Genomic DNA, 144179 nt, shown 5'->3' with positions numbered 1-144179 from the left:
ATCACGGATCGGGCCAGTCACAGAGCAAAGCCTGCGAACCCGGAAGCAAGATGGGTGAAAGTGGAAGCCCCTGCAGCACTGACATTGCAGTGCTGTAACAGCTTTGTTTTAAGGTAAATTTTGCTTGCTGTTCCTTCTGAGCCCTGTGCCGTGAACAGCGGCTCCCGCGAACATGCCCACGAGTGACGTCATTACGGATCCGGCCACTCGCAGAGCCAGAGCCTGCAAACCCGGAAGCAAGATGGGTGAAAATGGGTGACATAGCAGTGCTGTAACAGCTTTGTTTTAAGGTAAGTTTCACATAATGTGCTAGTATGCGATGCATACTAGCACATTATGACTTAACCTTGCAGAAAAATAAAATAAAAAAACGCCCAGCGGTATACAACCACTTTAACACTGGTAGATTTTAGAATTTAATAGTATTGTTTTGTATGTGAAGAGAGTGCACACAAGGGTATGTGAATGAATATTGTGTCACAATGACTTCCTGTACTCCGGGGCAGTGTGTTGTTTGAAGTCAAAACAATGTTCAGTAAATGCATGTTAGTGAGCCTTAATCGGGTTGTTTCACTTGCAAACAGTCCCTGTTTGTTCTAATGATAGCAGTTTCTATTATGTAGTCAGCATTGTTCTTGTTAAGCAACTTTGTTTGACTTTCTGATAGACTTTTTGGATGTGGTCCTGAACATAAAAGGAAAGTTTATTTTCTCTGCCACACTGCATTGTAGGTTATATACTAGTTCAGTATATTTTACCCATGGTTATATTTATGTTTATATTTAACAATAGCAAGGTTTATACAGTATAGGACTCGTTCACATTACCTACTTCGCAGTATTGCATGGTAAAAACTGGTGCTTTTCTACAACAGGCAGTAGCACACTGTGCATTTATTTTGAATGGCACCCTAATGCACATCATGAACGCACCTCCATTACAAACTACTACAGAGAACCACAGTGCACAATGTTCAGGACAGGGCACAGAGCTGCAAAATAATCAGCAAGACATACATTTCTGTTTCAATAGTTTTCAACAATTTACAGGTAAGAAAACATTGGAACAAAGACAGTGTATAATCTTTATGTTGCACTCGAATTAACACAACATGAGGATAGGGAGAAATGGGTTCTCAATGTCAAGAACCTCATTATGGAAGCTTAAGGCACGGATCACACTGGGGCGACGTCACCTGACAAGTCGCGCTCTATTCAGTTCAATGGAATGGAGCTGTTCTAATTGGAGCGACTCAAGTCGCTCCGACTTAGAAAAAGATTCCTGCACTACTTGGGGGCGACTTTGCAGCAGCTCGCATTGACTTCTATTAAAGAAGTAGTGTACAAGCCATGCTGAAGTCGCGCTGTAGGGGGTGGCTTTAGAGTCAGGCGACTTTGAAGCTGCCCCAGTGTGAACCGAGCCTTAAGGATACATTTATACGTGAAGTGCCCCGCATAGACACGGGTATAAGGAGCTATAAAGCTGGCAAAAAATCTAGGCAGTGGGATATGGTAAAGAACCTAAACATCTTTATGGATTAATGGCGGAGTACAATAAACCTAATAAGGGTACTCAATAGCTGCACCTGTGGTGTAAGTAACATCCAACAAAAAATGAAAGACAAGACAAACACAATACAAATATGTGTATAAACAAACAGCCATCGCCAGGTGCCTCTTGCATAAAGATGGGTTCCCACAGCATACGACATATGGAGGCTACCAAAATTGGATACTAGGGATCCCTCTTTATGCAAGCCGCTGGGAGCTCGAGCTCAATGAAGGAAAGGAAGGATGGTGGGTACCATTGGGGGTGGACCGAATGGCAATGTGAGACGGTCAATGCTGGGCTGTGTGAAAAGAACTGCTCATGCAGTGGGAGTGCTTCTGCCACCTGTATTGAAGCGATAGAGGCTCTTAATAGAGGATTGTCCTGTTGGTCATTATATAGAGGGTAAATCTCTTGTGAAGCCTTAGGGAAATGAGTATTCCTCTAAATGTCCTGCAATGCCCATGTGGGGTAATGCATGAGGGATGTGTAGCGTAGCCTGGTGGTGGGGGGAAAGATTAAGAACTTGGGTACATCAGTAGATTGGAATGAGTTTCAATTTAAGCAGTAATATGCTGTAGAAAATAGCTGAAGAATGGAAGTCCAGTCAGAGCTGGGCATGTGATACATTACCCATCTGGGCTCTGGATGTATACTGTGCACCTACATCCATCTGCAATTTCTTCTCTGTACCCCCCGAGCGTTCCATCCGAATGAGGGCTAGTGTAGATCCTCTTCTTGCCAGCGGGTCTCTTATCTAGGGTTGGGTGCTCCAACTGAGCATCCTCCTTGCTCCGTTTTCCTCCAGCTCGCCACCTTCCAGGGATGTTGAAGGCGGAATCATGGCTGGAAATGACGTCAACGCGTTTCGCAAGGCTGTTGTAGCTTCGTTTGGACGTCACAGTTAAGGGTACATTCACCTTTAGTAATGAGTTACATCTTTCTCTTGAATTTTAGGCCTCTTTCAGAAGGAGCAGAATCCGTTAAGTAGATCCACCTGCTCAGCAGGGCTCTCCGCTGATCCCCGCTGAGCAGGCGGATGACAGGTCCGTGTCTGCTCCTCTAAACACGGTCGGATGGAAACCGATCCAATCCGCTGGGCGGATGGGGAACAAATTCCCATCTGTTAGTTTTTAGCATATCGGATGTCGGTGGTTGTCAGCAGACACATGTCCGCTGACCTCTGCAGCCCCATAGAGAACGATGGGTGGTCCGATCAGTTCTGCCTAAAAAAGTCAGTTTTTCAGGCAGACCTGATCGGTCCGCTGGCATGAAAGGGGCCTTAGTGTGTAACATGTAACATGTTACTAGGCAGCATCCCCCACTAACCCACCGATCGCCCACTGTGACAGCGGGCGAGGGTTCTTCTCCCTGCACCCGCTGTCACAATATAAAAATGCTTGCTCAGCCACGCCATTCATTCACAGAAATCAGTGAATAAAAAAAAAAACGACTGTGGTGGACAGACTTTTAGTTTGAATGAACTGTGGGAGTTCTGATCAGCTTGCCTGTAGTTCATTCACACTGTCTACAGCTCAGGAGCTGTCTGCCCATACAGGAGTATGAGGAGAGAGCTCTAGGCAGTGTGTGCAGAAGCCTGACATTGCACCTACAAATTACAATCTGCTGATCACAGGTGCAATGCTTGGTAGGCTCCCCAAGAAACACACGTTTTTTGTTACCTACAAAAGTATGTGGATTATTTTTTGTGAATTTATAATCTAAACGTGGACTCAGCACTGCACCACTTAAAGCACCAGGAGAGATACTCAGGTATTGTGTGGGAAAGACAGAAGGGTACCACCAAACAGCATTGCGTCAGCAGCTTATAAATTGACTTTCATATCTTGAATGATAATAGAGCTCTACTATGTGATGGACCAGAGCAGGACATACTGTATATTTCATGCTTTGAGGTGCATTACCATCCATTCATTTTGAATGGACTGCCTATTGTACCATCACAATGCAGTACACCTCATCACAGGAAAATGTGTGCGCTGCAACTGGTGTACTGTATATGGTATACGCCTCAATTTTTTGCTATAATGAACTAGGAATGCCATCATGTTTCCTAATATGGATAATATTAAAGAGATTATAAAAAAACAATATTTTTTTAGCCATATTGTGCCCAACTCCTTGCTATAGGCCCCAGCCATGAGCCTTTATAGTCAAAAGAAATGAATGAGTTACTGTTGCCTTTCTATCATCTGGAACCAGTCTGCCCATTCTCCTCTGACCTCTGACATCAAAAAGGCATTTTCATCTACACAACTGCTATTCATTTTCTCTTTTTCTGACCGTTCTCTGTAAACCCTAGAGATGGTTGTGTGTGAAAATCCCTGTAGATCAGCAGTTCTTGAAATACTCAGACCAGCTTGTCTGGCACAAACAACCATGCCACGTTCAAAGTCACTTAAATCCCCTTTCTTTCCCATTCTGATGTTCAGTTTGAACTTCAGGAAGTCATCTTCACCACATCTGGATGCCTAAATGCATTGTGTTGCTGCCATGTGATTGGCTAATTAGCAATTTGTATTACCACGCAATTAAACAGGTGTGCTTAACCTCCTGCCGTCCGCGCTACAGCCTATATACGGCTGCAGCGCGGACTCGAATTTTCGGGAGGCCGTTTTTAAACGGCCTCCCAGTGACACGCCCCCCGCGCGCTCCCGCGAACGCGCATCGGGGGGAATCTGTGTCGGCCGTGTCCCTTGGACACAGCCGATCACAGATAGTGGTGAATGGCCGATCACAGCGGCCATTCACCACGTGATCAAGCCGTCCAATGAGAGATGATCTCATATGTAAACATATGAGATCATCTCTCATCGCCGGCGCTCCTTCCTCACACAGAGCCTGCGTGTGAGGAAGGAGGGAGAGCTGCACAGCGCCGGGGACACAGAAAAAAGTAATCAGGGCACCGATCACCAGTGCCCTGATTACCAGAGGTACACCAAACACACCTTCAATGCCCACAGTGCCCCCATCAGTGCCCATAGTGCTGCCAGTCAGTGCCCATCAGTGCCTGCTCATCTAGGCACTGATGAGCACTGACTGGCAGCACTATGGGCACTGAGGGTGGGCACTGATGGTGCTGCTCATGAGTGCCGCCCATCAGTGCTCATCAGTGCCACCCGCCAGTGCCCATCAGTGCCACCCGCCAGTGCCCATCAGTGCTGCCCGCCAGTGCCCATCAGTGCCGCCCGCCAGTGCCCATCAGTGCCGCCCGCCAGTGCCCATCAGTGCTGCCCATCAGTGCCACCTCTCAGTGCCCGTCAGTGCCACCTCTCAGTGCCCAGCAGTGCCACCTCTCAGTGCCCAGCAGTGCTGCCTATCAGTGCTCATCAGTGCGGCATATTAGTACCTCCTCATCAGTGCCACCTCATCAGTGCCCATAAGTGCCACCTCAGCAGTGCCCATAAGTACCACCTCATCAGTGCCCATCAGTGCAGCCTATCAGTGCCCATCAGTGCCGCCTCATCAGCGCACATCAGTGAAGGAGAAAAATTTATTTATTTTCAAAATTTACTCGCAAAAAATAAGAAAAACTTATTTTTTTCAAAATTTTCTGTCTTTTTTTCTTTTTTTTTATAAAAAATAAAAAACCCAGAGATGATTAAATGCCACCAAAAGAAAGCTCTATTTGTGTGAAAAAAATGATAAAAATTTTATATGGGTACAGTGTAGCATGACCGCGCAATTGTCATTCAAAGCGTGCGAGCACTGAAAGCTAAAAATTGGTCTGGATGGGAAGGGTGTCTAAGTGCACAGAAGGCAAGTAGTTAATAAAGTGTCTGGCGAGTGTGAATCTTGTACTGCAGTGACGCATCTTTCTGCCACTCACTTTTATCCTTCACATCTTCTGATGGATCCAAAAATGACAGACCATGCTGTCCACTAGCAGGAAGCTCATCATAATAGTCTCTATGTAATGTTCAAGCTGCACACTGTTTTTTCACTTGTAATATACTTTATTGACACCAGATGAGCAAACAAAACAGCAAGTGAGATCATTCAGGCATATACTTCACCTATCTGACATGGCTCTGCTTTCAGACACATTTCACCCACAATATAGTTATTAGGATAAAGGAATCCAGGGGGTAAGGGACCTAAATACCTCATTGTGACATTAACGATGCAACAGTCTTATAGCTGTAGTGCTTAAAACCAGCAAATGTTAACGTTTTATTAATTTTTACCTACAGTTGTGTTCAAAATTATTCAACCCCCACTGAAATTGATTGTTTTGGCCAGTTTGACATTGATTTTGATCATTCGGTCATCCTGCTTACAATTAAATCAAAGAGGCACGTGTAGGTCAGACAAATATAACATAACATTTATAATGAAATAACCACAAATGTCTTTTCTGTGCTCACATCATTATCAGATTTATTCAACCCCCAAGTGACATTCAATCTTAGTACTTAGTACAACATCCTTTTACAGTTATAACAGCTTTTAAACGTGAAGTATAGCTTGACACAAGTGTCTTGCAGCGATCTACAGGTATCTTCGCCCATTCGTCATGGGCAAAAGCCTCCAGTTCAGTCACATTCTTAGGCTTGTGCACTGCAACTGCTTTCTTTAAGTCCCACCAGAGGTTCTCAATCGGATTTAAGTCTGGTGACTGTGATGGCCACTCCAAAATGTTCCAGCCTTTAACCACTTAAGCCCCGGAAGATTTTACCCCCTTCCTGACCAGGGTTTTTTTTGCGATTTTTTTACTGCGTGACTTTAACGGACAATTGCGCGGTCGTGCGACGATGTACCTAAACGAATTTCACGTCCTTTTTTTCCCACAAACAGGGCTTTCTTTTGGTGGTATTTGATCACCTGTGCGATTTTTTTGATCATGCGCTATAAACAAAAAAAGAGCGTAAATTTTGCAAAAATAACAATATTTTTCACTTTTTTTTTATATGAAATTCCCCCAAAAAAAATGTAAAAATCAAAATTTTTTAACATTTTCGGCCAATTTGTCTTATGCTACATGTGTTTGGTAAAAAAAATCGCAAAAAACGTATTTTTATTGGTTTGCGCAAAAGTTATCGCGTTTACTAACAAAGGGAAAGATTTTTGTCATTTTTGGTGTTTTTTTTTTAACGAGTAATGGCGGCGATCTGCGATTTTTTTTTGCGGTACTGCGACATTGCGGCGGACAGATCGGACCCTTGACTGACATTTTTGACACTTTTGGGGGTACCAGTGACATTACTGCAGTAATCAGTGCTATATATATGCACTGTTACTGCAAAAATGACACTGGTAGGGAAGGGGTTAACTGTATTGGAGAGGGAGGGGTTAAGTATGTCCTAGGGGCGTGATTCTAACTGTAGTGGGACAAGTCTCCTAGTGTAAAAACAGAGATCAACGGTTCTACATAGTAGAACCGTCTGATCTGCATTTTTACACAGGGGAGAATGACAGGCGGCTTGTTTACATAAGCCGCCCGCCTTTCTCCCGCTCTACCGACGATCGTAGTGTGACATCGGGTCCGCCGGTCACACGCCCGCACTCTTCCGTGAACGAGCCGAGGCGCTCGCCCGCTATTGGCTCAAAACCCGGTGACAGGCTAGCGGCGTAGATCTACGTCACTCTGCCTGGCCGGGGCTGACTGCCGCAGTAAATATACTGTGCGCAGTCGGCAACCGGTTAATCTGCAACCATGCTCTAGTGGACTTGGAGGTATGCTTGGGATCATTGTCCTGTTGAAAGGTTCAACGTCTCCCAAGCCACAGGTTTGTGACGGACTGCATCACATTGTCATCCAATATCTCCTGGTACTGAAGAGAATTCATGGTACCTTGCACACGCTGAAGCTTCCCTGTACCTGCAGAAGCAAAACAGCCCCAAAGCATGATTGACCCCCCGCCATACTTCACAGTAGGCAAGGTGTTCTTTTCTTCATAGGCCTTGTTCTTCCTCCTCCAAACATAGCGTTGATCCATGGGCCCAAACAGTTCTAATTTTGTTTCATCAGTCCACAGAACACTATCCCAAAACTTCTGTGGTTTGTCCACATGACTTTTGGCATACTGCAGTCGACTCTTCTTATTCTTTGGAGACAGCAAGGGGGTGCGCCTGGGAGTTCTGGCATGGAGGCCTTCATTACGCAGTGTGCGCCGTATTGTCTGAGCAGAAACTTCAGTACCCACATCTGACAAATCTTTTTTCAGTTCCTCAGCAGTCACACGGGGACTTTTCTCCACTCTACGCTTCAGGTAGCGCACAGCAGTCAAAGTCAGCATCTTCTTTCTGCCACGACCAGGTAGCGTTTCAACAGTGCCCTTTGCCTTGAATTTGCGAATGATGCTTCCTATGGTGTCTCTTGGTATGTTTAACATCTTTGCAATCTACTTATAGCCATTGCCCTTCCTGTGAAGAGTAATCACCTCTTCTCTTGTCTTCCTGGACCATTCTCTTGACTTCACCATGTTTGTAACCACACCAGTAAATGTCTAGAAGGAGCTGAGTATCACAGTCATTTTAAAGCTGCCTAATTGGTGCTTATTAGGCTTTATTGCTGCTCCCTGACATCCACAGGTGTTTTCAATACCTGACTGAAAACACTTCAATGAACCTCTGTTCTTCAGAGTGGTAGTCTTTAAGGGGTTGAATAATTGTGTCAATGAAGAATTCACAAAAGAAACATTTACTACTGTATTACAAAACCAATTGATGTCATTTTAGTTGCATATGGTTCTTTAACCGGTTGCCGACCGCCGCACGACTATATACTGCGGCGGTCAGCCCCGGCCAGGCAGAGTGACGTATCGGTACGTCACTCGCCTGTCACTGACTTGCGAGCCTATCGCGGGCGGGCGCGCGCCCGCCGAGGCGCGCGCCCGCCGCGGCTCGTTCACAGACAAGTCAGTGCGTGTGACCGGCGGACTCGATGTCCGCCAGTCACACTGCGATCGCTCCTGTGAAGGGAGAAAGACAGAGCAGCTTGTGTAAACAAGCTGCCTGTCAGTTCTCCCTGTGTAAAAGTGAAGATCTGTCCGTTCTACTATGTAGAACGGTTGATCTTTGCTTTTACACCAATAGGAATGTCCCTACACAGTTAGAATCACGCCCCTAGGACACACTTAACCCCTCCCTGTCTAATAAAGTTAACCCCTTCCCTGCCAGTTTCATTTTTGCAGTAACAGTGCATATGTATAGCACTGATTACTGCAGTAATGTCACTGGTACCCCCAAAAGTGTCAAAAATGTCAGTCAAGGGTCCGATCTGTCCGCCGCAATGTCGCAGTACCGAAAGAAAAATCGCAGATCGCCGCCATTACGCGTTAAAAAAAAAAACACCAAAAATGACAAAAATCTTTCCCTTTGTTAGTAAACGCGATAACTTTTGCGCAAACCAATCAAAATACGCTTTTTGCGATTTTTTTTACCAAACATAGGTAGCATAAAACAAATTGGCCGAAAAATGTTAAAAAATTTTGATTTTTACTTTTTTTTTTGGGGAATTTCATATAAAAAAATGTGAAAAATATTGTTATTTTTGCAAAATTTACGCTCTTTTTTTGTTTATAGCGCGTGATCAAAAAATCGCACAGGTGATCAAATACCACCAAAAGAAAGCTCTGTTTGTGGGAAAAAAAGGACGTCAAATTCGTTTAGGTACAGCGTCGCATGACCGCGCAATTGTCCGTTAAAGTCACGCAGTAAAAAATCGCAAAAAAAACCCTGGTCCTTTAGCAGCCAAATCCTCCGGGGCTTAAGTGGTTAAGAAGTCCTGGTAGGATTTCATTCTGAATACAATTACAAATGTACACTAAATTCCCTAAAACCCTTTACAGCATTGGGGGTTGAATAATTTTGAACACAACTGTATTTCTTATTACAATATATAAAATATTCCCTAATCGCCACCCCTTCTTCCTAAGACAATTTTTATTGGTTATATATCAAAACTAGCCTAAACAGTATTGTTAAATTAAATTAAGAAAAAAAAAAAAATATTATATATACATATAGTATCTCACAACAGTGAGTGCACCCCTCACGTTTTTGAATATATTTTATTCTATCTTTTCATGTAACAACACTGAAGAAATTACACTTTGCTGCAATGTAAAGTAGTGAGTGTACAGCTTGTATAACAGTGTAAATTTGCTGTCCATTCAAAATAACTCAACACACAGCCATTAATGTCTAAACCACTGGCAACAAAAGTAAGAACACCCCTAAGTGAAAATGTCCAAATTGGGCCCAAAGTGTCAATATTTTGTGTGGCCACCATTATTTTCCAGCACCGCCTTAACCCTCTTGGGCATGGAGTTCACCAGAGCTTCACAGGTTGCCACTGGAGTCCTCTTCTACTCCTCCAGGATGACATCACGGAGCTGGTGGATGTTAGAAACCTTGCGCTCCTCCACCTTTAGTTTGAGGATGCCCCACAGATGCTCAATAGGGTTTAGGTCTAGAGACATGCTTGCCAGTCCATTGCCTTTACCCTCAGCTTCTTTAGCAAGGCAGTGGTCGTCTTGGAGGTATGTTTAGAGTAGTTATCATGTTGGAATATTGCCCTGCGGCCCAGTCTCCGAAGGGAGGGTATCATGCTCTGCTTCAGTATGTCACAGTACATGTTGGCATTTATGGTTCCCTCAATAACCTGTAGCTCCCCATCCCCAGTGCTGGCAGCACTCATGCAGCCCCAGACCATGACACTGCCACCACCATGCTTAACTGTAGGATAGACACACTTGTCTTTGTACTCCTCACCTGGTTGCCTCCATACACGCTTGACACCATCTGAACTAAATACGTTTATTTTGGTCTCATCAGACCACAGGATATGGTTCCAGTAATCCATGTCCTTAGTCTGCTTGTATTCAGCAAACTGCGGGCTTTCTTGTGCATCATCTTTAGAAGAGGCTTCTTCTGGAATGACAGCCATGCAGACCAATTTGATGCAGTGTGCGGCATATGGTCTGAGCACTGGCAGGCAGACCCCCACCCCTCAACCTCTGCAGCAATGCTGGCAGCACTCATACGTCTATTTCCCAAAGACAACCACTGGATATGACACTGAGCACGTGCACTCAACTTCTTTGGTTGACCATGATGAAGCCTTTTCTGAGTGGAACCTGTCCTGGTAAACCACTGTATGGTCTTGGTCATTCTGCTTTAGCTCATTTTCAGGGTCTTGGCAATCTTCTTTTAGCCTAGGCCATCTTTATGTAGAGCAACAATTCTTTTTTTTCAGATCCTCAGAGAGTTCTTTGCCCTGAGAGGCCATGTTGAACCTCCGTTGACCAGTATGAGAGAGTGAGAGCGATAATACCAAATTTAACACACCTGCTCCCCATTCACACCTGAGACCTTGTAACATGAGTCACATGACACCGGGGAGGGAAAATGACTAATTGGGCCCAATTTGGACATTTTCACTTAGGGGTGTACTTACTTGTTTCCTGCCGTTTAGACATTAATGGCTGTGTGTTGAGTTATTTTGAGGGGACAGCAAATTTACACTGTAAAGCTCGGTTCACACTGGGGCGGCACGACTCCTTACTACTTCAGGGGTGACTTGTGCATTCCCATGCACCACGACTTCGGAGCGACTTGCATGGACTTCACATAATGGAAGTCTATGCAAGTCGCTCCGAGGTCGCCCCGAAGTAGTACAGGACCCTTTTTCTAAGTTGGAGCGACTTGTCTCACTCCTATTAGAACGGGTCCTGTAGCAGTCAATGGACCGCGAGGGAGCGCGACTTGTCAGGCTGACAAGTCGCCTGACAAGTCGCGGTAGTGTGGACCGAGTCTTATACAAGGTATAAAAGATGTGAGGGGTGTACTAATTTTTTCGAGATACTGTATCTATACGTGATTCTGCGCACAGCTGTTGCCCTGTAGCAGTAAAACTGCTATAGGGCAATCCAGAAGCAGTTAATCTCTAGCTGCCAGCATTGGTAAAGAGGGTGAAAACGCCACTCCAGGTCTGTCTTCTTCTTCCACCTCCACTAACACACCACCAAGTGCTGGCCCTGTCCGCCGCAGGTTCCATGATGTGATAAAGATTCTGGTTGGCCATACAATCAATTAAAATCACCTTTATTTTAGAATACTTCATAAAAACAACTCCAAAATGCAAAGGGGTTGATTTACTAAGCCCTGGTTCACACCAGTGTGGCTTTGAAATTGCACTACTTCACTGTGACTTCAAAGCCACAGATCAGTGTGGCTTGTGAGTTCATTTAACAGAAGTCTATGCAAGCCACAATGAAATCCCAAAAAAGTAGCGCAGGAACCATTTTTAAAGTCGCTGCGACTTTAGTTGCAACGATTTGGATGATTCCACTGTGGCAATAGGCTGCAACTTGTCCTGTGATTTTGAACTGTCAAATTGCATGACAAATTACACCAGTGTGAACCTGTGGCTAAAACTGGAGAATTCAAAATCTGGTGCAGCTCTGCATGGTAGCCAATCAGCTTCTACCTTCAGTTTGTTCAGAGCTGCACCAGATTTTACACTGTGGTGTCTATGGATCCGATGGTCAAGTGGAAGTCCTGGGGAAGCCGGCCTTTCCGAAAGGGGTTTCTCCAGCAGTGGGGGCCAGGACGCAGGATTCAGGTCATCTACATAACCTCAGTCCTGAGAGTGAGTCCCCTGGTGGCTACAATGGACAACCTGGCTAATTTGCCATTTCATTGCCTCATTTCCTGGTTCACAATCACGTCGATACTACCAATATGGGATGGGGGGCTTGCTGCCTGTTGGGGATTCTGGAGTGTAAGTGCTCTTAGGCTAGTGAACACTTTGGTGGTCTCCTAGGTTGAAAGACAAGGGGCGACTCACAGCCTGTTCTCTATTACAGGAACCAGATCCAATAATGTCTTGGGCTCAAATAATCGAGCCTATATCTTAGAGGCTTATGTCACTGAAGTCCAGAATATTCTAACAGACTTTCTTTCTAGAGTCCAATTGGGCAACGATTGGTCTCTACATGTGGAGGTTTTTCAGGCGCAGATGCCTGACGGATCATTGGAAATGCAGCGGATCCTGTACGTTTCTTCAAATCCTGGTCATCCTGGGGTTTCTACAAAAACCCTGAACAGAAGTTTGGGAGATAGTGGCAGTGATGTCCTATTGGTCAGTTAGGCCATGGTTCCCCTTGCTAGCACTATTCAGCTACCGGAACCCAGTGCCCCTTCTCTTCAGGCCAGACCTTCTGTCACTGTCAGATGTAACCATGCTGGATATGGATGAAGAAATGCACCCAGTCTGGTTCTTGAGATTGGAGGTCCTCGGCTGCTCCATCAGATCATCTCCCCTGAATGCTAGGAGAGTGAACACAAACAAAGTTTACGGGAGAAGCTGGTCAAAGTCTGTGCAATACATGTCTGCTGCTGAAGGATTATGTACTGTTCTAGAAGTTCTAAATATTCTGGGCTTCCTCCAGTCGGATTTAGATCTGGCTCTATCATTCATCTCCTTCAGAGTACAACTGTCAGCTTTATCGGCCTTTACAGGTTTTTCCAGGTCTAGGCATTTTTACCTGTCCAACAGTTCTTCAAGGAAGCAACTAGTCTCAGACCTCTGAGTAAGCGGAGGTTTTCCAAATGGAGTCTCCCTCTTGTTCTCAACTCCCTCTTGGGAATCGGAGCGAAGTGTTCTAGGGCTGTCTCTGTTAAAGGCCTCTCTGTCATGTTCACCTTTCTCCTAGCTATCACGTCGGCATAAAAAGCCTCAGAGATTGATTATTATATTATTGACATGATGCCTGCCATACCTGGGGGCGGAGGAGGGTAGGTGGAACATTAGGCTGCAGTACCACACTTATTAGCATTGGTGGCCATTGGGCCAGTTGTATTAAGTGTGGTCGGCAGCCTGCGGTTTGTCCACATATCCTCACCCGCCGGTGTTTTCATACCGGCAGGTAGCAGTGTGACCGCTTTATGGGGGTGCCAGACTGATTTGCCTCCTGAACCCTGCCCTCTGGCCCAATTCCCCCCCCCCCCCATAAAACTGGCACTATAATAAAGTGTAGCTCAAGCCGGCGAGGACCCTTTTCGTGCGGGAGCCAGGAGGAGGCTGTTTCTTTCTCATGCGGGGAGCAGCTTTTTTTTTTGCTGCCTCCCTGCAAAGTGCCGCCCTAGGCCTGGGCCTTGTTGGCCTAGGCCAGGATACAGCACTGGCTGTCAGCTATGGGATTGGGAGGTTGAGAAGTGGAAAGGAAGAGCTTCTCCTCCTCTACCTCCCGCGGCTGTCAGCTGCTTAATTAAAAGTTATACAGGGAGATCGGTGGCTGTAACTCTTTTCACGGATTGTCCCTACTGTCAGCCAGGGACAGCTCATCCATAGGTTTAGGGTGCACAGTGCCCCCCCCCCTTTCAGGGCCCGTGTGCAGTGAACACCCTGAACCCATGGATGATACGCCACTGTTTGTGCGGCTCGTTTGTAATGACAAATGTCTGACACAGATCCGCCCGGTGCTGCAGCCATCATTCTTGTGACTTGCTAAAAAATTTACAATGTTGCATTCTCATCACTAGTGGGTAAGAAAACTTAAGAGATGCCTCCTCCTGACACCTTTAGGCCCCTTTCACACAGGCTTTCCGATCAGGCCCACCTGTCTGTTTTTCAGGCGGACCTGATCAGATGCTCCATGCACCCCTATGGAGCAGCGGATGTCAGCGGTGACATGTCCGCTGACACGCGCTGCTATCCGATCCTGTTCGTGAAATCCGGACGGATGGTAACCCTATTTTCCAGACTGGTGGTCCGTTTTCATCCAATCTCTCGTAGAGGAGAGCGGGACTTTGACAGGTCTGTCTCTGCACAGTGAGCGGAGACGGACCTGTCTACTGTCTGCTCAGTGGGGATCAGCGGATCTATCACTGCTGAGCAAACCTGAGTCCGCCGGGCAGAAAGCCCTTGTGAAAGGACCCTAAGTCCTTTGACTAGAGCTGAAAGACTGCTTTTGAAAGTGGACCCTGTATGCAAACGCAAGTCCCCCTTAGTAGATAGACCCCCACGCCCTTTGCAAAATTACTCACTAAAGTCTAGTACACACAGGCCAAATGTCCGACGGCATCGGCCAGTTCAATACAAACCGGCCAACATTCGGCCTGTGGGCAGGGCCATCTTTAATATTGATTGAACCCTGGGCAAACATTTTCTTGAGCCCGCCCCAATCCAAGTATCAACTGTTTGCGGGCAATGAGGGCTCAAAGGGCAGCTACTTTGGGCCCCACAACAATGACTGGGCCCGGGCAGCTGTCCCTTTTGCCCTGCATTAAAGACGGCCCTGCCTGTGGGTACTGCATCCGGTCTGCCAGAAGCCGGCTGTTTGGCCGGCTTCTGTTGAGGGTGCATGACAGAAAAAGGTCTGCTGATCAGCTCCCGATCAATGCTCTCAGCCAATGGCTGAGAGCGCTGACCGGAGTGTTCTGGCGGGCGGTAGTCCCCCCCTCCCAGAACACAATAACATTAGTACATGATTAGTACAGTGGCTCCTCCTGAGCTGTCAGTTTTTTTCCTTCAGCCCTGAAAAAAAACGAATTGTGTGAACTAGGCTTTAGTTTAGAGTGGTCTAGAGACTATCATTGTGATTATGAGCATTCCAAATCTCGTAAGATTCTCCTAAGTGTGCTGGGGATTGGTGATAAAATAGGATATTATAGAAAACAATGGATTTTTGCTTCTGCATGTATGAGCTAAAAAACACCAAAACCTATATTACGTTCCAGAAGTGCAAAAGTCTTTTATGTCTCTTGGTAGAATAAGGAGAAAATTTGTAGGGATGAGAAGAATGAATGATTCCCCACTTCCCCCTAGAGGTTACATCATGTATTACACCATTTTATGAGTATTGTGTCCACAACTAGTATTAATTCTCTTTATTATTATTTTTTATTATACAGGATTTATATAGCACCAACAGTTTGCGCAGCGCTTTACAATATGAGGGAAGACAATACCGTTACAATACAATTCAATACAGGAGGAACTAGAGGGTCCTGCTCGCTAGACCAGCCTAGTGCATTCTCCTCAATAAAAATGGCTTTATTAAGTAAATATTATTATTATTATACAGGATTTATATAGCGCCAACAGTTTGCGCAGCGCTTTACAATGTGAAGGAAGACAATACAGTTACAATACAGTTCAAAACAGGAGGAACTAGAGGGCCCTGCTCGTTAGAGCTTACAATCTAGAAATATTCAAATTTATTCCGTTTTTATTGAGGATAATGCGCTAGGCCGGTGCGCCCTCTGTCTATTTCTCGGTTCCAATTTTTGTTTTGCTGTCTGTGCCCCTCTTCAGAAGATTTCACCTCATTGTCTGTCCCTGTGACAATTGGATTTTGAAAATTTAGGGTTGTTGAGGAAACAAGGATTGGTGATTAAATCTTCAGTGAAAACACCTTTTCCCCATGATAACTCTTACAGGAGTGAAGTTCCCTTCCTAGGGTTAGATTTCCTCTCACCGTCTGTTGTCAGGGCTGGCGCTACCTATAGGCAAGGTAGGCGTCGGCCTAGAGCGCACATCAGTGGGGGGCGGCGCCCGCCCTCCCGGCGCCCTCCCTCTCTGCCTTCCTCGCTCTCCTCTCTCTCCCCCTCTCTGCCTTCCACACTTGTGAAGAAGGAGCAGCATACCTTGAATCCCAAGCCAGCGGAGTGGAGGTGGAGCTGGCTGTCAAATTGATGCTGTGATGTCGGGAAGGGCGGGGCCGATATGCGGGGCTCCACCCGTTTGTCCCCTGTATAGTCTAGAGAAAACAGCGGTGGGTGGTTGGTGGGCGGAGAAGAAGGTGGCCTGGAGCTGTCAAATGGACTCTCTGATGTCGGGAAGGGCGGGGCCGATATGCGGGCTCCGCCCCTTTGTCCTCTGCATAGACAAAACAGTGGTTGGTGGGTGGAGAAGAAGGTGGAGGGGGGCGGGACCAAGAACTGCCTATGCATCTATAGCTGTGTATTATTTGCCGGTGAAGGGGCGTGGTTTGTGAGTGAGCAGCGTGCTGAAGAGAGAAGTCAGTGTATAGTCAGAGCAGCCACGTGACTTGTAGCCAAGTGTGTCACCTGCTCGACCCTCACCGCCAGGAGCCGACTACTGTCTCCTACAACTTAACTGTCTGCGGTAAGTACCATAGGGGAGCTCTCAGCATGGCCTTGCCTTGGGTTTAAAGATACTTAGCTGGCAGACTGCAATGCCCAGCATGCCCACTGTAGGGATCCTGAGAAACTGCAATGCCCAGCATGCCCACTGTAGGGATCCTGAGAAACTGCAATGCCCACGACAGTGATCCTGAGGAACTGCAATGCCCAGCATCATGCTGGGCATTGCAGTTCCTCAGGATCACTGTTGTGGGCATGCTGGGCATTGCAGTTTCTCAGGATCCCTACAGTGGGCATGCTGGGCATTGCAGTTTCTCAGGATCCCTACAGTGGGCATGCTGGGCATTGCAGTTCCTCAGGATCATTACTGTGGGCATGCTGGGCATTGCAGTTCTTCAGGATCCCTACAGTGGGCATGCTGGGCATTGCAGTTCTTCAGGATCACTACAGTGGGCACGCTGGGCAGCATGCCCTCTGCAATGAGGCAGATGGACTGCAATACCCAGCATGCCCACCGCAGTGATCCTGAGGAACTGCAATGCCCAGCATGCCCACCGCAGTGATCCTGGGGAACTGCAATGCCCAGCATTCCCACCGCAGTGATCCTGAGGAACCTCAATGCAAAGCATGCCCACCACAGTGATCCTGAGGAACTGCAATGCCCAGCATGCCCTGTGCAGTGAGGTAGATGGACTGCAATGCCCAGCATGCCCTCTGCAGTGAGGCAGAAGGACTGCAATGCCCAGCATGCCATCTGCAGTGGTTCTGAGGGGCTCCACATCCATCATGCTGTTGGGATGACGGGCTACAACTCCCAGCATGCACTCTGCAGCCTACACTAATTGAGAATCCTCTCCACCTCTTCTCTCCCCCCCTTCCAACCCCCTTTTCCCCCCCCTCCTCTCCTCCCTCCCCTTCCTCTCCATACACCTCCACCCCCCTTCTCCCCCCCCCCCTTCCTCTTTATACACCCCCTCCTCTCCACCCCCCCTCCATTCCTCCTACTATCCATCCCCCTCTCCCCCCCCCTCCTCAGTACCTAACGCACACCCCTTAACCCTGCATGCAGTACGTAGCACACCCCTCAACCCTGCACTCAGTACCTAGCGCACCCCAAAACCTTGCACTATCCAAAAAGCGCACCCTGCAACCCTGCACTCAGTACCTAGCGCACCTCTCAAAACTGCAATCAGTACGAAGAGCACCCTGCAACTCTGCACGCAGTACGTAGTGCATCCCTCAACCCTGCACGCAGTATGTAGCGCACCCCGCAACCCTGCATTCCCCTGCATTCTGTGCATTACACACTTCTGACCCCTGCAACCTACATCATATACATGGGCAGGGGAAAGGGGGTGCAGTCAGGGGCAGAGCCAGGGGGGGGGGGGGCAAAATTTGATTTCGCCTAGGGTGTCAAAAGTCCTTGCACCGGCCCTGTCTGTTGTTTCCCTCCGTTTGTAAGTATGAGTCATATTGCAAGCATTTCATAAGTGTCAAAGGCTTTTATTAAAAATTACATTAAGTTTATGCAAAGAGTCAATATTTGCAGTGTTGACCCTTCTCTTTAAAGACCTCTGCAATTCGCCCTGGCATGCTGTCAACTTCTGGGCCACATCCTGACTGATGGAAGATTCTTTCATAGTCAATGCTTGGAGTTTGTCAGGATTTTTTTTTTCACCACCTCTTGAGAATTCACCACAAGTTCTTAATGGAATTAGGGTCTGGGGCAGAGGCGTAACTAGAACCTTCAGGGCCCCGGTGCAAGAAACCATGAAGGGCCCCCCCCCCCGGACCCCTCCCCTTCAAGCCTGGGGCTCTTCCCACTGATCCTAGGGCCTTTTACTCTCATTGCGGGGCCCTTTATTACAGACCTGCAGCGGGACCCTTTCACAAGTTCTGCAGTGAGCCCCCTTCCTGCCATATTGGTGCCTCCCCAAGGTGGTGCAATGCCAGGGTCCGGTTGCAAGTGTGACCTTTGCGATCCTGGAAGTTCACCCATGGTGTCAGTAGTTTTTATTTTTTGGTATTTAATTTTATTTTTATCATTTTATCTTATTTTTTTACAATGTCACAGACTATGACTCTGTCCATTCTGAAAGGGAAGGAGCTGGTAAATTACATATTTACTGACCCCTTACTGGTTCTCTATTGTGACACATCCCCTGCAGCAGCCGACAGGAGAGGGGCAGAGAGAGCACATTGGGGGGGGGGGGGGGGGCAGGGGAACACACAGGGGCCCAGAGACAGCAGGACACAAGTGAACTGGATAGGAGGAGTGGGGGGGGGGGGGGACCGGGGGAGCACACAGGGGCCCAGAGACAGCAGAACACAAGTGAACTGGATAGTAGGAGTGGGGGGGGGGGAGACCGGGGGAGCACACAGGGGCCCAGAGACAGCAGAACACAAGTGAACTGGATAGTAGGAGTGGGGGGGGGGGACCGGGGGAGCACACAGGAGCCCAGAGACAGCAGAACACAAGTGAACTGGATAGGAGGAGTGGGGGGGAGGGGGGATGCTTTACTGTTGGCATGACGCAGGACTGATAGTAGCATTTATCTTTCTTCTCCAGACAAGGTTTTTTCAGGATGCCCCAAACAATCGGAAAGAGAAAATGACTTTACCCCAGTCCTCAGCAGTCCAATCCCTGTACCTTTTACAGAATATCAGTCTGTCCCTAAAGTTTTTCCTGGAGAGAAATGGTTTCTTTGCTGCCCTTCTTGACACCAGGCCATCCCCCAAAAGTCGTTGCCTCACTGTGCATGCAGATGCACTAACACCTGCTATTCTTGAGCAAGCTCTGCACTGGTGGTGCCCCAATCCCGCAGCTGAATCAACTGTAGGAGACGGGCCTGGCGCTTGCTGGACTTTCTTGGGAACCCTGATGCCTTCTTCACAAGTGCAGTGGAAATGTTTTTTTTTATGGAATAAATTTCATTTTCATGGCAAAGAGGGACTTTGCAATTAATTGCAATTCATCTGATCACTCTGCATAACATTCTGAAGTATAAGCAAATTGCCATAATTAAAACTGAGGCAGCAGACTTTTTGAAAATTAATATTTCTGTCATTCTCCAAACTTTTGCCACAGCTTTAACTCAGGGACTGCCTAAATATAGTTTCTTTATTATGTTTAGGACTAATGAAACATTTTATTTTTATTAACTGCTAGCATTTTCAGAAGCAGAAGTCCGCTATGACTACCACTTTTTTTTTTTTTCTTGTAACGTGTGCTTTAATGGTGATCTCAACTAGGAGAAGTATTTAGGCTGCCATGGTCAGAGATGTATAGTAACTAAGTAGAACTACTTCATTACTGTACTTAAGTACCGAAAGGCGGTATCTGTACTTTCCTAGAGTAGAATTTTTTTCTCCTACTTCCACTTTTACTTCACTACATTTTTTCAATGATTTCAATACTTCTACTCCGATATTTTTTTTTTTTTGTGCTGCATAGTTACTCGTTACAATTATAAAAATTACCACTGCCAGAACAGTAGATGACAGGTTTCATGAAGCTCAAAACATGTGTATTATCAGCGCATACGAAAATAAATGCTACTGTATGTATAAATAAAAGCTGCATTTGAAATAATAAAAAACAATATGATGTTTAGCACCGGTTCACACTACCGCGACGCTACTTCCCGGGGCGACCTCCGAGATCGCGGTGCGAGCGGCCGCCACGGACTTCTGGTTGCCCAAAGAAGCTCCGGACCCTTTTTCTAGGTCGGAGCGACTTGTGTCACTCCTATTAGAACGGGTCCGCAGCTTCCCTATGGGAGGCGACCTGCGGCGACCTGTGAGGCGACCAGGTCGCCTCACAGGTCGCCCTAGTGTGAACTGAGGCTCAAACTTTTGACTTCTTTCTTTAATAACTACATAACACAGTACTTGTACTTTTACTTTCAGTACTTGAGTAGCAATTTTTTTTCAAAACTACTGGTACTTTTACTTTCAGTACTTGAGTAGCAACATTTTTAAAAAAACTACTTGCAATACTTAAGTACAAAAAATGTTGAATACTTTAGTACTTCTACTCAAGTCACTTTTTGATCGAGCACTTGTACTTTTACTCAAGTATGGGTTTCGAGTACTTTATACAACTCTGGCCATGGTTGAACTCTCCTTTTGAAAATTCTAGTTGTCTGGCTGTTAAGCTGATACAATGGCTTCAGCACATGAAGTCTCTGACCTAGGAATGAAGATTTCAATTTTCTAACCTGCATTGTTGAGGGTTATAGACTCAAAATTTTGAATCCACAGACAGCTGGACAACTAGCATTTTCAGCCCAGCAATATAAGACTTGTAGTGTATTGTTTTTATGATTTGGTCAACTAATAATTTCAATTGCCAGAAAGAGCTTTCTCTGAAAAAGCTCAAATGACTTGCTAATGTGCTAAGCCACTGCCTGATTCCCCTTCTGAGTCACTGACCCAGAACAATTATGCAGATAAAGATTTATGAATTTCTGACATTTCTAATCTGCATGCTTGTTTCGGCTCAGTGGTTCAAAGTATTGAACCAAGGGTATTAGCATAAAGGCCAGGCAAAAAACATTTTCAAAGGTCACACTGGTATCCTCTGTGTTGGGCTCATGAAAGTTTTCCTTTACCATGCATTGATAAGATTTGAAGCAGGTCTTTTTTACATGTGTGTGTATATAAAAGCATGGTTTTAGCTATACATGTGTGATCAGTTTATTCTCAGTTTCAAAAAAATAAGCCATACAATCTAATTTCTCCAGCCCTGAAGCAAACTCTCTGGGTGCCCACTCAAAGCAAAAATAGGAAGGTAAATGTATGTTTAGATCTGGGAGTACAGAAAAGAAGTACAATAAAATATAACTTTTCATATTTTGCTTAAAGGCAAAAATGATATTCTGTAATAAAACATGTAAAGTCTTAAACCTGAAAAGACAAAGATTGTTTCTGAGTCCTCAGTCCAATCAGAATGACAAGAAAAAGGGGCATTTTATATGCCCCCTTTTTCTACATGGGAAAATGGCAGGAAAAGGGTAGGTAATTCTAGTCAGGTTTTGGAGGGAAAATAGTGTTAGCAATTTACCTCAGGAATAAAGCGGGACTCTGCCTGGAGATAACTCCAGGAGGTGGGGTTAGGAGCATCCAGGCAGGTGATAGGCTAAGGATAGGGAAACTTCTGGAATATCCAGGAAGCCTATTTAAGGAGGGTGCAGTACCTCAGGGGCTCATTCTCCTGAAGAAAAGCACCAGTGTTTGTCTCCCTGTACTGGCTCGTTTAGGATTCCTTTCAGTATGAGCTTACTTCGGCAGCTCATTGAGCGGGCTGGGGAGGCAGGAGGGGATGATTGGGTGAGGCATTGCCTGAGCTTACCCCGTGTCAGCATGTCCGGAGTGGAAGGAGTCGCCGGAGTCTCTGAGGGCCGGTCTGGAGAAGCGGAGCGGAGCGGGCCGCCATTGCTGGATGTCGGAGGACTGCCTGTGCCGGTGACGGAGGTTCCGGGTCACAGTGACATCACTTCCGAAGGTCGGGGAAAACGGAAGAGAACCCCGAGGCGACGTCAGTCCCCATCGCCGGTGCGGTCATGTCCGGCAAAAGGCGCCGGGCGTACTCCCGTACGCCGGCGTGAAGAACGATCGGCTGCGGCGGTGACCGAAGGAAGAAGTAGCGGTGACCGGCGCGCGGCGAGGCAACAGGACCCCCCTTCCGCAGCGGAGGCTCGGCAGACAAGTGGACAATCGCCCAGCAGCGCAGCGGTGGGTGGCACAGAAGACCGGATGGGAGGTCGCTCCATCCCGGTTCTGGGAGCAGCAGGAGGAATCGAGGAGCAGTCCGTGGGACAGGGTGAGTTGAATCTACCTGTCCTGTCCAATATCCTGGAGCTATTAGCTAAACTTAGCAAAGATGTGCAGGAGCTGCAGTCTGATGGACAGCAAGCACAGAGGAGCGTTAGTGATGTGTGGTTGCCATCTTGTGGCAACATTGCAAACTGCAGTTTAGACCAAAGTTCCCCATTCTCTCCATTTGAAGTTGCTAGGTCACAGAACATCCCCGAAGTGTGTATGAAGGAGGCTTTAGCCTGTGACATTTCCCCTCTAGGTTTCCACCTGCCAGTGGCTTTAAAAGAAAAAATCTGGAGGGGGGAGTTTATTGATATCCTTTCTTTATTACCATCAGCGAAAGAATTTTTGCTAAAAGGTGACAAAAAAGAGGATAAAGAGGATGATAGGAGAAGGCCTGTGGTGAAAAGTTTTAATAACTGGTTGCAGGCTTTCTGCATATATGCTGCTGTGCTTTGTGAGAAGTCCCCCGAGAAGAGTGCTGGTCTATTCCAGCACGTCGATATCATCCTTGAAGCTTACAAAAATTTTAGCAGCTCGGCTTGGTTCACATATGACGAGGCCTTTCGGCAGAAGCTGTCCATACACAAGCAGCTCAAATGGGGGGTTAAGGATGTCGGTTTGTGGCTGAACTTGTTCCTCCCACAGAAGCCATCCTTTAGTAAGCAGCCTACTGCCTTGACTCAGCAAAACACTACTTCCTTTCGCAAAGGAGTATGTTTTAATTTTAATGAAGGACAATGCAAGTGGGCTGCAGCGTGCAGGTACAAGCACGAATGTGCTTTCTGCGCCGGTACGCACTCCGTGGTCAAGTGCTTTAAAAAGATGGCCAGTGCCAACACACAGCAACCACTGGTTCCAAAAGGCTCAGTCTCCGGTGAGGTTAATAAGCATGCTCCCGTTCCTCCAGTCTTTCCCAGACAGGGAGATAGCTCACATGTTAACTAAGGGTTTTCAGGAAGGTTTCAGGTTGCCGGTTTTCACTGGTCCAGGTTGTGCGATTTTTGACAACCTGAAATCTGTGGAACGTTACTTAGGTGTGGTTTTGGAGAAAATTGCTAAGGAGATTAATGAAGGTAGAATTGCAGGTCCTTTTTCAGCCCCCCCTTTTACTAACTTTAGAGTTTCTCCTCTTGGTATTGTCCCTAAGAAAGAACCGGGTACGTTCCGTTTAATCCACCACCTGTCCTTTCCAAAAGGAATGTCTTTAAATGACCAGATATCGGACGAATTTTGTTCAGTTTCCTATGCATCCTTTGAAGATGCTTTAACAATAATTAGACGTTTAGGCCCTGGCGCTCTGTTGTCCAAAGCAGACATTCAATCCGCTTTTAGGTTGCTGCCCATTCACCCTGCTAGTTTCAATTCGTTAGGTTTTTGTGTCCAACACCAGTTTTATTTTGATCGTTGTCTACCAATGGGCTGCTCAATTTCTTGCAGGTACTTTGAATCCTTTGCAACTTTCTTACAGTGGGTAGTGGGTCAGGTCACGGGTTGTAATGATCTGATCCACTACCTTGATGACTTTTTGTTCATGGGAAGGAGTGACGGTCCTGGATGTAGGTATCTTTTGGATACTTTTGTACAGATCTGTCAAGATTTTGGGGTCCCACTAGCTAGGGAAAAAACTGTTTGCCCTACCACTTCCCTGGAATTCCTGGGTATCACAATTGATACCGTCGCTATGGAATTCAGATTACCGGCTTTGAAAGTGGAGAGGTTGAGGACGCTGCTGTCAGTCATGCTGCGACGGAAGAAGGTATGCCTGAGGGACATGCAAGCTCTATTGGGTCAATTGGCATTTGCAACACGGGTCATGCCCATAGGTAAGATTTTCTCCCGTAGATTATATGGAGCCATTTCAGGTTTAAAGTCCCCTTCGGCTCATTTGCGAGAAACTTCTGAGTTGAAGGCGGACTTATTGGTTTGGTCTCAATTTTTACTCCATTTCAACGGAAGAACTTTGTTCCAAGAAGAATTTATTTTGGACAAGGACTTCTTGTTGTTCACGGACGCAGCAGGCTCGGATGGTTTCGGTGCAATTTGGCGCACACATTGGTGCATGGGATCCTGGCCGCTTCGCTGGAAGGTTCAAGGTTTTACTAAAAATATTGTACTATTGGAACTTTTTCCAATTTTAGTGGCATTGGAGATTTGGGGGGCTGAATTTAAGTACAAACGGCTTCTAGTTAGAACGGACAATAAGGGAGTTATGTATGCGCTAAATTGTTTATCTGCTAAGTCTCCGCCCGTCATTGCCCTGTTGAGACATTTGATTTTTAAATGCCTGAGTTTAAACATCTGGATTAAAGCTAAGCATATAGCAGGCAAGGACAATGACGTGGCGGATGCTCTTTCTCGTTCGCAGATGGAGAAGTTTTTTGGTCTACTTCCGGAGGCAGATCCAGCTGGCATTCCTTGCCCTGCGACTTTATGGAATCTCATTTGAGCTGTGTCCCTACCTTCATTAAAAATTCAGTTGCCCCCTCCACGTGGGCTGGGTACCGATCGGCCTGGATGTCGTGGTTGGCTTTTCTGAATGAGATCGGAGAAGAGCGGTCTGCTTTTTCCGAGGGTCTTATTTTGCGTTTTTTAGAAAAATTGATGATTGAACAATATTCGGCTGCTCATATTAAAAAAGTGCTGGCGGGTATTTCTTTCTTTTTCAAGTTGAATGACTTACCACCTTGTATGTCGTATTTTTCTGTCAGACAAGCAGTAAAAGGGTATAGAAGAAAGAATTTTACAAAAGATACCCGTATGCCGATTACACCTGTTATTTTAGGTGACTTATGTTCGGTGACTAATGAGATCTGTTTTTCAAAATTTGAGGCGTGCCTTTTTCGGGCAGCATTTTCCATTGCATTTTTTGCTGCGCTGAGGATTTCAGAAGTTGTTAGTATTCGGCGGGAGGGTGTTGTGTATAATCAGAAAGAAGTGAGGATTCTTTTGGATAGTTCAAAAACGGATCAACTAAGGAGGGGTGCTTGGATCACTTTGAGGGCTCTGAGAAACTCTCCAATTTGTCCGGTCAGTTTGTTGGGCAGTTATATTAGTCATAGACCCATGGGTAGTTTTACCCCCCTTTTTATTCATGAGTCGGGAGCTGGGTTGTCAAAATATCAATTTGACAGAGTCTTTAAACTGTGTATGGAAAAATTGGGTTTGGGAGATAAAAAATTTACATCCCATTCATTTAGGATAGGAGCGGCGACAGAAGCCGCTAGGGCGGGATTGGAGCCAGCAGTCATAAAACAAGTGGGTAGGTGGAAGTCGGACTGCTTCAAATTGTATGTTCGGCCTAACTGTTAATATTTTCTTTTCCAGGTGTGCACAGAGTGGTCTGGATTATTGGCCACTCGTTTGTATATTGGGCGCACTAGAGGGCGAAGCAGAGAGTATATACCCAGAATCTAGGATTGGACGCACAAGAATTTAAAGTTTTTTGGTGCGGTAGAAGAGGTATGGTTTGGGAGGATTTCTGGTCTGAGGTGGGTAGGATGTCACAGGTCTTTCCTGCTCCAGATATTCTGATAGTGCACCTTGGGGGTAACGACATAGGCCAGGTAAAAACTTTGGAACTCATCTTTAGGATTAGGGATGATCTTTTTAATTTCAGGTTAGCATTTCCCAAGTCAATAGTTGTCTTCTCGGAAGTGGTGCAGAGGCTGAGGTGGTTGGTATCACCGTCTCTGCGCCCTTTCGAAAAGATGAGGAAAAGGGTTAATAGAGCGGTAGCTAAATTGCTTAAGAAGGTTGGAATTATGTCTTTTAGACATACGGAACTAGAGAATGGATCAGATGGCCTTTATAGATTCGATGGCGTCCATCTTTCTGATATAGGACTGGACATTTTTAATTCTGATCTAGGCTCATGTGTTGAACTGGCCGCGGTGGTGGGGTAGGGACAGAAGAGGTTGGTCGTTTTTTCTCCCTCCCTTTCTTCTGTCGTATGGGGAATTCTTTTTAATGGATAGTAAAATAAGTTATTTATTATGCAGCCTGAGCTTCTTATGGCTAGGCTGTCTATGGATGGTTTAATATTTATTTAAGTCTTTATTATTTATTTATTGCTGTTTGAAAAAACCAATAATAAACGGCCGCGGCCAATTTTTAAGCCAACACTGAGTCTGTTGTAATTTTTATAGTTTAGAGGTAAGAGAATCCTAGCCTATTATTCCCATGACAAGAAAAAGGGGCATTTTATATGCCCCCTTTTTCTACATGGGAAAATGGCAGGAAAAGGGTAGGTAATTCTAGTCAGGTTTTGGAGGGAAAATAGTGTTAGCAATTTACCTCAGGAATAAAGCGGGACTCTGCCTGGAGATAACTCCAGGAGGTGGGGTTAGGAGCATCCAGGCAGGTGATAGGCTAAGGATAGGGAAACTTCTGGAATATCCAGGAAGCCTATTTAAGGAGGGTGCAGTACCTCAGGGGCTCATTCTCCTGAAGAAAAGCACCAGTGTTTGTCTCCCCACCCCCCCTCCCCTTATGTCGCGGCTGTTTTTTATGTGGTGTGTCACCCTTGCGAATATGTAAGAGGTGGACTATTGGTTGAAAAGAAAGATGTTTTAATAATAAAGGCTAATTTGAGTTTGTTAACAGACCGGGCTGTTTATGGCTAGTCTGTTTATTTGCTACGTTTTAAGTTTTCAAGGTGATGATGCAGCCTGTGCTGTTTATGGCTAGGCTGGGGAATTCTTTTTAATGGATAGTAAAATAAGTTATTTATTATGCAGCCTGAGCTTCTTATGGCTAGGCTGTCTATGGATGGTTTAATATTTATTTAAGTCTTTATTATTTATTTATTGCTGTTTGAAAAAACCAATAATAAACGGCCGCGGCCAATTTTTAAGCCAACACTGAGTCTGTTGTAATTTTTATAGTTTAGAGGTAAGAGAATCCTAGCCTATTATTCCCATGAATGTAGATAGATTGTATGCATAATGGAAATAAAGAAAAAATCATGCAAATCGCAGTTTGAATGGTAAAGACCCAAGTTGCTTTGCAATCGTACAAAGTAGAGTCTTAAAGAAGTCCATAAAGAAAATGTAAAAAAAAAATCCCACCTGCAAGTTAATGTGCATGCGCTGCATACTAGCACATTATGGCATACCTCCTTCAAAAGGAAGCCCTCCAGCGGTCCGCTGCCACAGCTTTCATCTTATCAAAAAGAAAAAACTGCGCTATATTATACAATTCAGAGCAGCAACTCAAATGTGAGATAGACACAAATAAAACAAAAAACAACTTAACCCGTCCTTCTGGGATCTCTAAGCACGGTGACGTCAGCACGTCGCTGAACCCGACGTGTTTCATCACAGCTTTCATCTTCACCCGGTCTTCCTTCTGGACTTGTGGGTTCTGGCTGTATAAATAGTCGAGTCGCGATGACATCATGGAGCTCTGAAGGTACGGCACAGATATGCTGTCTCTAGGTGACATCACCGGCTGCATCATGTGTGAAAACCTCTTAAACAGTGCAGGTTTAGGAGATATTTTACTTTCCCTACAGGTAAGCCTTATTATAGGCTTACCTGTAGGTAAATGTTAAAAATTGGACTTTTCCAATAAGCTATCCCTACATTAATAGTGTATTCTATACCAGTAGTCCTTCTTATGTTACCTTTATAACAAGGAGAAACTGTTAAAATTAACTTTAAACTCCTGATAATTGCTATATCTACAACTCTAATGTGAACAATAAGTTTAGTATATTTGTCAACGTATATGACAAAGTAGAATTATAGGCAATATTGCTTAGAGTAAGGGAGGGTTATAACCCCTGTTAGTTTTTTTTGCCATCTGTGACAAAACAGGAAGTGAGAGGAAATCCCTGCAAATCAAGGGAATTTGTGTCCCCATTGGAAGATTTCCCCTCTATTGCTTTTCTTGGAACAACCCAAAATTTGGGATTTTCTTTTACTTTCACTTTCAATATTGGTAAACAGGAAAAATAGAGAGGGTGAATCTCCTTAAGGCCCCGTTCACATAGGGGCGACGCTACTTCGCACCGCGACCTCGGAGAGGCCGACACGGACTTCATAACATTGAAGTCTATGGCGGTCGCCTCCTGGTCGCCCCAAAGAAGCTCCGGAACCTTTTTCTAAGTCGGAGCGACTTGTGTCGCTCCTATTAGAACGGGTCCGCAGCTTCCCTATGGGAGGCGACCGGTCGCCCTGGTGTGAACAGGGACTAATGGGAGCACAAACAGCAATAACTACTGTCTGCTGTTCTAATCTCTCTCCACGCTATCCAAAATGTTTTGCCTTTGGTTATACTTTAATCTCAATAATAATGCAACTAAATTATAATAGCCTTTGAAGAAACATAGACTGTGAAAATTGTAGTGTTACCTCACATTGATGGCCAGTGTAAAACAGTCCCCTTAAATTGGTTATCAGTAAAATGCTCATATACATTGGTTGACAGTGAGGGAATGACCACCTTACACTGGTGGTCAGTAGGAGAAGGGCTCCTTACACTGGTGATCAGTTGAAGAAAGGGGTCCATTATAGTGGTGGTCAAGTGGGAAGAACGCCCTTACTTGGTAGCCAGTGCAAGAATCCGCTCAAGGAGTTCCTTGCAAATTCTATGGTTGAGAAAGGCTGATCTAATGTATTACTCATGGTAAACTGAATTGAATGTCAAGCAGCAGCACAAAAACATCATGTGAGACCAGATGACGTACTAGGGCCCATAGTCAAATCTTCATATTTATAAGAGTACAAGAGTTATAGTTATATTTGATTGTGCTACTATTCTTTGCTCCCAGTTCTTCGTATACATACACTATATTGTCAAAGTAGTGCAGTGCATTAAGGTAAAAAACATTTTTAACTTTAGAACCACTTTAGGACACTAGCAAAACAACTGAGGACTCACGGAGTAGAGTAGAGATCTAGGGGAGCCACCCAGGGGCATGTGCTTGAAAGCTTTGTTAGTGTCCATTCATCTGAAGGTACAAGCTCAGGGTCTATAAATACTTTGCCTATGTACTGTACTTCCAGTACATGTTGCCCCTGTCCGGGATTCACCTGGACAGTCTGGGTTTTGAATCATGTGTCCGGGTTTAAGTCTCCCTGAAACCCGGATACATTATTCAGACATGAATGTAGGTCGGAACAGGGCCTGACAGGAGGGTGAAGGGGCACTATGCGCGCTGCATTACTATTCTCTTTAGAGCACCCAAAAGTGTCTTAAGTCTGTTATCCTATAGTGTATACTAAGAAAAAGAAAATTGCCATGTGTCGCTAAAGTGTTCAGGTTTGGCTTGAAGAAAAAGTTGCAACTGTACTGTGTGATTAAGGTAGATATTTTTGTATACTAACAGTGCTGAATTACTTGGTATTCAATGGAAAATAATCACTTCAAACCCAAGTTGAAAAAAAAAAAAATATTCACAAATCATAAGGGGAACTAACTCCCAGCACCTTCCACATACCCCTATTCCCCTCTGACCTTAGCTCCTTTGATGATGATCCTTCACTACCTGTGCTAGCTGATGTAGCAGTCTGGGCATTTGAGACGTGCTCTTCTGCACCCTTCCTTATGAGATGGCTCAGAAAAATTCTAGTAGGTCAGCACAGTCAAGTACCAGCACTATCCAATGCCCACTCACAGGGCCAGGACAAGGGGCGGGCAGGAGGGGCAGCTGACCTGGGTGCAATGATATACTGTATTAAAGGGGGCGCCTTCCTTCTGTTACAAGGCTGACAGGAGTAGTGACAGTGGCAGCACTACTCATATCAGTCCAACGATGGGATCGGCGAGCAGAGGCAAAGAGGGCCAGGATGCAGGGAGGGGCTGTGTTCTCTCCCTCTTTTCCCTGCCAGTGCAGTGCTCCTGTATTCAGAAGCCGGCACAGACATACAGGAGTGTCTGCCGGGCGTAGGATCCCCTAGGCTTGCACATCATTAACTGGGGGGGAGGGGGCGCATTTTGGCATCTTTGCCCTGGGTGCTGGATGGCCTTGTCCTGGAACTGCCCACTCACCACCATGATTTTACACAGCCTCCAGGGGCCATGTAATGCTGTTTTCAGATGCACAATAAGCAGAACATAAGCAAGGAAGGAGACTGAGGTGGGGAGGGTGTTGGGAGTTAGTTCACCTTTTCTTTTTTTTGTGAAAAGGAGAACAAACCCTTTAAACAGTTTTTTCTAGTTTGCCAAAACTTAGTAAAAACTGTAGCTGCCTCCTTAGTGCTGCAGGCCCTTCAATTGCAGCCCCCATTTTTCTCTTATTGCAGGTTTATTAAAAAAAATAAATGGTAAGGGGTATATTTTATATTGCTGTAATGCTACTTTGGAGCAGTGTAGGCAGGAATATATGAATCAAGCTGCAGCCTTATAGTAAATCTGACTCGTAATCTGTCTCACTGCTCCTGTATAGGCACTGCCTTACTGAGCAATAAAGTTGATAAATATACAGCTCTATGTTAAAGTCTGGCAATAGACATGAAATATTCGGCTGATACAGAAACAGTTCAAACGTTTTATAGAATAAAACACTGCATGTGTTTAGTGGACAATTACAAAACATAGCAGCTCCATGGAAAATGTTGCTCACAGACAAGCCAAGCGTAAACTAAAGGCCCGTACACACGTACCGATCGTCGGCATACAAACGTCGGTGGACGAAGGATCTGCCGATTGTACGCGTGTTAGTATGGTGCCTCCGACAGATGTCTGCGCACAATCCGCGGACAAAAGTCTTTCGTGCAAACATGAAAATATTTGTATGCCGACACCAGAACGGACGATTGTTCGCCTGTCAGTACACAATTCGGCCGACAGACCGCAGATTTGCAAGACTGGGCATGCTCAGAAAATAGAAAACACAGGGAAAGTTAACCATTACATGACATCACTTCTGCAGTCGGCGGACAAAATTCTTGTGCTGTCCTTGTGCTGTCTTTGCACTTTTCAGCAGACACCGACATCCCGGGGAGAAAAGAGGAACATTTGTAAGCCGACCATCGGTACGTGTGTACGGGGCTTTAGAATGAGTCTATTCTCTGAAATAGGAACAGTGATAAACCTCCAACCCAACAAATCAAGCTTTCATCGGCCAGTGATGTCCTGAAATCATTTCTTGCAATTATATTTCCTTAACCACTTGACCTCTGGAAAATTTACCCTCCTTCATGACCAGGCCATTTTTCTTCGATACAGCACTGCGTTAATTTAACTGACAATTGCGCAGTCAAGTGACATTGTACCCAAACAAAATTTAAGTCCTTATTTTCTCACAAATAGAGCTTTCTGTTGGTGGTATTTGATCTCCTCTGCGTTTTTTATATTTGTGCTATAAACAAAAAAAGACAAACAATTTTGAAAAAAATAAAAAATTTTACCTTCTGCTATAAAAAATTTCAGTAATTTTTTATTTTTTTAAAAAAAAATCTAATTTCTTTATAAATTTAGGCAATATGTATTCTGCTACATGTTTTTGGTAAAAAAAAAAAAAAATCCCATTAAGTGTGTTATCTATAAACTATGGGTTATATACTGGAATTTTCATTTATTTTTTTACTAGTAATGGCAGCGGTCAGCGACTTATAGCCGGACTGCGATATTGCGGTGGACATTCTGACACTTTTGACATTTTTTGAGAACCAGTGACACTAATACAGTGATTGGTCCTAAAAATATGCACTGTCACCCTGCCTGGCTGGGAAGGGGTAAAACATCTAGGGCAGAGGTCTCAAGCTGGTGGCCCTTCACGCCTCTGCCTGTAGGAGTCATGCTTGTAACTGTCAGCCTTGCAATGCCTCGTGGAAATTGTAGTTCTGCAACAGCTGGAGGGCCACCAATATGAGACTCCTGATCTAGGGAAATCAAAGGGTTAATTAGGTGCCTAGCCAGTGTTTTGGTGTACTGTGCTAGCCGCTTTTACTAGGAGAAGTATTGGATTTTATTCCCCACTTTGCGGGGAAAGAAAATCTATTACTTCCCGATGACAAGACAGGTCTCTGCCTTGTTTACATAGCCAGGTTGCTTGCAGGAATCTATTGGTCGGCACCCGATGATCGACATCTGCTGTGTCTAATCACAGCGTGGCCGGGTAGCCGACAGCGCGTGCAAGCGAGCGCCCCCTACCCGGAAGTGTCAGATCACATACTAGGTACATGAGTCGGTGCAGCCAAGGCGCCTTATATCTATGTTACGGTCGGCAATTTGTTCAGTAATTTTTTGAAAAATTAAAAGTCAGCAGCTACAAAAACTGTAGCTGCTGACTTATGAATTGGACAATCACCTGTCCTAGGATCTAGCGATATCCTCACATGACCGGTTTCTTCACCGGACTTTGGTCCCTGTTGCCGACATAGTAATTGTGGGCAGCCGGCTGTTCACTGCGCATGCGCGAGCCACGCTGTGCTATCTGAATAAGCCCACAGCTTTCTGGGACTTGTGACATGTCCCAGAAGGCTGTGGGAATATGAGGGGAGCTGAGCTTCCAATCAGATCGCCCCAGCGATCTGAACGGAAATGGAGGAGCAGATACCTGTCAAAATCAGATCCCCCCCTCCAAAAAAAATACAGTGCCAAATGTGAAGGAGAAGGAAAAGTGGAGCTTCCCCTTTTGGGTGAAATTTTGCTTTAAATTGGTAGTAAACTTTAAAAAAAAAAAAAAGCTGTAGAGGCTTCTATCTTCACCTGGTCTTCCTTCCCAGTTTGTGGGCTGTGGTCAGTTGATTGCCCGAGCCCCAATGACAAAGTCTAAGCCATGACTCACAGTTCTGAAGGAACGGCACTTTAGAGTGCATGCGCCAGTGAAGTCGCCGGCTGCTGCTCACTAGAATATCCCCTAAACAGTGCACATATGGGAGATATCTACAGTATTTTACCTACAGGTAATCTTTATTATAAGCTTACCTGTAGGTAAAAATAAAACATGAGAGTTTACTACCACTTTAATCACTTGCCGACCGCCTACCGCAGATATACTGCGGCAGGCTGGCTCGGCTGTGCGAACTGACATATGAGTACGATGTAGGAGTATTATTATTATTATTCAGGATTTCTATAGCGCCAGCAGTTTACGCAGCGCTTTACAATATTAGAGGGAGACAGTACATTTACAATACAATAAAATACAAGAGGATTAAGAGGGCCCTGCTCAAAAAAGCTTACAATCTAATAGATGAGTGGGTTTAGGTACAATTTAACTGACAAATGTTTTAATACAAAGTATTAACTTTTAATTTAAAGTGGTTGTAATGAAATATGAACACAGGATATTCTACTCTACTCTGTTTGCTTGTCTCAATTAAAAGCATTTATTTCGGCCTGCTGCTTTGTTCCTCTGCTATCAGCATGAGTCACTTCTAGAAAGTTTTCCTGACACCAAGAGAAAAAAGTTGAAATGGGAGGGACCTCCAGCTGATTGACAGCTTCAGTTTGTGTTCCTATGAGCTGTGCAAAAGGAGGGGGGGGGGGGGTCTCCCATCCCTTCCCTCCTATCAGCTCCCAGACCTCTCCTCACTGCACGCTGTAGAGTGTAACTTTAGCTCTCCACCCCTTTTTTCTGAACTTTTAGGCAAGCTTTATAAATTCTTGACTTGGAACAGATGTAGAGAAGAGAGGGCTGCAGGTAGACAGATACAACCTATGTAGGAGGATTTCTTTAATCTGTGTATCACCTAAGGATAGACCCTTCACTGGGTATGTGGAAGGGTTTACAACCACTTTAAGTTACCAGGGCCTTTTAAAATGCTAATATAAAAGGAAAACATGTAAAAGTTTCAGAACAACCTAAAAGCAGAGATGTGTGAGATGAAAGGTATATTGGATTGGACAACATTTTTCCTCCTGCACTCATATTTCTGTTGGTAGTTTCAAGATTTTTAGGCAAACTGGCAAACAGTAAATCTGAACTCCCAATCTACATACCTGCTCCTTGTTGGTGAGCCCCTAGGCGCAGCTAGAAAACTTAAAAGTATATAAAAATGTGCAGTAATCCATGTAAAACAAAACATTTATTAGGACCTTCCACACTTACATTTTAACAGGTCTTACATTGGAGTATTCATTTATTATGAGCCCAACGCAAAACAAAAACACGCACCTGACTACTTTTTTCTGCCAACATGGTACCACAATGCATGTGTATTCACATCTATACTTTGCAAGGTATAGAAGGGTCAAGTGCATTGTTGACATCATGCCTATTAGAGATGAACAAGATGCCCCAGAACATATATACGCGTGTTGATTATGAGAACGCAAAGGTGTGGAGAACGGTACAAATTTGGGACCTTTTTGCAAATAGATTTGGTCAGGATCAACGGTGTCCTTAATGCTGAGAAATACAGGCAGATACTTATCCATCATGCCATATCATCAGGGAGGTGTGTGATTGGCCCCAAATTTTCCCTGCAGCAGGACAATGACCCCAAACATGCAGCCAATGTCATTAAGAACGATCTTTAGTGTGAAGAACAAGGAGTCCTGAAGTGATGGTTTAGCCCCCACAGAGTCCTGATCAACATCAAGTGGGTCTGGGATTACATGAAGAGAGAGAAGGATTTGAGGCAGTCTGCATCTACAGAAGATCTGCAGTTACTTCTCCAAGATGGTTGGAATAACTTACCTGCCAAGTTTCTTCCAAACCTGCGTGCAAGTGTACCTAGAAGAATCTGTGCTGTTTTGAAGGCAAAAGGTGGTCACACAAATTGATTTGATTTGGATTTCTCTTCATTTACTTTTTGTTCATTGATAAAAAATGAAAACTTCAATTTCTGAAAAGCATTCTGAAATTTCAGATTTTTTTCACACTGGTTTAGAACTTTTGCGCACAAACATACTGTATATCTAAAGTGGTCACATCCTAAACAATGCTGTACATACAAAATATTAAAAAAATATACACATCTAAAATATACACATCAGAAGCAAAGCAAAAGTGTCACACAGAAGGGGTCTTGCACCCCAAAACGCCAATATTTTTTGAGACCTCACCTTCAGGCTCTCTGTGCTGCGATAAAACTGCTTTACACTTGGCATTTCTATGACACTTTGCTTTATGTTGCATCTAATGTGTATATTTGAAATGAACAGCATTGCTTATGCACTGTATGATGTGGCCACTTTGCTATACTTTACATAAACACAAAAAAAATTAATGTATTGATGGTGTACCTCTCCATTGCTTTCATATTATCTGTATTTTAGATCCTCCAATGCATAATCAGCACCCAATTATATTTTTTTATTTTTCTTATGTTACTCATATAAAAAGCATGCAGAGGTTGTACACTAGAAAGCAGAAAGTAAAACCTTGTGCATTACCTTAAACTTTTTTTTATTAGCATAACTGTCAAAAACATACCCACAAGAGCCAAAGGCTAAAAACCTCAAGGGGGTACAAGGACCCCAAAATTGGAAAAGGTAACCAGATGAAAAGGTGGTCATTGTGTGGGACGCTCCAGTAGCCTTGGATACAACCCAACCCAAGAAGCTGACAATTCCAGCAAACAGTTGCCGTGCACTCCAGGGTGGAGCAAACAGGGATTACATATGGCTATGGCTGCACCATGCCAGCATACAGTACGTTTCTCCCTTACAGGGTAAGGACTCTGTATAAATTATATCATCTTTAATGCACTGGAGACTTTGTCCCAGAACATTTGATTACAGAAAATTAGTTGGTGGATCAATAAAACATACATATTGATACGTGTGATATACGGGGGAAGCAGTCTGTATACATTTTTATACATTACATTATTTTGGACTAGGTGTCTATTCATTTGGAATCTTTTAAAATTGTATGCGGTATCAGATACTGGGTATGTAGCATGCATAGGTAGCTTACGTAACTTATAATACACGCTGGGTCACTCCCCTTTTTTGGTAAAAGGAGTGGCTTAACACTAAATTGTCAGCCATTTGTCTATTTACCTGTGAGGCAGACAAGCTGAGAAAGAGGAGCTTCTGCTCGAAACACATCAGCTCATTTGCCATTACTTGACTAACGTCCCCGCCACACGGAACTCCTGCATCCTGTTACCTCTGCCAGTTTTGGGGTCTTTAGCCCTTATTGGATCTTGTAAGTATGTTTTTGCCATGCATTAATTCTAATTAACTTTAAGACAATGCACAAGGTTTTGCCCAGTGTTCTCTATAGAGATGACCTCCAATATGAAGGAGGGCCACACACTGATTAAAGTGGACTACCATTTTATGCCTACAGGATACCTAAAGGCTGATGTATTCTTTCTTCAGTTGTGCAAAAGGTTGTATTTATATATTGCCCAGACCCAGTGCCTAAATTTGAATGGTTTTAGACTCATTTGATAGTCTATCTCGCTGCTAGTTTTGATCATGTACAGTTCTTTTGATATAAGGCCTTATTTTATCCACACTCTACAAACCTTGTAGATTTATTAAACCTAAAGGCCCGTACACACGTACCGATTGTCGGCCGAAACTGATCGGCCGATTTTCGGCTTGTTAGTATGATGCTTCCGACAGCGCACTTTCGGCCGAACAGAATCTGTCGTGCAAGCATTAAAATTTTTGTATGCCGACACCAGAACGGCCAATTGTTCGCCAGTCAGTACAGAATTCGGCCGACAGACAGCAGATTTGCAAGACTGAGCATGCTCAGAGAAGAAAAAACACACGGAAAGTTAACCATCACATGACATCACTTCTGCAGTCGGCTGTTGTTGGCCGACAAAATTCGTGTGCAGTCTTTTGAAGTTTTCAACAGACACGACAAGCCCTGGACAAAAGACGGCCGATCGTTCGGCCGACGATTGGTACGTGTGTACAGGGCTTTACTCTCACCCTTTTCTCTTAAGCTGGGTATGCACTTTCACTTTTGGCTGGAAAAAAAAAAAAAAAACTGTCTGATCCCTGCATCAACACAATGATGTGTAAAGTGGGAATCTCAACTGCAACAAACCCAATTATCCTGTCTAACAGTTCACATTACCTGCTATTGAAAATGTCAATTGTAAGTTGCTACTTTATTCTTAATCTAAATTACATCAAAATACTACACCAGAAGAGGCTCTCTGTTTGTTCACCCTCACCCTGGGAGTGTATAGGAGACTGTGACCCCCCCCCCCCCCCCCTCAGAAAGCACAAGGAGTGCAAGGGACCCCGGCTATCAGCTGGATTCCTGCAGCTGTAAGGCCCCCTTTCTGAGCCCTCCTGCATACCAGCTTTCCTCCTCCCCCCTGGGATGTTTACAGGATTATTGGAAAAATCTATCTCTCAATGCTGTAACCTTACAGCAGTAAGGTAAGGGTGTAGCACACCCAGAAGTTTTACCTACTGGCTATTTCACCGTTCACTACCTGGTGTTGTAATCACCCACCTGATCTTATCACCTGATTTCACGCCACCGTCACCTTATGAAGTTCGATGCGGTTACTTATTAGCTAGATGAACGTTTTTATGGCCAGCACTTGCTGATGTTTTTTACTAGTGTTGAACTATTTTGTTTTGATTTTACTGTCACATAGCCACTTTACACTGAACCACCAGTCACACTTCAATGTGATTAATGTATGTCATCCATTCATCAATAATTTGTATTTTGAGGTCACTGCTAATTTTTGAACTGGGACTTTAATACCGGTTATATTTACTTTATTTTCCTTTATTGCACGTTTAGCACCTTACATTGATACTCCGTTCACAACACAGGAGTCACAAATATCTACGATTTTTCCACAGTATTGTTTTAGGTGCAGCCATATCACTGCACTGTTGTTGCACTTAGCACTTTTTAATGTCACCTTATCTACAGCATAGAAGTCACGATTGTTTTTTATCTACCGATTGACTGTAGTATACCATATTTATTGATTTTTATTCTATTTATTAATGCATTACGGATAAGCGCAGCTTCAATACTATCCTGTCTAACAGTTCACATTAAAACCAAGGGGTTTAGTTTGCACATATTTGCAATACATGTGTAAGCTGCAGCAGCCACGTTACAGCACCCTAATGTACTGCAGTCCTAACTCTATAATTTGGACAGTCTCATTGGTTTTAATGTGAACTATTAGACAAGGTTTAGTTTGGTTTGTTGCAGGCTGGTAGGTGAGATGGGAATATTTGTTGTTTTTGTCATGCTCTACCCACTTGTAGTTTATTCACAAACCTGCTGCATATTGCAGAGCATTGGCTGTGCTACATTACAGCAGGGGTTTTGAACAAGGGTTATCTATATTGCCTAGGGGTACGGGAGCCAAAATGGGTAGACTGGATCTCCAAATATTTGAAAAAAAAAAAAAAAAAATTGTACATATGGTGGACTTGTCCTATTGCACAGCACTTCTGGAAAGAAAGGTTTAAGATGATCTCTAAACTGATGACCTCCACAGTGCCTTTTTTTTTTTTTTTTAAGCTCAACACACTCTTTTGCTGGCCATATGATATAAAATATTCTTATTCAATTTCTTTTAGCCTAGTACACACAGGCCGAATGTCAGATGGCATTGGCCATTTCAATAGAAACCGGCCAACATTTGGACCGTGTATACTGGAGTCAGGCTGGCTTCTTGCAAGGGGGCATGAACGGAAAAGGTCTGCCGATCGGTTCCTGATCAGGACTCTTAGCCAATGGCTGACTGGGGTATTCTAGGGGGGGGGGGGTATCCCCCTGTCAGAACACAATAGCACAGCAGGGGAGATCACTGTACTAACATCAGATAGTTGTACAGCGGCTCCTCCTAAGCGGTCAGCCCTGCTGGGTTAAACGAAAAAAAAAAAAAAAAAAAAACTACTGGCATGTATTAGGCTTTACCATCAACTATGTAGTGCAAGGGTCTGCCTGATTGCATACCAGTTGAAAGTGTTTAGGTCTGACCTCATATTATATGGTTTTGGTAAATCTAATAGAAAACTGCTGTTAGAGTATCAATTTGAATTGGCTTTTGGGAAGGTCTGGAGGTTTGAGGCTGTCCATACATTTTACAGTGAATCACCAAGGCATGATTAATCACTCACTCTTTCCTTGACCGAAACCAAGTTAAGGATCAACTCCAAGCCAAGTTAAGGATCAACTATCAAGCCAAGCTTTACGAAAAGATTAGACATTAAACTGGCACAATTGACAATACTTCACTATCTGGTAACCGCCCGACAGGATCGGACCTAGACCATTTGGCCCTTTAAGCGGGAGAGTGCTCCCATGGGATACACCTACTCCATCCTTAAAACTTGCCCCTCTCCAATAGCTCTAGCCCCCTATGTCAGTATCCAACATTAGTGACCCCGTCACCCCTTTGCACACTCCTGAATTAACTTGTTCTTAATGAAATCATTGTATAGTACATTTCATGTCCTAATTTATGAACTGTAATACCTCATATTCATTGCACTTTTGTTTACTTTCAAAACAAGGTCTACTGAAACACTCTATGCACCTTTAAAAATGAATAATTTAGCTCTCGCTATATTTTAATGTCATTTGAAATACAGGTAACCTTGTCAGTTATTTTACCTTGAAATTACATGTTTTGTTTGCAAAAAGAAACAGAAACAATCTCACTAGCTGTAGTTATCTTGTGTATTTGTGAAGTGCAAAAAAATGGATTATAAAATCATTATGTTCTGCCTAGCTATGCATACTGTCATGGTCAAAAAAATTCATTTCCGCCGGATAATGCACCACGTCGTCCAGAAAATTGTTGCAAATACAAATGTTTCTTTTGCTTGTATTGGTGTGACACAAAAAGCCACATCTGTCACATGCCACACAAAACTCCAAAGATGGACTGGACAAAAATGTTTGGCACCCTCAATTTAATATTTGGTAGCACACTTGGAAAAAAACTAAAAATCAAATCGCTTCCTGTAACCATCAATGTTTTACACCGCTCTACTGGAATTTTGGACCACTCTTCTTATGCCAACTGCTCCAGGTCTCTCAGATTGGAGGGGTTCCTTTGCCCAATTGCTGTTTTATGATCTCTCCACAGATGCTCTATGGCACATGTGTCAAACACAAGGCCGGTGGGCCGAATGCGGCCATCCAGGCCATTTCATGTGGCCCTCACACCTCTCCTAGAGGTTCAGTAGAGCTCCAGTCCTCCTTTGGGCCTCCCCCAGACCCTTTACTTTCTGCTTCCTAGCTCTGCTCCCAGCTTCTTCCCAGAAGCAACACAACGTAAGAGGTGCACTTTGATGTAAAGAAGGGGGGGGGGGTGGGGGACTCTGACATCTGATGCAAGTGGGTTGGGATACTCTGGACTTCTAGTATTACAGATACAAACTCCAATCTGGCTTTAGGTTTCTCTGTCAGCAGTGGAGTCCTCCTGGGTCTTCTGCCATAGTGTCCCTTTTCATTCAGATGGTGACGTATAGTGTGAGCTGATACAGTTGTGGTCTGTGCCTGAAGGTCAGCTTGAATTTGACTGGAAGTTGATCGAGGTTCTTTATCCACCATTCGAATAATCATTTGTTGCAATTTTTGATCAATGTTTCTCTTTCACCCACATCCAGGGAGATTAGCTACAGTGCCATGGGCTGTAAACTTCTTGACAGTGTTGCTCACAGTGGACAAAGGAACATTCAAATCTTTTGAGATGGACTTGTAACTTTGAGATTGTCCATGCTTTTCCACATTTTTTGTTTTGTTCTCAAATCCTCAGACAACATTTTGCTGCTCTCTCTTCTCCATGCTTTGTGTGGGACACAGAGACACAACAGAAAGGTGAAGTCAACTTTTCACCATTTTAACTGGTTGCTGGTGTAATTTCTATATTGTCAGCACCTGTGAACTGATACAGGTGAGTTTAATTACAAATGACAGGGGAATCAAGCTTGGAATGCAATTACCTCTTACAATTTTCATAAGGTGCCAATCATTTTGTCCATTCCATTTTTGGAGTTTTGTGTGAAATGTGTCAGATTTAGCTTTTTGTGCCATACCAATACAAACAAAAGAAATAAACATAAGAATGCCTAAACATTTGTAATTGTAACAATGTTCAGAGTGAAGTGTTGCATAATCTAACAAATGCAGGGGTGCAAAATTTTTTGCCAATGATTGGACTGTATGTAAAGTGAAACCAAGCTGTTGCCATCTCTTTAGGCGATACGTGTGCCTATTAGGACTGGCAATAATTCTGGCGCCTGAAGACGGCAATATAGGGGGACAACTTGGGCAACCCACTGAGGGAGGTTTACTGTATAATAAAAAGATAAGGAACCCCCCAGTGCTACTACTCATTAATTGCCATTACTCACCCTTAAAAACCCAGCCACCCTGGGAGGATCCGCCTTGCCTGAGTTACGTTCGATTACTTAGCAACCCAATTGTCCCAATTCTACCACTTATAGAAGACTGAAGCTAATCGATAACATTAGTTTGTAGACAGACAAACCGAGTACCTCACTCTCCCCTGCAGATGATCTTTAAACGGGACAGACAGTTGGGTGCAGTGAACACACGCAATCCTAAACTGCAACATCAGACGTGTCTGGGAGCTAGCCCTGAGTCTGACTCATGCCCCCCCTGATCATACACGTTCTGCTGTGGCACAATCCTCAAACTATAAGAACTCTCCTCCATACCCAAAAAAATTACACACTGCTCAAATTGTTACGGAATTATTTAATAGTGTGATGGCAAATCTCTTTTTACTGTATTCAGCATGTGCAGATTAACACGTGGAATGGCACAGTTCTAGGATTTTCCAATTGTAAAGCAAAGAACAGTAATAAAATATGCATCAATGCTAAAATCATTACATACAATAGAAGATAAATGTTTAAAAGATGTACACTTAAAATATGACTTTCCACATCATTTGTCTTTGTAGGTAGAATAAAGGGTTTGCTTAAGGTTACAAGTGTGGTTCACAAAAAATAAAAATAAAAAATATATCAAAAATATGAAATCATTTTGCCTTGTAGTACTAAACGTTGATAACACTAAGCTGATATAATAACCAAAATGATATAGTTGCACTGTGTAACAATGTGTAGCTGGTACATCGGAACTCAGGAGGACCAATCTTACAATAAATGCAGCATGTAGATAATGGCATTTTGTTAGAGAAACCAGAAATACAGACAAATAGATTAGAAATATTAAATTCCCTTTCAGAGAAAGTAGTATACTTCAAGCCATGATCTCTAGGAGAATAAAATTCTGCACAGGACCAGGTTGTCAGCACAGGCCTTTCCTTAATACAGGTGTCAGCTGCCTATAGGAATAATACAGCATTTGCTGGACTCACAATCAGAGATTTATACCATGCCTAAACATTTGCCTACAACATTCCTTTCTTACAGATTCCATGACTAATCAATATAAAAAGGGGGCATTTAAATAGTGTTGTGTCTGTAACAGTACTAGTCTGCAACCAGACCCAATGCAAATGATAACAACATACTTTACACATTCATGCCTTTGTGCGTTAGTGGAGCATTTTCTCCAGGATTCTGCAGTATAAAACAAGAAGAAAAATAAAAAAAGAAGAAGATTTGTCATGTTGGCGATATTTGTCCCCCAAGTTACATATGCTCTGGGTGACTCTGTAAACAAGAAATGACTTCTTCCACAGGTGTTTTCTCATAGCAAATTCGATAAACCGCAGTGAAAAGTGGAAATCTGTGGGAAGAAACAAACGTGTAAGAAATACTGTAAACAGGAACCATTTTTTTTCTCATTAAAATCCTTACTGAAGTCTCACACCTTTCTATTGATTTATAGTACTGTAACCCTACATTAGGATTTGTGAAATATCTGTCAGCAAATGCTAAAAAAAAAAAAAAAAAAAAAAATAGGATTTTTGTCTTACCGACACCCTTTTCTTGAAGCACATTACAGAAAACAAAAGTATTAAGGAATATAGGGTTATGTTGCCACCTTCTGGAGATTGGACGTTGGCAGAGCACAACTGTTAGGTGAGCCCTGCATAACTCCCATCCAATCACAGTAAGCCTCTGTTTTGTAAGCAATTTTGTGGACTGGATTATAAACATAGGGGCGTGACCTGTGTCCTGTAATCTACTACAAGAAAAGTATTTTTACAGGCAAGACCCATCCTATTTTATTGTCATACAATAAAGGACACAGGAAGGTATTCAGGAACAGGAGAGGTCCCCAAGCAATATAAACAAGAGGTGGGCAACACAAACATGGAAAAAAAAAAAAAAAAAAACTTGGGAGCGAAGCTAGCATAAGATTAGGTCTAAGCATCTACCTGGTAAAACGTAAACCTTGGCAAAGAGGACCAGACAGCACACTTGCATATCTGAGAAAGAGAGGTTTGATGCTGGATAGACCAAGAAGCCCTAACTGATATAACAGGTTCTTTATATGGGAAATGAGGGACCTTGCCCCCAGACGCAAAGGCTTGAAAAATAATTTGTCGAATGCACTGGAAAATGGTGGAACAAGAAGCAGGTTGCCCCTTGTGGGGACCCTCAAGAATGAGAAAAAAAAAAAGGTCAGTTTTCCTAAACATCCTGTAGATGAGAGGGAGACTAGAAAAGTAGAGATCCACCGAAAATTGTGTTTTCGGTATTTTGGCGATAAAGAAAAAGGTGCCGATAATGGCCCAAAAAGACGCACGTGATTTTGACACACTTTTACAGTGCTTCCGTTTTTTTTTTTTTTTTTTTCTTACAAGGTCATGGGACTTAAAAATTGCATCAAAAATGCCATACCGGTGCGTTATTGATGCATTTGCAATGCAATTCAACAGGGAGGTGAGTTTTTTTTTTTTTAACTGACCAAAAATGCAGCAAGCAAAAATTTTAACACCTCAACTGAAGCACAATGGACCAGTGTGAAGACATACATAGAATTTATAAGGGATGCATTCGTCTTGAGCTTTTCTTGCGCTAAAGGTGAAAATAGTTATGCAGGGCTTTGCTTTGCCCATGTCCAATCCCATGAATAAGGCAGCATAACCCTACGTTCCTGAATACTTTCCTGTGTTTAATAAAAGTAAAGCCCTGAACCTTGTCCCAAGATTTTACATTTCTAAAAAAAGAAAGAAGGAGGGCACATCCCTGGTCATCACCATTTTGATCAGGGTTGTCCAGACAGTGTCTTAATACTAGGTGGAAAAAAAAAACAAAATCACACAAAAATGCAGCGGTTTTATACAAGAATACTCCATGAACTAGACTTCTGTGCTATATAATGAGGGTTTCCATACTGCAAGGAAACAAGATAACCATATACTGTTACTAATGAGAAATTTGCACAAATTACCCCATCAAGACAGACAGTGCTGACATGGGAATCCCTCCTACCCAGCTGCCCCCGCCCGCCGGGAGAAGACAGTGATTATTGCTAGCGCCTATAGCAGCCGCTTGCGATAATAGGGAGCAAATCAGGCAGGCTGGTTGTACCCAAGTTGATCAATAGATCAACTAGGTACATTCAGCTTGCCCATTATTGGTTAGAATCTTGGCCAGTTCCTGCTCAATCGGCCGAGATTTGAACCGTGTATGGCAGGTCTAAGTTACATATGCTCTCTCGAAAACTGATGGGCCTTTATCAACTTGCATGCCTACCTGTTCCTTATGGTCCTCCCAGTTTTGGAAGTACAATGCAACAACGGTTATGTACTTCATAATTGATTTCTATGGATTTTATGTGGGGTTAAGTAAAGACATGGATCATTTAAAATTCTTTTGTATTAGAAGCACTTTTAGCATGTGAACTTCATTTCTACGATGTGTATTTTATATTGGTTAGGCAGACTACATTTATACTGTAACTTTGTAGTTAGGCAGTCTACTGGCATATGATGATTTTGGACTGAGTTGAAAGGCAGTTTCCACTGACCTGCAGTGCATACATTTTTTTAAAATCTTTTTATGGTCATGAAAGGTTTTCATTTTAAGTGTACAATTCACGGGAAGCTTAAAAAAAAAAAAATCCCCAGTAACTTTAATGCTGAGAAAATCTCCTCTGTACAGGCATCTTGGAATAAGCAGCTAGGCACTGTACAAGAATAAACATTGAAATTGCAAAACATATTGGGAATATTGAATACCATGTGATGACTAAAGCCCCGTACACACGTACCGATTGTCGGCCGCAAATATTCGGCCGCCGACCAATCGGCCGATTGTAGGCTTGTTAGTATGATTCTTCCGACAGCGCATTTTCGGCCGAACAGAATCTGTCGTGCAGGCATTAAAATTTTTGTAGGCCGAAAACAGAACGGCCAATTGTGCGTCAGTCAGTACAGATTTCGGCCGACAATCAGCAGATTTGCAAGACTGGGCATGCTCAGAGAAGAAAAAAGACAAGGAAAGTTAACCATCACATGACATCACTTCTGCAGTCGGCTGTTGTTGGCCGACAAAATTTGTGTGCAGTCTTTTGCACTTTTCAGCGGACAGGACAGCCCTGGACAAAAGACGGCCGATCGTTCGGCCGACGATCGGTACGTGTGTACGGGGCTTTAACATAACATGAGTCTTGAGCTATCTCAGCTAAGGTTTGGAAGAGTTTCTATACTAAAGCCTCAATATTCCATACATTCCAGGAATGTCCTGCAGGATTGTTTCTTTATTCTGCCCATTGTAGCTGCAAATGAGCTTTGATAAATTCAAGACATGACTGCGAATGTTTCCTAGATTTACCCATCGTGGCTTTCGAATATCTGTAGCTGGGAGAACCATTTAACTTTCCGCTGGTAGTTATTCTTTAGTAATGTTCCAGACCATGCTGCAATTTGTGATCAAGGCTTGGTCTGATTAGATAGAAGATGCATGTTGAGGCCAGGTTTAGGCTAAACACGCAAGGGCCTCATCGGCCCTTACAAAGTTTCTTTATAAAAACTTTTTTTTTTTTTTTACATTTTTACATTAGTGGGCACAGAGGTTAAATTTTTGCAGATATGACAGTTCTCAGCTATTCTATACTGCACCCGTCTTTCTTCAGTACTTTTAAGAGGTTTTTTTTTTATGAAGGAGGAAGGTCTAAACAGCCATGTAAACAAGCCCTTTGGCAAGTCAAAGTCATCATTGCTTACGAAACACTTTTATGAGAATGAAAGCAATATTTTATCTGCAACAATGTCTGCTCGCCATTTGTATATGCTGTTCAAAACACCGGTTTCAAAAATGCATCCTTTGATCAGTAAGCACAAAAGAAACAATCACGCAGTCCTTTGTATGCCGTGCCATCTCTATATGCTGAAAATTCCACTAATAAATAGTGAAAAACACACTCACTTATCTACCATGCCTTTCTGCTGCAGGATGCGGTAGACTTCCGCTGAGGTCTGAGGACCCTGAAGTTTCTGTCCATTAAGCATCTCCTGCTCAAGCTGTTCAATAGTCTGCAACAAAGAAACACGCTTATTACATTTGAGGTGAGCACAAGAACATTTCTCTGAATTACAACATTTTTACAAAAACAATATAAAAGATGACAGTTTTAGGAACAGAACAAAAATTGAAGATATTTATTGGTACACAAGTTGTGGTAACATTACCAAAAAGCGGTCTCTTTCTCTACCAATTTCTCAGCTGGAAAGCTCTGATCCCCCACAGCCAAAACAGAAATGTGTCATCACAGGAAGATAATGCAGTGACAGCGTACAGTAAAAATGAATCTTCCCAGTAACAAGAACACATGCAGACATATGCAAACTGTTAGTAAACTCGTAGCTTGCTGTGCACAATCAAAGAATGCAGGGGGAGTCTGACAAACCAATGTCAACATTTTAAAGGCTTTACAAACATCAGCAGATGCACAAGATTCGACTTTTGGTGAAAGAAGGGAACAATATCTTACAATATTGTGTACAATGTGTATTTCATAATAATGTGGATCTGACTTAAAAATTTTGGATAAAGAAAATGGTTAAAACCCCTGCAGTCATTGTCCTCATTGAAAGATTTCCTCTCTATTCCAATGTTCTGGTGACAACTAAAAATGTTGGATCTGCCCTGGCCTTCAGACTCAGTGACAGTGGTCATAAGAACAAAGAGTAAAGTTCTCTACTGGCGCAAAAAAAAAAACCTCACCCTTATCTGGGCCACATGTGGCGCTTGTGCTTCTCCTCTGAAGCCCTCAGTGGTTTAGAATTTTAAAAATACTATATATTTTTTTATATATTTGGTTTAAACTACAGGAGTATATTAAAAAGGTAGAACTATAGGAAATACATTTTTTCATTTTGTATACAGCAAGGGAAGGTTATGACCATGGTCAGATTGTGTCCCTCCCCCCGTCCCATAGCCAAACAGGAAGTGAGCGGAAACACCTGCAAATTAAAGTAGAACTATGAGCAAAACTTTTTGCCATCTGTGTCCCATTGTAGAGATTTCCCTTCACTTTTGTCTCATAGCCAAATCAGGAAGTGAGAGAAAAATTCCTGCAAAATGAAGGAAAATTTTCCCCAGAACTATTGCCCCCATTAGAAGATTTCTCTTCCAATACTTTTCTGGGGACAACAAAAAATTGGGAATTTTCTTTTACTTTCACTTTTAAGGAGAGAAGTAAATAGGATAAAGGGGGTGAATCTTTCTAGTGGGGGGCACAGACAGCAATAAAAACTGACAGGGGTTTTAATTCCTCACCACTCCTTTCAAAACTAAAAAAATATATAAAAGGAAAAAAAAAAAAATCACCAATTAACCATAGCTATTGAACCACTGACAGGTTAATTAAAAAAAAAAAAACATTGTTTCAGTACAATGGCATCTGAAAATCAGTGAGCTATATTAGGCACAAGTAAACATGTTGTCTATGAAGTTGATGCGTTAAAAGCAGAAAAGAAATGCAGTTTGTTATGTATAGCTGCGTAGCCCCAGACCAGTCAGGGTGCCCATGCTAATCAAGGTCTACAGCCAAAAGCGCCTACAATAGGCAAGCAAGCATTAGAACTGGTCCATGAAGCAATGCAAGAAGGTAGCATGGTCTTATAAATCAGATTTTCTTTTACATTATGTGAATGGTCAGATGCGTATGCGTTGCTTACCTGGGGAAGGGATGGTACCAGGATGCATTATGGGATAAAGGCAAGCTGGCAGAGGTAGTGTGATGCTTTGAGTAATGTTCTGCTGGGAAGCCTTGGGTCCTGCCATTCATGTGGATAGTAAGTACTTTCACATGTACCACCTACCTACATTGTTGGTGATCAAGTACCCACCTTTTATTTTTTTCAACCAAAACAACTTATTGTGTACTGAAACATAACAAAACATATACAACAAGAAACGGCTGCGAAAGACCAAAATAAAATAAACAATTCCATGGAACATGACACTCAATTCCACCGAAGACAATACAAAGGAAAATGAAGCAATAAAATCAATGAGATTACACACACAAGCATCAAGCATCTGATCAGAACATTAGTAATCATGACGTACAAGTGGTGTGAGAATTAAGCCACCGATCCCACACTTTATGGTATTTGCCTGGGCATCCCCTGTTGATATAAATGATCTTCTTATAGGGGAGAGTAGTATTAACTTTGTTGATCCAAGCTGCCAAGGTAGGCACCGCCTGTTGAATCCAACTCCTGGCCAGCATTTTACAGGCCAGGAACAGAGTCTCATGTAGAAACTGAACCATAGGTTTGTTTATCTCAACATCTGGAAAGAGTCCCAATAGGCATACTCTGGGGTCAAGTGTCACAGGAGCGCCCATCTGGTCATGGAGGAACTGGACCATCTGGGCCCAGAACCCACGCACACGCGGACAGTGCCATAACAGAAGGTCAAATGTGCCAGTCGACAGCAGGCATTTAGGGCAATGGGACGTTTGGGTGGGTCGGAACTTGGCCATACGTTCAGGGGTAAGATAGGCCCGATGAAGGATACAAACATGAGTAAAACGATCTGACATTTTAGGGGAAACACATTTGGCACCCTGCAGTACATCCTCCCAGTCCTCGTCCAAGACCTCCCCCAACAAAGGCTCCCACTTGGGCTTCAGAGAGTACGCAGCCTTGGTAGCCGCGGGCGTAACCAACATTTCATAGAGTAGGGCAATCAGTTTACAATGGTCCGCACCCATAAGGACCCTAGTCAAGTCCAGGGGTTCCACTACCTGACAGTCCACCGAAAACTGGGCCCGCAGTGCGTGACTGAGCTGTAGGTAGCGAAAGTACATATGGGATGGGAGGGCAAACTCCCACTTAAGTAGGCTGTACGTCTTCACCGCCCCCCGATGTAACACATGGGAGAGCAGGAACACACCCTTAGAGATCCAAACCCCGGGGTCAGGGATTTGCAAAAGTTCAGGCAATGTTTTATTAAACCACAGTGGCGTATCAGCGTGCAAGGCCTCGCATCCCAGTCTCTGCACCGCCAAGTCCCAGACACGTCTATAATTGTATAGGAGACCCCCACGTGGTGAAGACCTAGAAGATCCCCTCACTCCCCGTAAGAGATCACAAAACGGGTGGGGAACAGTGAAACCAGAATCCGCACAGACCAGAAGACGGCACCTCAGATTGTCCTGCTTACCTAGATGATAGAAATGGGATAGATGAGCAGCCAATATAAAGGGAGGTCGGGGACCGCGAGACCACCCAGGGAGGTCGGGAGCCGAAGTGCGCGCAAGGACAACTTACGCCTCGTCGAGCCCCATATAAACGAGTTCCAGAGAGACTCTAGGATCTTAAAGTAGCGAAGTGGTATATAGACCGGGCAGTGCCACAGGACATATAGTATTTTAGGTAGCAGAATCATCTTGAGGAGACCTATCCGCCCCATCACCCCCAAAGGAAGCCTAGCCCACGTCTGAAGTTTAGCCTTAAATAAAGTTATAACAGGCTCAACATTGAGTGGAACGTAATCTGCGAGTTCACGAGAGATATGCACACCCAGGTATTTAACTGTACTGACACGCCTAAGAGGTAGGGAGGCCTGGTCAAGGGTAGGTGGAAAAACATCCTTAGGGAGAATCTGAGATTTGTCCCAGTTAATACGTAGGCCAGAGAACCTGCCGAAGTGCTCGATGACCCGCAGAGCCAAAGCCAGGGAAGGACCCGCACCAGAAAGGTACAGGAGCATATCGTCAGCATACAGGCTAACCTTTTCCACCAGTGGGCCAGCACGAAGTCCCTCGATACCCGGATGGGATCGAAGTGTCTCCGCCAGTGGCTCCACTACCAGAGCGTACAGTAAGGGAGAGATGGGGCACCCCTGACGCGTGCCTCTAGAGAGAGGAAACACATCCGAAGTCCAACCATTCACCAGCACTCGCGCTCGGGGGACATCGTAGAGGATGGTCAACCACTTGATGAAGCGCGGGCCAAAGCCAAAGATACGCAAACAGTGCCATAAGTAATTCCATTCGACAGAATGAAAGGCCTTAGCCGCATCAAGCGAGACCACCACCCGAGATCCTGTCTGATCATGCGAGGCCTGTAAATTCATAAAGAGGCGTCTAGTATTATATGCAGTGTTTTTCGTGGGCATAAAACCCGTCTGGTCAGAGTGAATCAGTGTAAGAATAACTTTGTTCAAACGGACGGCCAAAACTTTAGCGAGAATTTTCACGTCGGTCTGCAAGAGGGATATGGGTCTATACGATTCAGGTTGAAGAAGAACCTTCCCGGGCTTCGGAAGCAACACGATAAGGGCCTCACGCATAGAGTCAGGCAGAGCAGCCTCCTCAAAAATAGATTGATAGAGGGTCACAAGTCTGGGGACAAGGGTTGACGAGAAGTGTGCATAAAATTCCACGGGGAGCCCATCCACGCCTGGAGCCTTACAACGAGCAAAACTAGAGATAGCCACCTGTACCTCCTCGGCGGAGAGGGGAGCCTCAAGGGCCGCCACCTGGGCCGCCGACAACTGAGGGAGGGACAGGTCAGCCAGCAGCTCGTCCAGTTCAGGAGCCTCATAGGCCACTCTAGAGGAATAGGGGTCATGAAAAAAACTTCGCAAACATACTAGCAACCCTGGCAGCATCAGTAACCAGGGAGCCGTCCGGGCAGCCAGGGAGATAACCACTGGGGGACGGGCCTCAAGGTGCGCCAGGTACGCCAAAAGCCTACCCAGGGCGTTCCCCCTGTTCAAATATACGTTGTTTAGCAAAAAATAATTTATGTCTAGCTCTTTCGTAACTAAGCTGCTCAGCCACCCGCGTCCGCAGTTTGAGGCTAGCAAGCGCAACAGGAGTCAGTGCAAGAGCATATTGATCCTCCATAGAGGCCAACTCCTCCAGCACCTGGGCATAAGAGGCTCTAGAGTGTCGCTTAAATTTAGAAATAGTATGTGAGAGATGTAGCCTCGCATGGGACTTAAATGCATCCCACACTGTCAGGAGATCCGAGGTGCCATCATTAATCGTCAAAAACGAATCCCACTCTGTTCCTAAAGATTCGGTGTCTGGGACTACATCAAGCCAAAACGGGTTGAGCCGCCAGTTACGGCGCAGGGGTCTGGACAAAACATCCAGGACCACCCAGTAAGGGGCGTGGTCAGATAGAATGTGCGGGCAAAAACCCGACGCCCGCAGTTGAGGAGCAAGCTGTGGAGAAATAAAAATATAATCAATACGGGACATAGTAGCATGAGCCGCAGAAAAACAGGAGTAGGCCTTCTTAGTGGGATACAGGTGGCGCCAAGTGTCAACCAGTGAAAATTGTGTCATAACAAGACCAAAGCGGGTCAGACCGCCTGAAGGTCGGGTGGAGGGAACAGAACCCACCCTATCTAGCTCAGGGTCAACATTCATGTTAAAATCACCCAACCATATAACTGGCACAGAGGGGTGGCGGGCCATATAGTCAAAACCAGCCCCAAGTGCAGCCCCAGTGAACGGGGGGGGGGGGGGGGGGGGGCACATAGTAAGCCAGTAGCAAGATAGGAGATCCTGCCAGCGTGGCACAGAGAAAAACATAACGACACTGAGGATCGGTCTCCACCGAACAAATGGCAAAGGGAAGAGATTTAGCGACCAACACAGACACCTCGGGAGTAGGAACTGTACGTGGCATGGTATGTCCACCCCATCCAAGGTTTCCGTAAAGCGCGGACCAGGGAACCAGTGGCATGGGTTTCTGTTAAAAACAATGATATCCGCAGACTGAGCTTTCAAAAAAGTAAAAAGAGCCGTGCGTTTAATTTTGTCCCTAGTGCAACGGACATTCCAAACTAATAATTTCAATGGGGCCATGGAAAGAGATAAAAAATAACAAAGGGGACAACACGTCAGTGGAGACCAAGCCTAAGTACCCACCTTTATTTAAATGGTATTCCATGATGGCAGTGGTCTCTTTCAGCAGGATAATACACTCTCACAATGCAAAAATGGTTCAAAAAGGATTTAAGAAACATGAGTTTGAGACATTGACTGGGTCTCTGATTTCTCTGCATCTCAATCCAATCAAGTATTCGTGTGAAATGCGTTGGGAAAACCAAGTTCAATCCATGGAGGCCCCACCTCACATCTTAAAGGCCTTGTGTCCAACCTACGGCTTAGGGACCGCATGTGGCCCTGTGGCACTTTTTGCTGCCCTCTGTAAACCCTAATCTCTGTTTCCCTATGGTCCCGTTATAGCAGTGATCAGTCTATGACTGCCATGTCCCCAATCTCCAGCAACTACTGCACCCTGTCTGCAGTCCCTGACCATCTCCTGTATCTAGTCTCTGACCATCTATTTTAATGTCTCCAGAGTCTCTTACCATCTCTTGTATCATGCCCATAGACTTTATCTTGTTATGTGTCTGCTGTTTCTGGCATTGGAGTATTCAATGAATTTTATGTGTGGCCCTTTGGTGATGGACTTAAGGCCCCCCCATATCAATGAAGTTGACCAACAATGAATTAAAGGATCTTCTACTGACAGCTTGGTGCCAGCTACCACAGCATACATTTGGCACAGGTCTAGTGGCGTATATGCCTCAGGACTGTTTTGGTACCAAAAAGGAGACCTCCTCATCCAAGCCCACCAGATTTTTCCAGTTAAAACATTTTGAAGCTAAATACTTTAGGATAGGGTTTGTGGCATCTTTTTACTGAGATTAAATATTGTAAATTGACATTTTACTATATTTTTAAGTTCCAAAATGTCAATCTTTTTTTCTGGAAGCACGTGTGGCCCCGAAGACAATTCCTTGAAGATTAAGTCCTCCTTATCTCTCCCACTGTCTCGTACAAGTTTGAAATGACTGCTTAAAAGTAAGCCCTTGAGCACTCTATGCTTAGTAGAAATGGTCAGCAGGCAACTACACTTACCTATTCCTACACTTTGTAAGTTGCTGGAGCTCCCTGGAAACAGCAACAACTGCAACAGTATTATTCAGATACCAGCTGCAGCTAGGAGGTTGACACTTTGTGCTGCCCCTTTGCTTCGACTCATAGTTGGCCAATGATTCACTAGTGGCTTCACTGGCCAATCATGAGGTACGGAATAGGTCAGAGTGTTGAATTTATAATTAGGGTCAGAGAGCACTTGTAGTGTAAGTTGTCCACAACTTTAAATTCATATAGTCAAGACAGAGTGTAGTTAGTTCATAGAAATACCTTGCCAGTTTTCACAAATGCCTCAGCAACTTTTCGGTTGCGTCCTCCATAACAAGTAGTGATGAGATCAGCCACACCGCAGCTCTCAAGGAATGTGGCAGTTGACACGTGGCCATTACAGAAGATTTTGGCAAATGCAATCATTTCCATTAGCCCCAACCGGATCACTGCAGCTTTGGTGTTGTCTCCACACTGCAGGCCATCGCAAAATCCAGCACCGACTGCCACAATATTCTGTAGGAAAACACAAACATGGTAAAGACTGAGAACGTATATGCCATATCTTATTATTGTGGAATGCATTTGTCAACTGTAAGGATTTATGCAAAAATATAAAACTCACATAATAAGAATAGAAGCTCACATACTGTGACCAAAAATATAAAAGCAAAAAAAAAAAAAAAAAACCTAAGGCTCCTTTCACACTGATTCCGTTTTTCTCTCAGCTGGGGATCGAGCCGCCGATCCCCCGCTGAGCAGGAGGAAGACAGCTGTGTCTCTGTTCTGTGTGCGGAGACACAGCTCTCAGTTCCCCATGCATTTCTATGGGGGAAATTGGATGGGAATGAACCGTCGGTCCGTTCTCATCCGATCTGATCCGCTGGACGGATGGAAAATAGGGCTTCCATCAGTCCAGGTTTGACAGATCGGATGTCAGCGGACATGTCTTCGCTGACATCCGATCCCCCATAGGAATGCATGGGGGGACTGTTCAGATCCGCCAAAAAAACGGACAGGCGGATCTGAACGGTCCGCCTGTGTGAAAGGGGCCTTAAGGAAATCTGTTAAAAAAGAAAAAGCAAGTTTTGTTGAGTCTCAAATAGAAATGGCTGACAATATATATAGTGCACAGCTGGACTTATTCAAATTCACTGTAGACTAGGTAATATTTTACTGCAGCCCAGTAAAAAGGAGAGTGGCAGTTTCAAACAAGGTATTCACAGCCAAAAGGTCTACGAATTGGGGCAGTGCACCTGTAGAGAAAATTCCATCGCTTGAGCTTTTCTTCTTCTATTGCAGTAGTTCTTATAAATTTGAAACCACAAATCAATATGAGGATAGGAGTTGCCCATCTATGAGATTTCCAGAACTTATTATTATTATTATTGCCAAAGCACAGGTTCATTTGAGGTAGGCAGCTTTATTTTTCCTTTAATTCGGCTTCATCTCATCTATAGTATTTAAAAAAAAAAAAAAAAAAAAAACACACCAGTGGAAAGATTGAAGGCCACCCAGAGGAAAAAAAAATCCAGACAACAATAATTATAAAACATCCAAACAAATACAGCTTTACCGAGGCAAAACGAATGCTGTGGAGTCAAGTGATGTGATGCATCACTAAGATCATAAAACCATATTAACAAGCTCTCACGGTTTATGAGGACACACTGGGCAGCCAACCTTGATTAAAAACACACTAAAAAAGCAAATGAAGCAGCTTCACAGACCCCACAGCTATACTTATTTAGCAGCGATCGGCTTGGGTTTCCGCTATATTGAATACATGCATAGTGCGTTGATTTTTTCAAACTAAGTATTGTAATTAATCTTGCATTATCCAGATCATTCTAACCCTATTATAAGAGACATTTAAATTCGCTTTTCTTCTACTTCCATAAACTGAAGCCAATTAAGTTTTTAAGACATTTTGCAGTGATCAAAGGCTGCGTGTGTTTCCGGAGTCAGTGTGAAGATGGAAGAATCAGAGGAGTGCGTTCACTGACAGAATGGCATATGAATGTCAAACAGCAGAGTGCCTTTTGAAGAACAGTAAAGTGTATGTCCCCCTGAAGCAAATATACCTTTCAGCAATCTCACATGCTATGAAGCTGCTGGGTAATAATAATAATAAAAAAAACACGGAGTAAAAAAAATAAGAAAACAAAAAGCGTGGATGTCTTATCTTTGCTGTTTCCGAGGCACTCCGACACTAGCTGCATCCAAATGAGGAAAAAGCAATTTCGGTGTTTAGCACCGAGCTACAAGTCAGGATATAAATACCCTTTTAAGTAATGAGTGGCCACTGCAGCACAGCACAACACAATGGGATAAGACAAACAAATAAAAAGAACATCAGTGGCAGATTAGGTAATGGGCAATTTAATATTTTCATAGGTAATAAGAGCTGGAGATATGTAATGATTTAAATGCAATGGAAGGTCCTAACATAGGCTTCTCGGGCACATTGGCTATTATAATGGAGCCCCATTATCTTTCATGGGCCGAGGATCCGCTGCGGATGAAAATATTTAATAACAGCATTACAGCAGGTTAACATCCTAGCAATCTTTTGAAAGCCAAATATCAAGAGAGTTGCCCAGTTTTAATGGACATTCCTGGTGTGTGTTTATTTAGTAATGAGCTGAGGCTTCAAAGATCGCATTAGGAACAGAAAAGCACTCATCTTTCAGGTGTTTTCACTGATTGATGGATGAAAGACTAAAAACATAGGAGTCGTTACATTTACAGAAAAAAAAAAAAAAAAAAAAAAAAAAAAAATCACACACTCTTAGACCAAGGGTAATGAATTAAAATTCAAGGAGGTCCTGTTGCTAAAATTTTCTTCCAGCCGAGATCTAAATCTCAAGTTTGTGCTATGACTCAGAAAGATTGTCATCATTGTAGAGCTGCACGATTAATCGTTAACCACCCCAATACTGGGCAATTTCACCCCCTTCCTTCCCAGACCAATTTTCAGCTTTCAGTGTTCTCGCACTTTGAATGACAATTAATCAGTCATGCTACTTTATACCCAAATTAAATGTATTATTTTGTTCACACAAATAGAGCTTTCTTTTGGTAGTATTTATTCATCACTGGGTTTAGAAATATTTAGAAAAAAAAAAAAAAAATTCTACTTTCTGTTTCAAAAGAAGTCAAATTTCATCAGAAATTTAAGTCAGAATGTATTCAGCTACATGCCTTTGGTAAAAAAAAAAAGGATCCTGATAAGTGTATAATAGGTTTGTGTGAAAGTTAGAGAGCCTATAAGTTAGACTACCCATTATTGAAAAATTGATCAAACCTGATGTACTAACTACCTACAGTGCCTTGCGAAAGTATTCGGCCCCCTTGAACTTTTCGACCTTTTGCCACATTTTAGGCTTCAAACATAAAGATATAAAACTGTAATTTTTTGTGAAGAATCAACAACAAGTGGGACACAATCATGAAGTGGAACAAAATTTATTGGATATTTCAAACTTTGTTAACCAAGTTAACTGAAAAATTGGGCATGCAAAATTATTCAGCCCCTTTACTTTCAGTGCAGCAAACTCTCTCCAGAAGTTCAGTGAGGATCTCTGAATGATCCAATGTTGACCTAAATGACTAATGATGATAAATAGAATCCACCTGTGTGTAATCAAGTCTCCGTATAAATGCACCTGCACTGTGATAGTCTCAGAGGTCAGTTTAAAGCGCAGAGAGCATCATGAAACAAGGAACACACCAGGCAGGTCCAAGATATTGTTGGAGAAGTTTAAAGCCGGATTTGGATACAAAAAGATTTCCCAACCTTTAAACATCCCAAGGAGCACTGTGCAAGCGAGAATATTGAAATGGAAGGAGTATCAGACCACTGCAAATCTACAAAGACCTGGCCGTCCCTCTAAACTTTCAGCTCATACAAGGAGAAGACTGATCAGAGATGCAGCCAAGAAGCCCATGATCACTCTGGATGAACTGCAGAGATCTACAGCTGAGGTGAGAGACTCTGTCCATAGGACAACAATCGGTCGTATACTGCACAAATATGGCCTTTATGGAAGAGTGGCAAGAAGAAAGCCATTTCTTAAAGATATCCATAAAAAGTGTTGTTTAAAGTTTGCCACAAGCCACCTGGGAGACACACCAAACATGTGGAAGAAGGTGCTCTGGTCAGATGAAACCAAAAGTGAACTTTTTGGCAACAATGCAAAATGTTATGTTTGGCGTAAAAGCAACACAGCTCATCACCCTGAACACACCATCCCCACTGTCAATCATGGTGGTGGCAGCATCATGGTTTGGGCCTGCTTTTCTTCATCAGGGACAGGGAAGATGGTTAAAATTGATGGAAAGATGGATGGAGCCAAATACAGGACCATTCTGGAAGAAAACCTGATGGAGTCTGCAAAAGACCTGAGACTGGGATGGAGATTTGTCTTCCAACAAGACAATGATCCAAAACAAAGCAAAATCTACAATGGAATGGTTCACAAATAAACATATCCAGGTGTTAGAATGGCCAAGTCAAAGTCCAGACCTGAATCCAATCGAGAATCTGTGGAAAGAACTGAAAATTGCTGTTCACAAACGCTCTCCATCCAACCTCACTGAGCTTGAGCTGTTTTGCAAGGAGGAATAGGCAAAAATTTCAGTCTCTCGATGTGCAAAACTGATAGAGACATACCCCAAGCGACTTACAGCTGTAATCGCAGCAGAAGGTGGCGCTACAAAGTATTAACTTAAGGGGGCTGAATAGTTTTGCATGCCCAATTTTTCAGTTTTTTTATTTGTTAAAAAAGTTTGAAATATCCAATAAATTTCGTTCCACTTCATGATTGTGTCCCACTTGTTGATTCTTCACAAAAAATTACAGTTTTATATCTTTATGTTTGAAGCCTGAAATGTGGCAAAAGGTCGAAAAGTTCAAGGGGGCCGAATACTTTCGCAAGGCACTGTATCTCATTTCTTTAGGCCCTAAAATGTCAGGACAGTGCAAATTACAACCCCCCCCCCCCAAAAAAAAATGCCCCCTTTTCATTAAAGAGGACAGTCCAAGGTATTTAGTAAGAAGCACAGTGAGTTTTTTAAAGTTGCATTTTTTTGCCCACAATAGTTTTTAGTAATGAAGATTTTTTTTTTTCCACAAAATTATTTCTTACACATGGCATAGATAAACTACACAACTACACCCCAAAATATATTCTGCTACTGCTCCTGAGTATAGCGATACCACGTATGAGACTTTCCACACCCTGGCCACATACAGAGGCCCAACATCCAAGTAGCACCTTCAGGCGTTTTAGGCGCATAAATTACACATTTCATTTCCTGGAGTACCTATCACATTTTTGAAGGCCCTGTGACAGATGTTAATCACTGGAATGTGGCAGATGTTCACTGGGACAGACGTGGCAGATCACTGGCAGATGATGTGCGCCAGATGATCACAGAAAGATGATCATGGACAGATGTGCTCCAGATAATCAGACAGATGTGCCAAATGATCGTGGACAGATGTGGAAATCGATCGCAGACAGATGTTTACTGTAACAGAGTATTGTAGTGGGACGGATGTGTGACCGGTGTTTGTGTTGGGGACACTATATTGGTGTGTTGGGGACACTGCGTGTGGACACTAGCAGGATGATCAGTGAGTAAAGAGCAGTAAAACAGTTCTATACTCACTGATCGCTGCCTGCCAGCACCGATACGCTCTCCTCACTATGTGAGAAGCATAGCCGATCGCCATGACATTGGCTCTATTGACATCACATGACGGCTGTGATTGGAAACAACAGTTATGCGATCAGGAAGGACAATCACAGGGCCCTCCTGCGTGATCAGGAGGGACAATCACAGGGCCCTCCTGCCGAACAGTGTTGGAGCTGTGTCCAGGGTACACAGGCACACAGAGATCGCGCAGCTTCGCGATCTCCCTCCTTCTGAAGGTCATTCCTGAATGTCATTGGCCGGGTGGGAGGAGGTTTACAAAAAAATAATAAAAATAATTGGGATTTCGATTTAACCCCCTCACGACCCTTAACCCGGCATCTCCATGATTCATGTAACAGTACATAAGCCGATTGAATCCGGACAGGAAAATTTTGCAGCAGAGTTGCCCAGTGGCTCATGCCAAACCGTATTGCCCAGAGCCTCTGCAAATTCCCAGAAAAGACAGACAGACTGCCAACAGCAACTGGATAGTGCCCTGTAACTTTTGCAGCTTGTCCGGGGGAGGGAAGACCCTCACCAAAGCGGAATCCCCTACAAAGCATACTTGAGAGGAACCCAGCTCCGGAAAGAATCAAAAACTTCCCCCCACCCCAGAAACGGGTGAGGGTGCCCCATCACACAGATGAAGGTTCATCTACAGATCCGGCCTGGTCTGTCCCCGATTTACCCAAGCAGGTCTTCTCTGAACCCCAGAAGACCTGAACTGCAGTACCGTTGCTTGCGACCCGGAGGTACGAACTGGCCGCCTATGAGCAGCAAAAGAAGCCCCCCCCCCCCGTCCGCGAAAGTTGGAGACTCTTCCACCGGTACCAGAGTCGCTTTATTCAACCTGGCCACTGGAAAATCCACTTTTGGTGGTACAGTCCACCTAGTGGACACTGCCTTCGCTAAGGGGTAATGGCGTGCAAAACGCTTAGGCACAACCAACAAGTGCTTAATGCGTTGCCATTGTTCATCCACAATAGTGTGAAAAAATTCAACACAAGGGAACACCTTGCTCGACTTATGGGATTTGCGGGAGTCAAAAGACACCTGCGTACCCGGCGCTGTGGGTTCATCAGCCACTTTTAAAGTTTCCCGCATGGAAACCATCAGGGATTCCACCAATGCACGTTCCCGCGCGGCGGCTGATGAGGACAAGTCCTCTTCACCATCAGAATTCGAAGACACTGACCTCTCAAGGCGATCTGCGGCGACCACATCTATCTCAGTGTCCGAGGACTCTGCCAATGGAGGGGAGGGCGGAGGACGTTTGCTGCTGGAAACACCAGAACAGACAAATTCCACTTTTGAAATCAGGCTTTGCAAAAAAAAACTGCCATTTCTTGCTGCAAATGTAAACCGGAGGGTCGCGCAGTGGTTTCCAGTGGGTCTGCAGGTGTAATTTTATCCTGGGACTCCATAATGCAAAAAAATAATTTTGTATATGTCCCTTTAAGACAGCAAAAAAAAAAAAAAAAAATGCAGTCCCACCACTAATACTGCGAACCCCCAACCCCGATTAGTATATTATATATATCATACCTGTGCTAATTGGAAGTCAAAGGCTTGATGTTACCCAGCCCATTGCCCGGATTATAAAGGTTCATGGTCAGATTAAGGAGCGAGCCCAAGCGCTAACCAGTCAACCATTACAGATATTTGGACCTAAAGGTTGTTTATACATCCATCAAAGGGAACTGGCTGCTACTACTCCAAATGACAGCTCAATATCTGTTCTTAGGTCAGAAGATGCCACTACATGTCACATTATAGTGCTCAGGCACACAGCGAGGATTTGTCCCAGAATTCATGGTTGGACCCTGACTATTGATTTCCATACAAGCTTGACTGAGTCTAATATCTGGTAAGAGGCGACCCCTACTGGTGCTTTTCTGGCATTGCATCCTGTGTCACTTGGATTGATTTCTACACACTTGCTTTAACTTGTATTTGGTAAGAGGCTGATCTAGCTGGTGATGGTCCAAGCACATATTTTCAATACTGTCATCTTTCACTTGGGCTTATAAGTTAATTTTGTCTAGTAAGAGGCAACTCCAACTGGATCATTTTTTGCACTTTATCCTGCATCTGTTTTGGTAGGGGTATTTACCCCTCAATTTTTCGTTTTACTCAGCTATCTTGGTGGCAGTTTTTTACACGTTTCCCAATCTCTACTTTAAGTCACACTCAAGGTGATACTATATTTAGTCGTTGGGTTTTACGCTATTGTGTTTGTTTGTATTTTTTACATGATCCAATGACCTCCGAGTTCACTGCTCACACGGGCCTGGATCTTCTATCAAAGTGACAAGATTAAGCATATCCGCTTCATTTTTACCTTAATCTGGTAAGCGTACACTCTTAAGGGAGTCGGGTTCAGGATCTTACCCAGGATACTTTCCATCTGTCATCAATATTGGGACTTTGTGGACTTTATACCTCCATAGATCATATTAGCGCAACTTGATTTACATATTATATATAGTATAATAGCAGAGCAGGAGGGAGAAAGAAAACCTACATGGAGCCCTCAGAAAACCTTACCAGAGCCCAGAGAAAAAACGTCCAGTCTGATCAGTGTAGAAAACAAAGTAACACTGAGCTGCACAGAAAGAGGAAGAAGCTCTGCCTCCATCATGAAAAAAGCCTGCTGCATGTCCGCCTAGCCCACAGACCTCCAGAAAATGGCCACAATACATTGACAATGGGGAAATACAAACTAATGGGAACACAGATCATGAACCACAGCAAAACAACCCCCATGGCGGGCCATGCGGTCTCCGGGACCCCCACGGAGGGTCCCAGAATAGAAGGCATCAAAAGGGTCCCTAATCAGGGATCCACTCAGGACATTCACCCCCCTCAAAGAAGCGCCAAAGCGGCCGCATTATTAAAACCCCCCCCCCCCCCCAAGGTGAAAACCAGCTAGGGGAGGGAAAATGCCAAGGGGTAGATCCTAAGGGATGCCAGGGAACTGAGGGAGCCCCTAAGGTCCGCGACCTCCAGGGGATTTGGGGGTGGACATTTTAGTCACCATACCATGGTGCAAGGTGGGCGCCACTCCGGAACAGATCACCTCCCACCCAGGATGGGGGTGCTGTTAGTCCCCTTGACTGGATGGGGGTGCTGTTAGTCAAGGGGAAGGTGCGACTCAGGGCATTCCAGGTCGCCTGCGTCCCAGCGAGACGATCCTCTTGCAGGCTTGTCCCCATCCATCGGGGCACTGTCATGGCGAGGCCTAGTTCTGGACTATAACCTGCTCACGCTCGCTGACCAGGCTGGGAGACCTTAAGGATCTAGATTATCCAGTGCGAATACCAGCCGGTTGTTGCTTGTAGTTCCTCTGGATCTTTGTCCTCAGGAACTAACTAGTTAAAAAAAAAAAAAAAAAAAAAACTTTACCTGTTACAGCTAGGACCAAGGTCCCAGCAGGGAGCTAGGTCCTATTCCTAACACAAGGCAGAACAAAACTGTTTGAGAATAGCAGAGCCTGAGGGGTTATTCCTGCTGGGACATTACCCATAGGCGTTGACAAGTTTTTTTCCGCCTAGTGTCTATCCCTAGGAGGAGCATAACCCTATGAGTCTATGAATAGGAAGAGCTGTGTCTGTTGATGAACGACAGAGAAATAGTTTTTCTTTTTTTAAACATATAAATGCTGTCTTGGTTCTGGATCCCATAAATCTAACTTTTGTAGACTACCCGAATATTCTACACCGGTTTTTGTTATATTTTTATTGCTGGAATGCATTAGACACCACTGGGATTCACCAAATGAGCTTTGATACGGTTTAAAAATGGGGCTTGGACCAATAATGGCTAAACCAGAATTATTCTAAATCTGCATCTAGGAATAGGGTGGCTAATGTGCGTTTTAAAAAAAAATGTTATAATATATATATATATATATATATATATATATATATATATATATATATATATATATATATACATATATATATATACATATACACACACACACACACACACACACACACACACACATACACACACACATACACAATATATATATAGTTTATTTATTACACACACAGACATACTGTACATACCCACACACTAATAATATATTATATATATATATATATATATATATATATATATATATATATAAATAAAAACGTATACATATATTTATTTTACTTCCATTGTTGTGCTGTACTGCTCCCTCACAATGCACGGCTTTGAGGCGGATTCACTAAAGGAAAATGGACTGTATCCTTGGTAAAGGAAATTTCCCCAGTGCTTAGTGAACAAGGTGAAGCTCTGTTGACTTCCATCATCCAATTATGTGCAAAAATTTTTTTTTTTTTTTTTCTCCCCCTTGCATGGTGATTGGTTATTCTTCACCTTATTCATTAAACTCTAAGGAAAATTCCCTTGCAAAATGCAACTTTCTTTGCAAAGTCTATCTGCCTTTAGTAAATTAAACCTCATGAGCCAGCTCAACTGTTGAAAGCAAAGCACTCCTTAGATGGCTGGTATATCAACAGTTGTAAAGCTAATGGGCAATACACACTATAAGATTTTCTGAAGACTTTTACCTTTAGATTTACCAAAACCATATAATTTGAGGTCAAACCTAAACACTTTCAATTTGTATGCAATCTGGCAGGCCCTTGCACTACATAGAAAAGGTAAATTTGAAGGAAAAAGTCTTTGGAAAATCTTATAGTGTGTATGGCACGTTAGATGGCTGGTATATCAACAGTTGTAAAGCAGAGAGGCTGGGTGGCTGGATTACCTCTGTAGCGGCAAAAAACACATTAAAGAAACACTGCAATTTTAAAATCAAAATGTGTGTTCATTGGAATGCTCTCCCTTTAGCTTCATGTATATGTAAAAATAAAGCATAGCCACTAGATGGCAGTCATATGTACAGGCTACCAAACAAGCCTTTTTTATTTTGGAAATACTGCTGCATAGACCTGAATGCTTGTAATCTATGGGCCTGCATGGCTATGCCCCCAGCCAGTTTAACGAAAACATACTAAGGGAGTACAAAAGCTGGGAGTTACCAATGTCCCCTTGAAGCTGAAATCCAGGCACTAAAACTGTCATTTATAAAGTGTATGTAACTTGAATAATGAACTTCTATTTTTTTTTTGTTTCGTTTTGGTCTGTTAAAAATACCATTTAAAGCATTTTGCTATCGATATAAAAATAAAATAAAAAAAAATGTTTTACAGTTAATCTGGTCAGAAATTAAGAGCGGTCCTGTGTCTTGTACACACTTCCTGTGTTATTCCTAAACCCCCTAAATCTCATCTTGGCCTACAGAATGATTAGCTTTTATGCTGGGGAGATCTGAGAGTAGGAGTGGTTGAATAGAAAAGTAAAAAACACTGGAAGGACTGATAACACCCAGTCAAAAACTCCCTGTATGCTGTCAGCCCACTAAAGGACTTAAAAGCGGAGTTCCACCCTGGGACATTTTTTTTTAATAAAAATCCCCCCGGGACAGTCAGGGCTAGTGCATTCCACAATGGCTAGCCTCTGATCTGTCCCACGTTGCACTTACCTGCAAGAATAAATACTTACCTTGAAAATATATTGTCCAGCGCTGCCATCTCAGGTGTGGGCAGCTTGAAGCCAGCGGGATCCTCTTCTGTGTCCTCTTCCGTCTTCTGCGGTCCCACGATGCACTGCACCGGCCCCGCCGTCACTTCCGGTGCCGCAGCGTCATCCCTGCACAGCTTCTGGGCATGCCCAGAAGCTGTTTAACAAGGTATGACGGCGCCTGCACCGGAACTGACGTCGGGGCCGGTGCAGGCGCATTGATTCCTGGGAGCGATGACATTCAGCTCCCAGGAATCATTGCAAAGCCAGGAAGTGACGAATCGCCGTGGCCGCCGAGGGGAGGAAGAGGAAGTAAGGTAAGTATATTTTTTTCTAAATGAGGTAAAATTGCGATTATCCATTTGTTTTTCAGGTGACCCGGAGCGAAAAGATGGAGGTAAGTTTAATTTTAGGGTGGAACTCCGCTTTAACTTCAGCCACGGAAGGTTTACCCCCCTTCATGACCAGGTCACTTTCTTGCGATACGGCACTGCGTTACTTTAACTGACAATTGCACGGTTGTGCGATGCGGTGTCTAAATAAAATTCATGTCCTTTTTTTCCCCCACAAAGAGCTTTCTTTTGGTGGCATTTGATCACCTCTCCGGTTTTTCTTTTTTGCACTATAAACAAAAAAAGACTGCCAAATTTTGAAAAAAAAAAAAAATAAATAAAATAATTTTTTCTTACTTTACGCTAAAAAAAAAAAAAAAAAAAAAAATCTAATTTCTTCATCAATTTAGGCCAATATGTATTCTGCTACATATTTTTGGTAAAAAAAAATCTTCATGGAGCATATATTGATTGGTGTGTGCAAAAGTTAGGGCATCTACAAACTTATGGCTATTTTTATGTATTTTTTTTTTTTTCATTACTAGTAATGGTAGCGATCAGCAATTTTTAGCAGACTGCGACAAATAAGACACTAACTTATTTTTTTACACTTTTTTGGGGGCCAGTGACACTAATACAGTGATCAGTGCTAAAAATATGCACAGTCACTATATTATACTAATGACACTGGCAGGGAAGGGGTGAGTGCTTTCTGTGTGGGGGAAGTGCTTTGATATGGGGAAGACCGATCAGTGTTCCCGCTTAGCAGAAAGACAAGATCTCCATCTTCCTCTCTCACAGAACGGCGATCTGCTTCTCTCCTTAATGATTGTGAGGTGCCAGCAAACATCTGGTCTGCTGGAACTGCTGATTGGCTCCCGCTATGATTGGACACGCGCAGCCCCATTGCATGAAATCACATATAGGTAGGTACGTGATTTCGCGCAGGAGGGCCGCCCTATATCTTTGTGGGGCGGTCCGGAAGAGGTTAAAGTGTCACTAAAACCATATCATAAAAAAAAACAACTCTCAATAAATGGTGTATTACATGTTGTTTATACTCACTCAGTCCCTCTGAGATTTGTTTTCTGTAATCTGCAATAAACCTGGTTGATCCTGCTGATCTCCATCTCCCTCTTCTGTTCATGTCACCAATTCAGCTAGGGTTTTTGCAGCTAACGTGGCAACTCTGCACATGCTCAGTCTTCAGTGCGTTTCTATGCTAAACCTTTTCCTCCCCATCATATCTGAGCAGCTCATGTGACCATGTGGGTGTATACACAGTGGTAAATGACAGCCCACTCCCTCCCTACTCCTCCATGCCTGCTAACCAGCTAAACACAATGGGGGCAGGATATTACATGTAGATTAATGGGAGGCTTCACAGGCTGGAAGGGCGTTACACACAGAGTGATATATTTCAAGCCTTTCTTGCTTTTATTTTGATGATTATGTCTTACAGCTAGTGAAAACCCAATATTCAGTAGGTCAGAAAATTAGAATATTACATAAGACCAATTAAAAAAAAAAAATTTTAACCACTTGCCGACCGCTCACATGGGTGCTACTGCGTCAAAGCGGCTCAATTCCGTCCAGCGACGTAGACCTACGTCGCTGGACTCCTCCCCTTGTGGGCGCCGCCGGAGGCTCGCTCCCGCTGTATTCAGTTACAGCGGTAGTCAGGCCAGGGGAGGAGCAGTGATCACCGCCGCTCTTCCCCGATCGTCGAGGATCGAGTGTGGAGATCCGCCCGCTTGTGTAAACAAAGCGGGCGGATCTCCTAAGTGACAGGCAGGGTCAGATTGCAGGATTCAGCATAGCTGAACCTGCGATCTGTCCCTGTGTCACACAGTCCCCCTCCCCCCAAACACGTCAGTAAGCACCAGGAATACATTAACCCCTTGATCACCAATAAAAATCAACCCCTTCCCTGCCAGTGTCATTTTTACAGTAACAGTGCATATTTATAGCACTGATTACTGTAGTAATGTCACTGGTACCCCCAAAAGTGTAAAAAATGTCAGTCAAGGGTCCAATCTGTCCGCCGCAATGTCGCAGTCCCGCAAAAAAAAAAAAAAAAATTACATAAATTTTCCGTAGTTAGTAGCTGCGATAACTTTTGTGCAAACCAATCAAAATACGCGATTTTTTTTACCAAAAATATGTAGCAAAAAACAAAAATTGGCAAAAAAAGTTAAATTTAGATTTTTACATTTTTTTGGGGGAATTTCATATAAAAAAAATGTGAAAAATATTGTTATTTTTTCAAAATTGTCGCTCTTTTTTGTATATAGCGCAAAAAGTAAAAAACGCACAGGTGATCAAATACCACCAAAAGAAAGCTTTATTTGTGGGGGGGAAAAAAAAGGACATAAATTTAATTTGGGTACAGCATCGCACGACTGCGCAATTGTCCATTAAAGTAACGCAGTGCCGAATCGCAAAATATGGCCTGGTCAGGAAGGGGGTAAAATCTTCCGGTCTTAAAGCAATTAAAAATACGCTCATTGACAATTTTTTTGTCAAAGACTTGTAGCTAAATACATTTTGGCATAAATATATGACAAAAATTGAATATATTGGATATTTTTTAACTGTCAAAGTAGAAAAATATTATTTTTTCAAAATTTTTGCTTTTTTTATTAATATCGCAAAAAATAAAAAGCGCTGAGGTGATCAAATACCACTAAAAGAAAGCTCTGTTTGTGGAAAAAAGAGCGTAAATTTAGTTGGGGTACGGCTTTGCATGACCGCGCAAGTTAAAGTCGCACAGTGCCGAATCACAAAAAGTGGCCTGGACGTAAGACAGCAAAATCCTCCGGTGGTAAAGTGGTTAAATACAGAAATGTTGGCTTACTGAAAAGTATGTCTATGTACAGTATAGTATGCACTCAATACTTTGTCGGGGCTCCTTTTGCATGAATTACTGCATCAATGCGGTGTGGCATGGAGGCAATCAGCCTGTGGCACTGCTGAGGTGTTATGGAAGACCAGGTTGCTTTGATAGTGGCCTTCAGCTCGTCTGCATTGTTGGGTCTGGTGTCGCTCATCTTCCTCTTGACAATACCCTACAGATTCTCTATGGGGTTTAGGTCAGGCAAGTTTGCTGGCCAATCAAGCAGGGATACCATGATCATTAAAGCAGGTATTGGTACTTTTGGCAGTGTGGGCAGGTATAACGTCCTGCTGGAAAAGGAAATCAGAATCTCCATAAAGTTGGTCAGCAGAGGGAAGCATGAAGTGCTCTAGAATCTTCTGGTAGAGGGCTGCGCTGACTATGGACTTGATAAAACACAGTGGACCAACACCAGCAGATGACATGGCTCCCCATATCATCCCTGACTGTGGACACTTCACACTGGACCTCATGCAAGTCTGTGCCTTTCCTCCCTTCCTCCAGACTCTGGGAGCTTGATTTCCAAATGAAATGCAACATTTTCCACAGTCAGTGATGATTTGGGGAGCCATGTTATCTGCTGGTGTTGGTGCAAGGTGTTTTATCAAGTCCAAAGTCAGCACAGATTTCTATCAGGAAATTCTAGAGCACTTCATGCTTCCGTTTGCTGACCAGCTTAATGGAGATGCTGATTTCATTTTCCAGCAAAACTTGGCATCTGCCCAGACTGCCAACAGTACCAATACCTGCTTTAATGATCTTGGTATCTTCATCTGGTAATTTTCACTAGCTGGAAGCGATAATTATCAAAATTAAAAGATATGTTTGAAAATCGATCACTCTATGTGTAACACATCTATATAAAATATAGGAGTTTCACTTTTTGAATGGAATTACTGAAATAAACTTTGATTACATTCTAATAAGATGCACCTGTGTATATACACACACACAGCTCAAAAAAATAATAATAAAGGAACACTTTTTATTCAGAGTATAGCATCAAGTCAATTACACTCATGGGATATTGATCTGGTCAGTTAAGTAGCAGAGGGGGTTGTTAATCAGTTTCAGCTGCTTTGGTGTGAATGAAACAGGTGCACTAGATGGGTAACAATGAGACGACCCCCAAAACAGGAATGGTTTTACAGGTGGAGGCCACTGACATTTTTCTTTACTCATCTTTTCTGACAATTTTGCACTAGTTTTACATTTGGCTAGGGTCAGTGTTACTACTGGTAGCATGAGACAATACCTGGACCCTATAGAGGTTGCATAGGCAGTCCAACACTTCTCCAGGAGGGCACATCAATACATGCCATTGCCAAAAGGTTTTCTGTGTCTTCCAGCACAGTCTCAAAAGCATGGAGGAGATTCCAGGACACCGACAGTTACTCTAGGAGAGCTGGACGTAGAAGATCCTTAACCAATCAGCAGGACCGTTATCTGCTCCTTTGTGCAAGGAACAGGATGAGCACTGCCAGAGCCCTACAAAATCACCTCCAGCAGGCCATTAGTGTAAATGTATCTGACCAAACAATCAGAAACAGACTTCCTCTAGTGGGCCCTGGGCTCACTGCCCAGCACCGTGGAGCACGACTGGCATTTGCCATTGAACACCACAATTGGCAGGTACACCACTGGCACCCTGTGCTTTTCACAGATGAGAGCAGGTTCACCCTGAGCACATGTGACAGATGTGAAAGGGTCTGGAAAAGCCACGGAGAAAACATTATGCTTCCCGTAACATGCTGTGGAAATTTTATTAGGACTAGTGTGGACATTATTCAGGATGGGTTTTATTTAGCTTGTCATTATGGCTCCTGGTGTTGGTTTGCTTGCAATACCCTCAGAGTGTGTACAAGTGAACCAGCATTGAGGAAAGACTACAGGCAGTGAAAACCTTCCCTTAGATGTGTAGACGCATTTGCTCTACATAGACATCTCCGCCGGCGAACACTCCATGAGCTATGCAGGGGTCTGTTTGCTGGTAGAGATCTATGTGTATTGCGGTGCGGAGTTCAAGGATCAAGCAGCAAGGATGTGACCACCAGCTGGGGCCCCTGTATAATTTGCAGATTTGTTCGCTCGGTGGGGATAGGTTTGCCTTTATGAAGGGATACATGTCTTTCTACTGTGCCTGATCACCATAGTGGAAACAGCATTGTTATTTCCCTGCAGATAGCCTCCCGTCTATGGGAACAATAGTATAATCCTATTAGGCATTGTTCTCTGAGCCTTGCTGAGTGGGATTCACGCCAGTAGTGGTGGGAATGCATGCACGAGTTTGATCAGAGCAGCGTTTACGGTTCTACACGCTGGTTTCATTATGTAGTGTTAGGTGCGAATTCCGCTACACGTGGGTTTCATTAACTACAGTGTGCAGATTTCCACACACCAATGGTGGGAAGCCGTGCACGCTGTTCTGCTTGTTCATGATCATGTACTCCCCCTCTCTATAGTATATTTGAATGTATACAGGTGGGTCATTGGCTGATTCTATGGGAGTAAGCGTTTTAGCACAACAGAATTAATTGCACTTGCACTTCGTGTATAATAATATCCAAAAGTGCATTTATTAGTGCAACGGAATTACTTGCGCATTAACATACATTAAGATCCAAGACAAACATTGTTAAGCATGACCGGTTTAGTGGTGGGTCAGTGATGGTCTGGGGAGGCATATCCATGGAGGGACGCACAGACCTCTACAGGCTAGACAATGGCACCCTGACTGCCATTAAGTATCGGGATGAAATCCTTGGACCCATTGTCAGACCCTACACTAGTGCAGTGGGTAATGGGTTCCTCCTGGTGCACAACAATGCCGGTCTCATGTGGCGAGAGTATGCAGCAAGTTCCTGGAGGGTGAAGAAATTGATACCATTGAATGGCCCCCCATGCTCACCTGACCTAAATCCAATAGAAAACCTCTGGTTTTTGGTCCATCCAAAGCCACCAGGTTGCACCTCAGTCTGTTCAGGAGCTCAGGGATGTCCTGGTCCAGATCTGGGAGGAAATACTCCAGGACACCATCCGTCGTCTCATTAGGAACATGCCCCGACTTTGTCAGGCATGCATACAAGAAAATGGGGGCCATACAAACTACTGAGCACCATTTTGTGTTGCTGCAATGAAATTTCAGCAAAATGAACAAGCTTGCAGCATCATTTTTTCACTTTGATTTATGGGGTATCTTTGAATTCAGCCCTCTGTAGGGTGATAATTTTAATTTCCATCAAAAGATGTGGCATCCTTTTGTCCCTAACACAATACCCAGTCGACCTTAGTATGAATATCCAGCATGATGGTATTTCTCCCCATTGAGATCTGAGGTGTTTTCAAAGTGTCCCTTTAACTTTTTTTTCAGCTATATATTTTAGCAACAACAACGACGACGACCAGCAGGCTCTTTAGTGAAGGAGACATACAATGTCCAATGCTTCTTCTGCAATTAAATAAACTGACTGTTTTCAGCCTTCTGTAGAATATACCAGAGCCGAGTCATCCTATGACTTGAAGGCAGCACCCAGAAGAAGAGAGAAGATGCCACACCAGCGGGGGACCTTGAGAAAGGCAAACCATTGGAGCAGAGGTAAGTTTTGCAGAATTTAGTTCTGCTTTAAAGTGTAAAATGCTACTTCATTGTAATCAATACAAGTGATTTTTTTTCAATGAATACAAGGAATTCTGTGATTGGACAAAGGAAGGTTTTATATTCCCCCTGTCCAACCACAATACGCCGACAAGACTTTTCTGAATAGAGGAGCTGCAGAGTGAGTCACCGGCTGTGCTCCAGCCACAACTGTTTTACCACCTGAACTATCTGTCACTATCAGAGGCTGCATATAAGCACATTTTTCAAGAAGGGTGCAGCAGCCACCAGTGGGGCATGCATCGTTAGGAGGTACCTTAATTTATTTTGTTGAAAAACAAAAAATTTGCTATGAGGCCTCATGTACACTGCTACTTGTAAAAACGGACGTTTTAGGAGCAGTTAGGCGTTTTTTTCAGCAGCCCCTGAACCCTCCTCTATGTTATCTTATCTGTCCATGTACACTGGGTCGTTTACAGTCATTTAGAGGCAGTTGAGTTCAGTGTCGTTTTTTGCTTCTCATAAATTTTATTTTCCTTTTTACATACAAAATAAGACTAAAAAATATAAAACAGTGTTAATGCAGCCAATTACTTGGGTCAAACACTCCAAGGCTTTGCGTAAATAGACAAAAAAAAAAAAAAAAAAAGAAAGGGGGGGGGGGGGATTGAAGATTCAAGATTCAGCCTGAGCCCATCTAGGTTGCAACCCTTATGTTGCCAAGAAAATCGGCCATGTCCCTAGAAGAATACCATTCAGTGAATCTAAAAGGGCGTATCATATCGGTCAAGCTCTTCTGAAAATGTATATTCCAGAAATGATCTCCATCTGGTAAAAAAATCTCCGGGTAGTACGCGAGTTGGAAAGCATAACGTCAAGTCTTTCCAGTTGGCATAGGGACAGCAAAGATTGTTGGACCTGTGAGAGATTTGGTGGGGAGGAGTTAATCCAGTTAGCCATAATCGTTCTGCGTGCTGCCAAGAGGCAGAGGTGGGTCCATTGTGAAGAAAAGGATATGCAGTTAAAAAGGCAGGTGGTAGGAGTCTTAGGTAAACCCATACCCGAAGAAAAATATAACCCAGCACGCTGTCCCAAAAATTGCCGATATGAGGGCATTCCCAGAGTCGATGCAAAAGTGTAGGCCGGGTGATTTTACACCACAGACATTGCGCTTGGGTAGGATCATCTGGGCAGTGTCGAAAAGGATAGTAAGCCCGATGCATTATTCTAAAAAGGAGTTTCCCGCCAGTTTTCAGAAATAATAGTGTATGCTTTATAGCTCTTAAGAAACTTTTCCAGTAATGTTTCATCCCCCAGAATGTGAGACCATTTCTGGAATAATACCTGTTGAATCCTACCTAAAGAATGAGACACTAAATGCTTAAATAGAATTGAAATAGAATATTCTTTTTAGTGCAGCACTACGTCGATAAAGGAAGGTTTAAATGTTCCGCAAAAAGGAAGTCATTTGTAAATAGAAAAAGTAATGAGAAGAGGGCAGATTAAATTCCTGTCTCAGCACTTGATTTAAAGATTTAAAGTGGTTGGTAATATTGTCATAAAGCGAGGAGGCTTTAGTTAGTCCCAAAATTGCCCACTGTCTGAAGGCTGCTTGTGTAGTGGAGGGAATGAACATGGGATTGCCTTGAATAGTAAGGTACCTAGAGATACTGGAGGGCAAACCCACCATCCTCCGCACCTCCCTCCATGCCACAACTGTATCTCTGATGACAATATTGTTTTTAAGATGGGGTGGTAGCACCCTGACAGAGGAGTGGAGGATGGCTGGCGGGGTATATGGAAATACCAGCGCTTCTTCAAGCTCGAAATGAGAATATCGTGATGCTCCTGTGAGCCAATCAAGACCCTGTCTTAATAAGCATGATAAATTATAAAGGCGAATATCAGGGAGACCCACCCCCCCCTCAGGAGAGAAAGTTTTTGTAAAGCAATACGAGGTTTTTTAGAAGCCCATGAAAAAATGTTCAATGCTTTATTTATTCTTCAAGAGTAAAGGAAGTGTCTGTAATGGATATAAAAGACGCGGAAAAGATACCATCTTAAATAAGTAAGTGACATCTCCCGAAGAGTGAGAGAGGGAGGGTCGCCCAGGTCTGCAACTCAGAGACAATTTTACAGATGAGTGGTGGAAAGTTAAGGGTGTATAAAGATGAGGGGTCCCTTCCTATGCGAATGCCAAGGTATGTTATATATTGCGACGCCATAGCGAATGGGGATAGTCTACGCCAGTGAGCGGACAGTTGAGGATGTAGATCTAATACCTCGCTTTTATCAAAATTTATCCGAAAACCCGAGCAGAGACAGAAGGTCGCAAACATTTCTTTAAGAATTAAGAAATCATTAAGAGGATTAGACGAAAAGATCAAAATATCGTCCGCACATAAAGCGGATTTTAAGGTTTGGTTCCCGACAGGAATTCCGATAATACCCTCTGGAGAATTAAGAAGTCTAGATAAAGGTTCAAGGGCCAAATTAAAAAGATTAGGGGAAAGAGGGCAGCCTTGGTGTGTCCCTTTAGTTAAGTGGATAGTATCTGAAGTGAAATCTAGCGTAGAGAGCTTAGCAGTCGGTGATTTATACATTTGTTGAAGAAACAGGAGAATAGAGCCCGAAAAGCCGAATATTTCCATAACTTTAAAAAGCCAGTTGAAACGAATGTTGTCAAAGGCCTTTTCAGCGTCTATCGTTATAATGGCTGCATCTATTTGAGGATTTCTTCTAGCATGTTCAAGTGCCAGAAGGACCCTGCAGATATTAAGCGTCGCTGAGCGACCCGTCACAAATCCTGACTGAGCAGGAAGCAAAAGTGATGGAAGAAGACCAGCAAGGCGTGAAGCAACTATCTTTGAAATAATTTTTGCGTCCACGTTTATAAGAGCTATCGGACGATATGATCCGGGCAAAAGTGGATCTTTCCCTTTCTTGGGGATAAGTTTAATGTAAGCGAGTGATCCCGTAGGGAGATTAGGACCCCCCGACCACATTAATTGGAAAACGGGGAGGAGAGTCGACGATATAAAATTGTTAGTAAGCTTGTAGAAATCAGCTGAATAGCCATCTGGACCAGGGGCTTTAGCTGATGGAAGAGCTTTGATAGTAAGTCGAATCTCTTCCAATGAAATGGGAGAATTTTAGCTTTTTATATCGGCCGACGTAAGTGTAGACAGGCATATTTTCGCTAGTAGAGCCTGAGCAGTATCGAGATCAGTAGGGTCAGTAGAGTACAATGCAGTATAATACTCTACCAGCATCCTACTGACCTCTGTCGGTGATGAAACAAGAGTGCCATCTTTTGATTTGAGGGCTGTTATACGTGTCGGACAACGAGTATCCGAACACATTTTAGCAAGGAGTTTGCCAGCTTTATTTCCAAATTTATGATAGCGTAGGGAATAATATGACAACCTAAATGCTTCTTGCTGTGCAGCCCACAAATCAAGGAGTTTTTCGCACTCTGCCATTTTTTAATGGTAGAAGGAGTGCGATTTAATGTCATAGTCTCTTGGGCGTGTGGCAAATCTTGGCTTGTCTTTAGGCACTGTTGTCGTGCATGTTTTTTATATTGAGAGGTATAGGATATAATCTTGCCCCTTAAAAGTGTTGTTTTTTGGAAAGCAATCATTTGTATTCAGGATGTTCAGAACGTGTGTTTACCGGCGTTTCAAAAGCAAAAATGCGACCAAACGCGATCACCCGCGTTTAGTGCTTGCGTTTTTCCTGTTTAAAGGAGAATGATTTTTTAACCTCTAAAAACGGATCTGAGCGCAAACGCCCACTAAATGGCGCTAAACGCGGCTGCAAACGCGACAAAACTGATGTTTTAAACGTCCTTTACATAGCTGTAAAATTCCAGCGTTCAAAGGACTTTTTAAAACATCCCGTGTACATGTAGCCTGAGGAAAAAAAAAGAAGAAAATATGAATAATAAAAAAACACACACACACACACACACACACACACACACACACACACACACACACACCCCACAAAAACATACAATAAACCCCCCGAAGGCCTCTAAACAGAAGAGGCCCAAAACCTAACTACTGTCCAAAACTATTAAGCAAATAAACAGTTAGGGTGTTGCAAAGAGTCCTTATAAAACATGTCAGCATGATATGCACATCCAAGCAATATAGTAGTGAAGCAGAAATGGGATACAAAATACAGTAAAAAGATGCATTTGTAACCCCGTGTAAGACTCTATGGCAGGAGCTATGCAATAAACTCGATTCAGGGGTAAACTCAATTTCATCGTGGGCCACATCAGCATTATGGTCGCCCTCAAAGGGTCGGTTGTATCCAACACTAGATGTCCAGAGCACCACCTCCCCCTACATCAGATGTCAAGAGCCCCCCCCAAGTCAAGAGCCCCCCACCCTACATCACTGTGGGAGCAGAGCTGGGAAGAAGAAAGTGCAGGATCTGGAGGAGGACCAGCGGAGGGCTGAAGTCTTCTAAATGCTGAGACCAGGGGAGTTGGAGACGAGAGGATGCTGCAGCTGCACAGAGAGAAGTAGGATCTGAAGGAGGAGTTCTGTCCTCCTCTCTTCTGCCAACTGCCGATGGGGTGGTGGAGATGAGGGGAGTGCTGCAGCTGCAGGAGAGGTGTGAGGGCCACATGAAATGACCTGGAGGGCCCGATTCGGCCCGCGGGTCTTGTGTTTGACACACGTGAACTAGATGAAACGGAACAGATTCACCTAAAATGAACCAGGTAACATGGGGTCGTTAAATATAAACATATGCACAGCCCCAAAAGGAGCCACCCATGGAACGTATACCCAAAAAACAAGTAGCGGTTCTTCAATTTCCAGGTGGGCAAAACAATACCAAGTCTTCCTGGATAGGAGCGCAATCATCTGAAGATCTTGTCCATCACCAGGAGACGGAGGTCCCAAGTCCGGTGTAACAGCTAAGGCTTCCAGAGTGTAGACATCTTTTTGGGACAGCCTCGTCTGATGTATAGAAAAAAGGTACCTTATGTGTACCCAACTATTACCCTAATATGGTTTTTGTCCACACATCACCTTAGAGAATATAAAAAAAAAAAAAAAAAAAAAAAAAAGTTTGCCTTTTAAAGATCTGGATACAGCAGAGAAGGGATAGAACCACTGCCAGGTATTTATTGTCCTGATTCAGGAGATTCACTCGCTCTAATAATCCATCAATGTCACAGGGAACGAAAGCGAGTGTAAATCCAAAGATTTTGACTTGCTACCAGCACAGGAATAGAGAGGACATTTTTCCATAGGGACACTTGTTTGTTTCCATACCAACTGACTAAAGGCAATACTGGAAAGAAATCCTCACTTCCTGGTGATTCTACAGAACAGGAAATAAAGTGAAAAATCCATACTGAGAACTCGCCAGCTAAATCCTTCAAATGGGATCACTTATTCCCATGAGAACGGTCTTAGAAAATCTTTCCAACGTGAGGGGAATCCCCACTCATTTCCTGTTGAGTCTACAAAACAAAGTCGAGACACAGGTGGCAAAAAACAAAAAGCCATTTCGCATTAAACAAAGCCGACCTTGCCAGTAAAAAAAAAAAAAAAACTACGGCAAGCGGTTAATAAAAAAACATCCAAGTACCTTTTTCCGTATCGATCTACAGCTGTTACATGACCCAGATCTCTCCCAGCCTGTCTGCAGGGAAACCTAAGCAGGAAGAGCTTCCAGTCCTCTGCTGCTGGTCACATGATCAAAACAAAACAGCCTTTGGAATACAGAGTAAGGCTTCTTTCACACGGCCGCTCCGGATTTCTCCTCCGCTGCGGGACTTTTGTGTCATCCACTCCGTATGTCCGCATATCATCCCATCCGTTTGCGGATGATATGCGGATGACACCGCTGACATCCGATTTTCCTTCCTTTCCGTTTTTTGAACGGATGAAAAAATAGGGTTCTGTTCCGTTCCAAAAAACGGAACAGAACTGAAAGGAAGAAAATCGGATGTCAGCGGATGGTATTCCGCTGACATCCGCAATGCCATTGACTTACATTATGTCCGCAAAAAAATAGGATGATTTGCGGACACACGGAGCGGCCGTGTGAAAAGGACCCTAAAAATAAATATTTAATATCAAAAAACTGTTTACAATGTCTAGATATATTTGTAATTAAATCTTTTTTTTTTTTTTTTGGTAATAGCATGGTGTGGGCAGATTTCTGCCAGTCACAGGCCTGTGTCTTAGAATAAGAGGGAGGTGAGGCCTCCATCAATCTACATGTAATATCCCACCTCTATTTCGTTTAGCTGGTTAGTGGGCATGGAGGAGGAGGGATGGAGTGGGCTTTAATCCACCACTGTGTATACACTCACGTGTGACTCTGGTCTGCTCAGATGTGATTAGGAGGAAATGCTCAGCATAGAAACTCACTGAAAACTGAGCATGTGCAGAGTTGCCAACACTGCTATGCAAAATCCCTAGCTGCATTGGGGACATGAACAGAAGGTGGAGATAGAGAGCCGCAGGATCAACCAGGTTTTTTGAAAAATACAGAAAACAAATCTCATAGTGACTAAGTATGAACAGCATGTAATACAGCATTTATTGAGAGTTTTTTTTTAGGATGAGGGTTTAGTGACACTTTAATAACAAGTAAAAAAAAAAAAGCTACTACTACCAAGATTGACACCGGCTGTTTAAAATATGAAGCCGAGAAGGACGGGTGACTCATGAGCCATTAAATTACACAGTAAAGCAGATTTATATTTTAAAAAGTGCATTTTCGGACCATTTAACTCGCTGGCATGTGCAAAATAAATGAATGTCAACATAGCTGAAAATAAACACGAAAAAATAAAAACCCACAACAGTATTAGCAAGCACAAAATAAGAAATCTTCCAGCAAAACTCTAATGACTGCTGATGCAAGAACACAGATTTCCTATCTGCCATGTAGGCTCCGAGCTTTAAATACGTATATTAGTCTTTCGGTGGAATTGACTTCTTCCTCTAATCTCAGGCCCAGAAAGAAGTTATTTGGCAGCTCGCGTCTATAAACAGAATCACGATATGGATATAATGCTGTTCCCGTGTAGGCAGCAAATCTTATTATACACTGTAGGCTGCACCAGATGATGGCAAAATGTGCGGCACTCCTGTCACCGGTAAACGTGGCTTATCTATTACTCAGCTGTGTAAACACTCAGTACATTGACAAGCTGCACACGCGTCAGGAGAAGGAAAACAGCAAGAATCACAGCAAAAATGTTCTCAAAACAACCTCTCCAACAGTAAATTGCTTCAAAACTATTAATGTCTGAAGAAATATCTGCTTAGCTAAGAAATGCCAGCCTTTAAGAGTTATGATCTGAAAGAGAAATAGGCTAAAAGTGGGGTTTAAACGAAGCAACTAATGTCGAATCCACCCATGTACAGTATTTCTGCTAAAGCAAGCTTTTTCAAAATGAGTAATTGGCTAAAACCTGGTGAAACAAGGTGCAGCAAAGATTTTCCACAATGGACAGACCCCGATCAGAACTTACAGGGTTGCGAAACAGCAACTTCTACAACACTGGAATGTTGCTCAACCTGCTCTGGCAGAAAAACTCTAACCGTGTTTTTCTTTTTTTTTTTTTTTTTTTTACACTAAAGCTGGATACACACTATACAATGGTCTTTAGATTTTTTCCTTTAGATTTACCAAAACCATATAATATAATATGAGGTCAAATCTAACACTTTCAATTTGTATGCAGTCAGGCCGGCCCTTGTACTACATAGTTGAAGGTAAATCTAAAGGAAATCTAATAACAAAAGTTGTATAGTGTGTATCCAGCTTAAAGAGGTTGTAAACCCGTACAATTTTTTTTTGGCAACCTGTAAGAGAAACACATAATGAGCTAGTATGCATCGCATACTAGCTCATTATGCAATACTTACCTTAGAACGAGCCCCCGCCATGCAGCCCGCTTACCTGTATGACGGGCAACATGTCCAGTTGCCCGTCTTCTGGGATCGCAGCATCCGGCCATCTGATTGGCCGGGGCCGCGGTGACGTCACTCCCGCGCACGCGCGCGGGAGCCGACAGTCACGGCACGGTTCTCTGAAGAAACTGCACCAGCGGCCGTTCCTTCAGAGCGCATGCGCCAGTGACGTCACTGGCTGCATGTAAGGTAAATATCTCCTAAACGGTACATGTTTAGGAGATATTTACAGTACCTATAGGTAAGCCTCATCATAGGCTTACCTATAGGTAAAAGTGTCAGAGCAGGGTTTACTTCCTCTTTAAGGCTCCTTTCACACGGCGGTGCAATCGGTGGATTCGATCGGCCGATCCCCGCTGAGCAGGCGGATGACAGTTCCATCTCTGCTCTGTTGATTTTTGTCGTGAGGACGTAGAAGAAGAGGTTTTCTTCTGAGGACTCTTCCATGAAGACCATATTTGTACAAGTATCCCTTTATAGTGGAATAGTGTACCACAACTCCAGTGTCTGCCAGATCTTTCTGGAGGGATCGTGCAGTTAAACGTGGGTTTTGAATTGTTTTTCTCTCAATCCTGCGAGCTGTTCTGTCTGATATTTTTCTTGGTCTTCCAGATCTTGCTTTAACTTCCACTGTTCCTGATGACTGCCATTTCTTAATTACATTCCGAACAGAGGATATTGACATCTGAAAATGCTTTTCTATCTTCTTATAGCCTTCTCCAGCTTTGTGAGCGTCAACTATTTTCAGTTTCAGTTTTCTAGACAACTGCTTAGAAGATCCCATGGTGCTGATTGTTGGGGCAAGGTCAGATGAGTCTGGGCATTTAAAACCTTTGAGATTGACATCACCTGGTCTTCCCAGACGATGATTGAGAACAATCCATGACACTGGCAGGTCTCAGCCTTGCATGCTTTAAATTCTGCAGGGTGCCCAAACTTATGCCACCATTTTTTTATTTTCTGTAATTTTGAAAGTGTCAATGATGGAAATAAAATCTAACTTTTGTTGACATATTATAAGAATGTCTAATCTGTAATTTGATGCCTTTGAGATTTTTCCATCTTTCCTTGGCTTCTTTATGCACATTAATACAAATTTCTACCTGGGGTGCCCAAACTTTCGATGACGTATGTATGTATATACACACACACACATATTATATATATATATATATATATATATATATATATATATATATATATATATATATATATATATATATATATATATACATATATATATACATATATATACATACATATATATATATATATATATATATACACATATATACACACACACACACACACACACACATACATACATATACACATACATATACACAAACACGCACACACACCATCATTTGCAGATGCTAGAACTTTCACACAAAACCAATAAATATACACTTTTTTTTTTATTTACCAAAGACATGTTAGCAAAATACTCTTTGGCCCAAATTTTTGAAGAAAATAGATTTTTTTTTTAGTGGATGTTTTATTACAAAATAGAAAAATAGTAGTTTTTTCTCTTTAAAAAATGTTCTGTCTTTTTGTTAATATAATTTAAAAAAAAAAAAAAAAAAAACCCAGTAGTGATCAAATACCACCAAAATAAAGAAAAAAAAAAGAATGATATGAAATTTCATTTGCACACAGTGTTGCATGACCGCGCAGTGCTGAATAGCAAAAAATGCTCTGGTCATGAAAGGGGTAAACCCTTTCCGGAGCTTACATGGTTAAAACAGGTAAATATAAAAAAATATATACCTTTCTATCTATTTACTAATGCTAGCAGCATAATGATTACAAATACCTAATATTAATTGACACAGTTTAGTTCTGCTTTAGGAGAAGTGACTGGTAAAATTCTGTCTTGAAGTGAGCCTCAAATCCATCCTAAAGGTTTAGTTTTAGAAAGGCCTGCCTAAGAGGAGATGACCCAATATGCTTCATTAGCCAGAAAAAGCTCTTGTGCAAAAAAAAAAAAAACACACACACACACACACACACACACCAAAAAACACCACCACAATCATTAGTATGTGGCCGCAGTTGCCACCCACTGGCTCTCAACTCAAGAAGTGTGTGATTACATGACTGCTAATCAGTCAGCTCTCTGAGTGGAGACCAGTGACTGTTAGTCACAGCTCTCCATTCTGCCTCTACAGCACTCGCTGGAGTACCAGGCTGGAGGGGAGGGGAGGGGAGTGGGCACAGCTGTATTTGGCCTTCAGCCACATGTTAAGAGCTGGAGCCAGCTGTCAAGCAGGCTGAATACTGACAATATAGTCGGGATCCTTCCAGAGCCTGGAGCAGCTCTGTGACGTCAGCTGAAAGTGGGCTCTAACTGGCTGTTGGCTGATTCTGGGTCACAGGATAACAAAAGTAGGTGCACTCATGTGGTCCACAAGGGAAGTATGGCCCCCAAAGAAAAAAAAAAAAAAGTCAGCCAGCAAATTTATCACAACGTTGCTCAGAGCTGAGATAAATAAAAACATTGTATCATTTGGTTCCTTTAGATCAAAAAGAATGAACTTTGGTCTGTAAAAAGGGCAGTTTAACCACTTAAAGGTTGCATTTTATGCATTAAGATATAAAAATAAAAATAAAAAACCCAGTGTGCAGCAGCCCCCTTCAGCCCCCCTAATACTTACCTGAGCCCGTCTTTATCCAGCAATTTTGCAGGAGTGTCTAAGCTGCCTAGGACTCCCCTCTCCATTGGCTGAGACAGCAGCATGGCGCGATTGGCTCCCGCTACTGTCAAGATCATTTAGCCAATCGGGAGCTAGAGGGGGGCTGCTCTGTATCTGAATGGACACAGGGAGCTGTGCCTCGGCTCAGGAGGGAAGGGCCAGGAGAGCCGAAGAGGAACCCAAAAAGAGGATCTGGGCTGCTCTGTGCAAAACCAACTTTATATATATAGCAGGCAAATGTTAATTGTTATAATTTTTTTATTAAATACATTTTTTTTTTTTTTTTTTTTAAGAGATCCTTAAGAATAAAATGGCAGTGGTTGCAATATTTTATGTCACACTATTTGCGAAGTGGTCTTTTAAAAGCAATTTTTTGGGAAAAAATAGGCTTTAATTAAAAAAAGCGTTAAACAATAAAGTTAGCCCAATTTTTTTGCATAATGTGAAAGATGTTATGCCAAGAATCGTGATCTTTATTCTAAACAAATTGTGATTCTCATATTATCCAGGATCGTGCAGCTCGAATATTTTTAATTGAGCTGCATTATGTAATGTTTTTCATATTTGGAGTCGTTTTCAAAAAAATGAAAAAGTACATTTTAAAAACTACAAATACTTTCAGTCTATGTTTTAGGAATATTTTTAGAAATTGTAAACTCATTCCTGACTGGTAAAATGTAGAATATGTTGTTATTAAAATACCAGAATGTTACACAAAATACAAGATATTTTCCAAAAATTCCAACAGCATTTTAGATGGGAGACTTTTACCAGAGTTGCAGAGATGTACAAGAGGGCAGCAAAATTCACACGAAAAAACAAAAAATGTCACCTTTAAGGCACCACAAAGTTCCACAGTATCTGCATCGTCCACCACAGTTATACGGAAATTCGGGGTCTGCAGAAGTTCTTTAAATAAAAACCCATGTTCAAGCACTTTGCTCCCTGGGTAAAAACAATGAACTGCATTAAAACCAACATTTTGCAAATTTTGCTTCAAAAAATAGATATCCATTAGATGTTTTTCTCAAATCTAAACACAACAATTTGTTGGCCTAATAAAAAATAAATACTGTACATGCTTTGTAAGAAGGCCATCAAAGCTATTTCGGGTTATATCAGTAACTTCAAGTGGCAAAAATGTATGGATGGTTTGTACGTGTCATCTACAGAAGATTTCACACCTGCACATAGTGAGGGGCACCAGAGTTCACAACAAACAGAGGAAAAAAAAAAAATAAAGTTTTTTTACAGAATGTTATGTTCTGTGTGGGTCCCGGAATCCAGAGCCCTTGTAGAGCTTTGGGTGGGGAAAAAAAAAAAAAAAAAAAAACTCCATTCCTAGGTCCACATCTTATCTGGTGGCCAGACCTCATTTAGTTTCAGCTGTCCACAGGCCTTGGTGTGAGCTGACTAATGCTGAGGGCTCTCCCTCTCCCCCTATCTACTGTGTGAAAGGGCTGAGTACTGACCCAAAAAGTATGGCACCCTGTTAATCAGGAACGGATATAAATTTAGTTAGGTAGACTGTTTGCTGTATGCAATGTAGGAATACCAGCCTAATGAAGTTCATGGTGTACATGGCCAGCACCAGAGAAGATCTATGGCCACAAGATTTAAACACTGAAAGAGGTCACGTTTGAGGGAGAGTTAAGGAAACATCCCAGTGAGGTATAGGTTACCGTATATTAGGTAAGAGGGGGGTCAGTTAGTGTATTTTAATTAGAAAGTGAAATTTTCTTTTAAAAACGCAGGAGTGGGCCTTTTGTTGCTCACCCCCCCCCCCCCCCTTAATCTGTTCTCAGCTGCATGAGGAGGCGAAACAGCAGGACACTGGTCATCTTAGTGAATCGCTGTGCACAAGTGTGATCATTGGAAGAGAGCAGGCCAAGTCCCCAGCATAGGTAAAGAACTGACCCCACTGTGCTCCTTTGCCTAGGGTGGTAAGTTTTTAATGGAAAAAGCAGAGGCACAGGCAAAACACCAGGTGTTTTACACAAAAGAACAGGATACCTTTTCCTACAAGTACATAGTACAGCAGGCACATATCAGGATATGCAATGAGTTTACATATTCTTTAATATGTGAAAAAAGTAACTTCTACTAAAAATCGAAGATCAGCAAAAATAGCTACAATTTCCCTGCATCAGAATTCAGCACCCGCACACTTCCCTGTCCTGTTGTTCTCCACCTTGGGTTAAGTATTCCCCGACACCCAAGCACAGAAAATAGGTAGATGGAGCTGAAGTATATAGGCAACAGTAGATAAGGGGACAGTTCTAAAAACACCCAACCCCCACTTAGCCTTTCAAAATTCCCCAAAGTGGAATCACTGAATATCTATCTCAAAGAAAGGGCACAATCGTAATGTGGCTGAAAATGCAATATTAAAAAGATACATTGACTGCCCTGAAAGGGTTTTAATGACCATTATAATATACATATTAATAAACCTGAGCACATTTATGGGTGTCACATTATTACCTGATCTCCAAAGCATGAAATTGGATAGCTAGAACATTATGTCTCCTATTTGTCGCTTTCAAGACGTTCAGGAGACATAATGAAATTATGCAGGGCAAAAAATTCTGTGTCTGATTGTGCAGGATATATTCCTTGATTGGATATAAATAGCTTTTTATTTTGTCTGCTGAGTAATATCGTTTAATGTGTTACATAATATGGATAATAATTTCATTACTACAAGTAGACATACAGTAGCGATACATAATCAGAGAAAATCTACGCTAAAGCATGTCTACATAGCTGATGTAAAATAAATAAATAAATAAATAGATCTATCATCTCACTTTATTCGGTACACCTTGCTAGTACTGGGTTAGAATGCCTTTTTTTTTGCCTTCAAAACTGCCTTAACCACTTGCCGACCGCCGCACGACTATCTACGTCGGCGGTCAGCCCCTCACAGGCAAAGTGACGTAGGGCTACGTCACTAGCTTGTGAGGGTCTAGGGAGCGAGCGCGCGCCCCCGGAGGCGCGCTCCCGCTCCCGAGTGGTCACGGACCCCCCCGAGCGTGTGACCGGCGGACCCGATGTCCGCCGGCCACTCTGCGATCGGCGGGGGAGAGGGAGAATGTCAGGCAGCTTGTGTAAACAAGCTGCCTGTCATTCTCCTCGCTGTATGAGAGCTGATCATCTGGATCTACTATGTAGATCCGTTGATCAGTCTGCATACAGCTGAAGCCCCAGCCAATCACAGTTAGAATCACGCCCCTAGGGACACACACAGCCCCTCCCTCTGAAATAAAGTTAACCCCTTTACTACCAGTGTATTTTTACAGTAACAGTGCATATATATAGCACTGATTACTGTAGAAATGTCACTGGTAACCCCAAAAGTGTCAAAAATGTCAGTCAAGGGTCCGATCTGTCCGCCGCAATGTCGCAGTACCGCAAAAAAAACAAATCGCAGATCGCCGCCATTACGCGTTAAAAAAAAAAAAAAAGACAAAAATCTTTCCCTTAGTTAGTAAACACAATAACTTTTGCGCAAACCAATCAAAATACGCTTTTTGCGATTTTTTTTACCAAACATAGGTAGCATAAAACAAATTGGCCGAAAATTTTAAAAATTTTTGATTTTTACATTTTTTTTTGGGGGAATTTCATATAAAAAAAAAAAAAGGGAAAAATATTGCTATTTTTGCAAAATGGACGCTCTTTTTTTGTTTATAGCGCGTGATCAAAAAATCGCACAGGTGATCAAATACCGCCAAAAGAAAGCTCTGTTTGTGGGAAAAAAAGGACGCCAAATTCGTTTAGGTACAGCGTCGCACGACCGCGCAATTCTCCGTTAAAGTCACGCAGTGCCGAATCGCAAAATACCCCCTGGTCGGAATGGGGGTAAAATCTTCCGGGGCTTAAGTGGTTAAAAAAAAGGATTTGTTACGAAAAAGAAAAGAAGAAAAAAAAAAGGAAGGAAGGAGAAAGGAGGAGAAGAAAGAAGAAGGAGAAGCAAAGAAGAAAGCAAAAGATCCTGTCCCTTCAAAGTATGGCTAACAGCACAGTGCTTTTGCTGTGTAATTTGGTCCCTTGTATCCCCTAAAAAAACCTGGATGATCCTGCCTTGTTCTGCCCTCCCTTCAGTAAACGGACCACAGTTTATCATGGCTGCCGAGCCCTGCAACCGTGGTCAGTTTACATGCCATCATCCACAGCTGTTGCGGCCTCCTTTGCGCTCCTCTCGCCCCTCCCTCCCTGCTCTGTCAAGTGCCTGCCCCCTCCCCTCCTGCTGCAGAAATTACTTTTATTGGAAAGTCAGTTCCAACCAGCTGCCCCACACTCCGTCCACTCATCCAGTAAGGACAGGGTGCCAGATCATGCCCGCAACACCTTCTCTTTGGAAAGAGATGGGCGGGTAGTGAGAGCAGGCAGTGGAAACCCTCAGCACTGCCAGTGACTACATGTTGCAGCCCTGGCCTCCACAAGAGGGCGCCAGTTCCTCAATGTAAGCCTCTCGTTCCAGCAGGCCGCAAAGCCGCAGCCTCAAATATCGGCTGGCGTGGCATCTTAGTCTCCACACCTGCAGACATCCCAACCTGCAAAAACTCATTTCAGGGAGGTGGCACTCAGCCCCCCCCTCCCCTCCCACCACCAATTTAACACAACTAGAGGATAATCAATTGAAATGCAATCAGCATACAAAGGTTTATTTCTAAGAGATAATAAAAGGAACACGCTAACCACAGTCAGTAATTTGAAGTGGTCATGGTGGTAGCAATCAGAAACACTGCACATGCTGGGATTTTTACAATTATGTGCTGGGGGCTAGTTGCACCCCTAGCACATGTGACTTACTGCTGGCTCCTCAGAGACATCAACTGAGTGTGAGGAGTGGCACTAGGGGAAGCACGCAGACCGATGCTTCCTGTACCTCTCCTCTCACAGGCGGAGTGCATTGGATATCACTCCACCTGTGACAGGACAGAGCCAGAACTAAACAGGAAGCATCGGCTCTGTTCGGGCAGCCCGGAAATCACACGGCACTTGTGGGTGTCAGGAAGCCACAGCCCGCATGCAGGAGACTCCCGCACCTCGTGGGAGACTTGAGATGTCTGCCATTGGGAGAGGACACCTGCCGCAGCGTAGCCCAGGCGCCAAGCCGCTAATCCTAGCTGCCAATGCGACCTGGGGTTTGTCTGGCCCTGATATGAACTGTATATGCAACTGTACATAACATAAAGCTGCTAATCGAAGTCAGAAAAAAAAAAAAAAAAAAATTATATATAAAATAAATAAATGTGGCATTTATGGTTAAGAACATTCTTTGAAATCTAAAGATATAACAAAATGGTAATACAGTATACAATGTTTTTTCATTTAGGCTGGGTTCACATTGCTGCACAGAGCTGCTCACAGCAGGGGTCCAGTGCGTCCCTGTTCACCATTTCAGGTCCGAATTCAGTCAGAATTTTTGGCTGAATTTGGACCTGAAAACGGACCAGAAAACACACATGACTCCTGTGCAATTTCACACTGGAACCGCTCCAGGGATATTTGAACCGGCTCCATAAAGAGCCAGTCACAATCTCCTGACATGCAAATTGGATGCGGGGAAACCCACATTCAATTTGCAATAGTATGAACCCGGCCTTAATATGGTGCTGGGAGGGGTGTAAGGGAAAAAAAAAAGTAGGAGTAGGAGTGTGCAGCTAAATCAAAGCTTATGTGGCAACAAAATGATAGAAAGAAAAAAAAAAAAAAAAAAAAATGCAGGAAAGATCGGCAGTTTAGGAAACTAAAAATCCTCAAAAAAAAAAAAAACCGATGCCAGCAGACACTTTTTCCCTACAGTATAGAAGTCAGATTTTCTGTGCCACCAATAAAACCCATCAAGGGCCCACAGGCCTGCACTGAACGCAAGGACAACCAGGGACATTCTGCTGCAGTATAGGGGAGCGCCAGATCAGGCAAGTAACTGCTTTTACGTGCCCTACACATAAACAAGCATTTAAAGTGGAGTTCCACCCATTTTTGCAAGTTGAGCTGTATGCAATCCCCTTTAAGTATGCTAATACCAATGTAAACTATTTTTTTTTTTTTTTTTTTTTTTTTTTGGATATACCTTTTATCTTCTGTATTCATCTGCACTTCCTGGTCTTGATGCTTTCGGCGATTACGTCACTCGGCGATTTGCAAGGGCTCCTGGGACATTGTATCCCAGCAGCCCTTGCAAGTCGCCTAGTGACGAAATCTTGTGTGATTTCCAGGGCTCAGGGATGTATTTCATTCAGTCCGTGCTTTGCCTGCCTCCGCCCCGCCTCCTATCAGTGACTGAAAGCATTACATCCCTGGAACTCACTGAGGAGGCGGGGCGGAGCGGAGGCGGGACAGAGGCGGGGTGGGGCGGGGCAGTGTATCGGATGCATCATCCAATGATAGTGAGAGAGCAGAGGGGAGAGAATGTAATGTCAGTTTCTACCTCGCTCTCTGCACTAGATTCTATGGGGACAGAACGGATTATTCTTCTGTGCTTTTCATAGTGAGAAATGGAGGAATGTTATCTGATTACTGAGCAGTCACACAGCTCGGGGGACATTAAAGGAGAAATCTCACCGCACGGGGGACATTAAAGGAGAACTCTCACCGCTCGGGGGACATTAAAGGAGAAATCTCACCGCACGGGGGACATTAAAGGAGAACTCTCACCGCACGGGGGACATTAAAGGAGAACTCTCACCGCACGGGGGACATTAAAGGAGAACTCTCACCGCTCGGGGGACATTAAAGGAGAACTCTCACCGCTCGGGGGACATTAAAGGAGAAATCTCACCGCACGGGGGACATTAAAGGAGAACTCTCACCGCACAGGGGACAAATTAAAGGGGCACGCTCACCGCACAGGGGACACAATGTAAAGGGGAACTCTCACCGCATTGGGACACAATGTAAAGGGGCACTCTCACCGCACGGGGACACATGGTAAAGGGGCACAATGTAAAGGGGGTAGCGATGTGATGGCACTGCTATTGGTGGCATCACTGTGGGTGGGTGGGTGTATGTCGCACTGTGATGGTGGGCAATAACATAGCAACACTGTGATGAGGGAAATGTGATGGCAGCATTGCGAAAGCAGACCTGTGATGGGGGCATTATTATTGGTGAAATGTGGTGGGTGATATTCTATTTAGGGCAATGTGATGGTAACATTTTTGTCCATGCAATTAGAGGGCAACTCTGATGGGGGCACATTCATTGCAATTTTCTTAAATATACACTTTTAATATACTTTTTAAAAATTACAGATTTTGAATGACAGCCATAGTAGCTCACCTTACATCATTTTTTTTTTTTTTTAACAGTTAAATTTTTTTATTTTATTGTTACACATATAAACATCACAAACATTCCAATACAATACATTACTCTGCACAAGGAATATTTTTATCCGTACCTACTAACACACACAAAAAAAAAAAAAAAAAAAAAAAAAATTCTTAGGGAGAGGGAGGGAAGGGGAATGTCAATAAACCAGTTTAGAAACAAGGAGAGAAGAAAAAAAAAAAAAGGGAAATTCTTAATTATAATAATAAGAACCTACTTATATCATTATGGGACCGGTGACTTTAGCTCACCTACAGCGTCGATCCAGGCTGACCAGACTTTATCGAATTTTTTTGGACAGTTCCTACTACCGTATGTAAAACGGTAGAATGGGAGTGTCTTAGTAATGGCAACTATCCAGGATAATCGGGTGGGAGGTTCGGGTAACTTCCATCGCAAAAGGATTTCTCTCCTGGCATAAAACAGGGTATATGTAATGCACATTTTAGCATATTTATCCCCAGCCAGTTCTGTAAGGTTACTCAATAAAGTTACCTTTGGGTCCAAAGGAATCATAATGTCAAAGATTTCGCCAATAGTGTCCGTCACTTCTTTCCAAAAAGTTGCCAGGTCAGGGCACGACCAAACAACATGTAAGAATGTACCTATTTCATGCCCACATCTAATGCACAAAGGATCTTTCGTGGGGAATATCCTGGCAAGACGTTGTGGCGTATAATATGCTCTATGTAAGAATTTGAGTTGTATAAATCTGTCCCTAGCCGCTATCATTGAGGGGATATAATTATTAACAGAATCCTCCCACTCTTCAATAGTCAGATCTGGAATGTCCTCCTTCCATTTATTATAGGTTTTCTCAAGGGACTGACTATGATCTGTTGAGAGTATGGAGTATATAGCAGAGAGAGATTTCCCTATTACCTTAAAAGTTAACATTTTCTCCAAGGGGTCTGATTCCAGGACAACAGGGCCATGGAACTGAGCCCGCATAGCATGACTAAGCTGGCGGTAACGAAACCCCATGGTGGAAGGTAATGAATGGGTGGACTGTAGAGCATTAAAGCCTTGAAGTCTTCCATCTTTAATAACATGTTTCATAGTCACAATCCCTCTAGCAGCCCATAACTGTGGATCAGGGAGATGATATAAATGTTTTAAATTAGGATTACCCCACAACGGAGTGTGGGGGGATATATGCAATGGTGTGTTATATATCACCCGCGCCCGAGTCCATATCCGCAGGACAGTCTTCATCAGACTGGTTATTTGAGGATGTGCCTGTTCCCCCCGAAAAACAAGATTACTAAGGGCCGCATATGAACCCAATAGTGCTGCTTCTAGTGTAACTGCAGAATTAGTTTTGGGCTGAGAGAACCACCACCGGACCGTCACCAGGACGGCCGCCCAAAAATACAATTTAAAGTTAGGAAGCGCTAATCCTCCTCTTGCAAGAGGAAGGTATAGCGTGCGTCTTGCGACTCGTGGAGTACGCCCGGCCCATACAAAAGTTGTTATAATACTTTCTAATCTCGAAAAAAAGGTTCTAGTCATATCAATGGGGGAGTTACGGAAGAAATACAGAAATTTCGGAAGATAGTTCATTTTTATTAAGTTAATTCTGCCAACGGGGGACAAGGGAAGCATGCGCCAAGACGCGCACTTTTTATTTAATTGTAAAACTAAAGGGTCAATGTTATTTTGCTGATATACCTCCAGTGTTGGACCCACTTTGATGCCTAAGTACACCATATCCTGTACCCATTTCAACGGAGTATGTGTATCAATTAAAGATATCGATGGGTGTAGTGGAAAAAGGACGGACTTAGACCAATTAATATTTATACCTGAAAAACGGCCAAAGATGTCAAATAATTGTAAGGCCCTATGTAATGATGTGGATGCATCCGCCAAATAAATCAAGGTGTCGTCTGCATATAAAGACAACTTCTCTTCAATGACCCCCACCTTAATGCCTCGGACTTGTGGGTCCGCCCGCAACATAATCGCTAGCGGCTCCAAAGCCAAGGCAAACAAGGCTGGGGATAACGGACATCCCTGTCGGGTACCCCTCAATAGAGGGAATTTATCCGATAGAGATGTATTAGTACGAACTCTAGCTGTAGGGTTCTCATAGAGAAGCTTAATCCATGAGACGAAATTAGGGCCAAACCCGAAGCTAGATAAGATCTTCCAGAGAAATGGCCACTCAACAGAATCGAATGCTTTCTCGGCGTCGAGGGAGGCGACCACACCTGTTCCTCCCCCCGACGCCAAGGCCATATGTGTGAACAATCTCCGGATATTGATATCAGTACCCCGCTCAGGTATGAATCCAGTTTGGTCAGGATGGATCAATCCTGTAATAACACTATTAAGTCGATTGGCTAAGACTTTTGAAAGGATCTTGCCATCAACATTTAATAAAGAGATAGGTCTGTATGATGAACATAGTGATGGGTCCTTCCCTGGTTTAGGGATCACAACAATAACCGCTTCGCTCATTGTTTTAGGGAGTTCCCCATCCTTTAGAGATCCTAGAAGAGTGGCTAATAAATATGGGCCCAAAAGGTCCATATGTGCCTTATAGAATTCAACAGGAATTCCATCCGGTCCTGGTGTCTTATCGGGTTTTAGGGAGGCCACCACTTCCTGGATCTCCAAAAGAGTCATAGGGGCGTCTAGTTTGGCCCTATCTCTATCAGTTAAGACTGGAAAGTCCACTGCCTGTAGATAATGATCGAGTTCATCTCCTGAATAATTAACCTTAGTATTATATAGGGCTCGGTAATAATCAGTGAAGTTGTGAATAATAGTTTCTGGATTAGAGTGAAGAGTGCCTGATTGATCCTGAATATGTGCTATACTATACCCACTTGTCTGTTCCCTAGAAATTTGCGCCAGCATTTTACCGTTATACTCGCCATGTACAAAAATATGTTGGGCTTGAGAGAGCAGTTTTTTCTGTGTAAGGGCTGTTCGTATTCCCATTACCTCCTTAGTCAAGGATTGAGATCGTGTATAGTGAGTGGGGTCTCTAGTTTGGACATATAGATTTTCCATATCTCTAGCTTCCTTTTCTTTTTGCAATAGATTTGTTCGCCTATATCGTTGGATCTTCCCAATAGCTGTCTGATAATACCCCCGGGTACAAACCTTAAAAGCTTCCCAGACCATGGCCACTGATGACGTGCCCGGATTTATCTCCCAAAAGGCCGCTATCTGGGGTTCGACTAAAGGGTTTATATCAGAATCAGCGATCCAATATCTGGATAAGCGCCATAATCTATGAGAGGGGTTACCAGATAATTCCATTTTTAAGAGAAGTGGGGCGTGGTCGGATATCCCTCGAGGAAGAACCCGAATCTCCCGGACCCGAGATAGTAATGACCCACTTGCAAACATTAAGTCAATTCGAGAAAAGGTTTTATAAGTGGCGGAGTGGCAGGTATATTCCCTAGCATGGGGATGGTGCCAACGCCATAGGTCTGTCAACCCATAGATCTCAGCCCATTCAGTGAGATCCGATCTAGAGGAAGAATCTCCAGTCATTCTATCCATGTTCGGATCTGGGACCATATTAAAATCACCCACAATGAGTATATTATCATTCTCAAATTTTGCAATTTCTTTAAAAATTTTATATAACAGCCTGATTGAGGCCGGCGGAGGTATATATAACCCTACCAGCAATAAAGTAAAAGATGATATCTGCAGATTGAGTAAAACAAATCGTCCATCCGGGTCCGAGAAGAGACCCATTAGTCTGAACGGTAGAGACTTGTGGATAAGAACGCTGACTCCCCGAGAATACGTAGAAAACGTAGAGTGGTAATGATGCCCAACCCACGGTTTCTTAAGAGCCAGCGTTCGAGTACCCAACAAGTGAGTCTCCTGCAGGACACATATGTGGGGCTTAAACGCTTTTAAATATTGAAACACTAAAGAGCGTTTCTGTGGGGAATTCAAACCTCTAGTGTTCCAGGAAATCACCCTTAAAGATTCCATATCCACTCAAAAAACAATGTATACAGCATAGTAACAGAAAAGAAAAAAAAAAAAAAAAAAAAAAAAAAAAAAGAAAAAAATACAGTAAATACAATAACAGAGTAATGATTCAAACATCCCCATCCCCCCCACCCCACCCATCTCCCCAAAATTGGAGAGGGTTTGTATCCCACCCACCGCGGACCTCATAGTCCACCCTAGGGGGTAAGTGTCAAAGAAAGACGCTATATTACCCCCCCCCCCTCCTTAAGAGAAAAAAAAAAAAAAAAAAAAAAGAAGAGGGGGGGGAAAAGACTCCGGCGTTCAAAAGGACAAAAAAGAAGGAGAAACTTATATCTTGATTCACCCAGGTATCGTATAAAGTTTGGGCAAGCAAACTATGACAGACCAAGAGGAAAAAAAAAAAAAAAAAAAAAAAAAAAAGGGGGGGGGGGTTCAATTTCAGTCTTTTTTATATGTCTCAAGCCAGGATAATACCTCTTTTGGGGAAGAAAAAAGACGCACATGTTCACCATCTTGTACCCGCAATTTAGCTGGGAACAGAGTACTATATTTCAACCCCCTTTCTCTTAACTTAGAACGGGCTTGATCAAATGACTTCCTCTGACGCTGTGTTTCAACCGAATAATCTGGAAAAATAAAAAGTTTACTGCCCTCATATTTCACTTCACCCTGAAAGCGCGCTGCTCGTAACACAGTGTCTCGGTCACCATAATGAAGGAACCTCAAAATAAAAGTACGTGGAGGAGAACCAGGAGGACCTCGCTTCCCTGGTATTCGATGTGCACGTATTACTGAAAAAAAAGCAGAAAATTTAGCTTCTGGAAGAATTATCGGAAGTAAGTGTTCAATAAAGGTCACCGGGTTTACACCCTCGGACCCCTCCGGAAGACCTAAAATCCGTAAGTTATTCCTACGATTGCGATTTTCTGCATCTTCTGCTCGTATTTCCAGCTGCTTAACCCTGGCTTTGAGCAGCTGAACATCCGAATTATAATCTTTCTGTGTGTCTTCTACTTCTGATACTCGCATTTCCATCTCGGTGACTCTATCTCGAAAATTATCCATATCTTTACGGATAAGTCCTATATCTGTTTGTACACAATCAATTTTGGATGTCAAGGCTGTCTTACAGTCTACTATGGCATGCATAAGTGACTCTAAGCTTGCGGGTGTTTCTACATCCCTGGTCACTGTTGTTTGATCAGTCTGAGACGCCATGGTTACCGTAGACCTAGACAGTGATGTCAGAACTGCACGGCGTGTCTGTACACCCCCTTTATTTTTGGGCATTCCTTCCCCCAGAGAAAAAAGGGATTCAGGAGGTTTAAGTCCATCCAGTCCTGGTTTCAGTCTGCTATAGTAAATTTGTTAAATTTGTTATATAAGTTGTTGATGTCATGTATGTCAAATATCGCATGAACATATTTCGTGCCCAGAAAGTAAAAAATTGTAAAGAATAGTTTATATGGCAGGCTGGCAATATGCAGTAAAAGTGTGTGTTTTCCCTTCAAGATCCCCTTCAAACAATCTTCTCAGATAGGATAGGATAGGATCCAGCTTATCAGTTTCCTCAGGGGGGGGGATAGGAAAATCAGCCAAAATCAGCCAGTGCAAATAGTTCAAAATAACTCTTAACCAAGGCTGCTCCTCTTTACCTGGTACAATTCAATGGGGAAGGATCCTGCCAGCTGAGCCTCAAGGGAGTTGTTCAGCACACCAGCACACCAACCTTCTAATTCAGTGGACATACACTGTGGCAGCTCACACCGTTCCAGTCAGTCCTGCCACCCCTGTCTCAGTCGACACTGCAGCGATCCGGCTTCTGGCTTCTGGCTTCCAGTCCCTCAGAGCGGGTACAAAGCTGTGATGAAGAGGGGATGAAGGGGAAGCAGCATGGAGGGCTGCGGGAGCGGAGCGGGCGAGCCACACCGACCTTCGGAGCAGCCGGAAACAGCCCGCACACAGCCCCCTGCCGCTGACACAGCCGACAGAGCCGACAACCGGACAGTCCAGCTATCCCCTTGCCGCCCGCACCGAAGACCAACACCAGACAGACATCAGCCTGTGGACTGTGGACGCAGCCGAAAACCAGCAGGGGAATCAGCGGGGGAATCAACCTGGGTGAGTCTTGATCACAGGATCAGACGCCGGAGTCGGGAGCTCAGTTAGAGCACGTCTGCTCCCGGCGCCATCTTAGGACACGCCCCTTACATCATTTTTAATACGCTATCAAATAATTAATATCTTCAAAATCTCACACACACATATACCATGTGCTGACCCCATTACAATGTGACATCCATCCATCAACAGTGCTGACCCGATCACAGTGCTGACCCCATAACAGTGTGACATGCATCCATCCATGCAAAGTGCTGACCCCATAACAGTGTGAAATGCATCCATCCATCCATGCATGCACAGTGCTGACCCCATAACAGTGTGACATCCATCCATCAATGCACATTGCAGACCACATCACTGTCCTGCCCCCATCACTGTGTTACATCGATCCAGCCATACTTCCACAATGCTGCCCCAAATCAAAGGGTGCCATCACAGTGTTGCTGCCACAATAACCATGCTGCCCCAATTCATAGTGCTGCCATCCATCCGTTACATTAAAGTTCCCCATCAGCCAGACAAGAGCTTTCCTAACCATAATAGCTGGCAGTGTGTTTCTATCGGACTCTCTCTCCCTCTCTCGCTTGTGCCTTCCGGGAGGAGGGGAAGAGATATAGAGGGCGGAAACTTCCTCCAGAGCCAACGTCTCTATAGCAACCTGTACTATGCCTAAAGAATAGTACTGCCCATGTGCGGGATTTCCTGCTGCATTCTGGGTAGCCAGAATGAACAACAAGCAGGAAGAAGGTCACTAAGTCTTACACTGCGGTTTCAGGTGCCCTTACTAAAGATGACAACGCACAGGCAGCAGTTATAAAAGTAAGATTTTCACTAAACATATACACCGTTCAACTCAAATATGCAAATAGCGGTTTTGTCAAGCGTGATGTATTAATATTAAATGGGCTATTTTTGTTAAAAAAATTATTCTGAGGGTGGAACTCCGCTTTAACTCTTGCCGTACAGAGAAAGCCCCACTGCAAGGGAGACTTTTAAACTCCAAAGTTGGGTTTTAGAGTGTCTGCCTGCAGAACTATAGGAATACTTTGATAGCTAAGCACTCAGAACAGGGATCCTCCAATGTGAAAGTATACATGAGAATAGCTATATGCAGCTTACCTATGGTGGTCTCACAAAACTTCTCTGCAGCCACTTCATTTGCAATGTTAGCCCCCATCAATACACTAATATCAATTCCCATTTTCTCACGAATAATGTCAGAAATTAGTTTCAGACCCTCTGGACCTTCGTCTATACCCTGAAAAAAATGAGAAAAATGTATATATTTTTACATGAACAAACCCACTTGCTATGGGCAGTGAAAAACATTTGTGTTAAAGTTAAATTCCAGATGGCTAAACCCATTTTAATTTAATAATGAATGATTCCAACAATCCTTTTATGTATTTTTCCCCACACAAAACAGATATCTGAATCTGCAACCTATAATCCCAGGAAGCAGCATTCAGAATGCAAGCGGTCAGGCAACAATTGGGGTATGCTTACAGGAGGGGAGAACACCGGTAACAACCTAATCATTGTCCATTCATAAACTGGCAGCAGGTTGGGGACAAAACTGTACAGCTTCAGTGCGACACATAAAAGTGATGTCACTGACCGGACTATCTGGCAAGGTTGCTTGGATCACAAGACTGGTTTTACACAATTCTAAATCTCTGGGCGTATGCACTCAGGCTCGGTTCACACTGGGGCGGCACGACTCCTTACTACTTCAGGAGGCGACTTGTCAGTCCCATGCACCACGACTTCGGAGCGACTTGCATGGACTTCACATAATGGAAGTCTATGCAAGTTGCTCCGAGGTCGCCCCGAAGTAGTACAGGACCCTTTTTCTAAGTCGGAGAGACTTGTGTCGCTCCTATTAGAACGGGTCCTGTAGCAGTCAATGGACCGCGAGGGAGCGCTTACAAGTCGCGCTAGTGTGAATCGAGTCTTAAACTGTTAAAAACAAAAATCCAGGTAAGCAGCTTAACACACAAAGTATTTGTATACAAGTAAATAAAACTAGTTATAATTCATCTGCACATCCAAAACATTAATATTTATGCTTAAAAGGATAAGTTCCCCTTTTCAGAAAAAAAAATAATAAATTCACATTTTTCTTTGACGGTAAAAAAAATAAAATAAGATAAAAAAAAGAAGAAGTGCATTTTTTTTGTTGCAGGAGCCTGTAAAGCATTGTATCAGCAATCAGCAGATCACTGGTGCCATGCAGGTCTCCTGCAGATCTGTCAGTGTATCTGCTTCCTCGTACGAGAAAGCCAAAACATGTGGACAGAAAAAATTAACAAACTACCACAGCGCTCATAGCACAGTGGTTCAATGAAAACTACAAGTTGCAAAGGCTGTTGGACGCTGCAGTTTTTCATTTACAGAGTGCTGTGAATGAGAGGCGCGGCCGGGTGGGCACAGCCAAGTTTTTTTTAAAAACATTTGGATAGCTAGCGGGTAGGGAAGAACCGCCGCTAGCCAGCACAGTGGGGGGGGGGGGAGGTCGGTGAATTCATAACATTGTTACACCCATATTTGGGGTGTAACATCTAACAGGTCATGAAAGGTGAACTTATCCTTTAGGCTACGTTCACATGTGGGCATAGCGGATCACGGGCAGAATTGTGGTAACATCGCGCAAACAGAATCGCGGGATGCATGACGCAAAAAAAAAAAAAAAAAAAAAAAAAAAAAAAAGGTACAGGAGCTTCTTTTGTGCATCATGCGTCCCGCGATTCTGTTTGCGCATTGTTACCGCGATTCGGCAGGCGGAAATCGCGGCAACATCGCACAGCGCTTGGGTTGCCATTGCAAATCACGGGCATCGCACAGGCGTTCCGCGATTTGCAATGAGCCCGGATCGCAGGCAGAATCGCGGGGATTCTGCCCGTGATCCACTACGCCCACATGTGAACGTAGCCTTAAGCAGTAGCTCTAATATTATGTATGTGTATGTTGAAAAGTACCCCATTTTGCTTCCAGTTAGGAAATTAACATTTTATATTCAATGTTTTGCAACTTCTACAATAAAACACCCTATAAACCCCTGGTGGCCAACCAGTGGCCCTTTGGTATAGGATGTACGGAACTCGGAAATCTGTAGTGGGAACATTGATCTCCATTAGTCTCATGTAACTTTTTCCCAGTTGCATATGGTTTCTACGGCCTATCCCCAACCAGAAACGTAGCATGTCCACACACTGATCCTTATTTCCTCCATTAGGTCTGCAGTTTCTGGACAGTCCTCTCAAGCAGAATATATATTAACTACTTCCGGCCCACGCTATAGCCGAAAGACGGCTACAGCGCGGGCTCTAATTTCCGGGAGGCCGTCTTCATACAGCCTCCCAGTAACAGGCTCCCCGCGCGCTCCCGCGAGCGCGCATCGGGGAAAATCTGTGTCGGCCGTGTCCCTTGGACACAGCCAATCACAGATCGTGGTGAATGGCCAATCACAGCGGCCATTTACCACGTGATTGGACCGTGCAATGAGAGATGATCTCATATGTAAACATATAAGATCATCTCTCATCGCCAGCTCTCTTCCTCACACGGAGACTGCAGTGTGAGGAAGGAGAGCCGATCACCGGTAAGGGGACACAAAGGAATGTAATCAGGGCACTGATCACCAGTGCCCTGATTACAGAAGAGGGGAAAAAAATGCCACAACTGCCCACAATCAGTGCCCACAGTCAGTGCCCATAGTGCTGCCAGTTAGTGTCCATCAGTGCCTGCTCATCTAGGCACTGACTAGTAGCACTATGGGCATTGAGTGGGCACTGATGGTGCTGCCCATCAGTGCTGATCAGTGCCACCTCTCAGTGCCACCTCTCAGTGCCCATCAGTGCGGCATATTAGTACCTCCTCATCAGTGCCACCTCATCAGTGCCCATAAGTGCCGCCTCATCAGCGCACATCAGTGAAGGAGAAAAATGTACTTATTTTCAAAATTTACTCACAGAAAATAAGAAAAACTTTTTTTTTCCTTCAAAATTTTCTGTCTTTTTTATTTTTTTTTGTAAGAAATAAAAAAGCCAGAGGTGATTAAATAAGCTCTATTTGTGTGGAAAAAAAAATGATAAAAATTTCATATGGGTACAGTGTAGCATGACCGCGCAATTGTCATTCAAAGTGTGACAGCGCTGAAAGCTGAAAATTGGCCTGGGCAGGAAGGGGGTATAAGTGTCCAGTAGGCAAGTGGTTAAACTTTACGTGCAGCCCTTTGGAGATGTCAGGGGCCGCATTTGTGGTCATAAGTTGACAACCACTGCTCTAAACCAGTGGTCCTCAACTCCGTTCCTCGGGGTCCACTAACAGGCCAGATTTTAAAGTATTACCTTGGGGAGATGCAGACTAGAGTACTGCAATCACTGAGCAGCAAATTATATCACCTAGGATGTATTTCAGTTATCTTGCAAACCTGGCCTGTTATGGCGCTTTTCCACTGCATGGAACCGTACTGGTTCGGCACGCTTTTGTGCTTTTCCACTGCTGGTACCGCATGGTATAGGGTCGGAACGGTTCGGTACGGTATAGGTTTGCTTTTCCACTGCATGGAACCGAACGTTACGGTACGGCTCTGAAAAAACAGTACCTACTCGATTGTGGTTCCAACAGGTACCAAACTGGTACCATATCCCACAATCCTTTGCATGCAGTCACTACTAGCCACTGATTGGTCAGAGAATCCCACCCACTTAACTTTAGTACTACTTTAGTGGAAAAGCAAACCTATACCGTACCGTACCGAACCGTACCATGCGGTACCAGCAGTGGAAAAGCAAACCGGGCCAAGCAGGGCCGAGTAGAGCCGAGCCGGTACTTGCAGTGGAAAAGTGCCATTAGTGGGCCCTGAGGACCAGGGTTGAGGACCACTGCTCTAAACCATCCAGATTTCAAACAGAACTATACAAATGAATATAGCATGATTTTATATTTAGTGTACATTCAATCAAAAGAAAACACACACACACACACACACCATTTGTATAGATCGGTGATCAAGCAGTGCACACCTTGTTAAAGGGGTTTAGAATTTCTGCTCGACTAAATCTGCTGCAGCGGTGACATGCTTTGAAAAATCCTGCCATGTACATTCATATTATAGAAACGCAATTGTAAGAAGCAAATTCCCATCCTAAAGCCTCTTAAAGGCTTTAGATATATATGCAAATATCATCATCTTAATGCACATAGCCCTCGGTGTTAATGTTTAAAATATAAGTACTTTACCAACTATAGTTTTTACTATACATTATGCATGGAGCCTGCACTTCCTATAGTTCAGCTTAGTAGTTGTGCTTCTCCCCCTAAAAGGTTAATGTAACTGATTTTAACTCAGCAGCTACCATTAAGGGTGCGATCTGCAGTAATTAAAGTGTATCCGAAACCAAAGGTTAATTTTGTTGTTTCTTTCGTTTTTGCCCGGTTTTAGGTTTTTATTGTTGTGCATCCATGATGGGGCATCTCACCATCTCTATTTGTCCAAGCGGCAATATGGATAATGCTCCAATGAGGACAGCTCCTTCAGTGCCAACTGTCCAGAAAAGGATTTTTCTTCCCTTTGGTGAGATTTACACTTCCTTTCCATTGTGAAGAGAAATCTAACAGGAAACTGACAAGGGTTTCAACTTTTTCTATTCTATCCAAAAAGAAGTGTTTAAAAATGGCTTTAGATGTACTTTTTTATATTTTTACTTCTTCGAGGTTCTGCGTTTACCTTGTATAACAAAATATACTATTGCTACATCTGACAACAATAAGAGCCCATTCAGACTAGCGCGACTTGTCAGCCTGACAAGTCGTGGTATGTCGCGGTCCATTGAGTAGTTAAGGACCCGTTCTAATAGGAGCGACACAAGTCACTCCGACTTAGAAAAAGGGTCCTGTACTACTTTGGGGCGACCTGGGAGCGACTTGCATAGACTTCCATTATGTGAAGTCCATGCAAGTCGCTCCGAAGTCGTGGTGCACAGGACTGACAAGTCGCCTCCCGAAGTAGTAAGGAGTCGTGCCGCCCCAGTGTGAACCGAGCCTAAATGCATACGCCAGAGATTTAGAATTCACAGGTCGCCCCCCCCAAAGTCGGATCGCCTCAGTGTGAACCGGCTCTTAGGGATAACTTGTATTAACCGTGAATACATTAAATAAGTGTCAGAACTAATAACATAGGTCACACTCCTTAAAATGTCTACTTTTTTGTGTGTGTATTTCAGTGACTATTGAAACGTACCCTAAAATAAAAAAAAACACACATCAAGCATTTTCTTTATGCCCTTTTGCCAGTAACACTAATATTTGTTCGTGTTGCTCTCCTAATAAACCTAATTTGGCTAAAATTTAAGAAATAGATTGTTAAGGACCAAAAAGTATCTTTTTTTTTTTTTTTTTTTTATATAAAGCAAGGAGAGCTGAATATAATCAGTGACAAGATTGAAGATAATAACAAAAATGGTAGTTAACATTAATTAATAGAACACAGGGCCACATAATGAGATTGGAGGAGATTTAAGCCTAAGCTGCACAGGGGGGGGTTTTCACTGTCAGGGCGATAAAGATGTGGAACTCTCTTCCACAATTGGTGTCAGTGGGGAGTAGTGATATTTTTAAAGACTCTTGGACGTGCATATTAAAGAACACAACATACAGGGATATGGGAAATAATTATATACACTGGGACACCTGCAACGGTTGAACTGGATGGACTATTGTCTTTATGCAACCTTACCAACTATGTAACTATATAAAAAACACAGTATAGTTTCAGGAACTGGACCGCAAAAGACCAGAGAAGTAAAGAAAAGGTTTACTGTAAGTAAAATGACTATTGTCAGTAAGAATTTTCCAATGCTCAGTGGTCATTTTATTACCCTTTAAGCAGAGTTCCACCCAAAACTGGAACTTCAGCTCATCTGCTTCCCCCCCCCCTTTCTGATGCCACATTTGGCACCTTTCAGGGGGGAGGGGGTACCGGTTTTTGGACAGGTACCCTTTCCCAGTTCCGGGAGACAGCACCGCCCCTCGGAGGTTCGGCCCCCTCCTCCTTTCCCTGTGCCAATTAAAAAGCGCAGCAGGTAACGAAAGGCTTCACTGCCGGTTTCCCTAAAAACAAATGGCAGCGGCAGCACTTGGCGGCCAATCCGAAAATCAGCTGGGGTGCTGACATCGCAGGCTCCCTGGACAATTAAGTGTCTACATATTAAAAGTCAGCAGTATTTGTAGCTGCTGCTTTTCAATTATTTTTCCCCCCCAGCTGGAACACCGCTCTGAAGAGGTTGTAAACTGACAAAAAACAATAATTAATCATAATAATCTGAAAAGACAAAGGCAAAATGAGCTAGTATGCGTCGCACACTAGCTCATTATGAAATACTTACCTTAGAACAAAGCCCCTCCAGTCCCGCCTGCTCACACATTCGACATGTTCACCTGTCTTCCGGCCATCTGATTGACCGGGGCCACGATGACGTCACTCCCGCATATGCACGCGGGAGCAGCTGTTCACGGCACAGGGCTCCATTTCAGAAATTTTTCCACCTTTAATGTGACCTATAAACTGTAGAAGTCAGATGAACAACAACATAAAAACAGGGAAGTGGGCGCTGGTGCAAGTGTGTTTGGGTAAGTATTGGTAGTCAATGTAAAGTGACGGTGTGCACAAAGTATGTGAGGGTATGTACACCTCAAATAAGGTGTCTCAATAGACACACAGTATATGATGGTATGTTAACCTCGAAAGGAATGTATACCAAAAAAAAAAAAAAAAAAAAATGAATCCTACATACATGAATATTAAAATGGTTATATGGAATCAATGCATATACCATACAAAATAACGAGTGATAAAAAAAACATAAATATAAAAAAGGTGATTAAGTGTATTTAAGATAAATAAAAAGTGACAGTGTGCACAAAATATATGAGGGTATATTAACCTCAAGACAGGTGTCTAAATAAACACAGAGTATATGAGGGTGTACAGACTTTAAAGGGGTGATCAATAAAGTGACAGTGTGCATTAACCTCAAGACAAGTGTCTCAATGAACACACAGTATGTGAGGGTGCGTTAAACCGCAAACAGGTAATACCATACAAATTAAATCACAGACCTAACAGGCTCAGCATTCCTGGATGGACAACACTCTCCACTCCTCTCCTCCTAGCAGGATAAATCCACCATCAGACTTCCTGAAGGCGCAATCCCACAAAATGCATTGTGGTCTGAGTTTCGCCCCAAAAAATTACATCACCTGTGGCATCACATCCTGTTAGCGGTGGAACGCAAGCCAACCGCCGCCACATTACTCAATATCAGGGGATCCATACGGGACCACATATTTGCTTTGGCATTTCTTCTGATTTTTAATTAAATAAAGGCAATATTACACTATATCTGCACCTTTGTCTCCTATGGTAACCCTTTCATGAGTACCTTGGAGGATTTGGTGGATTTATCCTGCTAGGAGGAGAGGAGTGGAAAGTGTTGAGCCTGTTAGGTCTGTGCCACCTGCCCACCCTTTTTTCCTGCCCCCTGGAGGACCTGGTGTATCCATCCTGCTAGGAGAGGAGTGGAGCGAGTGATCCATCCAGGATCTTTGCTTGAAGCGCCTGCTAGATCTGTGTGACCCGCTTCCCTTCTGGTGAGCGCAAATCTTCAATATTTCTCACAGGGTGGATATCCCCACATAATGCACTATCTACGATGATATTTCCTGGCACAAGATCCACGCACCTTATTGGAGCACTCTAGCCACTTTAATATTTTATACGGACTTTTTAGTCACTACATGTATGAAGCACCTTATATATTCCACATCACCCATTGTCACTTTTTATGATCCATTAATTTCATTAAAGTATATATTGTTTATGATTTATTTTGTATGGTATTACCTGTTTGAGGTTTAACACACCCTCATATACTGTGTGTTCATTGGGACACTTGTCTTGAGGTTAATACACCCTCGTATATTTTGTGCACACTGTCACTTTATTGATCACTCCTTAAGGTCTGTACACCCTCATATACTCTGTGTTTATTTAGACACCTGTCTTGAGGTTAATTTACCCTCATATATTTTGTGCACATTGTCACTTTATCTTAAATCCACTTAATCCCCTTATATTTATATATTTTTTTATCACTCATTGTTATTTTGTATGGTATATGCATTGATTCTATATAACCATTTAATATTCATGTATGTAGGATTAATTTTATTGGTATATACATTCCTTTCGAGGTTAACATACCATCATATACTGTGTGTCTATTGAGACACCTTATTTGAGGTGTACATACCCTCACATACTTTGTGCACACCGTCACTTTACATGACTACCAATACTTACCCAAACACACTTGCACCAGCACCCACTTCCCTGTTTTTATATTTTGCAAAAGTGGTTACACCCATTTTTCTAGGGGGCAGCAGGTCACCTTAAGTGCCGGTTCACACTACGTCGGTCCGACTTAGGGGGCGACCTGTGAAGTTGTGTGCAGCGCGACTTCGGTGCGACTTGCACGGATTTCATAAAAATTAATGTCTATGCAAGTCACCTCCAGGTCGCCCCGAAGTAGTACAGGACCCTTTTTCTAAGTCGGAGCGACTTGAGTCGCTCCTATTAGAACGGCTCCTGTACTACACAATGGGAGCGTGACGGACCGCGACTAGTCAGGCTGACAAGTCGCGGTCCAAGTCGGATCAATGTGAATGCGGTCCAAGTGTTACCATTACTAGGAACCAGCAGTCTTCACACCCACTTTTTACCCAGTTGAACAACAAGCTGAAATCTTTTAGGTGGAGGGAAGTAAAAATAAAAAACTAAAATAAATATGGTTGCATAAGTGTGCACACCCTTAAACTAATACTTTGTTGAAGCACCTTTTGATTTTTTTACAGCACTCAAGTCTTTTTAGGTATGAGTCTATCAGCATGGCACATCTTGACTTGGCAATATTTGCTCACTCTTCTTTGCAAAAACACTCTAAATCTATCAGATTGTGAGGGCAACTCCTGTGCACAGCCCTCTTCAGATCACCCCACAGATTTTCAATAGGATTCAGGTCAGGACCATTCCAAAACTAATCTTCTGTTGATTTGAATGTACGCTTTGGGTTGTTGTCATGCTGGAAGATAAAGTTCCTCTTCATGTTTAGCTTTTTAGCTGAAGCCAAGGTTTTGTACAAATATTGACTGGTATTTGGAACGGTTCATAATTCCCTCTACCTTGAGTAAGGCCCCTGTTCCAGCTGAAGAAAAAATAGTCCCAAAGCATGATGCTGCCACCACTATGCTTCACTGTTGGTATGGTGTTCTTTGGGTGATGTGCAGTGTTTTTTTTGTTTTTTTTTTCCTACCAAACATATCTTTAGGAATTATGGCCAAAAAGTTCAACCTTGGTTTCATCAGACAAGAACACATTTTACCACATGCTTTTGGGAGACTTCAGATGCGTTTTTGCAACATGTACCCGGGCTTGGATGGGGTTTTTTTTCGTAAGAAAAAGCTTCCATCTTGCCATTCTACACCATAGCCCAGACATATGAAGAGAATGGGATATTATCACGTGTACCACACAGCCAGTACTTGCAAGATGTTCCTGCAGCTCCTTTAATGTTGTTGTAGGCCTCTTGCCAGCCTCCATGACCAGTTTTATTCTCATCAGTTTTGGAGGGACGTCCAGTTCTTGGTAATGTCACTGTTGTGCCAAATTTTATCCACTTGATGAGGACCGTCTTCAACTGTGTTCCATGGTATATCTAAATGCCTTGGAAAAGCTTTTGTACCCGTCTCGTGATCGATAACTTTTAACAATGAGAACTTTTAAAAATTAGATCCCTCTGATGCTTTGGAAGCTCTCTGGACCATGGCCTTTGCTGTAGGATGAGACTAAGGCTGGCAATACATGTTCCAATTTTCTTACAATTTTCTTGAAATTTACCTTCAAGTATGTAGTACAAAGGCATGCCTAATTAGATACAAGTGAATGTGTTGTTTAGCTTTGACCTCACATTATGTGGTAGATCTACCAGAAAATTGTACAACAAAAGTTGAACATGTATGGCCAGCCTAAGAAAATATCACGAAAGACCTACTAGAACAGCTTAACTTTATTTTGGGCTATTCAGAGGCACTTTAAAGTAATGTCAGGTGTGTACTGACTCCTATTTACTATGAGTTTGAAAAGGATTGCTCAATTCTGAACACAGCTACATCCCCAGTTTTAAGAGGGTGTGCACACTTATACAACCACATTTTAGTTTTTTTATTTTTACCCCCCCCCTCCCCCAAAAGATTTGTCGGTTTTCAATTGAGTTGTACAGTTTATAGGTCACATTAAAGATGGAAAACGTTCTGAAATTATCTGTCTCATTTTTTTTACATCACAGGAACCTGAAATTTTAACAGGGGTGTGTAGACTTTTTTTTTTTTTTTTTATATCCACTGTACACGGCACTGGGTTATTTTAACTGACAATTGTGCAGTCATGCAATGCTGTTCAAAAATGTATACCCTTTTTTCTTACCACAAATAGAGCTTTCTTTTGGTGGTATTTGATCACCACTGCGCTATTTTTTTTTTTTTTTTTTTTGCACTATAAAACAAAACAAAAAAAAAGAAAAAAGAAGACTGACAAAAAAAATAAATAAATAAATAAATTATAATATATACTGGAATTTTTATTAATTTTATTTTTTGATACTAGTAATGGTGGCCATCAGCGACTTATAGCAGGACTGCGATATTTCGGGGGAAAGTGACACTTTGTGGGAACCAGTGACCCTAATAAAGTGATCAGTGCTAAAAATATGCAGTCACTGTACTGACACTGGCTGGGGAGGGGTTAAACATCCAGGGCCATCAAAAGGTTAAATGCCGTTGGACAGTTTAAAGGCTTTTCACTTTTCCAAGGCGACAGCGCATAGTGGCAGTTTACGCCGTTTGTTTATTTTTCTTTTTCTCTGCTTTTTATTTTGTGATTGCGATGGGATAATTGGGACTGATATGCCTATGTTAACGATGACAATTTTTGTACCTTTGATGTTCTTTTCCATAAAATATTCAATAAAAATCATTGAAAACAAAAAAAGGTTAAATGCCAACCCATTTTTTTTTGTACACACAGTGTGAAGTTTTTAATAAGGGATGTGCTGGATTTTATTCCCTGCTTTACAGGGAAACAGAACCCACCACATCTCTGCTGATAGGACGGAGCTGTGCATTGTTTACATATGCATAGCTTCATCCTGTGTCTCTCCCTAATGATCAGCGGGTGCTGGTGATCATCCATTGGCCGGCACCCACTGATCTGCTTCTGCTATGGAGTAATCACAGCAGAAGCGTGTGCACCCCCTTTGCAGATGTGCAGCATTATGTATAGATCAATGTATAGATCATCTTTCTTCTGTCCTGAGAGCTATACCCTTCCAGTTAGACACATATGCCTCTGGGAACACAAGCCCTGCTCAGATATTACTGGGGATATCTTTTTAGCAGTAGGTGCTTGTGTTGAACGCTAACAAATGCATATCTAGAATGCTTGTAATATTAGTCATGAAGTTACACCACAGAGAGAAAAGAACACTCCATCTCCCTGCTTATTAAAATGGGTGTATCTCATCTCTCCCCCAGAATTACTGAAAAACCATCACCTTGATAAGTGTTATTCCAAGAGCTTTGTTATGGACTTTCCCCGAAATCTCCTGGCAGATTTTATGTATAAACTGATGAGGGATGACAAAGACTAGGAGATCAGCATCTTTCACCGCATCAGTAAGATTTGGAACGGCAACCTAGAAGGGAGGAGAAGAAAATGTTTATTGGTCAAATACCGTGCAACAAGAGAGAATGATGGAAAACATCTTAAAAGGTTACGAGAATTTCAGATTTACTTTCACTTTAAATAGTTGGTTTGGGCCAAGTAAAATATTTCCATGCCATAACAGTTTGGCTGCTATAATAGATTGTAGTAGCATTACTTACATACAGTAACCAGAGCTGTGTCCCGGCAGTAGTAAATGCGATTTCTCCTCTGCTACTGGAGAAAGAAAGAAAGAAAAAAAAAAAAAAAAAAGGAAAAGAAAAGAAGTTGGTCTTAGCGCATCTCTGCCATCAGGAGAAGCCTTGTATTTTTAGAAGTGAATTAAAAAAGTTATTTTATTGGCTGAGGTGGAGATCATGATGTAATTCCCATGCTTCTCCAGCCAGAGGAAGCCTCATATTCACTAATAAAAATAAAAGGCTTCTCTTGAATGGCAGAGATGTGCTAAAACCGGCTCTTTATATGGGGCAGCAGGGGAAAAAATAAAGAAAAATCACATGCACTGCTGCCGAAACGCAGTACTGCTCACTGTACATAGCTAATGCTACTACAGTCTATTACAGCTGTCTCAGTGGCCACATGGTTTTGGCTTGGAAATATTTTCCTTGGGCCAGCTACAGCGCAAGCAAACCTAAAATTCACTTTTAACATCCATATTACATTCTTAAGGATGGAAGTCTTCATAATGTTAGGATATAGCCTTTTCTTATAAGTTTCCACACCAGTGTTCCATATGGGATGCAAGAAGTTGATAGATGTAGCAGTGTAAATTGTACATTTATTTCTCCAAAATGTACATAGGCTACTACTGTATTTTGCGGTTGAGTAGACATTGTAATCTGCTCTTTCACTGTACTATCATGTCGTGGTTGTGTCTTAAAAAAAAAAAAAAAAAAAAAAAAAAAATGAAAAAAAAATAAAAATTGTGGTAAAATGGTGGTAGAAGTTCAATTCTGATATATAGGAATTTGGTAATGCATGTAAACCTTAGGAGAGCATGCCTGGTAAACGTTTGTTTCTTTGGCATTTCACACACGAATCAATGGGGGAAAAAAATTAAAAAGAAATTTAAAAAAGACCCTCTTTGTGAAGACGCAACTTAATGCATTAAGCTAAAAAAAATGGAGACTTTACAACTCCTTTTTAAGGTGAAAAACCTTTTGAGCTTCAGCTGACCCCCTCAGCCCCCCTTTTTCTTACCTGAACCCAATCGTTCCAGCGACGTGGATAGAATGATAGCAGCAGGAGCCATTAGCTCTCGCTACGGTCAATCAAATCCAGTGACACAGGAGCGGGGCCAAGTCCAAATACAGCGACAAAAGAACGGGGCCAAGTCCAAATACAGTGACATAGGAGCGGGGCCAAGTCCAAATACAGTGACATAGGAGCGGGGCCAAGTCCTGCTGTCTGTGTCAATGGATGCAGCAGCAGGACTCGTGAGCATGCCCGCACGGGTGCCCCCATGGAAACCCGATGAAGAGGAGGGGCCAAAAGTGCAGCCGGGGCACCCCAGAAAAGGAGGATCGGGGCTGCTCTGTGCAAAACCCTTGCACAGAGCAGGTAAGTAAAACAGGTTTGTTATTTTTTTTTAGGGAAAAAAAGTGTGTTACCCAAACATTTCATATTCCTGATATGTGGCTGTTGTATTATGTACTCAAGGCCACCACTAACACTAGGCCAACTAGCCAGCCCCTGGTCCACTGCCCTACCAGGGGTTTTCGAGCACAGAAGCATTGTAGTTGTGCATCTGGAACTGGGGGTTGCTGTTCACGTTCCTCCTCAGCCTCCTGGGCCATCTCCGCTGCATTCTGATCCACGCCACAAGGATCCATCCTCATCACCGGCCTGGTACAGCGGGGTATCGGGGCCAATGAAGCGGGCTGGTCCCCGCTCCTAACAGTCCGATGATTCCAGCACCGATCCAAGCTATGGATCCTGAGTCCTCTCAACTTCTGTCCCGCTGGGACCAACAACCCTGACCAGCAGAACCCACAGCACACTCAGCCACTAGCACAGTGCGCTCACCATAGACTTGGGGGCAGCACGCCGGCTACACTGAACGCTCCTCAGCCACCCGCAACTTTACTCATCGACTCCAAAATTGCTACAACACCCCCCTCACCTCATTAACATAAACCTGCTCCATCCGACACCCTGCTGGGAGCTTTCCACACTCCCCTCTTCACCTCACCAGAGAGGAGCTCAACACCACTCCTCATTGATCCCACATACTGCTTCTAGTCACCGCTCCTCATCGACCCCACAAACTGCCCAGACACCGCTCCTCATAGACGCCATATATTGCCCCCAGTCACTGCTCCTCATACTGTAGATCCCACGTACCGCGTGGACACTAGTCCTTATAGAACCCACATGCACCGCTCCTCATAGACCCCACATACCGCCCCGACACAGTTCCTCATACCCATGTAAATCAGTGAAGAGGAGATATCCAGCCAATGAGGTGATGCACAAGCACATCACTTCCTCCCAGCTCCCCAGTCAGTCAGTCTCCACAAGGGGAAGGGGGAAATGAACATCTCCCATGGGACTCCCCAAAAAGGACACTGCTGATGCTTTTGCTGCAATGAACTAGCAGGTTCACAGTAGAAAAAAGACCCCAAGCCAAGATCAGGTTAGCTATACTATGTCAGGTAAGGGTAAAAGCAGACCAGTCAAGGTAAAGAGGTAATCATTAAAAAACGCTCTATCCTAGACCAATTGGATCTTTAAAAGGATTATGCACCCACAAAAAGCTTTTTGAAAAAACGGGAGAGAGCTACTTGAAAGCTACTTGCTTAACTGCTCAAAAGGCTCTTAAAAGCTGAAGTTTAGGTATGCACATTTTTGCATTGTTACACGGGTCCAGCTTGGGCCAAAGTATGCAAGTGCCATACTTGGTCAATCCCAGTGGAAGCTAGAGATTAATACAGTAGGCACCACTACTATAAAGATTGCTTCTGACTTCTGGGTCCCATGTCCAGTGGCTGCCCTGCTGCTTAGAGAACACAGCAGATTGCTCACTTGGCACGGGTGCCATTCAGAGAATACTTTGAATTTTCTCAAAAAATGCAAGGTGTTCTGATTGGATGAGGTTGAGATCATAGTGTCATTTCCCCGCCTCTACACCTTGTCCAATCAGAAAACACTTTCCTTCATTGAAAACACTCTGAATGACATCCATGCCAAGCAACAAGGCTAAACTGCTAAGAAAACTATTCAACATATTGGCCAAACCCCCCCCCCCCCCCCCCCAAATTGGAATAAACTAACTATTCTGCATCATTTAACGCAAATAGACAAAACTAATACTCACCCTCCACGAACATTTTCAAACCTTGGTCTAAACTCAAGTTCAGAAACTTTCCAGATCTTAATAGAAATAATTTTAGATTTTCAATACATTTCCTGGTATTCTATGTAGATGCTCCAGGGTACTTATAAAATGTAAATACTTGTAAATATAGATGGGGCTGCACACAGAAGGGGTTTTACCCTAAAGCATTATGGTAAAAAATATTCTACCCTTACAACCACTTTAGGCTTATACCCGCTGTAGGACAACTATTTTGCCCAAAGTCGTTGTAAGGGTAGAATATTTTTTACCATAATGCATTAGGGTAAAACCCCTTCTGTGTGCAGCCCCCTCTATATTTACCTGAGCCTATTCTGGATTGAGTGCTGTGCCAAGAGTAGAGGCAGTCTCTCTCCTCATAAGGCAGATTGATAGCAGCGGCTCCCAGGCCAAGCCGCAGTGTCTGTTTCAGTGGTCGCACACAGCACGGCTCAGGATCGATCCTGCAGGTGTGCTCCACATTAGAAAGCAGCTTCCTATTGTGGCACACTGAGAAGAGGAGGAGCCAGGTAAGCCGGCGGGGGAACCGAGAAAAGGAGGATCAGGGTCGCTATGTGCAAAATCATTGCACAGAACAGGGAAGTACTGTGTGTGTGTGATTTTTTCCCCCTCTCCTCCTTCATTCATTAGTTTACAATCACTTTAAAATGTGATGTCCATCGAAGACTGTAAAACCTTATTACGATCACGCACATGGAGCCGAGAAGACCGGGTGTTAGAATGTTTAGGTGTCACTAGTTATGTTAGCATGAATTTTATAGAAAAATACTTTACGCTTTGGCTGCACAGTGCTACCCAAGCAGGCTACAGCGTTAATATCTGCATATCAGAATTAGAAAGATACAGCAGTTTATTACATAATTATGTTGAAAATGCATTAGCAAGGATGCCATACAATCAATGTATGCAACAAGGGGTTTTCATTTTCAAAGCTTGTCACTTTTTTGTGCAATAACCACAGCAAAACTAAAAAACTGTCTCTTCAATTTCCTTGGTACACTCAAAGATATACGTACAAAAAAAAAAAAAAAAAGTACAAACTACAGCCCTTCAGCTTTTGCAGAACTACACATCCCATGAGGCATTGTAAAACTCTGACATTCACAGACATGACTAGGCATGATGGGAACAGTAGTTCCTGAAAAACTGGAGGGCCATAGTTTGAAGACCCCTGGTCTAGGGACCAGACTAAAGCCTACTCGAGTGAAGCAACTTTCTTTAACTTCCAAGATCCTATAGACAGACAGCACAACCATCTGAAGATTACCCTCTCCTTCAACAAAGGATGGAGAAAAGATTGACTTCTCACTACTTCACATTCATTACTTGATAAACCAGTTAGACTATGGGTAATATATACACTGTACAGCATAGCAGAGCATAAAAAGCAACTTCTATTTTTTTTACCAATGGCAATTTTGTACAGCTTGGCTGCCTTTCATAAAGATGAAGAACATCAGTTCTCTGCAGCACATAACTGGCACTCATGGCAATATTGTGAGTAATGCACCATTGGGAGCTTGCCCAAGGGTGCTAACTCCTAACAAATGTGACACAATGTCCTAAAATAAAGCAGCCTGCAAGACTAAGGTCACGCCATTCAGACACAGATTTATGATGGCATCCAGAGCACTTTTCAAATGAAAGTGAAGTTTTAGCACAAAGCTGTACAACATCTGTGTGTGAAGTACTGCTACACCCTAGAAAGAAAAAAAAAAAAAAAAAGGCTACTGTTGTCACCACAACAGGCAGCGAGGGGAATCTTCCAATGTGGACATCTGTTCTGGTGCCAGCTGTCTAACAGAGAAAAATTCTAAACCGTTTGTAGAGATTTTCCCTCACTTCTAGTTGTGTTTACAAGACAGAAAATAAAGGAGAATCTCACCAAGTGGAAAAAGAAAGCAAACATGAAACCGTCAAGTGTTTTAAACCTCCCCTAATCTATTCACAACTGGAAAAAAAAAAAAAAAAAAAAAAAAAAAAAAAAGAAGAAGAAGAAAAAGGAGGAGGGGGGGGGGGGGGCGCGCGCGCGCGCAACTAAAAAAAAATAAATATATCACACATACACATATATACATAAACAGGGGTGTGTAGACTTTTTATATTTACTGTGTATACACACACACACACACTCACTCTCTCTTCTCGGCATGTTGTAGCTTATCGTGTCTAAATCAGGAAAACAGTTCTATTCCCGCAATGCTAAAGGAGCTTCCTTATGCATATAAGCAGTGCCATCAATCATGGAGGGTAGGGGTCTGAGAGATTCTGGATTTTTTTTTTTTTTTTCCTCTTTCCAAAGTAAAGTATGTAAAATGTAATTTCATTGTACAAAAGGATATCACGTAATTCTCTTCTGAAAGTTGGATACTGTATATATTTCCAATAAACTAGATTTAAAAAAAATGTAAAAGCAATACATCGTCCTATGTGTACCCGGAAGAGATGTGCATGGAGTTTGACATTTCATTGTGTCTTTTTCAGCTCTGTACACATCCTACCGTAGAGTAATCTTCCTATTCCCGTGTCAGCAGTTTTGGTTTGTGTTCAAACATGAGGCATATCACATGGCACTGCACAGGATAATGCATGACCTGTTTGTAGTAGGAGAGCCAACATTCCTGTGAAGAAACCACATATGCAACAAACCTTGGGTCCCCGTCTAGCACTGGTGCAGGTGTGAGCTAAATAGGAATTAAATCTGACACAGACATAAACAGGCAGAGTAATTAACCACTTGCCGCTCCACCACAGCTAAGCACATGCACATTCAGTGAACAGAACAGATTATGGTGCTTGCTACCCAGACGCTGAGAGTGGCAGGGGGTAGAATGTGATCGCTATGATTGCTCATAGCGATCACATGATTAGAATGTCAACAAAACAGTCATGAATGGCATGCTGTGATTCATGGCAGCTAAAACTAGGGCTTATAACAGTGATCATCACTGTTATAAGCAATAATGGAAAAAATAAATAAATAAAAAAAAAAAAAAAAAAAAAGCCTCTGGCAAATGTTTATCATCTTTGTTAAGAGCCCATTCACACTAGCACGACTTGTGAGGCGACTTGTGAGGCGACTTGTGTAGCCCCAGGTCGCTTGACATAACAAAAGCAATGTTAATCAATCAATCAGTGCCGTCTTAATTGGCACTACTGAAGTCGCTCCGACTTCAGAAAAGGGTCCTGTACTACTTTGAGGCGACCTGTGATCCGACTGTCCCATATACTTCAATGGGAGTCGCCTCCTTATCTTAATTGAAGCGACTTGTTATCAGACTTTCCAGGAAGAAGAAAGAGATTAGCCAGGCATTCCCCACAGACAAAGTCGCCTGTCTCTTCAAAGTAGTGCACAAGTCTCTTCACAAGTCTCTTCACAAGTCTCTTCAAGTCACGGGGCGACTTTCTGGTCGTGGTAGTGTGAACCGGCTCTAAGGCTGCTAGAGAACTATAAACACTGTTTTACAATGTATCATTTTGTTCTTTTAGATCAAAGGAATGAACTTCCATCTGTGAGGGCAGTTTAACCTCTTAAAGACTAAGCCTTTTTTTCTGACACTTGTGGCTTACAAGTTAAAAATCTGTATTTTTTGTTAGAAAATGACTTAGAACCCCCAAAGATTAGATTATATAATGGCCATCTTTGAAATCTTTTATGTCACACTGTATTTGCGCAGAAGTCTTTCAAACGCAGTTTTTGGTGAAAAAAATACACTTTAATGAATTATAAAAAACCCTAAATGTAAAGTTAGCCCAATTTTTTAGTATAATGTAAAAGATGATGTTACACCGATAATCGTGATCTTTATCCTAAGCAAAAAGAATTGCGATTCTCATTCTATCCAGAATCATACAGCTCTAATCAGCCTATTCACATGCTGAACCGACACAGGTTTCGGGGGGCATGCGAGTGGTACCATTTTCATTGTTTTGCTTTACATATTACATTTCTTACCATACCTAATGGTTTTGCTGAAAAAGCATAAAAACAAACCCAAACATGCACTTACAGAAAATTACGCCATTTTAAAATGTAAGTAAATCCAAACAAACTTCTCTTATTTTATCCCCTTTGTTCAATAATCATACAAAAATAATTCTGAAGAAATCATTATTTGTTCCTCTGTGCTGAGTGGGTCAAATCAGTGGTTTCATAATTATCTATCAGCTGTGCAGCTGCAGGGCTCTAATGAGGGAACCTACTGGGCCTGCATCACTTTAAATGTGTTCCTATTGGGATTATCTCACCAAAAATGAAATATTTGTTGCCAGAAATCTGACTTGTATCCTAGGCAGACTTCTGGGAAAATTGGTGAGCCAATCACACAAGCAGGAAATTATGTTTCTGGGGTGTGGTCAGTACACATTCTGTGCACAGAACAGATCCAGGTAGCCATATTGCATTGCATTTTCAGAAAATTACAACAGCTGCAGTTTGAAAAGGAATGGTAATTTAAAACAACAATATGATTTGTGTTGCAATTGTTTACGCTATATTGATTTTTTCTTTATTTGCCGATTTTTTTCCCCCAGGAAAGTGGAGTTACCTTTTAAATGCTGCTTTTCTTGTTGTAAATGCTTTTGTGATGTTCTTACTACCATATCATCTTGTTAATTGTTGTACTTTCTATGCAAAACCAATTACATTTTTGAAACAGATAAGATTGAATGGCATTTCCAGTTCTGCCAGTTCTGGTGCTTTGCGATTTATAGCAAATCAGACAGGTATGTTCATAACTAGCCACTAGAATAGTCTTTCCTAGATTTTCTCGTTTGCTTCTATAATAATAAAAAAAAACAAAAAAAAAAAAAAAACAAAAAAAAAAAAAAAAAAAAAACACACACTGGTAACGCATAGAGTTTATAAAAATCTCACCACATTCTCAGGCAGCTTATACCCTGGGAGATATTTAACATTCTCGTGTTCTGTATTGATGATCTCAGTGAGTTTTCTCCCATTAATATTTTCTTCAAACACCCACATGTTGACAGTAGGAGCAAACTTCGGCAGCCTCTTTACATTGTTTCCTATGATTTTCGCCACAGCAGAGCCCCTTGACACAGAAAGGAAAAAACGCGAAGGTTTATAAACAGGAACAAATGAACAATGTCTAAATGTAAAAAACGCATTAATAGTAAAGATTATAGGAATAGTTCAATTCAGGATTGGTGGAGCGGAATTTCAGGTTTCTTTATAGGCTAGTCCACAGGGTGTTCTTTCTATTGTGCCCAGAAGGGTGATGACTAAACACACGAAGATCAATGCTCAAGGGTTGGGTGGAATGGAATTTGGCACAGAGTAGAAGACAGGTTAATTCACAGGATCTGCTGGTAATTTCATAAACCAAACAGAGGCCATGATAATGAAATTCTAAAATGTTTACATTTTATGTTCTAAAATTCTACTTAAAGCGGAGTTCCACCCTGGGACATTTTTTTTTGATAAAAATCCCCCCGGGACAGTCAGGGCTAGTACATTCCACAATGGATAGCCTCTGATCTGTCCCGGGTTGCACTTACCTGCAAGAAGAAATACTTACCTTGAAAACGTATTGTCCAGCGCTGCCATCTCAGGTGTGGGCAGCTTGAAGCCAGCGCGATCCTCTTCTGTGTCCTCCTCCGTCCCACGATGCACTGCACCGGCCCCGCCGTCACTTCCGGTGCCGCAGCGTCATCCCTGCACAGCTTCTGGGCATGCCCAGAAGCTGTTTAGCAAGGTATGACAGCGCCTGCACCGGAGCGGACGTCAGGGCCGGTGCAGGCGCATTGATTCCTGGGAGCGATGACGTTCAGCTCCCAGGAATCATTGCAAGCCAGGAAGTGACGACGGGCCGTGGCCACCGAGGGGAGGAAGAGGAAGTAAGGCAAGTATATTTTCTTCTAAACCAGGTAAGTAAAAAAAAAAAATTGCGATTATCCATTTGTTTTTCAGGTGAGCGAGAAGATGGAGCTAAGTATAATTTTAGGGTGGAACTCCGCTTTAAAGCTGAACTTTGCCAAAAAAAAAAAAAAGATAAAAAGTCCACTGCAAGGCCTCATGCACACCGGACGTTATCAAAACCTCAGTAGAAAGCTGTAGAAGGAGTTTTTCAGCTTTTTTGTAGCAAAACTATACTTCCACAAAAGCTTATGGATCAAAAACATTGATAAATGGCGAATAGCCGCGTTTGATGGCGTTTTTCCAGCGTTTTCCAACTTTTATCAGACTTGGAGCGTTTTTACAGCTGAAAAACTCCTCTAAAAACCCACTAGCTCTGAGTTTTCCAGCCAAAAACAGTCTATGTGCATGGACACATAGGAAAGCATGCTGGGGAGTTTATTTGCTGCAGAAAAAAAAATAAAAAAATCTGATGCCAAAAACAGCTTCTGTAAAAACGTCCAGTGTGCATGAGGCCCATTTACACCTAGTGGGCCAAACACAGCAGTTTTACTTGCCCAATCCTCAGTTCTGCTAGACCAAATCCAACAACCTCTTTTCCCCTGCACTCTGGCATCATCATGACCAATGCAGAGCCCATAGCCCTGCATTGGAGATAAGGATGTTAAGGGACAGTTCACTGTAGGAATAGAGAGGCACCATTTGCCAACTAAGCAGATCAGCATTGTTAAGCTGCTTTTCATGTGCTGGATACACTATTGGCCCACCAAACTACACACAAAAAGGTAGGTGGTGGCACGCACGCACGCACGCACGCACGCACGCACGCACACACTAAATTAAAAAAAAAAAAAAAAAAGGAAGCTTAGCCCCAGCATTAGGATGGATTATTTTAGCAAAGCCAGCAGTGATGAAATATATTAGCAGCGTAGTCCTGACGTAGGTAGAGGACAGCTTTGCTGCTGTTCTGACAATATGTCATTAACATCCCTCTAATCAGATTAACACATGAATGACAGGCTGGTATTGTACACACAGAGACCGGTAATGGTAGCAACACAACACCTCCAGGGCATTAGAAGAAGAAAGCTAAATGAAAAAGGTCAGACTCCTAGAAGAAAAGCATTAGACTTGACACTACAATTTTAAAAATAGAGACAATGGTCAGCTCTTAAAGTGTTACTAAACCCAGGACCCTGCATTTACTATATCTGGTCTCCCACAGTACACAGAGCATTGAAAAGCAATTATTTTAGCAAAATATAAACTGCTAAATACCTTTTCTCTTTAGCAGTATATAGCAGTCTTATGACATCTATCAGTGTCTGGGTAGCACTTGTAGGAGGAGTTTGCATTCTACTCTGACTGTCCCATGAGGCTGCAGGACCACTACCTGTACAGTGATGATCACATGCACAATCCCCCCCCCCCCCCCCCAAAAAAAAGCCACCTCTAGCAATACACAACAAACTGAGCATGTGCAGAGTGCACCGAACGCTCGGTCAGCAGATGAATTGGGGACTGTGGAAGAAGGGGAGGATCACAGAGCCTTTTTACATAATGCAGAGGTTCCACAGGGAATATAACAAGCATGCTTTACTGCCTATACAGACTGATTTTATGGTTATGGGTTTTGGAACACTTTAAAAAAAAAGGAACACTACTAGTGTTAATAATAACTTGCCGATGCCAATATTGGAAAAACCATAACATTTTTGAAAGATTATTTTTATTTTTTCCCCTTTATATTTATTTGTATTCACACTAAAACTTCAGTCCTAGGACATACAATCCAAGGTTCATACTGCACATGCGTACATACACATACTAGGGCCAATTCGGACAGAAGCCAACATTTTCAAAACTGGCACAAATTAGTATGATGCAGTGAGGTGGATTTACTAAAACTGGCGCAGCTGTGCACAGTAGCCAATCAGCTTCTAGCTTAAGTTTGTTCAATTAAGCTTTGACAAAAAAACTAGAAGAAGATTGGTTTCAATGAAGAGTCACACTCTCCAGTTTTAGTAAATCCCCCCCCCCCCCATAGTGTCACCCAGCCTTTACTTGGATTAAACTTACATTACTTTGAGGTCGTAAGCAGGGCCAGATTTATATCATTACTGCCTGTAGACACAAGCTTTGCATCTCTAGATAGCACTCCTTGCTAGGATTATTGCTTTTACACAGATATTTCCCAAATGTTGGAATATTGTGATAATGTGTAATCCAGCCATGAGATGACACTTCCTACTGATGATGGAAATAAAATCTGAAGCCTTTAGGCATGTGCCTCCAGTGCCTAAATGTAAACCCACTGTATTGCTAGTATGAAGAACGTCACTGTTTATTGGCCCCCAACAGATGTTTCTATGTGAACATCTACACACACACACCCTAAAGCTGGCTATACACCAATAGATTTTTTTTTTTCAGACTGCTAAACCAACAGATTTCTCCATCCACACAAACAAGATAGGTGGTGGAATCCCCCCTCCCAACAGACATTACATTTGGACAGTTGCACCTGCCGATCTAGAAACATTTTCCAGCAATGTGTTCCCCTCCATGAAATCAGCCAAACAATAGTCCCTGCTGAACTTCATCAGTGTATGGCCAGCTTTGGGGGGGGGGGGGGGGGCTGAAAAGCAACTTAACTGATTGCAACCAGACATCCAGAAGAATTCCTCCACTGGGCCCAGCCTGCTGTATGAATATAGCAAGTTAGTGTAAATATCACTTACAGAATGATTGCTACTTCTGCAAATGCCTATTTTCTGGCTGACTCTGGCAGCCAGAAAATGAAGCCCAATTTACTAATCCCCATACCTGTGTTAGTGCTACAGAGAGTAATGAAACCATACAATCAACATCAAAGCCAAGGAACTAGTATTTCCAGCAGGGGAGGTCAGCAGTGGAAATACCACTCCTTGTATTTCCTTAAAGCAGGACTTCAGATTGCATAACAGGTGACTCCTCCTCCCCCCCCCCCCCCCCCCCCAACCACCACAAATATGGTGCATGCTTTTGGATTCTGATAGAGCCCGCTGACACATCTGCACGTGATTTTTTTGTGCATGCACAAAGAGAGGGGAGGCTTTGGACTTCCCGGTAGCAGTCTTTGCACATGTGTGGGAAACCCTGTGTGTGTGCAGATGGTTGGGGAAACAGCTGCATGTGCAGATATGTGGCAAGTCTCACTTAGGACCTGAGAACTTTGGCATTATATTTGTAAGGGAAGCACAATATGACTTTTAGGGTGGGGTCAGCTTTAAAGATGGCTAGCAGGGTCTTTAAAGTGGTTTAACCACTTTTGGACCAGAAGGATTTACTCCCTTAGTGACCAGGCCATATTTTACGATTGGGCACTACGTTACTTTAACTGAGAATTGCGCAGTCATGTGGCACTGTACCTTAATAAAATTGATGTTCTTTTATCCCCACAAATACAGCTTTCTTTTGGTGGTATTTAATCACCTGTGCGGCGATTTTTTATTTTTTGCACTATAAAACAAAAAAATGTATATATATATATATTATATATATATATATATATATATATATATATACACATACATAATTTTTCAGGGATCAGCGATTTTTGCGGGACTTTGACATTGCAGCAGACAGATTGTACCCCTAACTGACATTTTTGACTCTTTTGGGGGGACCAGTGACATTACTACAGTAATCAGTGCTAAAAATATGCACTTATACTGTACTAATGACACTGGCAGGGAAAGGGTTGACACCAGGGGGCAATCAAAGGGTTAAATGAGTCCCTAGGGGGTGCTTTTTAACTGGGTGTGTGGGGGGGGGGTGGGCTTGCTGCATGAACACAGAGACCCGTGTTCCAAAATAGGAGGAACACAGGGTCCATGTGTTTATATCTGATAGAACAGCGGTCTGCCGTGTTTACAACAGCAGACCGCGGTTCTGTCTCCACGTTGAGCGAACGCGGGTGCCCGGCAGCAATCGCGACAGCTAGACCCGCTGATTAGCTTCCCCTGTGGCGAATGGGGGCACATGTGTGCTCCTGCTAGCGGTCCCGCAAAGGTACGTCATTTCATGGGACAGAGCCAACCTGCCGCAGTAAAACTACAGCAGCTGGTCCGCAAGCGGTTAAAATAAAAAAGAAGTTATGCTTACCTGCTCTGTGCAATGCTTTTGCACAGAGCAGTCCCTTATCTCCTCTTCTGCAGTCCCACGCTGTTGCAGTCTGCTCCTCCTCCATTGTTGTGGGTGCAAGCTGTGCACTGAGGGGGCTCCCCTGCAGGCGCTGTCTTCATCCAGGCTGTGTGCATCAATAGAAAAACTAATTACAGTTAGACCCTGCCCCCTCCTTACCGGATTTGACAGTAGTGGGGAGTTTTTTTACTACAAAGCATTAAGGGCAAAAAAAAAAAAAACACTTTTTTTACTTTAGACCCACTTTAAATGATGTGGCCCAAATATACAGGCATGCAATCCATAAATACTAAAACATTGGCTTAGTGGTTAGTATTTCCACCTTGCAGTACTGGGGTCCTTATTTCAAATCCCAGTCAGGACTATCTGCATGGAGTTTGCATACATCCCCACTTTTTGAGATAGAAATGGAGTCATGGGACACCTACAAGCAAAAGTGTGTAGGCATAGGACACCCCCTCAAAGAAGAATTAACTCCAAAAAATTATTAGTTAAACCCACATGGGTTTTTTTTTTTTTTTTTACACCACTACTATTTCTTTATATCGCATTTTAAAATTTACAAATGTAGCAGTTTAGAAATCGGATGAAAGGTTTAGCACCATCAAAACGTTTTTGAAAGCTAAAAAGTGCATTTTATATACAACTATATAGATCAGACCAAAATGAGGAAAAAAAATGGGCATTGCATGAAATCGGGGACAGTCCCTCGAAATCAGGGACAGTTGGGAGCTAGGAGTTTGCATGTTCTGCCCTTACTTGTGTAGGTTTCCTCCACACCTACAAGACACGCTGGTAGGTCTATTGGCCCTAGTAGGTGAGAATGGGACCTTATGGCACTTTTCCACTGCAAGTACCGGCTCGGCTCTACTAGGCCCTGCTTGGCCCGGTTTGCTTTTCCACTTCTGGTACCGCATGGTACGGTGTAGGAACAGTTCGGTACGGTACGGTATGGTTTGCTTTTCCACTAAAGTAGTACTAAAGTTAAGTGGGTGGGATAACAATGATTCTCTGACCAATCAGCGGCTAGTAGTGACTGCATGCAAAGGATTGTGGGATATGGTACCAGTATGGTACCTGGAACCACAGTCGAGATGTTACTGTTTTTAGAGAGCTGTACCGTTCGGTTCCATGCAGTGGAAAAGCGTCACCGTACCGTACCGAACCGTTCCTATGCCGTAACATGCGGTACCAGCAGTGGAAAAGCACAAAAGCGAGCCAAAACGTTCAGTTCCATGGAAAAGCGCCATTAGATTGTAGGCTCCTTGGAAGCAGGGACTGAGGTGAATGTACAATATACAGGGCACTGCACAGATGGTGGCCATGACCTAAATCCCAGTAATAACAATGTACACCTGAATATAATGACAACATGTGGGGCTCCCAGCACCGGTGGGGGAGGGGTGGCACATGGGGGTAGGAAATGAGGACAGAAGATCCTGACTTGCTTTTATTTGGGCTCCATGCCTGCATTCATTTTTTATCAAATAATTTACCAAAAATGTTTGAAATGTAAGTTGTGACATGGAGAATCACTCAGGATCAGTTTAGTGATTTGTCACAGAAATAGAAATCAACTAGAGATCAGAGTACAGATCACTGTATATACATAGGGATTGTACAAGCTGCTGCTATTAGAAGTAGATCACTGTATATATGTAGGGACTGTGCAAGCTGCTGCTATTAGAAGTAGATCACTGTATATACATAGGGATTGTGCAAGCTGCTGCTATTAGAAGTAGATCACTGTATATATATGTAGGGATTGTGCAAGCTGCTGCTATTAGAAGTAGATCACTGTATATATGTAGGGATTGTGCAAGCTGCTGCTATTAGAAGTAGATCACTGTATGTATGTTGGGATTGTGCAAGCTGCTGCTATTAGAAGTAGATCACTGTATATATGTAGGGATTGTGCAAGCTGCTGCTATTAGAAGTAGATCACTGTATATATGTAGGGATTTTGCAAGCTGCTGCTATTAGAAGTAGATCACTGTATATATGTAGGGATTGTACAAGCTGCTGCTATTAGAAGTAGATCACTGTATATATGTAGGGGTTGTGCAAGCTGCTGCTATTAGAAGTAGATCACTGTATATATGTAGGGATTTTGCAAGCTGCTGCTATTAGAAGTAGATCACTGTATATATGTAGGGATTGTACAAGCTGCTGCTATTAGAAGTAGATCATTGTATATATAGGGACTGTGCAAGCTGCTTCTATTAGAAGTAGATCACTGTATATACATAGGGATTGTGCAAGCTGCTGCTATTAGAAGTAGATCACTGTATATACGTAGGGATTGTGCAAGCTGCTGCCATTAGAAGTACATCACTGTATATATAGGGACTGTGCAAGCTGCTGCTATTAGAAGTAGATCACTGTATATATGTAGGGATTGTGCAAGCTGCTGCTATTAGAAGTAGATCACTGTATATACATAGGGATTGCACAAGCTGCTGCTATTAGAGGTAGATCACTGTATATATGTAGGGATTGTACAAGCTGCTGCTATTAGAAGTAGATCACTGTATATATGTAGGGATTGTGCAAGCTGCTGCTATTAGAAGTAGATCACTGTCTATATGTAGGGATTGTGCACGCTGCTGCTATTAGAAGTAGATGTCAATGTAAAGAGCGCACATTGCTAAGAATGAACAGATCAGGACACAGCCCTGTCATACACAGAGGACACAACATACTCCACGCTCCCCTCCGCACCCAGCACCGCTCTCACCAGTTCCCTGAGCCCACGATGCACACTTTCAGAGGTCCTGCCATGCTGTGTTCTGGGTGACTTTATCCGGCCAATGACTCTCACCGCACCCGGCTTGTTGTTATCGTTCCCGTGTCTGCTGAACTAACCAATCAGAGACCAGGCACCGCCCTCACACCGCCTATGTCACTTATGGGCGACCGTAAGGCGGCCCGCTGCATTGTGGGTGATGTAGTCTGAGCGGCACACAAGGCATGGCTCTGTGGAGGCATGTAGAGGCGGGAGTGGTGGACTTCTCATAGAAGTCATTCTCGATGATGATGAAGTTGGCTCTGTATTCGGCCAGCCTCTTATTCGAATGCAGAAGTTAGCTTGCTTTTCACACAGCTTCTTATTCGGGTTGAATGTTTATTCACAATAGTGATTATTTGCCAAGAAATCATTTGCAAAGTTTATAATAAAAATCATGAAGTTTGGCAGCAATTCTGTCTCCCTGCCATGCATTTAATGGGGTCATTCAGAATAAATACCTTTTTCTCTATGAAAACCATCTTGGCTCACCCAGATGTGACTTGTTTTCATAAAGTGGGCAGTCCTCTATTAGTTCCATTTGGCCTTAGCCAAGTGATACAAATAGTAAAATATGGCACCAAAGGTGGCACCGTGACAGCCATGCATTTCAATGGGAAATGGAATGGCAGGAAGGAATGACTATTACTGTAACAAACCACTATAAATATGACTGAAATATAAATAATTAACTAAATAAACTAATGAAGGCACATCAGACAACGAGGTTGGAAAAAATGAGGCCGCGGCCATTTATTACTGGTTTAACCACTTAAGCCCCGGAAGATTTTACCCCCTTCCCGACCAGGGCCTATTTTGCGATTCGGCACTGCGTGACTTTAACAGACAATTGCGCAGTTGTGCGAAGCTGTACCTAAAGGAAATTGACATCCTTTTTTCCCCACAAACAGAGCTTTCTTTTGGTGGTATTTGATCACCTGTGCGATTTTTTGATCATGCGCTATAAACAAAAAAAGAGCGACAATTTTGCAAAATTAACAATATTTTTCACATTTTTTATATGAAATTCCCCAAAAAAATGTAAAAATCAAAATTTCTTAACATTTTCGGCCAATTTGTTTTATGCTACCTATGTTTGGTAAAAAAAAATTGCAAAAAGCGTATTTTGATTGGTTTGCGCAAAAGTTATCGCGTTTACTAACAGAGGGAAAGATTTTTGTCATTTTTGGTGTTTTTTGTTTTTTTAACGAGTAATGGCGGCGATCTGCGATTTTTTTTGCGGGACTGCGACATTGCGGCGGATAGATCGGACCCTTGACTGACATTTTTGACACTTTTGGAGTTACCAGTGACATTACTGCAGTAATCAGTGCTATACACTGTTACTGTAAAAATGACACTGGCAGTGAAGGAGTTAACTGTATTGGAGAGGGAGGGGTTAAGTGTGTCCTAGGGGCGTGTTTCTAACTGTGATTGGCTGTGGCTACTAGTGTAAGAACAGAGATCAACGGTCCTACATAGTAGAACCGTATGATCTCCATTCTTACACAGGGAAGAATGACAGGTGGCTGTGTTTACATTAGCCGCCTGCCTTTCTTCCGGTGTAACGGACGATCGCGAGTGCCCGGCGGACATCGGGTCTGCCAGGCACATGCGCGGGGGGGGTCCATGACCGCGCGGGGGCGCGCCTCCGGCGGCGCACGCTTGCTCCCTAGAGCCTCACAGGCTAGCGACGTAGCCCTACGTCGCTTTGCCTGTGAGGGGCTGACCACCGCAGTAAATAGTCGTGCGGCGGTCGGCAAGCGGTTAAATAACAAATAAATAAACATACCAAATTATTTTTACATCTCAAACAACCCAGTCATAACAACTCGGGTTGTACAAACCACATATCATATTTAACAATTTTATCCAACAAAACATACATATAATAACATTTTCCGCCTCAGCAATGCAGAGGTGACCTTACCACATAATAATTTGGCCGCGTCAAACCAAGGGTAGGGAGGGAGGGGAACACTGGGATCAAACATTTTTTAAAAAGCTTGCGCCCTGAAGACACGGATGCCTGCTTAAATAGCCCTAAATGCTGGTTTAGGCGGGCTTCTTAGGCGGGGAAGGACTCCCATACGTTTTTAAAATTATAGATATACCTAAATTCCACAGATACCTGGCCTAAACTCCCTAGCTACTGAAAAGAGCGGGAATTTTAAGCGGGAAGAGGGGCTAGCTAGAGCCAGGAGTCAAAAGGTCAAGTTAACCTTATGCCTCAAGGAAGATATATTAATACTAAACCTATATTAAATCTATATAGTTAATTAAAGATAAATTCTCCCCTTCCGCCATCCCATAAGAAAAGGGGGGGCTAAAAGCCCCCCTTTTCCCAAATTTTGAATAAGAAGCCAAGCTATTCTTACTGTATATGAAAACCATCTTGGCTCACCCACATTCTTCTTGTTTTATACTAATTGGGCATCTCTCTATATGGAAAAGTTCATTTTGGCTTAAGCCAAGTGATACAAATCATAAAATTTGGAACCAAACTTGGCACCCTGACGGCCATATATTCCAATGGGAAATTCTGAATACGAAGCCAAGCTATTCCTATATGAAATCCATCTTGGCTCAGCCAAATTTCACTAGTTTTATACTAATTGGGCATCTCTCTATAGGGAAAAGTTAATTTTGGCCAGAGCCAAGTGATATAAATCATAAAATATGGCACCAAACTTGGCACCCTGACAGCCATGTATTTCAATGGAAAATTCTGAAAAAGAAACCAAGCAATTCCTATATGAAAACTAAGCCCCCCTTTTCCCAAATTTTGAATAAGAAGCCAAGCTATTCTTACTGTATATGAAAACCATCTTGACTCACCCACATTCCATTTGTTTTAAACTAATTGGGCATCCTTATATATAGAAAAGTTCTTTTATGGAAAAAAAAAGAAAAGTTCAATTTGGCCTGAGCCAAGTGATATAAATCATGTAATATGGCACCAAATTTGGCACCCTGACAACCATGTATTTCAATGGGAAACTGAATAAGAAGCTAAGCTATTCCTATATGAAATCCATCTTGGCTCAGCCAAATCCCCCCTGTTTTATACGAGCCAAGTGATATAAATCATGAAATATGGCACCAAAGTTGGCACCCTGTCATCCATGCATTCTAATGGAAAATTCTGAATAAGAAACAAGGAAATTCCTATATGGAAACCATCTTGGCTCACCCAAATTCCACTTGTTTTATACTAATTGGGCACCCTTCTATATAAAAAAGTTCAATTTGACTAGAGCCAAGTGATATAAATCATAAAAAATGGAACCGAACTTGGCATCCTGACAGCAATGTATTTCAACGGGAAATTCCAAATAAGAAACCAAGCTATTCCTATATGAAATCCATCTTGGCTCAGCCATATTCCACTTTTTTTATACTAATTTGGCATCTCTCTATATAAAAAAGTTCATTTTGGCCAGAGCCAAGTGATATAAATCTTGAAATATGGCACCAAACCTGGCACCCTGTCATCCATGCATTCCAATAGAAAATTCTGAATAAGAAACAAGGAAATTCCTATATGGAAACCATCTTAGCTCACGCAAATTCCTCTTGTTTTATACTAATTCGGCATCCTCTTATATAGAAAAGTTCAATTTGGCCTGAGCTAAGTGAAATAAATCATAAAGTTAGCCTCTTCAGCCCCTGGAAGGTTTACCTGCTTCATGACCAGGCCATTTTTTGCCATATGGCACTGCGTTACTTTAACTGACAATTGTGCGGTCGTGCGACACTGTATTCAAATAAAATTGATGTCCTTTTTTTCCCCCAAATAAATAGAGCTTTATTTTGGTGGTATTTGATTACCTCTACAATTTTTATTTTTTGCGTTTTAACCGGTTGCCGACTGCGCACAGTATATTTACTGCGGCAGTCAGCCAGGCAGAGTGACGTAGGTCTACGTCTCTCGCCTGTCACTCCTTCTAGAGCCAATAGTGGGCGGGCGCGCGCCTGCTGAGGCGCGCGCCCACCTCGGCTCGTTCACGGAGGAGTGCGGGAGTGTGACTAGCGGACCCGATGTCCGCCGGTCACACTACGATCGCCGGTACAGCGGAAGAAAGACAGAGCGGCTTATGTAAACAAGCCGCCTGTCAGTTCTCCCTGTGTAAAAGTGAAGATCAGACAGTTCTACTATGTAGAACTGTTGATCTTTATTTTTACACTAGTAGACCTGTCCCTGCACAGTTAGAATCACGCCCCTAGGACACACTTAACCCCTCCCTGTCCAATACTGTTAACCCCTTCCCTACCAGTGTCATTTTTGCAGTAACAGTGCATATATATAGCACTGATTACTGCAGTAATGTCACTGGTACCCCCAAAAGTGTCAAAAATGTCAGTCAAGGGTCCGATCTGTCCGCCGCAATGTCGCAGTACCGCAAAAAAAATCGCAGATCGCCACCATTACTCGTTAAAAAAAAAACACCAAAAATGACAAAAATCTTTCCCTTTGTTAGTCAACGCGATAACTTTTGCGCAAACCAATCAAAATACGCTTTTTGCGATTTTTTTTACCAAACATAGGTAGCGTAAAACAAATTGGCCGAAAATGTTAAAAAATTTAGATTTTTACATTTTTTTGGGGGGGAATTTCATATAAAAAAAAGTGAAAAATATTGTTGTTTTTGCAAAAATTACGCTCTTTTTTTGTTTATAGCGCGTGATCAAAAAATCGCACAGGTGATCAAATACCACCAAAAGAAAGCTCTGTTTGTGGGAAAAAAAGGACGTGAAATTCGTTTAGGTACAGCGTCGCACGACCGCGCAATTGTCCGTTAAAGTCACGCAGTAAAAAAATCGCAAAAAACCCCCTGGTCTTTTAGCAGGAAAATCCTCCGGTGGTAAAGTGGTTAAATAAAAAAAAAAAGAAAAGACAATTTTGAAAAAAAAAACAATATTTTTTACTTTATGCTTTAAAACACACCCAGTAAAAAATCGAATTTCTTCATCAATTTATGCCAATAGGTATTCTGCTATATATGTTTTGGTAAAAACAAAATCCCAATAAGCATATATTGATTGGTTTGCCCAAAAGTTATAGCATCTACAAACTAACTATGGGATATATTTATGTAATTTTTTTTTTTTTTACTAGTAATGGTGGCGATCAGCGATTTTTAGCAGGACTGTGACATTGCAGCGGACAAATCTGACACGAAGTGACACTTTTATGGGACCAGTGACACCAATACAGTGATCAGTGCTAAAAAAATGCACTGTCACTGTACTAATGACACTGGCATGGAAGAGGTTAACATTAGGGGAGATCAAAGGGTTAAATGTGCTCCTAGGGAGTGCTTTCTAACTGTGTGGGGAATGCTTTGATGGGGGGAAGGCAGAGATCCGTGTTCCTGCTTAGCAGGAACACAAGATCTCCATTTTCCCCTCTCACAGAACGGCGGTCTGCTTCTCCTAAGAATGATCGCTGTGTACCGGTCAACATCAGGTCCGCCATTTCCGCTGATTGGCTCCTGCTGTGTCCAATCACAGCAAGAGCGGGTCGAGATTTCACACAGGAGGGCCGTCCTGCCACAGTATATCTGCGTGGGGCAGTCTGGAAGGAGCTAAAGTTTAATTTGGCCTGAGCCAGGTGATATAAATCCTTGACTCCAGGTGCTCATAGTGACTAGTGACAGATTAGCAGCTCACCTTAGGAACAGACTCCTGAGAGTCAATACACACTCTGGGATAATCACTGCAGTCTGGTTTGCCTTCCCATCACCGCCTCCTGATAGTCCCTCCAGGTTTATATGGCATCGGTGTGGGAAAATAAAAGCAAGATCTAGTGCTCTCTGATTTTAAGGCTATTTATTAAATCATAAATGGTGAAGTCTGACAAAGTCTATGATGCAACGCGTACGGGGGAGGAGCCTGCACGACATCACGTCGATTCCCGGAGACCACAGGCAGCGTTTGATGCTATGATAAGTCAGCACTGCTGAAGTGCTTTGAAATGTAAGTGCGATTTCACCATTTATGATTTAATAAATAGCCTTAAAATCAGAGAGCACTAGATCTTGCTTTTATTTTTCCACACCGATGCCATATAAACCTGGAGGGACTATCAGGAGGCGGTGATGGGAAGGCAAACCAGACTGCAGTGATTATCCTAGAGTGTGTATTGACTCTCATGAGTCTGTTCCTAAGATATAAATCCTTGGTCCTCAACTCCGTTCCTCGGGGCCCACTAACAGGCCAGGTTTGCAAGATAACTCAATTACATCACAGGTGATCTCATTTGCTGCTTAGTGATTGCAGTATTCTAGTCTGCATCTCCCCAAGGTAATACTTAAAATCTGGCCTGTTAGTGGGCCCCGAGGACCGGAGTTGAGGACCACTGATATAAATCACGGAATATGGCATCATGACAGCCATACATTTCAATGGAAAAATTTGAAAAGGAAACCAAGCAATTCCTATATGAAAACCATCTTGACTCATCCACATTGCTATATGCCATATTTCATGATTTATATCACTTGGCTCAGGCTAAATTGAGATTTTCTATATAAAAGGATGCCCAATTAGTGTAATACAAGTGGAACTTGGGTGAGCCAAGATGGTTTTCTTATAGGAATTGCTTGGTTTCTTTTTCGGAATTTCTCATTGAAATGCATGGAAGACAGGGTGCCAAGTTTGGTGCCATATTTCATAATTTATATCACTTTGCTCCAGCCAAATTAATCTTTTCCATACAGACAGATGCCAAATTAGTATAAAACAAGTGGAATTTGGCTGAGCCAAGATGGTTTTTATATAGGAATAGCTTGGCTTCTTATTCTGAATGTCCTATTGAAATACATTGCTGTCAACGTGCCAAATGTTATGATTTATATCACTTGGCTCAGGCCAAATTGAACTTTTCTATATAGAAGGATGCCCAATTAGTATAAAACAAGTGGAATTTGGGTAAGCCAAGATAGATTTCATAAAGGAATTGCTTGGTTTCCTATTCAGATTTTTCTATTGAAATGCATGGATGACAGGTTGTCAAGTTTGGTGCCATATTTCATGATTTACAGTATCCCACAAATGTGAGTACACCCCTCACATTTTTGTAAATATTTTATTATATCTTTTCACATGACAACACTGAAGAAATGGCACTTTGCTACAATGTAAAGTAGTGAGTGTACAGCTTGTATACATTTGCTGTCCCCTCAAATTAACTGAACACACAGCCATTAATGTCTAAACCACTGGCAACAAAAGAGAGTACACCCCTAAGTGAAAATGTCCAAATTGAGCCCAAAGTGTCCACATTTTACTTTGTCACCATTATTTTCCAGCACTTCCCTAACCCTCTTGGGCATGGAGTTCACGAGAGCTTCACAGATTGCCACTGGAGTCCTCTTCCACTCCTCCGTGACGACATCACAAAGCTGGTGGATGTTAGAGACCTTGCGCTCCTCCACTTTCCGTTAGAGGATGCCCCACAGATGATCAAAAGGGTTTAGGTCTGGAGACATGCTTGGCCACTCCATCACCTTTACCCTAGACTTCTTTAGCAAGGCAGTGGGCGTCTTGAACGTGTGTTTGGGGTCGTTATCATGTTGGAATACTGCCCTGCAGCGCAGTCTCCGAAGGGAGGGGTTCATGCACTTCTTTAGTATTTCACAGTACATGTTGGCATTCATGGTTCCCTCAATGAACTGTAGCTCTCCAGTGCCGGAAGCACTCATGCAGTCCAGACAATGACACTCCCACCACCATGCTTGACTGTAGGCAAGACACACTTGTCTTTGTACTCCTCACCTGGTTGTGGCCACAAACACTTGACACCATCTGAACCAAATACGTTTATCTTAGTCTCATCAGACCACAGGACATGGTTCCCGTAATCCATGTCCTTAGTCTGCTTGTCTTCAGAAAACTGTTTGCAGGCTTTCTTGTGCATCATCTTTAGAAGAGGCTTCCTTCTGGGACGACAGCCATGGAGACCAATTTGATGCAGTGTGCAGCGTATGGTCTGAGCACTGACAGGCTGACCCCCCACCCCATAGACCTCTGCAGCAATGCTGGCAGCACTCATACCTCTATTTCCCAAAGACAACCTCAGAATATGACACTGAGCACGTGTACTCAACTTCTTTGGTCGACCATGGCGAGGCCTGTTCTGAGTGGAACCTGTCCTGTAAGCCGCTGTATGGTCTTGACCACCCCGCTGCAGCTCAGTTTCAGGGCCTTGGCAATCTTCTTAAAGCCTAGACCATCTCTATGTAGAGCAACAATTCTTTTTTTCAGATCCTCAGAGAGTTCTTTGCCATGAGGTGCCATGTTGAACTTCCAGTGACCAGTATGAGAGAGTGATAGCGATAACACCAAATTTAACACACCTGCTCCCCATTCACATCTGAGACCTTGTAGCACTAACGAGACAGGGGAGGGAAAATGGCTAATTGGGCCCAATTTGAACATTTTCACTTAGTGGTGTACTCAATTTTGTTGCCCTCAGTTTAGATATTAATGGCTGTGTGTTGAGTTATTTTGAGGGTACATCAAATTTACACTGTTATACAAGCTGTACACTCACTACTTTACATTGTAGCAAAGTGTCGTTTCTTCAGTGTTGTCACATGAAAAGATATAATAAAATATTTACAAAAATGTAGGAGGTGTACTCACTTTTGTGAGATACTGTATATCACTTGGCTCCAGCTAAATTGAACCTTTCCATATAGAGAGATGCCCAATTAAAACTAGTGGAATTTGGCTGAGCCAAGATGGATTTCATATAGGAATAGCTTGGTTTCTTATTCAGAATTTCCCATGGAAATACATGGCTGTCAGGGTGTCAAGTTTGGTTCCATATTTTATTATTATTTCACTTGGCTCAAGCCAAATTGAACTTTTCTATTTAGAAGGATGCCCAATTAGTATAAAACAAGAAGAATGTGGGTGAGCCAAGATGGTTTTCATATACAGTAAGAATAGCTTGGCTTCTTATTCAAAATTTGGGAAAAGGGGGGCTTTTAGCCCCCCCCCCTTTTCTTATGGGATGGCGGAAGGGGAGAATTTATCTTTAATTAATCATATAGATTTAATATAGGTTTAATATTAATAAACCCTTCCCTGGCTAGTGTCTCTCCCCGCCTCCCTTTAAATTTGGTTGGTTTTAGGCAGTTATGTTACTTACAGTCCCTGGGCTGCTCAGAGCTCTCCACTAAGGTGTTGGAGCTAAGATGCTGTCCTGGGCGTTTGACTGCCATGTTGGAGGTGGAGAATTTTCTCTCTGCCACCCATGCACCTCTGTGCTGAGAGCCATGCAGGTGGGGGGGGGGGGCAGACTTGAAGCAGGATATGATGCAGAGTTTGTGCAGAAGTGCCGGGGGGGGGGGGGGGGGGCATTTTTTTTGGTCACATGTGCACATGCATGGTGTGGTCAGTAGGAATACAGGTCACATCAGATCCTCACTGCAACTACTAGTTGCAGCAGATCCTCTTTCCACTTCCTTACACCAATTTAGGCCTCGGGCTCCAAGCCTAAACCTCAGGCCCAGTTTTACAAGAAACCATAGACTCCAAAGCCCTCCAAGCTAGGGAATAAGTCCTTTTCACAATGAAGGGGCGCCCCTCATTTGGGTAGATGGACACTTGTGGGCCTTTGCGGAAGTTTGGCAGGGGGATATTGCAGATGAATGGGCCCCACGACACGTTACTTATGGCTACAAGCTCGAATTTCGGGACTTTTTGTTAGGAAGCTCAACAGGCGTTCGCACATGCGCCAAACCATTCTCTAAGCTTACTTTGGTTAATGGCAATTGCACGCTGACCTGGGCGTTTTGGCACCAAGAAGGGCCTATTTAAAGGCAGCTGGTGCACTTGCACCTTGCTGTCTTGTCTACAGCTCCTGTTGTTGTTTCCTGAACCTGTGACCTGTTTCCTGTTGATCTCCTGTTGATCTCCTGTTGACCTTTTGGCTCGTCCCTTACTCCGCTTGTCTGCTGCCCGTCCTGACCCCGACTTGTTTGACCATTCTCTCGGATCTTCCTTGTCTGTTTATCTGCCTTCGGACCTTGACCGGTTCACCCTTGGTGGGGCGACTCTGAGGACCGCGACCTGGTATTCACACGCAGCAAAGTCCATCCTCACCATCAGAGACTCTTGCGAAAACCGGTGGATACTTAGATTCTGCACCTCAGGCTAGCCTGTGTCACTTACCTTGGGGGTTCCTGTTCAAGCTCCGCCCTCTAGCGAACATCGGGGCCTTCCTCTGCCGTCAAGTTACCACCAGCAACCTAACACTTTTCTCCTCCACTATTCATGCTTTTAAACATTCATGCTTTTAAACATTTCTTCAGATCCACAAAATAAATTTGCAATCTTTCAGGCTCTAAATCATCAGCTTTCTCAGGAAGTGATCATTCTGGTTCCGCGGGGCAAAGGGTTTTCAGATTTTCTACTCAAACCTCTTCACAGTTCTAAAACCAAATGGCAATGTTTGCCCCATCATAGATCTCAAGAAAGTCAACAAATTTCTAAGGGTACAGTAGTTCCAGACAGAATCTGTGCAGTCAGTAGTGGCCACTCTCCAGCAAAGAGATTTTCTAGCATCAGTGGATATCGAGGATGCTTACCAACACATTCTAATTTTTCCACCACACAAATGATTTATGCAGATTACAGCGGAAGAACGTAATTTTGGTTTGCGGCTCTGCCATTTGGCCCCTCTAGAGCTCCAAGACTGTTTACCAAGGATCTGGCTCCAGGTCTGGGGCTTTTATGTTGCTCAGGTATCCTTGTGATAGGGTACGTGAACAACTTTCTTTAGAAGAAGCGGTCCACTTTACTTTAATTTTTGAAAAAGGTTTTGGTTGGGTTCTGAATCTGCAGCAATCTGCCTTAATTATATCCCAGAGATATCTGGGTCTAACTCTGGCACTGCCCATGAAAAAATGTCTTACTCTGAGGATCCAGTTGAACAGCCTAAAGACACTGACAAATCTAATTTGTTTTTCCATGAGGGTTTTAGAAATAAAGGATAGCCTTCTTTGAGGCAGTTCCATTTGCCCTGTTTTATTCCAGATCCCTCCATCTAAATGTCTTGGTGGCATGGGGAAAAAGGACTCAGTTGCTGGAATCCCGGGTGGCATTAAAGCCAAGCATGAGACGGTCTCCGGAATGGTGGATCCCCTCTCAAATTCTGGAGATGGGGAAATAGTTTCTTCCTCTATCGTGGAAGTTCCTGACAACATAAATCAGCCTGTCGGGCTGTGGAGGTGTTCTGGACATTTGTGCAGGAAACATGATCTCCACAGGAGAGGTTGTTGCCCATTAATACTGTGGAACTAAGGGTAAATTGTCTGGCCCTGTGCTTTTGGACAGGTTGATGGAGAACCTTCCTGAGAGGGTTCAGTTAGACAAAGCTACAGCAGTGGCATACATAAATTATCAAGTAGTCACCAGAAATGTAGTCACCAGAAATTGGGCAACCCAGGTGGAGATAGACTCATACTAGCTTGGGCAGAACAGCATGGTCATGCTTTGTCTGCAGTTTACAGTCAAGGCATGGAAAACTGGCAAGCTGATTTTGTCAGCCATTAATGGTTGTCTCGGATGTAGGGGACTCTTCATCAAGAAGTGTTTGAGGAGCTCTGTCAACATTGGGGAACCCTGGATGTGAGGATGTTTCCTTCAGTGGGTTTTGCAGGTAGCCTTGTAAGATTATTACCTATTCAAGGTTGGTGGTTGGTGTTTGGTTGTCTTGTGCTCACCCATCAATTTATTGCTTTGGGAAGTCCCTATCAGTATGATAATAAAGATGCTTTATGTCCTGGGATGTACAATTTGGTTTACCTATAAAAATCCTTTTCTTTGAATACATCACTGACCACAGAGATCCTGCCCCTCTCCCTTAGTGGTTCATGGCTTGCTACAAAAACTGGAGTATGGCCTAACTGGGAGGGGTTTTATCTAGGATGAGGCTTCATCTCTTTTTTTGCCAGTGTCCAGTCACCTGAAGGTGGCAGCAAAACCTTTATTGTTATGAATATGAAGATTATCTGTGTCCCATGCTGTACTCAAAGAAAAATATCTTACAGGTAAACCTAAAATCTTATTCTGTTCAACTTACACTCTTTGCTAACTTAGTGTGTTAAGGTGTATGTAAACTCTAACAACACATTTATCCAGAGGTGTATTTTGGTTTTGAGTTGCCCTAGGCAAGACTAAAATTGGGCGCCCCCCTCCTATGTAAATTTGCCCCACCCCTTCCTGTTTAACAGATGTGACTCCCACCAAAATTGAAGGACTACAAGTCCCAGCAAGAACCCATGAGATCTCACGAGAGGGGGGGTTGAGAAGGGGTGGGAGAGAGAGAGGGGGGTGGGTGAGGGAGGGTGAGGGAGGATAAGAGAGGCAGAAGGTGGTGGGAGAGAGACGGTGGTGGGAGAGAGAGAGAGAGAGAGAGAGAGAGAGAGAGGGTGTTGGGGGAGAGAGAGGGTTATGGGGGAGAGAGGGAGATAGAGAGGGTGTTGGGAAATGGAGAGAGCGGGTGTTCTGAGAGAGAGAAGGGGATGAGAGAGAGGGGGGATGAGAGAGAGAGAGAGAGAGAGGAGGGGATGAGAGAGAGGAGGGATGAGAGAGAGAGAGGAGGGTAAGAGAGAGGGGGAGAGAGAGAGGGGGGTGGGTAAGGGAGGGTGAGGGAGGATGAGAGAGGCAGAAGGTGGTGGGAGAGAGAGAGAGGGTGGTGGGAGAGAGAGAGAGAGAGAGGGTGATGGGGGAGAGAGGGAGATAGAGAGGGTGTTGAGAAATAGAGAGAGCGGGTGTTCTGAGAGAGAGAAGGGGATGAGAGAGAGGGGGGATGAGAGAGAGAGAGAGGAGGGGATGAGAGAGAGGAGAGATGAGAGAAAGAGAGAGAGAGAGGAGGGTAAGAGAGAGAAAAGGGTGAGAGAGTGAGGGGGAATAGAGAGAGAGAGGGGAAATAGAGAGAGAGCGAGAGGTGAGAGAAAGAGAGGGGGAGAGAGAGAGAGAGGGGGGTGGAGGGGGAGATAGAGATTGGGGTGGGAGAGAGAGAGGAAGAGAGGGTGGGAGGAAGAGTGGGAGAGAGAAGGAGGGGGGGGGGGTGGGAGAAGGTGTGATGTCACTGATTGCTAGACGCCTGGCGGCTCTAGCAACCAGTGGCTAATGGAGTCTCAGATGGAGGCCCCCCTGCAAAGTGCCGCCCTAGGCCTGGGCCTTGTTGGCCTAGGCCAAAATACAGCACTGCATTTATTCTGTTTGCTTCTTTACGGTCTTTTAAATATACCATTGAAAGCAATTTGTTATATCTGTTCAACAAGTGCAAAATAAATGGTTGTTCATCCAGTCAGAAATCTTGTGATCTGATCATTTCCTGTGTTCTCTTCCTCTGCCGACCGTTATCAGTTAGCATAGTTCCAGTTATCTTCGTTGACCACAAAACATCCCGCACTATTTTACGGAGAGGGGGAATTGTTCTTCAATCCTAACACACTTCCCGGAAAAGAGAAATAGACAGAGGGCGCACCAGTCTAGCGCATTATCTTTAAAACAATTTACTGTAATAGACATGTATACACATTATACTCACAAAACTATTTTGAAACACGGGCAATAAGCAATGAGGGACCACCAGGGGTCTCCACTGGGCATCCTCAGCTGCCGCAGGCCGTGGAAGGATGTAGACCTCCAAAAAACTGCTTACGCGTTTCGGGGTGTTCCCCCTTCATCAGAGCTCTGAGAGTGGCAGCACAGCCTGAATTTACTACATTTTGACCTGAATCGCATTTTCCGGATACCAGACGCAAGGCCACCCCTTAAGTGCAGGAGTCAATTGCTCCTCTTAACACACTTCCCTCCTAGGGTAACAATGCTGCTCCTCCTAAATACAGTACAATTGTCAACCTAGAACAGGAGGTGTGTTCCTGGCAGGATCATTAGGTGAAAATAAAAATGTGAAAAAAGTAATGAATTCAGCCAACACATCTAAGAAAGGATAAGCTGCAACAGATACACGTTATGTATAATACCTTATTGCTGTAAGGATCAATATCATTGATTCAAAATACAATTTAACATAACTAAAAAACAAAATATAGTTATTTCCAGAAGGTTATAATAATAACAAGCTGGTAAAGCAAAGAGTAATATAGTTCATCACACACTGCAAACTGTTAGGCCCCTTTCACACGGTCGGACTGATTAGGTCCACCTGTCTTTTTTTTCAGGCGGACCCGTCAGCCACCCATTGTCCTCTATGGGGAGTAGGATGTCAGCCTGGATGTCAGCCTGGCATCCGATCCAACAAGATTTGCTAAAAAACAGACGTATGGCAATACGTTCGCCATCTGTCCAGCGGGACAGTTGAGATGGGATCTCCCCATAGAGGACAGCAGGACTCTGGGAGGTTAATCTCTGCACAGTGAGTGGAGACGAACCTGTCATCTGCCTTCTCAGCAGGGATGAGCAAGCAGAGTCTGTCAAAACGGATCCACCCCATTTGAACGGGGCCTTAGGGACTAGGGATGATCGAACGGTTCGCGTCCACCATTGGTTCGACCTGAACATTGGGTGTTCGAGGTTCGGCCGAATTTAGAACTTTTTGCCCAAAAAGTTCGGAATTCGGCAACCAGAACCGCCCAAAATGCAATGCTTCAGGAAATGGGCTTTAAAAGCCCGTGATTGGACCAGAACCATTAGCAAAAGCCAATTGAGGGGGCAGGAGAATGCTAGGAATGTGATTGGAGTGACTAGGGGGTCCCTAGACCAATCATTAGTGAATACGCCCCCCAGTATATGAGATCGCCCCCGCCATATTCCTAGCATTGTTATACTGGACATGGAAGAGAATGGAAGCAGTTCTGTTAATTTTACTTTAAAAGTGTCATTTAGCTATTTTTAGTGTGAGGAAAGGGATATCTAGTGTAGTTAGAGTGCTCCTTTACACTTAAGTTAGCTTCAAAAATTGAGTTTCTGTAGGGAAAGTGTTAAGTGTAAGGGGACCGTAGTGTAGTGTAGGGTTAACTGGCAGTGACTGCTATGGCAGGGTGACAAAACCCTTCCATAGCAGGGTGACCGCTATAGAGAAATGATCATTTCTCTGAATAGCTTCGTAACTGGAATATGGCTTCTCACCAGCCAAGAATTTTTTATGCTGCAGGGGCTGCCACTGCCAGTGCTTTTTTGAGGACATGTTTGATGTCAGACATGACATCTGAACATGTGTATAGGGGGTATATATAGACATATATGTCTGAATATATACCCCTAGACATATATAGGTGTGATAGTAGCAGAAATAAATGCTTGCGCTAATGAAATCATTTACAGGAATATATTTCTGCTACTATCACACCTATATATGTCTAGGGGTATATATTCAGACATATATGTCTATATGTACACCCTATACACATGTTCAGTAGAGATGTACCGAACGGTTCGCCAGCGAACGGTTCCCGGCGAACTTCGAACGTTCGCGTTCGCCGCTGCGGGCGAACATATGCGATGTTCGGTCCGCCTCCTATACATCATCATTGAGGCAAACTTTGACCCTGAACATCACAGTCAGCAGGCACATTTCCAGCCAATCAGCATACCTCCCTCCCACACCCTCCCACCTCCTATAAATAAGCAAGGGCAGCATCCATTTTAGATCATTTCTGTGTTACTGAGAGCAGGGAAAGTGCTGCTGCTGCTGCTGCTGTTATAGCTAGGGTCAGTTAGTCAGTGTTCCCGGTCTTGTTAGCCAGTGTTCTTGGTACACTCCTGCTGTAAGGACAGCACCCCAAAAAGCCCTTCCTAGGGCTGGTATTTGAGGTTTTTTTTGGATATATATATATCTATTGTCCCCAAAAAGCCCTTTTGAGAGCTGGTATTTGTGTAATTTTTTTTGTTCTTTGATATATATATATATATATATATATATATATATCTATTGTCCCCAAAAGCCCTTTTGAGGGCTGGTATTTGTGTAATTTTTTTTGTTCTGTGATATATATATATATATATATATATATATATATATATATATATATCTATTGTCCCCAAAAGCCCTTTTGAGGGCTGGTATTTGTGTAATTTTTTTGTTCTGTGATATATATATATATATATATATCTATTGTCCCCAAAAGCCCTTTTGAGGGCTGGTATTTGTGTAATTTTTTTTGTTCTGTGATATATATATATATATATATATATATATATATATATATATATATTGTCCCCAAAAGCCCCTTTGAGGGCCGGTATTTGAGTATTTTTTTAATATATATATATATATATATATGTAGCATGTCCAGAACCAGAAAAAAAAGATCATATAGGTGTAAAAGAGGTTCCCACCATCCCTGCTCTACTGAAAAATTATCTTTTTTTTCTGGTTCTGGACATGCTACAGAGCTGAAACTTCACAGGTACACTTTTTAGACCACCTAGACACTAAATCACACAAAAAAAGTTCTTAAAAATTGTCATTCTTGATAGAGAGCCAATTATTGGAAAAAAAAAAAACTTAACAAAAAAAAATTTCTTTGGATTTATTGTCTGGGGGGTCTAAAAGGTGTACCTGTGAAGTTTCAGCTCTGCAGCATGTCCAGAACCAGGAAAAAAAGATCATATAGGTGGAAAAGGGGTTCCCACCATCCCTGCTCTACTGAAAAATTATCTTTTTTTCTGGTTCTGGACATGCTACAAAGCTGAAACTTCACAGGTTGACTTTTTAGACCCCCCTAGACACTAAATCACACAAAAAAAGTTCTTAAAAATTGTCATTTTTGATAGAGAGCCAATTATTGAAAAAAAAAAAAAACCTTAACAAAAAAAAAATTTCTTTGGATTTATTGTCTGGGGGGTCTAAAAGGTGTACCTGTGAAGTTTCAGCTCTGCAGCATGTCCAGAACCAGGAAAAAAAGATCATATAGGTGGAAAAGGGGTTCCCACCATCCCTGCTCTACTGAAAAATTATCTTTTTTTCTGGTTCTGGACATGCTACAAAGCTGAAACTTCACAGGTTGACTTTTTAGACCCCCCTAGACACTAAATCACACAAAAAAAGTTCTTAAAAATTGTCATTTTTGATAGAGAGCCAATTATTGAAAAAAAAAAAAAACCTTAACAAAAAAAAAATTTCTTTGGATTTATTGTCTGGGGGGTCTAAAAAGTGTACCTGTGAAGTTTCAGCTCTGTAGCATGTCCAGAACCACAAAAAAAATAGAATCAGGTTAGGGCTAGGTTTAGGGTTAGGGTTAGGGTTAGGGCTAGGGTTAGGGTCAGGGCTAAGGTTAGGGTTATTTTTAGTGCTTAGGGTTAGAGGGGTAGGGGTAGGGCTACTAACTCTAACCCTAAGTATCTCACCGTAACCCTAGCCCCTAACACTAAACCTAACCCTAACCCTCTAATCATAACCCTAACCCTCTAACCTTAACCCTAGCCCTAGCCCTAACCCTAGCCCTAACCCTAGCCCTAACCCTAACCCTAGCCCTAACCCTAAACCTAGCCCTAACCCTAGCCCTAACCCTAACCCTAGCCCTAACCCTAACCCTAGCCCTAGCCCTAGCCCTAACCCTAGCCCTAACCCTAACCCTAGCCCTAACCCCAATTCGTATTTTTTTCTGGTTCTGGACATGCTACAGAGCTGAAACTTCACAGGTACACTTTTTAGACCCCCCAGATGCTAAATCCAAAGAATTTTTTTATTTTTATTTTTTTTAATTTTTCCAATAATTGGCTCTCTATCAAAAAATTAAAATTTTTAAGAACTTTTTTTTGTGTGATCCCTCTCCGGCATGCCACAGTCCAGGTGTTTGTCCCCTTGAAACAACTTTTCCATTACTATTGTGGCCAGAAAGAGTCCCTGTGGGTTTTAAAATTCGCCTGCCTATTAAAGTCTATGGCGGTTCGCAATGTTCGCCGGTTCGCGGACATCACTAATGTTCAGATGTTTTGCCTGCCTCAAAAGAACCCAAAAAAATGCCAAAAAAACGCTAGCATCAAAAAAAAAAATGCCCAGGTGTGTTTTTGCTGGCATTTTTTGGGGGGTTTTGGAGGCAGGCAAAACATCTGAACATGTGTATAGGGGGTATATATAGACATATATGTCTGAATATATACCCCTAGACATATATAGGTGTGATAGTAGCAGAAATAAATGCTTGCGCTAATGAAATCATTTACAGGAATATATTTCTGCTACTATCACACCTATATATGTCTAGGGGTATATATTCAGACATATATGTCTATATATACCCCCTATACACATGTTCAGATGTTTTGCCTGCCTCAAAAGAACCCAAAAAAATGCCAAAAAAACGCTAGCGTCAAAAAAAAATGCCCAGGTGTGTTTTTGCTGGCATTTTTTGGGGGGTTTTGGAGGCAGGCAAAACATCTGAACTTGTGCACAGTACCACTATACACATGTTCAGATGTTTTTCCTGACTGCAAAGAACCCCAAAAAATGCCTGCTATTAAACCGGGAGAGAAGCTAACTACCTGTGTTTAAAGTGTTCTAATAAAAACAATCCTTTTTTTTTCTGGTTCTGGACATGCTACAGAGCTGAAACTTCACAGGTACACCTTTTAGACCCCCCAGACACCAAATCACACAAAAAAAGTTCTTAAAAATTGTCATTTTTGATAAAAAAAGCCAATTATTGAAAAAATTTAAAAAAAAAAAAGAGATTTTTTGATTTTTACTTTGGATTTCGTATCTGGGGGGTCTAAAATGTGTACATGTGAAGTTTCAGCTCTGTAGCATGTCCAGAACCAGAAAAAAAAGATTGTTTGTATTAGAACACTTTCTTTCAGGACAGGTAGTTAGTTTCTCTCCCGGTTTAATAGCAGGCATTTTTTTGGGTTCTTTGCAGTCAGGAAAAACATCTGAACTTGTGTATAGTGGTACTGTGCACAAGTTCTGATGTTTTGCCTGCCTCCAAAAACTCCCAAAAAATGGCAGCAAAAACACACCTGGGCATTTTTTTTTTGACGCTAGCGTTTTTTTGGCATTTTTTTGGGTTCTTTTGAGGCAGGCAAAACATCTGAACTTGTCTATAGTGGTGTATATACACACATACATATATTTATATACACACCTAGACATATATAGGTGTGATAGTAGCAGAAATATATGCTTGCGCTAATGAAATCATTTACACTAATATATTTCTGCTACTATCACACCTATATATGTCTAGGTGTGTATAAACATATAAGTATGTGTGTATATATACCACTATAGACAAGTTCAGATGTTTTGCCTGCCTCAAAAGAACCCAAAAAAATGCCAAAAAAAAAAACGCTAGCGTCCAAAAAAAAAATGCCCAGGTGTGTTTTTGCTGCCATTTTTTGGGGGTTT

At 43.1% G+C, this 144179-nt stretch overlaps 1 protein-coding gene across 1 annotated transcript; it reads right to left on the bottom strand.

The window, feature by feature from the left end:
• Positions 1–42931: 42931 nt before the first annotated feature.
• GPD1L (glycerol-3-phosphate dehydrogenase 1 like) lies at positions 42932–124939 on the bottom strand. Its single transcript, XM_082258275.1, has 8 exons — positions 124796–124939; positions 116872–117049; positions 108471–108611; positions 96922–97060; positions 83198–83310; positions 53888–54121; positions 46627–46733; positions 42932–43033 (listed from the first exon to the last, which is right to left on the bottom strand). The coding sequence occupies exons 1-8, from the start codon at positions 124837–124839 to the stop codon at positions 42937–42939; spliced, it is 1053 nt and encodes a 350-aa protein (XP_082114401.1). The 5' UTR covers positions 124840–124939; the 3' UTR covers positions 42932–42936.
• Between the last annotated feature and the right edge of the window lie 19240 nt (positions 124940–144179).

The sequence above is a fragment of the Pelophylax lessonae genome, assembly GCF_965119305.1.
Source record: "Pelophylax lessonae genome assembly, chromosome: 5".
NCBI classification, from domain to species: Eukaryota; Metazoa; Chordata; class Amphibia; order Anura; family Ranidae; genus Pelophylax; species Pelophylax lessonae.
Note: the sequence above shows the minus strand (reverse complement) of the source record. Positions and strands in the feature narration are given on the sequence as shown.

Excerpts from the sequence above, each read along its gene's own strand:
- GPD1L (XM_082258275.1), bottom strand. The coding sequence starts at position 124,839 with ATGGCAGGACCTCTGAAAGTGTGCATCGTGGGCTCAGGGAACTG. Across the intron at positions 97,061-108,470 it reads TTGGAATAACACTTATCAAG|GGTATAGACGAAGGTCCAGA; the intron begins GTGATGGTTTTT and ends CATTTTTTTCAG. Across the intron at positions 46,734-53,887 it reads CATTTGTGAAAACTGGCAAG|ACTATTGAACAGCTTGAGCA; the intron begins GTATTTCTATGA and ends TCTTTGTTGCAG.